Source organism: Macaca mulatta, chromosome 5 (assembly GCF_049350105.2).
Source record: "Macaca mulatta isolate MMU2019108-1 chromosome 5, T2T-MMU8v2.0, whole genome shotgun sequence".
Classification (NCBI taxonomy): Eukaryota; Metazoa; Chordata; class Mammalia; order Primates; family Cercopithecidae; genus Macaca; species Macaca mulatta.
In genome coordinates, this window is record NC_133410.1 from 78,313,031 (window position 1) to 78,457,209 (window position 144,179).

The 144,179-nt window shown below is 39.8% G+C and overlaps 1 protein-coding gene across 1 annotated transcript; it reads left to right on the plus strand.

Annotated features, from left to right (window-relative positions):
- Positions 1 to 62,607: 62,607 nt before the first annotated feature.
- On the plus strand, positions 62,608 to 109,787 carry KDR (kinase insert domain receptor). The gene is made up of 30 exons (XM_015138690.3): positions 62,608 to 63,024; positions 67,095 to 67,188; positions 69,502 to 69,698; positions 72,889 to 73,019; positions 73,258 to 73,426; positions 74,043 to 74,182; positions 74,821 to 74,998; positions 77,521 to 77,635; positions 77,723 to 77,886; positions 80,390 to 80,546; positions 81,473 to 81,596; positions 82,336 to 82,444; positions 83,289 to 83,630; positions 85,806 to 85,952; positions 86,286 to 86,417; positions 89,472 to 89,578; positions 90,002 to 90,137; positions 90,508 to 90,612; positions 91,930 to 92,043; positions 92,628 to 92,716; positions 93,334 to 93,487; positions 95,588 to 95,685; positions 98,212 to 98,334; positions 98,488 to 98,599; positions 98,817 to 98,916; positions 99,322 to 99,427; positions 100,541 to 100,692; positions 105,651 to 105,750; positions 106,245 to 106,330; positions 108,076 to 109,787. The coding sequence occupies exons 1-30, from the start codon at positions 62,958 to 62,960 to the stop codon at positions 108,296 to 108,298; spliced, it is 4,071 nt and encodes a 1,356-aa protein (XP_014994176.1). The 5' UTR covers positions 62,608 to 62,957; the 3' UTR covers positions 108,299 to 109,787.
- Positions 109,788 to 144,179: the final 34,392 nt, after the last annotated feature.

Here is a 144,179-nt window from a genome sequence, read left to right on the forward strand (position 1 = left end):
AATCAGCAGATCTAAGGCTTCCCCTGCACTTCTGCTAGGTGGCTGCTGCCATGGGGACTGCCCCAATCAACAGACTTCTTAATTAGGAGGAGAAGAAGCAGTAGGGTAAACCTTGCCGTCAGCTTCCCTTCTCCCTTTCCCTTCCCCTGATTCCTTGTCAGGAAAAAGGAAAAGTATCATTTTTTTCATTAGAGATAACAGGAATCATGTTTGGTTCAACAGTATTTGTAAATATGCTTTAATAAACAATTCAATTGTGCTCATTTACAGTTTTACATAAGCTGTGAGTCAATTTCATACTGCAACAGTTTGTTCTCATCTTTTGGTTATCCTTCATCATTCTGATGTGAAAATCATGTTGAAGGGGAAATTATTCGTGCATTATAATGAGTATAACTTGCATCCTAGCGGCCTTGAAATGCAGTTTACTAAACTAAATACAAAAGACTACAGTCTAAACATAGAATTCGCCATAGTCAAGCTCTTCCTGTGAAGGCTTAAAGAAAAAAACAACCTAGGGAATTGTCACACTTCCCATTGTTATTCACACGCTTGTTTGGGATCTGACAGTGGCAGCTGCCAGAGCCCTGACATTTCAGCAGAGAGGGGAACAGGGCAAAAGTTAGAAGTCTCTGGATCTGAGGAGAACTCTCAAATTCACTGTAAGCCTCAGGCTGTCTTGAAAATGTGATAATGGTTGTAGAATTTGGATAGATGATTTCTCTAGAAAAACAAATTTTATTTGATAACAGCATGCAAGAACACTATAAACCACAGAATTAAAGTACCACTGAATCCTACAAAGTACTTTAAATTCTCCTTCTTAACTGGCTTGCCATTCAAGTCAACAAATATTTATCAAAAAATTACCATGTGTCTGGTCTACTGGGGGCAGTTGGGGTATGAAGATGAACAAGCCCTGATCCCTGTCTTTAAGGAGCTAATAATGTAGAGGAAAAAAAAATGTATACAAATAACTGCTATAAAATGTGCCTAAATAAAGCTTCATGAAGGAATTGCCATTTGAACTGAACGTTGAAGGATTATTTAGTGGCTGCAAGAAGTAGATATGAACTCTGGCTAATTGGAAAAAAAAAATAAAAAAAATTCACGAAGGGGAATCTGTTGGGGATTGTGGAAGTAGCTCCTGAATTGACATAAAAAGCTGTGCCTTTAAGGAAACATGTTATAGATTGATGTACTAGGGATTGATGGAAATTTTTTTTTTTCCAGAGTATGGCCTATAATGATGAGTCAACTCCAGTGCTTTTGGGTTGGGTCACTTCTTTTAAGGTACAAATTTCAAGGTAAGAGGGATGGGCCACATACCCATCTCTGGCCAATGCAATGCCAGGGGAGTCATTCCTTAAAGGAAGAACATAAGCTCTAATTAAAAGCCCAATTACTCTGGCATTGGGCAGCACAAACCATGGACAGGTGGAAGGAATATCTGAGCAGAGAGGCAGAGGCAGAGAAATAAGAATGTTTGGGTACAGCAAAGCATCAGGTCCAGTTGTGCATAAGGTGAAGGAAGGGTAAAGTTGGGAGAGATGAGGAAGAAGAGGCAGGTTGCAAGTGGGTTATGGAAGGCCTTAGCTGCCATGTTTGGAATTGATGATAGAGTCATTGGCAGGGCTGGGAGAAGCAGATCTGGTAAGAACTGTTCCAGAGAACAGTTCTCTGGAAACAAGACTTGGGTTATAAAAGGAAATATGGGGCAAGAAGGTAAAGGATTTTGCTTAGGTGAAAAGGGGAAATGAAGGCTTTTAATGATATTATGCTTTACTTAACTCTAAAATGACCACGGCGAACACTTTATACATTTTATTTTTACCCAGTAGAGAGGACAAGGCATGCATTGTTCCCCCTTTTAACAGATACAATACCAGAGGCTCCAGATATTTCAGTGTCATGCTCTAGATACCATGATGAGTAAGAAGGAGCCAGGGCTTGCACTTGGCCATCTTCCTGGGGGCTCTTTCTAACATGTGAGACCTTGCAGCTGGATCCAGCTGACTTTGCTTTGCTGCACCACAGGCTGTGACCCATTTCTTCACCACCAAGATGATATTCTTTTGAGGTTGCGCCCTTAAGCAAATAGCTCCAGTACATCTGAATCTTGGCTTGAGCCTGATGTGCTTATGTGGCCTGAATGCAGGTTTTCTTTTTCCCCCACGAGAGAGGATTTTCCAAAAGGAGTTTTAAAAATAATCTGTGGTGGATACTAAACATGTGCTCAGCAGCTAAGTGAAAGGACAATGATAGTGTAGCAGGAAACAGCAGTGGAGTGTTAAGAATGTTGAGCTTTGGAGTCAGGTTGCCTGAGCTAAAATCTCTGCTCTGCCTCTTACTAATGGTGTGACCTAAGCCAAGATACTTGACTTTCTAAATCTGTTTCTGTGTCTGCAAAATGGCGATAATAATGAATCCACCCCATAGAGTTGTGAGGATTCAAAGTGATAATGCAAATAGAGACCTTGGAAGAGTATCTAGCTTATAGTAAGTATTTAATAATGTTGCTGCTCTGGTTATTGCTGTTACTGTCGTACCTAAAACATGGTGGGAGGTGTTTCCTGTAGTTCTGTGACATTTGAGCTTCAGTGCCATCTAGTGGCCAGGATATTTCAGAAGGTGCTATAAGCCCAGGTGTTGCACCCACAGGTGATATGAGGGCTCTTATTCTGTAGCTTAATGAATCACTGCTAACTGATTTCAAAGGTGAGGGCTGGGCATGCAGGCCAGGACTAGGAATATTGTGTGATCTGACCTCGTTACTGGTTAAGTTGCATGAAGACAGTAACTTTGTCTCTACAGACAGAAAAGGAAGTCATCGTGGCCATGGGATCTCGGATACCTTCTCTTCCTTGGCCTGGCCACACAAAGGAACTCTGTGTTTCCAAAAGGTGTAGCTCCCCCTTGGAGCAGGACAGGATACAGGCTGACTTGCCTGTGTAGTGGTTAGGAATGTGATTACGTGGTCCCGTGGTTTGTGAGTCACCAGCTGAATGACTGTAGCAAGTTACTTAACTTTTCTGTGAAGAGTAAAAATCTGTACCTCGCAGGGTTTTAATGAGAATGCACATATATGCTTAGCACAGGGCCTAATGCATAGTAGGTGCTCAGCAAACATTTGCTGTACCGATTTTTCACTTTTGTAATAGATTTTTGTGTTAAAGAGGGGCCATTCATTCATTCGTTTGTTCATTCACACATTCATTCCATCATTCAGTTGCTATCTGGAGAACATACTGTGTACCAGGAACTGAGTTAGACGAAGCCTTGCATAAAACAAACACAGCTCCTCATGGTTGTGGTGAAGGGCATTACACAAGCGATGCCAGGGGAGCTGGGTGTCCCTGAGCAAGTTGTAGACTGAACAGAGGACTTTCTACAGAGCATGATTCGCATCATAAATATAGATTTGTACAAATTTACATGCAAGTTTTAAAGCAGATGGGAGTTTCTTGTTCTTAAAAAATATCAGTATATTACAATGATATCCAGAAGATGAAAGTAAAGTGCCTTGAGCAAGGGGGTGCCCTTTGCTAATTTGTCTAAAAGCACTGTGTGGGCTGTTGGTGGACATGGTGATTACATTAAAGTGTATTGGATTCATTCATTGTAGCTCTGGTGGCTCAAGTGACCACTTTTATGTATTGAGGGACTAAAGAGCCTGATGTTTATTTATGTTTAAAATAAATCTATCTATCTATCTATCTAATTAATCTCATTAGCCCTTCCTCCAACTTTTCTCCGCATTAGCCTTATGTTCCTATTTTACTTCTTTTCACAGGAATTCAACAAGCTTACAAAGTCCTGCTTTCTTTAGAAAATCACCCTACAATGTATATCACAAATGAGATAATTCTCCTAGACTAAATCCTAACGTAGTGATTTTTATAAAGGGCTTGGTAAAGGGTTTTGGGGAGAGGAGAAAGTTGTGTATGCTTGGGAAAAAAGGTACTCAATACAATAATATATTAAGCAATAAAATATAAAGCAACATAATATTATATACATAAAATATTCTGTATTATACTGAATAATAAAAATATCTATTTATTTTACAATAATAAAGATCAACAAATTCTTGCTGCTGGTGCACCTAACAGAAAACAGACTTCTCAGAGATACTTAGAGACATTCCCACACAGATAAACCTACTGAAATCTAGTTGAGACAGTGGAGTAAGATTTTTCCACGTATCAAAATGGAACAAAGGTTAAAGAAAAAAAGAGGTCAAAAAACTCAAAAGCTGGAAAATGTCTGCGTAAGGCTTCAGACATCTCTTGAATGGACATTGCCTGGGGATTCCCAGATCATAGCGATAATGATGCTGGTGATGGCCTTGCTTTTGTGCCAGGCCTCATCTCCTCCTCACCACATGGAGGAGGAGGTAGGGACAAACGTTTGGTGGTGAGGCTGCCACGGCTGCTTCTTTAGCAAAGCTCAATGACTTTTCTGGATTCAGTTAAATCTTTTCTTTCTGGGCCCTGCATCCCTGCTTGGGTGCTGTTTCTTGAGCTTCCTGAATAGCAAGCCCCTTCCTTGATCCTACTTGGCAGCCTGTTTCATGAATTAGTTTTCCTTCATTTAGGTGTGTTCTTCAGACCCCAGATGATAGTTGAAAGGTTAATTTTATTACATTTAATATTAGTGCAGATCCTCAGGGTCAGATCTTTTTACCAAAATGCCTCTTCTTTTATATTTCCTTTCCAGCCTTCATTGTTCAGTGGTTCTGCAGAAGTCATTTCTGCTTGAACACTGCTGGTAGGGAGAAGCACAGAATATTTCCTACATAGTTGTTTTTTGTTTTAATGACATTTGGCTTAAGAATGTGTTTTTGCCTCTTAAAAGTAGGATCTTTTTCATTTTGTTCTATGGATTTGGTTTATGGCCACTGGTCAAATTTTGTCTAAAAGTTACTATTATTGAATATAATTCCAAAGGATCCTAGGCTGAGATGACATAACTTTTATATTTTTTTTAGGCAGTTAAGTTAGGGAAAAATATCTTGATAGAATTGGAATAAAATTGTTTAAGTGTTGGCCCTTAGCTTGCAGTCTCCAAAGTGTGACAATCGACTAAAATCTTGCTCTCATTTACACCCTGATTAGGCACCTTCATTGTGTCGGGTGCCATTATAGATCTATCTCGAATCTGTGACTCTTGTTTCTTGCTTCTCTGATATATCATCTCTTTATTTTGTGAAGGCTGGAGTTTTAAAGGACTTTAACTTAAATATACCTTTTTTGTAGTGTGTGTGTGTGAATGGTCCTTCTTTTGATGGCTTGCACAGGAAGCCTAAGGCGTAATCAGACTATAAAACCCCTGACCAGAAAGGAGATCGTAAGTTCAGCTACAGACTAAGCAGATAACAGGCAGCTATTTACTAGCCAGAAAGATAAGGGAATGAGTTTGATTCCTCATTAAAAGCTTCATGGTTTAAGTCTTAAAAAAAAAAAAAAAAAAAAAGCCTTGGGTCTTTGCTTATTAAGTTACATAAACAGGGTGAAGTGTCATGGGGGTTGTGGGGGGAGGAATGGAAACTCTTGGTGTGACCTATAATTAGAAAATTTCCAAACAGAGAATAAAAACAGAGACTGTATGCCACTTCCTGACCCCATTCACCCATAGAGGCTAAGCCATTGGTGGGAGACAGATAAGAAAACACCAAGGAAGGAAACTTGAGCCAGGCTGCTTGTGCGCTCTGATGACGACTCAGCCTGGGATGGGAGGATCGAATATGCCCTTACTGTTGAAATGATCCTGAAGGCATCTTAAGAAGGAATAGCATTACTCCCATAAACCACAATCAACCAAATAACATGAGGGTATTCTGTGCTGTCCCTCTATAAGGACCTTCCATACTTTGTTGCTCATGAAATAGCTGGAGATAGTTAATTAATTACAATAGAGAAAAAGGTCTGGGTTGGTATACTGGCTCTTGTCCGCTGCTTCTGGAATTGTGGGCAGGTTGCCTCACCCTCCAGCCTCGCTGGCTGGTCTGTAGGGGAAAATGATTATGGCTGCCCATCTGTTAGGGTAGTAAAGATTCAACGCAATGAGGCATGTGAAAGCACTTAGAAATCTGCAAAGATCCTTACAAATGCTGGCTGTTGTTATGTTAAATATGTCTTCGTACACTGTGTAATGGTTTGCCCTACTTACAGTAACATCAGGAATCTAAAGTAGACTATGGTTTTTCTCACTAGTAGACAATCCCTGTCTGAGGGGTGTAGTCATTGGTAGTAAGAATTTGTAGAGGTCATCACCCCCTCTGCTGTGACTCACAGACCCCATGCACTGATCAAGGTGCAATCCTGCGACTCCCCCAGGTTTCCCAAGGCCAAACTCGATGCTAGCACGGAGCAGGCTGTAGCATGATTTCTGGTTTAAAGCAGGGAGTCAGGATTCTGCTCTCCCACTTATTTGTTTTGTGACTTTTGGCAAATAAATTCACTTTACTGAGTCTCCATTTCTTCTCATGCATGTGCTTTCCCCCTATCCTTTCACATATATCCCAAAATGAAATGTGAATATTGACTCTGCTGGTTTATTGATGGATTCCATGGGTCAATAAATTGGTGAACTGTTTGAGGACAGAGATTTCCTCCCAAGCATATTACACAGTGGCTTGCATATAGTAAGTGCTCAATTAATACTGACTTAATAAAAATATGTTTAAAAACACTAGCATTGTGACAGGCACATCATAGGTGCTGGTTTGAATTTTGGTTCTACATCTCCAATACGTTTTTCCCTCTTAAATAAAGATGTCACTAATCAATGGAATGACCTTAAACCAGGACCCTTTACCTCTCTGGGTCTTGTTCTTTATCCATAAAGGAAGCTAGAGCAGTTGGTCTCTCATGTTTCCTCTATGTGATAAAGATTGACTGTTTTCAAAAACCAAATCTACCTTCAAATTAGGCCATTTTTGCCTCTATTGAGCATGCTGCTAAACTAACCAGAGAGCTTAGTTTAAAAGCAGTTGGTGTAAAAAAGAAACTCCTTCAAGTTTTAACTGACTTCAACTTTTGCATGAAAAATGCCTATTTCACCCTGGAAGGTCCTGGGTTCTCCATGTCCCATCCAACTGGTGTACCTTCCACTCTCAAAAGTGTTGAGGTTTAGAAAAGACATGATTTGGTCACCCAACTGCAAATGATGAGGGAACCCAGCCGTCTAGCAAATGAGTAGTCCCTTAGGTCTTCCAGCAGAAACTGAGGCACGGCCTCTCTCATTCTGCAAAGGCCAAAGCTGCTGCCCTGGAGTCTGCTGTTGGGGTCTCAGGACCCAGAAAAGGTGCAGTATATGTGGAGGAATCTAGAACCACATCATATAAGAAATGATGTTAGGAACGCAGGATGTTTGGCCTGGAGAAAGTTCAGTGACGACATGATAGCTGACTTTGAATGTTTTGAAAACTAAGACTCGGCCGGGCGCGGTGGCTCAAGCCTGTAATCACAGCACTTTGGGAGGCCGAGACGGGCGGATCACGAGGTCAGGAGATCGAGACCATCCTGGCTAACACGGTGAAACCCCGTCTCTACTAAAAATACAAAAAAACTAGCCGGGTGAGGTGGCGGGCGCCTGTAGTCCCAGCTACTCAGGAGGCTGAGGCAGGAGAATGGCGTAAACCCGGGAGGCAGAGCTTGCAGTGAGCTGAGATCCGGCCACTGCACTCCAGCCTGGGCGACAGAGCGAGACTCCGTCTAAAAAAACAAACAAACAACAACAACAAAAAAAAACCTAAGACTCTTCCAAGTGACACCAGAAGGACAAACCAGGGCCAGGGGAGACCCATTGATGAAGAATGTGTTAGATGAATTGTAGCCTGCCCGTTCAGAGCTATCAATCTGGGATATGGAACTATGTCCACAATGCAGTACTAAAGGAAACAAGCCCTGTTGTCAGAAGTATATAAAGTATTTGGCTGGGGGTGGTGGCTCACATCTGTAATCTCAGCGCTTTGAGACACTAAAGTGGGCAGATCACTTGAGGTCAGGTGTTCGAGACCAGCCTTGCCGACATGGTGAAACTCCATCTCTACCAAAAATACAAAAATTAGCCGGACATGCTCACTTGAACCATGGAGGAGGAGGTTGCAGTGAGCCGAGATTATGCCACTGCACTCCAGCCTGGGCAAAAGAGTGAGACTCTGTCTCAAAGAAACAAAAACAAAAAAACCAACAAAAAAACAAAAAAACAAAAAACGAATTATATAAAGAATCTGATCACCTCTGGGGAATAGAATTTGGTGGGATGTAGTGGGGGAACCTTAATTTTTACTTTATAAACCTTTGTAATACTTTACAAACTGCTGTGTTTGATTAGTCATGAACAACTTTTTAAAAAATGAGTAAATGGGAAAAAGTTATAGTGAGAGAAAGTAATATGTAATGTAAGGAAGAGAATTAGAACCATCAAAACTCAGAAGAAAAAAAATCACCTGTGGGAGTGGTGAGCTTCTTTTCTGTGGAGATATTCAAGCAGAGTTTGGAGAAGAGCTTGTTACTGCTGTCAGGACATATGAATGTTTCATGGGGAGTTGGGGAAGTGGTCTCTAAGGCTTCTGTCATCCCTGCGATTCTACTGCATTTAGAGATTCTATGAAATAAAACCACTTAATGGTACTACTTATGTCCATTTTAAACCATAATCCTGGGCCTAGAAACAAAAACTAGGCTATTACTGTTATCCTCTGATTTAAGACTTCTTCTGTTTATGTTGTCATTGTTATTGGTAAGTAGTAGTATAGTAATATTATTATCATGGATTATTTCCTGAGTCACTAAGGGCTGAGTATCCCTTATCTGAAAGTGTTCGGACCAAAAGTGTTTTGGAATTTGGATTTTTTTGATCACAAGGCCAGTAGTGTGGCAGAGATTTTGGATGCCAACTCCTTAACATCTATTTGATCCCACGCTAATTATATAAAACACGTGACCTTGGGAAATACCTCCTCTCTAAAGACAGTTTCTGACTAGCCTAAGCCAACAACTGTCATAAAAAATGTAAAAATGAAAATTGTGTCTTCCTTATTGTAATGGGTGTGATGATTTGAAACTTGCTCATGTGCTGTTTCTGGTTAATCTTTCTGAGGAAATGACCTGTGCCTTCATGGGACCAGGGCGTCCCTCTGCCTGCATGGGTGGGGTGGGAAAACACAAGGGGAGGATGTGGAGATTAGAAATCTTACATATAGAATGCAAAGACAAAGGTGCAAGTAATAATCCTCGCCTCCACTGAAAATAAAACGGCATTCTGAGGGAAGACAATGGCCTTACAAGCCAGCCATTGTTTTGAGGAGGAATTTTTAAAATTCCTTGATTTCCCTCTAAAATACACAAAGGAAAAGGCCTTGCTTTTTCAACTAGTGATGAGAAAGCCTGGTTACCAGGCTTGTTGCTCTGCCGTGTGACACTGGATAGTCAATGAATATCTCATCCTGTTTCATCCTTGAGGAGCTATGGGAAGAAGAAAAGTAGTTAAGAGAAAAAAAAGGGAGAGGGAGAGAGGTGAGAAGCAGGCACCTGGGCCTGTCCCCCGCTGCGCTGAAACTTCTGGAAGAGGAGATGCCCATCACCAGCCAGAGAAGTCTCAGGGGTTCTGAGGGCGGGGGTCTTGCCCTTTCTTCTTGGGCACAGCCTGGGAAAACTGTAGTCTCTTTAGAGTCCCTCAATGCATCAGACTCGGGAAAAAATGTGGTAGTATGCAGATGTAAGATCAGAGATGGTTGTGGTAGGCTTCCGGGGGAATAGAGTTCCCAGTGTCTGGAGATACTGAGGCTGGGGTGACAGGGAGTCCAGAGAAGCCCACAGGCCTAGACTATTGCATAGGTCCCAGAAGGTGGTCAGGTGAGCAAGCCTGGCTCACTTCCTTCTGCAAGCCCCAGGCCTTCTTATGGGGACTAGGGAGCTATGTCAATGGGACACATACAGACTGGGCCTCTGCAAGGTCCCTGAAGTCAGGAAGTTGAGACAGGGATATTTGTATGCTAGCAAAGACCACTAAAGGGCTCCAAGGTTGAGGCACCTGGCCTTACTAAAGACCAGCACCAGACCACAGGGTTCCTGCCCGCCAAAACCAGAAGGAAGGGAGGAAGGAGAGCTACATACATTCTCCACACATCCAGACCTTACCCAGACCTAGCGAGCCAGGGAAGGGTGATGGTGGAGAAATCTGAGATCCAGCACCGTTTGGAGCAGCTGTGTCCAATAGGGCATTCTGGGATGATACAAACGTTCTGAATATATAATATGTAGCCATGAGTCGCGTGTAGCTACGAAAAGCTAGACCTGTAGCCAGTGATAGGAATTATTATTTTTTATTTTAAACATTATTTTTAATTGTAAAAATAATATAACATTAAAAGATAATTTAAAATATAAAAACAGTATCCCTCCTAATCCCTACACACTAACACAAAGTTATTTGTACATTCTCTGAGTCACAACTCCCTTGTATATCTATTTTTACATTTTAAAAATCGTAGAACACATACAAGGTAAAAATCAACTTCTAATTATTTAACTTCTAGGCACATCTTGGAAGACAGCTAAACTATTTCTGAGTAAAGAGCAGTGAAAATAAACCTCATTTTTAAAATAATTATTTAAGAAATAAAAGGGAAGTCAAATAGGATAAGTGTGTGGGGAACTGAATTTTAGGTGTTCACATTTAAAATTAAAGAGGCATTGGTGGCTGTGAAACCAGACACTGCATATTCTAGATGGACTATTTGGTGTACCGGATTGAGCTATATTTTAAAGTAGATAGGATGAAAAGTTAATGTTTCTCCTCTAACAAGTGGGGGTTGTAAAGAAGAATGGGTTACTTACAGTTCAAATAAGGAAACTCCCTCTTTTCTGTATGCCCAACGGTTGTAAGAGAAATTTGTGACCCCGTCTACATTATTGCTAATGAATATGAACTCACTGGTGAAAACTCTGGAAAATACAGGAAAGCTAAAAGGAAAATTCGCAAACATTTCTAGTCCTACCACTTCCTTTTTGTTTTAATAAATATCTGTCCAGTCATGTGAGTGTAGGTGTCGTGTGTGTGTGTTTATTTCTACGAGTGAACTTACAGTGTCCTATTGTATTAAAATTTGCTTTTACCCCTGAATTACATCACAAATACCCTCCAAATGAAAACATCGGGGCAGTCTTCAGTGTAATCAGGTCATGAACAATGCCTTGATGAGTGTCCTGATCACTAATCTTTCTACACAGCCACAGCTCTTGCCTTGACTACTGCCCCGCTCCATCCGATGTCCTGCCAGCGTCTGTGAAATCCCACGGATGCATCCCATGTCCCTTCCCCTCAACCCACCCACCCACCCTGCTCTTTCTCCCTCCTGATAACCCACCTTGCCTCTCAGGCAAGAATTAGAGGAAGAGAATTTAACCTCACTTCAGTCTTGTTGAGCATTTCCACATTCAGCTGATTGAGAAATGGTGGGTCCTCTCTCTCAGTTGGGAGTGGGGTTCTCCGCTTGTCTCCAAGATTTAAGAGGTGAAAAGGCCACCTGGTGGTTTCCTGTTTATGGAAACCTCCCCTTTCCTCACCTCGCCTTCCTGTCCTCTTCTTCCTGTCTTTGCCTTCACGTGCCCCCTGCAGTTTCCGGCTGTGTCCTGACATGGAGGCTTCTCTGAGCTCATGGTAGGGGTGTGTTAGAGGATCCCCACCAGCTCGGATCCTTTCGTATTTCATTTTCTCAGCTATAAATTAGTTACAAAACCCTGTTTCTAATTTGATGAACTTCCAGTTTGGGAACAGGTCCCCAGCCTGACTCCAGTCTCTCAGTGGCATACCATTGCTTGTCCCTGACACTGATTCCTTAAATTACTAAGCAATGACAAGACTCCAGGGAATAAGAAAGAGTCATTCGTTGCTGATAATTGTCCTCACATTGCATGAATCATCCGTTCCTATTTGTATGGCAAAGTGAATAAGAAGTTACTGTAAAGAATTGCTGTAAAACTGTTTTATTCATTTTATTCGGAAAAGGCAAACATGCACAAGGCATGAAATTTGAAAAGCTCAAAGAGGCATAGAGTGAAGAGTAGTTCTCCCTCTTACCCATATCCCCAGAGAGGTTCTTCTCTCCAGAGATTACTGCTGTTACCATTTTCTTGTGGAGATGACTATGCCTTTAACCTCCAATAAGGTAGCTGTGCCCATATGTGCGGATTTGTGTGTAGCCATACAACACTTGAAATGTGGCTAATCTGAACTGAGATGTGCTACAAGTGTAAAACACATACCGTATTAAAGTCTTATGAAAGAAAGACTGTAAAACATCTCATAAATAATTCTTTTATTGATTACATGTTAATAATAGTTTGGGTATCATTAAACGCATTTTATCTGTTTAATTTCTTTGTGACTACTAGGGCATTTAAAATTACACATGTGGCTTACATTTGTTGCTTGTATTATATTTCTATCACACAGTCCTGGTCTATACATGAATAAGAATACACATACACGAGTGTGTGTGCGCACGCACACACACGCGTGTGCCATAGCGTACTAGAAACGCTGTTCTGCACCTTTCTTTTTCCACTTAGCAATGTGTCTTTGCAATTGTTTTACATCACTGAAGAGATTTTTAAAAATAATGATTTATGGTATTTTGTTGTAAAAAGCTTCATTTATAGAACCAGCTCTTGTTGATGGACTTTCAGATTGTTTCCAACTTTTCCCTCTAAATCTTTACACATGATATTTTGTCCAGAATTGGTGGGTTCTTGATCTCGTTGACTTCAAGAATGAAGCCGCGGACCCTCGCCGTGAGTGTTACAGTTCTTAAAGATGGTGTGTCCGGAGTTTGTTCCTTCAAATGCTCAGATGTGTCTGCAGTGTCTTCCTTCTGGTGGGTTTGTGACTCATTGACTTCAGGAGTGAAGCTGCAGACCTTCACGGTGAGTGTTAGAGCTCTTAAAGGCAGCGCCTCTGGGGTTGTTCGATTTTCCAGGTAGGTTTGTGGCCTCACTGTCTTCAGGAGAGAAGCTGCAGCCCTTCATGGTGAGTGTCACAGCTCACAAAGGTGGCATGGACCCAAAAAGTGAGCAGCAGCAAGATTTATTGTAAAAAGCGAAAGAACAAACTTTCCACACTGTGGACGGGGACCCGAGGGGTTGTGCAAGCTGAGGCTGGCAGCCTGCTTTTATTCCCTTATCTGGCCCCACCTACATCCTGCTGATTGGTCCATTTTACAGAGTACTGATTGGTTCATTTTGACAGGGTGCTGATTGGTGCATTTATAATCCTCTAGCGAGACACAAAAGTTCTCCAAGTCCTCACCAGATTAACTAGACACAGAGCACTGATTGGTGCATTTAAAAACCTTGAGCTAGACACATGGTGCTGATTGGTGTATTTACAATCCTTTAGCTAGACATAAAGATTCTCCAAGTCCCCACCAGATTAGCTAGATACAGAGTGCTGATTGCTGCATCCACGAGCCCTGAGCTAGACACAGAGTGCTGATTGGTGCATATACAATCCTCTGGCTAGACATAAAAGTTCTCCAAGTCCCCACTTGACTCAGGAACCCAGCTGGCTTTGCCTAGTGGATCCTGCACCAGGGCCCGGGGGAACTGCCTGCCAGTACCCTGCAGAAGGCCTACACTCTTCAGCCCATGGGAGGTGGATGGGACTGGCACAACTGAGCAGGGGCTGGCGTCCCTTGGGGAGGCTCCCGCCTCCACAACACTCACTGCCAGGGTCTGCAGCTTCACTCCCGCTGTGCGGGAGCCTGCCATGGGGGGACTGGGGCATGGTGGGCTGCAGGTCCTGAGCCCTGCCCCTGGAGGAGGCAGGTGAGGCCTGGTGAGAATTCTAGCACAGTGCAGGCAGGCTGGCAGTGCGAGGGGTCCTGGCGCACCCTCCGCAGCTGCTGGCCCAGGTGCTAAGCCCCTCATTGCCCAGGGCCTGCGTTGCTGGCTGGCTTCCTGGAGTGCAGGGCCCACCAAGCCCGTGCCCTCCCAGAATTCGCACTGGCCCGCGCCTGCGCCTCTCCCTCCACACCTCCCTGCAAGCAGAGGGAGCTGGCTCCAGCCTTGGCTAACCCAGAGAGGGGCTCCCACAGTGCGGTGGTGGGCTGAAGGGCTCCTCAAGTGCTGCCAGAGTGGACACTGAGGCCGAGGAGGTCCTGAGAACCAGGGCTGCTAGCACATTGTCACCTCTCAATACTATAATAAATTAACTTGTCTTTTTCACACTTAAGCAGTTGGAAAAACTGGGTTAAATAATATTTAAGGCTGGGCGTGATGGTTCATGCCTATAATCCCAGCACTTTGGGAGGCTGAGGTGGGCAGATCATGAGGTCAGAGACCATCCTGGCTGACATGGTGAAACCCTGGCTTTACTAAAAATGCAAAAATTAGCTGGGCGTGGTGGTACGTGCTTGTAATCCTAGCTACTCAGGAGACTGAGGCAGGAGAATCGCTTGAACCAGGGAGTTGGAGGTTGCAGTGAGCTCATACCACACCACTGCACTCCAGCCTGGCGACAGAGTGAGAGTCCATCTAAAAAAAAGAAAAAAAAAAGAAAAAAAGAATGTTTATTTACGTGGTTAACCTTGAGAAATTAATCCAGTTTCTCTCCTTAGAGGATGTAACAATTTACACACCCATAAGCAATGTATAAGTGTTCTCATTTCCCTTCCATCTTCTAACACAGTGTATTCTCAAACATTTTTATCTTTGCCCATCTGACAACTGGTAAATTAGGATACATGGTTAATCTAGACTACCTGGTCATATATCTTTGTTTAAAACATATCTGAGGCTGGGCGTGGTGACTCACGCCTGTAATTCCAGCACTTTGGGAGGCTGAGGTAGACGGATCACTTGAGGTCAAGAGTTTGAGTCAGTCTGGCCAACAAGGTGAAACCCTGTCTCTACTAAAAATACAAAAATTAGCCAGGCGGGTGGCAGGTACCTGTAATCACAGCTACTTAGGAGGGTAAGGCAGGAGAATCGCTTGAACCCGGAAGGTGGAGGTTGCAGTAAGTCAAGATTGTGCCCAGCGTGGGCAATGGAGCGAGACTCCATCACACACACACACACACAAATAACCACAAAAAAATTGAAAAACCATATCTGAGAATAACAATTATTAATTATGGTTTCCAAAGTGTTTTCATGTTTCCTCTTTTAATTTTTACAATAACCCAGTCATAATAAGCATTTTACCAAAAGCAAACCAAAACTGTGGTAAAGAGGGGAAATACATCTTTGTGTGTGGTAAATATACACATAAATTCATTTAATTCTTCAACACAATATGGAAGCAGATTTTGTAGGCTTTGTTATTGCCATTTTATAGATGAGGACACTGAACTTCAGAACAGTTAAGTGACTCACCAGAAATCACACAGCTAGCAAACAGAGGTGTTAGTTATGCAACTTTGCTGTTAGATAAAGCATGAGTTAACTGTGGCTCAGCTGTTGTACTAGCTGTGTGAACTTGGATGAGTTCATTCACATGTAATGTTGACATGTAATATGTGGAGAATAAAGTTACCTGCCCCATGGGAAGGTGTCAAAATTAATCAGGATAGTGTATGTAAATACTTAGCACAGTGCCTTGGCCAAAGGAAGCTCTTAAATGTGTATGTGTGTGTGGTGTGTCTGTATGTATGTGCATATGTATGTATGTATATGTGTACATGTATATTCACATGTGTGTGTATTGTACATGTGTGTGCCAGTCAAAACCCAGGTTTTTGATTTCCTGAGCTCCCTCCCTGTCATTTTCCCCCTTCTAGTGACTCAGTCTCTTCTGGGCAGCAAAACTCATTTTGATCAGTTCTTATCTTTGTGTGAGTTGAGGAAGGGCTGGAGCAGAGAGGAGACATTTTCATGTCTTCATTGCCTGCCTCTTCCTCCCCAGCTTAGGAAGATGCTCACCCTCTCTGTCCCTGATCTTTTTCTTCATCAGATGGGTCATTGGTGTAATGTCAATAATGTGGGTACCCTTGGAAATTTCTTTGAGGTCTTGGAGAAAAACAAGTTTAAGCCACATGCACGTGTGATTGAAAACAAGGCAGCATTCATCCTGGGGCTCATGTGGAAACTACTTGTGACTCAGGGACACTGCTGATCAGGTCCAGCAGGTCATGGTGTACTTAAATGGCCCCCAAATCAAGTAAATGATGACAATATAATAAACTATAACTGTGAAGAAGAACCTTTGTGTGATTTTAGAATAGTTTTGATTCTCTTTTGAAAAAAATGACAGGAAGTAAGCGATCAGGAAGTGCAGGAACAATAGCCTTTTCCTGGAAGAGTGGCTCTGAAGAGATGACTAAATGTTCAGACATGCTGGGCTGAATAGGCAGGGGCCAAGACCGGGGCCGCAGTGGGGAGAAGGGACCAGGATGACTTACGAGAGTAGACAAAGCCAATAAGTTAGGTTACATGTATTATTTATTACTCCCTATCTGGTGAAAATAAAAGAGAGATTATGGCAAGGTTACATTAGACCTGGAGATTATCAAGTCGTTAATTGGGAAAAACTGCTACCTGACTTGAAGCCTTTAAAAAGTTTGTAGTGTCAGGCAGGAACAGCCAAGAGGAGCTGCCTTCATTTCCTTTGATAAAGGGACTATCCTAGGGGTTTTTGAAAGCTTAAAAATGGCAGCACTGCCACCAGACAGTGACCGCTTGTCGACCTGTTGGTCCCCGTTTTATTAATCCATTGAATTCTGTGTTTCTGTTTTGAAAGGCTTTGTATGCCAAAGCACAATTATTAAGCTAAGAGTTGTTTTCTTTCTTTAAAAAATAATTACTCATAATTTGTAGAAAAATAAAACTACTCTTCTGAATGTCTTATCAGCCTGAGGTAATCAATTACAACACTGAATTGATGTAATTCTAGCCACAAGTGGAACACACGTTGCCTTAGCTCTTCTAAGCAACCTTATTACCAGCGAACCCATCCTTTCTCCTAGGCTTTGTGGAATGTTGAAAAGTCCTTCTGCAGCCCCAGTAATGTCTCTCCAGACTCTTCAGGGAACTTGAAGCCTCAACATCTGTTTTGTAGGGGGCCCTAGGAAAGAAGGAAGTCCCTTTCCAATAGAGCGTCAGATTCAAGTAAAATTAATGTTTTAATGTATTTGAAAATCACTTAAAAATGAGAAGAATAAGATTTATAATTCTAGCCACGTAGACAAATATGAGAAGAGTGCCTCTGTTGGTCCCTCTCATGCCATGCTGCAGAGGTAACTGCTATTAAAAAAAAAGAAAAAAAAGTGTGTATTCTTCTCATTTCTTTTCTTTTCTTTTTCTTTTTTTTGAGATAGAGTCTCACTTTGTCCCCATGTTGGAGTACAATGGCATGATCTCGGCTCACTGCCACCTCCACCTCCCGGGTTCAAGTGATTCTCCTGCCTCAGCCTCCTGAGTATCTGTGATTACAGGCATGTAACATCACGCCTGTCTACTTTTTGTATTTCTAGTAGAGATGGGGTTTCACTATGTTGGTCAGGCTGGTCTTGAACTCCTGACCTCGTGATCCACCGGCCTTGGCCTCCCAAAGTGCTGGGATTATAGGCATGGGCCACTGTGCCCGACCCCCATTTCTTTCCTTAGCTACGCAATTATATTTACATCTACTTTATTCAAATGGGATGAAATTTGCTTTTTTTTTTTTTTTTTTTTTTGACACAGGGTCTCACTCCATTACCCATGCTGGAGTATAGTGGCATGATCTCTGCTCACTGCAACCTTCACCTCCTGGGCTCAAGTGATTCTCCCACTTCAGCCTCCTGAATAGCTGGGACCACAGGCTGGGTGCCACCATGCTAATTCTTTTGTATTTTTTATAGAGACAGGGTTTCACCATGTTTCCCATGCTGGTCTCAAATTCCTGAGCTCAATTGATACACCCCCCTTGGCCTCCAAAAGTGCTAGGATTACAGGTATAAGCCACTGCACCTGGCCCCCAGTTTTTCCTTTTTATTTGTATTTATTTCTTTATTTATTTTTTGAGATGGAGTCTCACTCAGTCGCCCAGGCTGGAGTGCAGTGGCGTGATCTCAGCTCACTACAAGCTCCGCCTCCTGGGTTCATGCCATTCTCCTGCCTCAGCCTCCCAAGTAGCTGGGACTATAGGCACCTGCCACTATGCCCGGCTAATGTTTTTTTTCCTATTTTTTAGTGGAGATGGGGTTTCACCATATTAGCCAGGATGCTCTTGATCTCCTGACCTTATGATCTGCCCACCTCAGCCTCCCAAAGTGCTGGGATTACAGGTGTGATCCACTGTGCCCAGCCAGTTTTTCCTTTTTAAAAATAGTTATGAGATACATGCAAATGTGAAGTGGTACAGCCACTTTGGAAAACATTAGCAGTTTACTATAAGATTAAACAGACACTTAACATATGACCCACCAATCCCACTTCTAGCTGTTTATCCCAAAGAAATGAAAACATGTTCATACAAAAGCCATGTATGTGAATATTCAGAGCAAAAAAATGAAAACAACTTGAATGTTCATGAACTCATGAATGGAAAAACAAATTGTGGTATATTCATGTGATGGCATACTACTCAGCAATTAAAAGGAACAAAGCATAAATACACATAATGACATCAATGACTCAAAAGCTGTGTGCAGTGGCTGGGCGTGGTGGCACTCACTTATATTCCCAGCTACTTGGGAGGCTGAGACACGAGAATCCTTTAAACCCAGGAGGATGAGGTTGCAGTGAGCCAAGATCATGCCGTTGCGCTCCAGCTTGAGCAACAAAGTGAGACTCTATCTCAAAAAAACAAAACAAAACAAAACAAAAAAAACCAGCCAAACAAACAAACAAAAAACTATGTGCAATGGAGCTCAAACACAAAAGTCTATGTATGTATGATTCCATCTATACCTAGAAAAGCCAAAACTCGGGGTTGCTTCCAAGATGGCCAAATAGGGACAGCTCCACTCTGCAGCTCCCAGAGAAATTGACGCAGATGGATGATTTCTGCATTTCCAACTGAAGTACTTGGTTCATCTCACTGGGACTGGTTGGACAGTGGGTGCAGCCCACAGAAGGTGAGCTGGGAAGCACAAGAGGTCGGGGGATTTCCCTTTCCTAGCCAAGGGAAGCTGTGATAGACTGTACCTGGAGAAACGGTACACTCCTGACCAAATACTGCACTTTACCTGCAGTTTTAGCAACCAGGAGATACCCTCCCATGCCTGGCTCAGCAGGTCCCATGACCACGGAGCCTTCCTCACTGCTGGTGCTGCGGTCTGAGATCAACCTGTGATGCTGCATCTTGATGGGGGAAGGGGCATCCACCATTGCTGAGTCTTGAGTAACTCATAGTGTAAACAAGAGGCTGGAAAGTATGAACTGGGCAGAGCCCACCACAGCTCAGCAAGGCCTACTGCCTCTATGGATTCCACCTCTGGGGCAGGGCATAGTAGAACAGAAGGGAGCAGACAACTTCTGCAGACTTAAAAGTCCCTGTCTGACAGGTCTGAAGAGAGCAGTGGATCTCTCAGCACAGCATCTGAGCTCCAAGAAAGGACACACTGCCTCCTCAAGTGGGTCCCTGACCCCCGTGTAGTCTGACTGGGAAACACCTCCCAGTAGGGGCCAACAAACACCTCAAACAGGTGGATGCCCCTCTGGGATGAAGCTTCCAGAGGAAGGATCAGGCAGCAATATTTGCTGTTCTGCAGCCTCTGCTGGTGATAACCAGGCAAACAGGGTCTGGAATGGACCTCCAGCAACTCCAGCAGACCTGCAGCTCAGGGATCTGATTATCAGAAGGAAAACCAACAAACGTAAAGGAATAGCGTCAACATCAACAAAAAGGACATCCACACCAAAACCCCATCTGTAAGTCACCAACATCAAAGACCAAAGGTAGATAAAACTGCAAAGATGGGGAGAAACCAGAGCAGAAAAGCTGAAAATTCCAAAAAACAGAGCACCTCTTCTGCTCCAAAGGATCACAGTTCCTCACCAGCAAGGGAACAAAACTGGACAGATAATGAGTTTGATGAGTTGACAGGAGTAGGCTTCAGAACGTCAGTAATAACAAACTTCTTTGAGCGAAAGGAGCGTGTTCTAATCCATCGCAAGTAAGCTAAAAACCTTGAAAAAAGGTTAGATGAATGACTAACTAGAATAAACAGTGTAGAGAAGACCTTAAATGACCTGATGGAACTGAAAATCATGGCATGAGAACTTCGTGACGCATGCACAAGGTTCAATAGTTGATTCAATCAAGTGGAAGAAAGGTATCAGTGACTGAAGATCAAATTAATGAAATAAAGTGAGAAAACAAGATTAGAGAAAAAAGAGTAAAAAGAAACGAACGAAGCCTCCAAGAAATATGGGACTATGTGAAAAGACCAAATCTACATCTGACTGATGCACTGGAAAGTGATGGGAAGAAAGTTTCAGATGTTCTTTGAAACTTGATGGAACCAAGTTAGAAAACACTCTTCAGGATATTATCCAGGAGAACTTCCCTAACCTAGCAAGGCAGGCCAACATTCAAATTCAGGAAATACAGAGAACATCACAAACATACTCCTCGAGAAGAGCAACCCCAACACACAAAATTGTCAGATTCACCTAGGTTGAAATGAAGGAAAAAATATTAAGGGCAGCCAGAGAGAAAGTTCGAGTTGCCCACAAAGGAAAGCCCATCATACTAACGCAGATCTCTTGGCAGAAACACTACAAGCCAGAAGAGAGTGGGGGCCAATATTCAACATTATTAAATAAAAGAATTTTCAACACAGAATCTCATATCTAGCCAAATTAAGCTTCATAAGTGAAGGACAAATAAAATCCTTTACAGAAAAGCAAATGCTGAGAGATTTTGTCACCACCAGGCCTGCCCTACAAGAGCTCCTGAAGGAAACACTAAACATGGAAAGGAACAACCAGTACCAGCCACTGCAAAAACATGCCAAATGGTAAAGAGCACTGACATGATGAAGAAATGCATCAACTAATGGGCAAAATAACCTGCTAACATCATAATGACAGCATCAAATTCAAACATAACTATATTAACCTTAAATGTAAATGTGCTAAATGCTCCAATTAAAAGACACAGACTGGCAAATTGGATAAAGAGTCAAGACGCATCAGTGTGCTGTATTCAGGAGACCCATCTCACGTGCAGAGACACACATAGGCTCAAAATAAAGGGATGGAGGAAGATCTACCAAGCAAATGGATGGCAAAAAAGGCAGGAGTTGCAATCCTAGTCTCTGATAAAACAGACTTTAAACCAACAAAGATCAAAAGAGACAAAGAAGGCCATTACATAATAGTAAAGGGATTAATTCACCAGGAAGAGCTAACTATCCTAAATACATATGCACCCAATACAGGAGCACCCAGATTCATAAAGCGAGTCCTTAGAGACCTACAAAGAGACTTAGACTCCCACATAATAATAATGGGAGACTTTAACACCCCACTGTCAATATTAGACAGATCCCCAAGACAGAAAGTTAACAAGGATATCCAGGAATTGAACTCAGCTCTGCACCAAGCGGACCTAATAGACATCTACAGAACTCTCCACCCCAAATCAACAGAATATACATTCTTCTCAGCACCACATCGCACTTATTCCAAAATTGACCACATAGTTGGAAATAAAGCACTCCTCAGCAAATGTAAAAGAACAGAAATTATAACAAACTGTCTCTCAGATCACAGTGCAATCAAATTAGAACTCAGGATTAAGAAACTCACTCAAAACCACTCAACTACATGAGAACTGAACAACTTGCTCTTGAATGACTACTAGGTACATAATGAAATGAAGGCAGAAATAAAGATGTTCTTTGAAACCAATGAGAACAAAGACACAATGTATCAGAATCTCTGAGAAACACCTAAAACAGTATGTAGAGGGAAATTTATAGCACTAAATACTCACAAGAGAAAGCAGGAAACATCTAAAATCGACACCCTAACATCACAAGTAAAATAACTAGAGAAGCAAGAGCAAACAAATTCAAAAGCTTGCAGAAGGCAAGAAATAACTAAGATCAGAGCAGATCTGAAGGGGATAGAGACACAAAAAACCCTTCCAAAAATCAGTGAATCCAGCAGCTGATTTTTTGAAAAGAAATAGATAGACCACTGGCAAGACTAATAAAGAAGAAAAGAGAGAAGAATCAAATAGATGCAATAAAAAATGATAAAGGGGATATCACCACCAACCCCACAGAAATACAAACTACCATCAGAGAATACTATAAACACCTCTATGCAAATAAACTAGAAAATCTAGAAGAGATGGATAAATTCATGAACACATTCACCCTCCCAAGACTAAACCAGGAAAAAGTGGAATCCCTGAATAGACAAATAACAAGTTCTGAAATTGAGGCAATAATTAATAGCATACCACCACCACCAACAACAAAACCCCAGGACCAGAAAGATTCACAGCCAAATTCTACCAGAGGTACAAAGAGGAGCTGGTACCATTCCTTCTGAAACTATTCCAATCAATAGAAAAAGAGGGAATCTTCTCTAACTCACTTTATGAGGCTAGCCGCATCCTGATACCAAAGCATAGTATAGACACAATTAAAAAAAGGGACTTTTAGGCCAATATCTCTGATGAACATCGACGCAAAAATCCTCAATAAAGTGCTGGCAAACTAAATCCAGCAGCACATCAAAAAGCTTGTCCACCACGATCAAGTGGGCATCATCCCTGGGATGCAAAGCTGGTTCAACATATGCAAATCAATAAATATAATCCATCACATAAACAGAACCAATGAAAAACACCACATGATTACCTCAATAGATTCAGAAAAGGCCTTTGACAAAATTCAACAGCCCTTCTTGCTAAAAACTCTGAACAGACTAGGTATTGATGGAACGTATCTCAAAATAGTCAGAGCTATTTATGACAAATTCACAGCAATATCACACTGAATAGGCAAAAACTGGAAGCAATCCCTTAGAAAACTGGCAGAAAACAAGGATGCTCTCTCTCACCGCTCCTATTCAACATAGTGTTGGAAGTTCTGGCTAGGGCAATCAGGTAAGAGAAAGAAATAAAGGGTATTCAATTAGGAAAAGAGGATGTCAAATTTTCTCTGTTTGCAGATGACATTATTGTATATTTAGAAAATCCCGTCATCTCTGGGTGGATCATGAGGTCAGGAGATCAAGACCATCCTGGCTAACACAGTGAAACCCCGTCTCTACTAAAAAATACAAAAAAACTAGCTGGGTGAGGTGGTGGGCGCCTGTAGTCCCAGCTACTCGAGGCTGAGGCAGGAGAATGGCGTAAACCTGGGAGGTGGAGCTTGCAGTGAACCGAGATCCAGCCACTGCACTCCAGCCTGGGTGACAGAGCAAGACTCCGTCTCAAAAAAAAAAAAAAAAAAAAAGAAACTCCCGTCATCTCAGCTGAACATCTCCTTAAGCTGATAAGCAACTTCAACAAAGTCTCAGGATACAAAATCAATGTGCAAAAATCACAAGCATTCTGATACACCAATAACAGACAAATAGCCAAATCATGAGTGAACTCCCATTCACAATTACTACAAAGAGAATAAAATACCTGGGAATCCAACTTACAAGGGATGTGAAGGAGCTCTACAAGGAGAACTACAAACCACTGCTCAACGAAATGAAGAAGGACACAAACAATGGAAGAACATTCCATGCTCATGAATAGGAAGAATCAATATAATGAAAATGGCCATACTGCCCAAGGTAATTTATAGATTCAATGCTTTCCCCATCAGTCTTCTACTGACTTTCCTCACAGAATTGGAAAAAACTACTTTAAAGTTCATATGGAACCAAAATAATCTGCACAGCAAAGACAATCTTAAGCAAAAAGAACAAAGCTGGAGGTATCACACTACCTGACTTCAAACTATACTACAAGGCTACAGTAACCAAAACAGCATGGTACTGCTACCAAAACAGATATATAGACTAATGGAACAGAACAGAACAGAGGCCTCACAAATAACACCACACATCTACAACCATCATATCTTTGACTAACCTGACAAAAACAAGAAATGGGGAAAGAATTTCCTATTTAATAAATGATGATGGGAAAACTGGCTAGCCATATGTAGAAAGCTGAAACTGGATCCCTTCCTTACACCTTACACAAAAATTAACTCAGGATGGATTAAAGACTTAAATGTAAGACCTAAAACCCTACCATAAAACCCACCATAAAAACCGTAGAAGAAAACCTAGGCAATACCATTCAGGAAATAGGCATGGGCAGAGACGTCATGACTAAAATACCAAAAGCAATGGCAATAAAAGCCAAAATAGAGAAATGGGATCTAATTAAACTAAGGAACTTCTGCACAGCAAAAGAAGCTATCATCAGAGTGAAGAGGCAACCTTCACTCTGGGAGAATAGGAGAAAATCTTTGCAATGTACCCATCTGACAAAGGGCTAATATCCAGACTCTACAAAGAACTTAAACAAATTCACAAGAAAAATACAAACAACCCCATCAAAAAGTGGGCAAAGGATATGAACAAACACTTCTCAAAAGAAGACATTTACGCAGCCAGCAAACATATGAAACAATGCTCATCACCACTGGTCATCAGAGAAATGCAAATCAAAACCGTAATGGGATACCATCTCACAGCAGTTAGAATGGCGATCATTAAAAAGTCTGGAAACAACAGGTGCTGGAGAGCATGTGGAGAAATAGGAATGCCTTTACACTGTTACTGGGAGTGTAAATTAGTTCAACCATTGTGGAAGACAGTGTGGCGATCCTCAAGGATCTGGAACTAGAAATACCATTTGACCAGAGATCCCATTACTGCATATGTACCCAAAGGATTATTAATCATGCTTCCATAAAGACACATGCACATGTATGTTTATTGCAGCACTATTCACAATAGTAAAGACTTGGAACCAACCCAAATGTCCATCAATGATAGACTGGATTAAGAAAATGTGGCACATATACACCATGGAATACTATGCAGCCATAAAAAAGATGAGTTCATGTTCTTTCTAGGGACATGGATGAAACTGGAAACCATCATTCTCATCAAACTATCACAAGGACAGAAAACTAAACACCACATATTGTCACTCATAGGTGGGAGTTGAACAATGAGAACACATGGACACAGGGTGGGGAACATCACACACTGTGGCTTGTCAGGGGGTTGGGGGCTGGGGGAGGGATAGCGTTAGGAGAAATACCTAATGTAAATGACAAGTTGATGGGTGCAGCAAACCAACATGGCACATGTACGCCTATGTAACAAACCTGCACGTTGTGCACATGTACCCTGGAACTTAAAGTATAATAAAAAAGAAAAAAAAAGAAAGAAAGAAAAGAAAAGCCAAAACTACAAGCAGATCAATGGTTCCTTGAGAATGGAGGAGGAAATATTCTGCAAAAGGGCACGGATAACTTTTCTTGACCGTGAAAAATTCTTGATCGTGCTGGTTGTAGAATTTACCAAAATTCGTCAAACTGTACACCTAGAGTTGGCGAATATGTAAATTATACCTTGATGAAACAAAAACTTAGGTTAAAAACTTAAGAATTAAAATTAAAATGGTTACAAGATTGCTGACATTCAGCAAAGTTTATTATGTACTACTTATTTTTCTAAATACCTTACAAGTATGAACTCATTTTAATCTTCACAATGACCTGTGTGGTAATCACTTTTATCATTTTCATTTTACAGAGGTAAGAGACTGACACCTTGAGAGGTTAAGTAATTAGCCCAGAATCATACAACATTAATGCAGCCAGGATCTCAACTGAGGTCATTTGGCTCTGTTGTTCACACAGTTTAGCTCCACTGCCCATACAATTGGTTGCCATCACCCACACTCGCAGCCACTGCCATGTGTGGACCACTGTTTAGTCAGCCGTTCTAATTTTTCCTTCTTTGCTATTTCAATGCTTAATGAATATCTTTGTACGTGTACCTTTATTTGCTTGGTTTCCTTTCTGAGTAGTTATTTCCTAGAAGTGGGATTGCTAGGTCAAAGAATAGGTGTATTTAAAATTTCAATTAAATTTCCTTTTTTAGTATCTCCTAGGTGTCAGACCTATATTCCTATTTACCATCATATTTAACTTTCATGGCTCCTCAAATATTATCCTAGAAATTAGTTTAACTAAAATTCCTACACATTTATATAGAGAGGATACTCCCGTGAGCATATGTATTGTGATCGTCCTCATAACCTGTGGAGGTTAAGGACCTGTCTTGAATCCCACAGCTAATCAGTACATAAAATCCCAACTCAACCTGACTTCATGTCCTGTGTGAATTCTACTGCATGCTAGCTATTAGTTGTGTAATCACAATGGATTTTCTTTTGTGTGTTTTATTCTTGGGAGTCAGAATTAAGAGTAAACCACCAAGAAAGTCACTACCGTAGAGCTCTCTCTAATCAAAGAGGGATTTATGCTCCTAGGGAAAACAAAACAAAACAAAACCCGAGTATTCCTTGGAGCTCAGTGTTACTAGAATGTCTTGATCCTGAAAAATGATTTCCATAATTTTAATTATTTCTCATGTTTTAGCATGCTTTATGTTAAAGAATACAATCTACATCTTCTCATCAAGCATATGCTTGGTGAATATTCTAAAAAAAGAATCATAGCCTTACTTAAATATAAACACAGTCTGGCCATGTAATAATAGAATAGACAAATGTGTGGATTTCCCAGGTTTCTTCTTTCTTCCCTCCATTTTTTATGACATACTGTTGCTCTGATACTTACTAATGGGTTGACCTTGGGCAAGATACTTTATCATTTTAAGCCAAATTTCCTCATCTGGAAAATGGGGATAATAAAAGTGTCCTATTCTGTGGAATTATTTTTAAAATTAAACCAAATAATTCATGCATGGCATTTCATACTATACCTGGCACACAGGAGGCCTGGATACACATCAGCAGATAGTGTTGGCAGTGGCACAAGCCACCTTCAAGACTGGACATGTAGCTAGTGATCAAGCTGGGTCCAAGGTGTGGTCCATATGAAGATTTCCAAAGAGCATGGAGCAAGCTTCTAGTGAATAAAAGAAAGTTATTCAGCAGTTGGAGTGGATGGAGTGAGAAGAGTTTAAGATGAAATAAAGCTGACCCCTAAGCAGGATACCACTGGCCAGCTCCTAAGTTGGCATCCATTGTGAAAACCCCTCCATGTCTCCCATGGCTTCTCTGATCACTCCTTGTTTTCCTGAGCTGATTCCTTTACCCCTCCTGCCTTCAAGGTTCTATCTTCAACTTTTTCCGTTTCTCATCTACAGTTTCTCCCTGAAGATTTATGCTTAGGTAATTACAGAAACTTGCAGAATAATTAAGAATATAAGAGAAAGAAGAAATTTTATGTTTTGGTGGGGAAGATGGTTGAGGGTCTTCTCTACCTTTTAGATGGGGGTAGGGCAGGAAGGAATTAAGTTGAAAATATCAGCTTTGGATTTGATTTTCACCACTGGCTTTTTGAGTTCTTGGTTAATTAAATCTTCTTGCCAAAATTATAAAAATGCTCCCCTTTTGCATTTGGTATGAGTTGATATGAATTCATTAGACTCTGTGAAGTGAGTTGAGGAGTGTATGACCCACATCCCTATCTGGGTATGTGTGGGAGCCATTTTGCCAGATGTGAAAGTCAAATTAGTCAGTGTTGTTGCTTGCTGCAGCTGGGGTAAAGGTTTATCTGGAAAAGAGTCTGAATCTCTTGGCTAAAACGAGACCTTAGGCTTGATCCATAATTTCCATATTCTGTATCTGCCAATAATTAAGAGTTGGCTCTATGCCAATAATGTGGGAGCCTCAGAATTAATATGTAGGAGTTTGGGTGAATAACATTTTGATGCTTAATATTACCTGGAGATAACTATTGGGTCACTAAGGATAGCCAGGATATTTCATGAAAAGAGTTCCTTTGCTGATATATTGGTTTCTGTTTGATTGTATTTGGTGCAGTGATCCAATGAAAATAATAATTTTTACTCTTCTGGTTTATTTGTGGGTTGGACCCAGAAGTAGAGAAACTCAATACTGAGTCCTTTTTCAAAAGGACTAGGAAAAAAATCATTTAATGAAAGCTCCTCCTTCCCTCTGCCTCAAGGTCTGAGTGAAGAATGTTACTGACCATCTGTGGTTTGGCCTGCCCATTGCCCTTCTGCATACAGAATCCCTGCCCCACCCTTTCTCTGTCTTGAAAATCACATCTCTCTGACATTGATATTATGGTTTGGATGAAGATGGCCTTACCCCTTGCCTTTAGTGGGGACTCAGCATCAATCAATGAGAACACCACATCATCACATCCCTCTGGCCACAGTAACGAATTCTGGGGTGAGCCCATGACCAATGCCAGATCAAACAGAGACAGTCCTGGGGATTTTGCTCAAATTCTTCTGAGAGATCATTTCTTTCTGTTGGGATTGATAACCTGGCAGAATGTATATATAGGGCTGCTGGAGGCCATCTTGCCACCACAGGATAGCCTGCCAGAGAATAAAACCAATATATAGGAAAAAAGAGCCAGGAGATGGATACTAACTTGTGGTGACTCCATATAAATATCTGGATGCAGCCACATCTGAAGCTAAATTGGATGTCTCTTGTATTAATAAATAAGCTCATTTTTTTGTTCAAGCCAGTTTGAGCTTTTTAATCTGCAGTAATCTAAAATCTAAGTATTCTATACCCAGATGTGTCAGTCCATTCTTGCACCGCTTTAAAGAAATATCTGAGTCTGGGTCATTTATAAAGAAAAGAGGTTTAATTAGCTCATGGTTCTGCAGGGTGTACAGGAAGTGTGGTGCCAGTGTCTGCTTCCAGTGAGGCTCAGGAAGCTTAGATTCGTGGTGGAAGGCAAAGGGGAAGTCAGTGCATTGCATGGCAAGAGACAGAGCAAGAGAGCGCGAGAATGGGGATGTCCTAGATCCTTTCAAACAACCAGATCTAGCTTGAGCTAACCGAATGAGAACTCACTTATCACCAAAGAGACAGAGCTAAACCATTCATGAGCAATCCACCCTTATGATCCAATCACCTCCCACCAGGCCCCACCTCCACCACTGGGAATCCCATTTCAACATGAGATGTGGAGGGGACAAAATTCAAACCATATCACCAGAAAAGAAGACTCTATCAATACACAAATTTATAGCCTAGAGAAATAAGATGTTATAATATTTCATTAACTTTCATGGTGTTGAAGAAAGAAAAATATCTCAGCAATGAGACTGTTTCCTTATTGACTGGTCTCCAATATATGTTAGGAAGAGAAATCACATTATTCTTTCTCTTCCTTCCCAAATGTATTTCTGACAACCACGTGGTGTTCAGATAGCCAGCGTTTCTGTGCAAATCCTCTATCTGTCCAATCTTATTATGTACAGCTGTATCTCTGTTTTGTGAAGACTAGGTGTCCCTTCTGCCTCTTTTGTCGTCATACTACACATCCCATTTCTTATCTGCAGCTCTATGGATGCCAAATTTCTCTTTTCAGAAACTAAAACATGACTCACACTGACTTTGCAGACAGTCCTTAACCCTCCAGGGACCCTCTAGGTCCTGAGGGAAAGAGAAAACTTGAAAGGCTTAGATATGCAGTGGTAATCTACACAGAGAGAAATGAGACTGCTGAGACAGTGAATGGTGAACAGAGGTTGAATTTAGCCCTATGTCAGACAGGTTATTTTCCCCAGCGAGCAGAGCTAGTGTACACATCTGTCACTGGGAGCCATATCATAGACCTTGATGTGGGATTGTAAAATCTAAAGTTGGCCTAAAGCCAGGAGAGCATTAAAATTGGAATCCCCCAACTCCAGATGTCTAGCTTTACACTGTAGGAAACCCCTGCTCAACTGGCATAAATTTATTTCAAAATCTGCACCAGTTTGCAATGATCAGAGGAGATGCAGCACTGGTCTGAACATTTCTGGGACAGGGAGCAAAAACTCAAATGCCTGTGGGGGCCACTGGCACAGTTCGGTGAAGTGGACTGGTTGGGACCTGAGTGCCTGCATGTCTGAAATGGCCCCAGCTGAGGCAATTGTGCCTGCTGGTGCAGCATGGGCCCTGTGCTGCCAGATCTTTAGCGCTTCGCAGAGAGGCTGTAAGCCCAGGAGTAGGAGTCATCAGTTTGCAACCTCTGATTTGATACAGCATCATGATTGTGCCAGGTGACTAAATATGGGGTTGTGTTTAGACCTAATTTAGTTCACTTTGAACAGAACCCAGAGTGTTGTGGTTTAGAGCATAGACTCTGGTGTCAGGTTTACCTGGATTTGTAGCCTAGCTTTGCCATTTACTAATGTCATGACCTTGGCCAAAAAACTTAATGTCTTTAAGTTGCAGTGTTCACATCTGTAAAACGGAGCTGTGGTTTCCATGTCTGCCTCTTGGGTGGGCTGGGAAGGGGTAGAATTTGAGATAAAATGATATAATGCTCTCAAAACTGTTACACAGTGGCGGTATAAAAGGTAATGCTTTAAAAAATGCTGGTAATTCTATGATTGAAATCACAGAAATTTATGTAAGGCATTATTTTCATATTCTCCAGAAACATAAAGTCAGAGAGACAATATTGTGCGGTGGTTAAGAGCACTCATCCTGGAGTCAAATCCTGCTTTGAGAAAACCTGTATAACTCAGTTAACATTCTTACAGCATTTAGAACAGAGCCTGGCACACAGTAAGGACTATGGGGGTGGGTGGAAGGTTATGATACTATTATTGCAATATGTTTTAATAGCTCTTATGACTTTGTCACTTGAGTAGGACTGTATCTAGTAGGGCATGGTGACTCATGCTGGTAATCCCAACACTTTGGGAGGCTGAGGTGGGAGGATCACTTGAGGCCAGGAATTCAAGAATAGCTTGGGCAACATAGTGAGCAAGACCCTATCTCTACAAAAAATTAAAACAACAACAACAACTGTATCCACACCCTGAAACTTGTGGTTTACATTACCTTAACTTTAATAATATCTGATGCAATTAATTTTTACTTTAGAAAGTTGGAAACACTTACCTACTATTTAAAGAACTGCTTTAAATCCATGGTGAAAGGTCTAAAAAATGTAGGATTAAAAAGAGAGATTGCAATTATGTCACATTCTTTAAAAACAGGCTATACAAAACTGACCTAGGTTTACAAGGAAAAAAGCAACAATTTATTGAGAACCTCTTTTGTGCAATGCACATTGCTAGACCAAAAAAAAAAAAAAAAAAAAAAGCTAAAATAATAAATGGCAAAAGTAAGCCCTCTACCTAAGCCAACGTCCATATTCATGTATGCTGCCATATGGTTGTCCTGCAGACACTTTGAGATCTTTTTTTTTTTTTTTTTTTTGTACTCTCAGAGGTTACCCGGGGTGTGCGGGAAATAGACATCAGCACTGGGTTCAAAAGTGATGCAGGTAAGACGTGGAGCCCCAGGGCGGGCCCCAGATATGACACAGATGTCCGCCTGGGTCAAGGACGCAGTGGGGATAGGAAAGGAGATGGGAGGCGAGCGCACTGGCTGGTACTTCTCCCTCAACCAGGGAGTAGTGAATCTTCAGAAGAATGCAGTCTCAGCTTCGCTGGCGTCTGAGAGAAAGCGAGACTGACCTCTTCTGTCCCAGTTGGAGTGTATACTCCAGGAGCTCCAGGAGCGAGCGCAGACCAGAGAGCAGATGGAGGCGGAGTAGCCCCGCCGGCGTGAGGTAGAGAGCCGGGAGCCATCCCAAGCCGGGGTGCAGGAGCGGAGGATCCCAGGCTGCAGGCTCGCTGGGCGTGCAGGAGCCGGGCGGGAGAGGCGCGCGTCCCGGCCTGCAGTGGGACGCTCCGCTGAGGCAAGAGGAGCCGGGGGGCGCTGCGCCTGGGACCCCTCTGTCGAGACCTCCTCCTGGAGGTTACAGCAGCCCGCAGCCCTGACAGCCCAGAGAAGGAGACCGCCACCTGGCCGCCGCGCGCCCCAACTCCAAACCCAGGGCCATCCCAGACTGCTTGTTCTAGGAAGGAAGGGAGCTAACTGAAATTAGATTTTATTAACCAAAAAGTAATGAGAAGTTACAGAATCAGGCTGAGAAGTGATTAAGTGGAGGCTCTTTCTGGATGGAAAGGTGGAGGGAGGCTGTCTACAAAGCAGTTGGTAGCAGTTATTTGAAGGACAAACGTTTCATGTATATGCACTGTGGATCCACTGAGATCCTTCACTCAACCATTACCCATGCAGAATGTGTGAAATCTAAGGGTTGCTTTTGTGACTCACTTAGCCAGAGTTCTTGGTAGTGTCATGACAGCTGGACTCAATTGTTGGGTTACCTCAGATGAGTAGAGTTGTTTAATCTCTTTGGGACACAGTTTCTTCCTCTTTAAAGTGAAGATGCTTATAGAAGAGTACACAGAAAAAAAAAAAAAAAAAAAAAAGAAGAAGAAAAGAAAAAAAAATAAAGTAAGGATGACAATAACCCCTTAGCTACCTCCCAGAGGCTTGTTTGGAGGCAAATGAGGCAATTTTTTTTTCTTTCCTTTTTTTTTTTTTTTTTTTTGAGACAAGGTCTCACTCTGTCTCCCAGGCTGGAGTGCAATGGTGTGACCTTGGCTCACTGTAATCTCTAATTCCCAGGTTCAAGTGATTCTCCTGCCTCAACTTCCCAAATAGCTGGGTATACAGGTCTGCACCATCACACCCGGCTAATTTTTGTGTTTTTAGTAGAGATGGAATTTTGCCATATTGGCCAGGGTGGTCTCGAACTCCTGACCTCAGGTGATCCACCCACCTAAGCCTCCCAAAATGTTGGGAATACAGCCGTGAGCCACCTCACCCGGCCAAATGAGGCAATTTTTATGAGTGAAAGTTCTTTATGTATGATCAAATGTGGTATAAACGTTAGCAATTATTAAATGAATTTCAAATTTATTCTTCCACCTGCTCATAATTTATAGTATATCCCAAATGGAGAGTTGAATAATTATTTAGTACAATTTCATTAATAATGTATTGAATGATTCCTATCACAAGGAGTTGTCTATCTGATGTAATCAGTGTAGACAACTGATCTGAATAACATGAACCTCCTATCTAATTTTATCAACAGCTTTGAGAGGTTTGGGGATATATTATTGACACATCTCCAGTGGTTCACTTCGTTTTCTTTGTGATTGCCTGTCAACCTTCCATTTTTTATGATGAAAAAGCCATCTGTGTTACGATGAATTGGCTTTGTTTCCATGTTATGTCCTACACCTAATTCATTATTATTTAGACCTGTAATTAAACATTATTAAACAGTTTAATAGGGTGTCTCATAGTTCAAGGTAAGACTAACTTTATTCAGCAGGGAAAATCTGATTTTATTATTTACTTTATTTGAGGTCAGATTATTTTCAAATAGTTAAAGTTAAATATATTCAATATGTACATAAACTTGAGAACTCTAAAGAGAAAATTCCTCCCCAAACAACTACATCACAGAGCTAAGAGGAGGAAAAAGCCCAGAGTTGTATTTCCAAAAAAACAAAAAAGAAGCATTTAATCAGAGTAATTCATACATTTAAAGAACTGACCCTATAGCTTGAGTTCTACATTATAGTTCATCACAATGAAATTCAAAGAACATTTTCTCGCTTACTGGAAATCTAATTGCATGCATGGTCTCTGCATACTTGTAAAAGTGTAATCGTGTATTGCCTCATATTACTTGAATTTATTGCTTGTGTATTATTGTAACCAGAAAGACAGTCATAGAGGGGTGAGGTTGTGGGGCTTATTCTTACACTTCTCCACCCAGTGCCTTTCACAGAACTGAGCCCAAAGTTGTTCGTAATATATGCTTTTGACTTGATGACTTGATTAATTGTTCCATTGCTTTCATTGTAATGTAATTTGCTGCATTTGGGTCAGATACCTAAGTTAGCTAAATACTCCACTGTGGAGTTGTACTTTCTGTGAATTTAAACTTCTTATAAATTACCTTGGGTTGCCAGGCTTCTGTAACAATTTCCAGGGGGTTATCACTTGCCTTTTTTAACCTATGTAAGAGTCAAAGAATAAAGTCTCTTTGAGATCATTCGGTGTGGCATTCATTGTGAGTGACTTTGAAGAAATAAAGATGGACAAATGCCTTGCAATTATGTCTAGCCAATGTATCCACTGTTGTTTGCTTTGGGTTTTGACTTGAGGCTTCTAGGAAGCTGTATCCTCCAAGGGAGCCATCTTTTGATAATATTTAGCCTCTGATTTCAATCTATGGAAAGGGAGAAAAGTAAGACTGATGCTTCTTTCATCAAGAATCACTTTGGTAACATCAAAAGATTAAGGCAAGTGTTTTTTTTTCTGCGCCTTTCGCCTTCTTTTGTCCCTTCTTCTTCACTCTCCATAAAGCTTATCTTGGAAGCCAGGCACCATCTGCCATGTCACGGTAAGGTGTATGTAATGCATGCTCTGATAGGGTTTGTGTTTATAACACATATATATGGAGTTGTCACTGAGGCAGGAATTGCTTGCTATCAGGAGTAACATCCTGAATAGGATTACCAAGGCTAGCCTGTGGTCAGATTGTCTTCCTGACATAACATTTCTCTCCCCCTTAATATCTATACCTTCATTTATGAGAGCCCCACATTTTTTTTGGTTGCTGTTGTTGTTTGTTTTCTTTTATAATTTCAGTCTTTTGTACATAAACTTGTATTTCATTCTGAGAAAAAAATCTCTTCTAATTTCAAGGGGATAGAGGTGAAAACAAAATGAAACGGAAAGCTGTTCAGATAACCCAGGAGGATTTTAAGACCCCTTTGTTATAACAATCCTTTTATGTTTGAAATATTTATTGGGCTTCTTCCTGGTCACGATCGGAAGGGAAACCTGAATTGGTGCCCTCTAAGCTGCTTGGGCGGACAGAAGAGTACATGTTTACAAGTCAAGATGGTGCTTGATCTTGGAACGACAGGAAATGATTTTGCAAATCCAGATAAACTATTTTATCCTAGAAAGCATATGTGCCAAACACAGTTTAAAGAAAACACACAAGGATCCTTGTGTCGTACCCCATGGGTAGAGTGTAGGAAGAAGCTAACACTTTTCCAGATTAAGAGCAATCTGGTGAAATAGTTGCCTCTAAGTGGCTCGTTTTGCCTGTGTGCCCTCTCACAGTGTAAACTTTTAGATTTTTGTAATGGAAGAGTGTACTAAGTTTGGCACTTGCTCCCTTTGGACAAGGTGGAGCTGATAATTTATTTCTCTTCCTCCGTCCAAAATTATTTTTCAGTTATTTAAAGTTTATATAGATAAATATTATGGGGTAAGATTATTTTAAAGCTTATATAGATGAGAAATTGCCAAGAAAGTTTTGAAAAAGGATTAGGGAGAGGGATTTCTACCCCTAGATTTTAAAGTGTGCTACAAAGCTAATAATAAAACAGTGTGGTATTCATATATACATCAATGGAACACAATAGAGTCTGGAGCAGATCTAGGTACATATGCTAACTTTATATTGCTAAAAGGGACATTACTGATATAAACATTGTTTAATAAATGGTATCAGGATTGGGTTAGCTAATAGCTAGCATTTAATTAGCACTTACTACATGCCAGGTACTATTCTAAGGGCTTTTCATAGAATAGAAGCTTTTCAATCTTCATAGCAGCCCTTTGAGATAGATACTATTATTATTCCTATTTACAAATGAGAACACTGAAACACAGGGAGATTTAGTAACTGGTCCAAAGTTACACGGCTATTAAACAGTAGAGCTAGGATTTGAATCAGGCAATAAAATTAGGTCTTTACCTAGTTTATATGGTATATAAACAAATTCTAGATGAATTAAAAAGTTGCATGCATAAAACAATGTTTTTATAACATCATTACAATATTGGAAGATAATCCAGAGGTACATTTATATAATTTTGAAATCAAAGAAAATTCCTTAAGCAAGACAAGAACCCCAGAAAAATGAAGGTAAATTATTGATCTGACAACATAAATATTCAAAAACTTCTGTTGAGAAGATACCATAACAAAAATAAAAACTTCAATGACCAAAAGGAAATATATTTGGAACTCATTTGTTAGAAGAAGGGTTTGTATCTGTAATGTACAAAAACCTTTTATAAAATGACATAAAAATCAGTCCAATTTAAAAGTGGGAAAAACATACGAACTGGCAATTCACAGGGGATGAAATGCAAATGATCAAGAAATATGTAACAGTGGCAATATGTGCAGTGTTAATACCGTGTAGAGGAACTTCCAATTTTCCTCAAGACTTCCATCTAAGACCTCAAACTATGAGACTAATAAAAGAAAACACTGGGTAAAACTCTCCAGGACATTGGAATGGGCAAAGATCTCTTGAGCAATGCCCCATGGACACAGACAACCAAAGCAAAAATGAACAAATGGGATCACATCAAGTAAAAAAGCTTCTGCACAGCAAAGGAAACAATCAACAAAGTGATGAGACAACCCATAGAATGGGAGGAAGTATTTGTAAACTACCCATCTGACAAGGAATTAATAACCAGAATATATAAGGAGCTCAAACAACTCTATAGGAAAAAAGTCTAATAATCCAATTTAAAAATGGGCAAAATATCTGAGTAGACATTTCTCAAAAGAAGACATACAAATGGCAGACAGGTATATGAAAAAGTGCTCAACATTACTGATCATCAGAGAAGTGCAAAAGAAAACTACAGTGAGATATCATCTCACCCCAATTAAAATGGCTTTTATCCAAAAGACAGGCAATAACAAATGCTGGTAAGGATATGGAGAAAAGGGAATGCTCGTACACTGTTGGTGGGAATGTAAATTAGTACAACTGCTATGGAGAAAAGTTTGGAGGTTCCTCAAAAAAATAGAAAATATAGCTACCATATGATACACCAATTCTACTCCTAGGTATACACCCAAAAGAAAAGAAATCAGTGTATCGAAGAGGTACCTGCACTTCCATGATTATTGCGGTGGTATTCACAATAGCCAAACTTTGGAAGCAACCTAAGTGTCCATCAGCAGACAAATGAATAAAGGAAATGTGGTACATATACACAATAGAATACTAGTCAGCCATAAAAAAGAATGAGATCTTGTCATTTGCAACAACATGGGTTGATCTAGAGATCATTATGTTAAGTGAAATAAGCCAGGCACAGAAAGACAAACATTGCATGTTTCACTTATCTGTGGGAGCTAAAAATTAAAACAGTTGAAGTCATGGAGATAGAGAGTAGAATGATGATTACCAGAAGCTGGGAAGGGTAGTGTGGTGGGATGGGAGGGAAGGGGGAATGGTTAATGGGTACAAAAAATATTTAGAAAGAATAAATAATGCCCAGTATTTGCTAGCACAACAGGGAAAATATAGTAAAAAATAATTTAATTTTTCATTTAAAAATAACTAAAAGACTATAATTGGATTGTTTGTAACACAAAAGATAAATGCTTGAAGTGATGGATACTCTACCCTGATATGATTATTATGCTTTGCATACCTGTACCAAAATATTTCATGTAACCCATAAATATATACACCTACTGTGTACCCACAAAAATTAAAAAGAAAAAAGAAATAAGCTAGACACAGAAAAATAAGTAAATAAATGCCAGTGAACATTCTTCACAGAAATAGAATAAAAAATTCTAAAAATTATATGGAACCACACACACACACACAAACAAAATAAGAACAGCCAACGCCAAAACAAAGCATATTAACACAAAACTGGAGGAATTACAATAGCTGACTTCAAATTATACTACAGAGCTATAGTAACCAAAACAGCAATGTAGTGACAAATAAAGCAGATACATAGACCAATGGAAGACAACAAAGAACCCAGAAATAATTTCATATATCTATAGTGAACTCATTTTTGACAAATATGCCAAGAATATACAGAGAGGGGAAAGGACAGTCTCTTCAGTAAGTGGTGCTGGGAAAATTGGACATCCATAGGTAGAAGAATGAAGCTAAACACCTATCTCCTGCCATATACAAAAATGAAATCAAAATCGTTTGAGGACTTAAGTCTGAGACCAGAAACTATGAAACTACTAAAAACAAACAAACAAACAAACAAACAAACAAACAAACACTGGGCAGACTCTCCAGGATATTGGCCTGGGCAAAGATTTCTTGAGGAATACCCCACAAGCATAGGCAACCAAAGCAAAAATGGACAAATGGGATCACATCAAGTTAAAAAAGCTCTTGTACAGGAAATGAAACAACAAAGTGAAGAGACAACCCACAGAATGGGAGAAAATATTTGCAAACTACCCTTCTGACAAAGGATTAATAACCAGAAAATACAAGGACCTCAAACAACTTTGTAGGGAAAAAACCTAATAATCTGATTTAAAAATGAGCAAAAGACCTGAATAGACATTTCACAAAAGAAGATGTGCAAAAGGCCAACGGTATGTAAAAAAGTGCTTAACATCCTTCATCAGAGTTAACATCCTTCATCAGTTTTGCACATCAAAACTGCAAAGAAATATCGTCTCACCCCAGTTAAAATGGCTTATATCAAAAAGACAGGCAATAAATGCTGGCAAGGATGTAGAGAAACGGGAACCCTCATACATTGTTGGTGGGAATGTAAATTAGTGTAACCACCATGAAGAACAGTTTGGATGTTCCTCAAAAAGCTAAAAACAGAGCTGCCTTATAATCCAGCAATCCTGCTGCTAGGGATATACCCAAAAGAAAAGAAGTAAGTGTATAGAAGATGTATCTGCACTTCCATGTTTATTGCAACAGTATTCCAAATACCCAAGATTTGGAAGCAAACTAAGTATCCATCAGCAGATGAATGGATTAAAAGAATATTTTAACTCTACAGTCCCTTTTATTTTGTAAAACACAATATGAAGAGCTTCCTGTTAAATATACTTATATTATGTAAGTGGAAAAAAGTATGCAAAGTTATATACAACACTATTATAACATAAGCAAGCATCATAAGCTTCAATGACTGTGGAAACCGGGTAGATATAAATGAAGCAGAGTGGGCATTAATAAAATCTGTGGGAGTAAGAAACAATTATTGTTAGCATTAGGAATCTAAGAAATGGCAGAGAATGTGGCCCAAAGCACAGAAGAGGGGATTATTTTTGGGTCAGAAGAAACGAAAGTAGGACAGAAACAGATGTAGACAGGTTACATGATAGCCCACTGATGGTTGTTCTTTTTTTCCATTGCATTGGGGTACAAGGATAGAGGGAAGTGAAAAAGGCTTGGTGAGGGTTTCCTGGAGAATGGATGAGTGAGACATAGTGTGGTTTCCAGGGTCCAGTTAAGATTGGTGAGCATAAGTTTACAGTGAAAGCATTATATACTTTTTAGATTGGCATGTGCACCAGAAACTATGTCAAAAATGGGTAAAAATTCCTGATAAAGTTGAAGTTAGGATTTTTGCCTTTCGAAGGAGAAAAATTATTATACGGTGAAACCCCGTCTCTACTAAAAATACAAAAAACTAGCCGGGCGAGGTGGCGGGCGCCTGTGGTCCCAGCTACTCGGGAGGCTGAGGCAGGAGAATGGCGTAAACCCGGGAGGCGGAGCTTGCAGTGAGCTGAGGTCCGGCCACTGCACTCCAGCCCGGCGACAGAGCGAGACTCCGTCTCAAAAAAAAAAAAAAAAAAAAAAAAAAAAAAAAAAAAAAAAATCTCAAGAAATGGAAGGAGTTAGTTGTTCTTTACCATTAGAAAAATTGTTTTCACCCACAGAAGTTTTAAATAGTTTTATGGAGATATAATTCACATATCGTTCAATTCAGCCACCTAAAATGTACAGTTCAGTGGTTTTTAGTATTCACAGATATGTGCAACCATCACCACAATAAATTTTAGAACATTTTCATCTCCCTCAAAAGAAATTCTGCACCTCTTAGCCTCCACCTCATCCCCTAACCTCCTCATCCCTACTCTCGCCTGCCCCAGCCCTAGGCAAGGAACAATCTACTTACTTTATACATAGAGTTGCTTAACTTTGGACATTTCATATAAATGGCATCATCCAATTGGTGGTCCTTTGTGACTGGCTTCTTTTACTTAGTAAAATGTTTTCAAGGTTTCCTGTAGCATGGATCAGAACCTAGATTTTGATCTAGTTTAATTTTATCACATTTGTTTTTTTATTTCTTTAACTTTTTTGTATTAAGCATTTAAAATTTGACACATATACTTAATATATATGTTAGTGTCCATTAAATACGATCATAGGCCGGGTGTGGTGGCTCACACCTATAATCCCAGCACTTTGGGAGGTGGAGGCAGGCGGATCACCTGAGGGCCGGAGCTCGAGACCAGCCTGACCAACATGAAGAAACCCTGTCTCTACTAAAAATACAAAATTAGCTGGGTGTGGTGGTGCATGCCTGTAATCCCAGCCACTCGGGAGGCTAAGGCAGGAGAATCACTTGAACCCGGGAGGTGGAGGTTTCAGTGTGCAGAGATTGTGCCACTGCGCTCCAGCGTGGGAAACAAGAGCAATACTCCATCTCAAAAAAAAAAAAAAAAAAAAAATATATATATATATATATATATATATATGATTACAACTATGCTATTTTCAGTAAATAAACTTTTGAATTTTTCCCTTCCCTTTTTTTTTTGCTTGTCTTTTTCCTGCTATATTACCTTTATCCCCTCCACAGGTGACTAACAACCTAACTAATATTTTCTCATATTTTCTGTATAATAAAGTCATACACGCAAGCATGCACACACACAAAACTCCCTCCAAATCAACCAATAAACTTTTACTTCATTACCTTAAATCCCTGCATAATACTCAATGATGTGGATATTTGATAATTTCCTGGGCCGCCTGATGAGTATTCACTCATTGTTTTTGTTTTTTAATTTAATTTGTTAATGAACAATACCACAGTTAACATCCTTGCCAGTCAGGTGTGGTCCATGTACCAGCAGCATTACCATCACCTGGGAGCTTCTTCGATAAGCAGAATCTTAAGTTCTATCCCAGCCTACTGAATTGAATCCCCAGGAAATTCGAACTGACATTGAAGACTGAGTAGTGACCTAGTATATATGCCATTTCATATATTTCATATTAATGTTATCGTTTCTATAGTTAGATTTCAAGGAGTAAAATTCTGGGGCAAAGGGTATTTATACTTTTAATTTTAACAGATGCCTTAACAGGTTGCTTCCCCTAAAGACTGCAGCACAACGGATTTCTACCAGCAGGGTATCAGAATATCCCTTTCTTCATGTTCCCATTAGCACCGAGCGTTGATGATGAGATCGTTAAGGAAATTTGCCACGGTAAGAGCATTTGGATTTTGATTTTCCCCATGTAATTAAGCAAACTGTTCAAATGATAGTATTAGAATAGTTCCAATTTCAAATGTTGGATTTCCAAGTCAAACTATTGAAAGAATGCAAAAGAAATAAATAAAGAGAATAAGGATGTAACTTCTCTAATGGAAAACTTCTCTCTTTTTTTCCAATCTTCTTGGCTCTAACACAAGGAAGGAGATACCCTTCTTGGGCATTGTGCAGTGTCTTGTTCACATTTTTGGCAACATTTTCAGATAAATGTTTGGATTGGGGGAAGGAAAACGCAGTAAATGTCTTCAAAAAGCCTGGGTCAATTCAATGAATAAATAAATAAATAAATAAATAAATAAATAAAGAATTATAAGTTAAAATAAAGTAGCACATTTTGCTCATAAAATTTACAGATTTTAAAATATCAACTGTATTCAATCAGAGTAAAAGTGTGGAAAAACAGACTCATAAATTGTCAATGGGAGTATATAAATTCATAATATCCTTTTAGGAGATAATAGGGCAGGATACATATAAGATATTTCAGTGCACATATGTTATAACTCAGCAAGATAGGAATCAATCTTATAGAAATAGTTACACAGGAGAAAAAAGACATATTAAAGGCTGTCCATTGAAAAATTTGGAAGTACTTAACTGTTCATCAATAGAGGCATGAGTTAGTGTATTTTGGTGTATGAATAATGTCTATACATGACATACAAAGCTCCATACGGCATAGTGCTAAGCAAAATAAAACAATCATCTCAGAACAATATATGATATATAACCCACTTTTGGGAACAGTAACACAAAAAGTGTAAGGGATGTGTGTTTGTGAGTGCATGAGCATGTGTATATATGTATGTATGTAAGAGAAAACACTAGCAGTGGTTACCTCTGGGTGTGTGTGTGGGGTGGGGGAGATTAGTGGTTGGAGTGATGGTGAAGGGGAGACATATATACTATTTCCTAAATAATAGTAATAACAATAATAATTAATATTTATGGAGTACTTAACTATACATCCAGCACTATGCTGAAAGCTTTACATAAATAATCCTACTTAATCTTGACAACCACCTTATGAGGTAAATATTGTTATCTGAATTTTGTCATTTCCATTAAGGTAACTGAGTCACAAATAGGTGACATAATTTGCTTGAGATGATTCAGTCAGAAAGTTGTAGTACTGTGGTTTGAACTATGGTAGTCTGACTCTAGAGACCATGCTTAGAAACTTGATTCTGTCTATCTATGTATTCATGTATCCATCCGTCTATTCATCTGTCCATCCATCCATCCATCCATCCATCCATCCATCCATCCATCATCTATTCATCTACCTACCTACCTGTCATTTATGTATTGTCTATCACCTTCCTTCCTTCCTTCCTTCCTTCCTTCCTTCCTTCCTTCCTTCCTTCCTTCCTTCCTTCCTTCCTTCCTTCCTCCTTCCTTCCTTCATTCCTTCCTTCCTTCCTTCCTTCTTTCTTTTCCTTTCTCTTCTGCCACACTAAAGTTCTCAGGCTACCATGGGGAAAATTAACCATACAATATAATTTCTGAAAAAAAGCTAAGTTTCTCAGAGAGTAGCAAACATGACAAGTGATATAATTGGTTCTGATTATTTACTAGAATGAGGGAGTTTGCCTCATTCCAGGACACTTGTGACAGGTGACACACTGACTGTAGATCTCCAGATGGAGCAGAAAATGCAACTGAGTGTGATTCCTGCCTCCGACTTGCCGCTGATCCACGGAAGCAAAGCATTTCATAACAATAAGACAGCAATCCTCTCCATTATTTTGCTAATGAAGAAACAGGGTCCAGAGTATTTAGTGGCAGAACTGATATAAAAATCAGGTTTTCTAACCCTCAGCTCGGTGCTTTCTCCACTATATCATAATTTGGAGTTGTGTCATTTATGATATACATTTACTTCCTGTAGGGTGTAACCAGAAAAGTGGACACACAGAGTTGACCCATTTCTGTCACTAGAGCTCCAAAATTTGTATATATTTTTCTAAAAGGAAAGAAAAGACAGAACAGTTAGTGTTGAGCAGATGTTTTATCATCAGCCTAAAAGATTTGGCCATTATACCCTCCTTAACAGGAATCAGAAAAAAAAAAAAGAAAAAAAAAAGGCGGTTCAATTTATTTCTTAAGAGTTGTGTTTTTGTAAATTAGCTAGTTGGTTTTTACTGGGACTCCCTCCAACTTGCCCATTTCAAAGGTCTCCAATCCTATTAAATAAGAAAACCATCTTGGCTGTATGGTTAGGTGATGTTTAGGTCAGACAATGGCTAGACGTGAAGTGAGTTGTCTGCAGAAGACATGGGCAGCCCAATGAACCACAAGGATGGGTACAGGACATAGAGATGGGCAGGATGTCATTGTCAGCTAAGCTCATGTGCAGGTGACTGCCCCTGCACAGAAAAAAAGGTTAAGGGTCAGGAAACATGTGGACCCTGAGGAGGGCAGAGAAAGTACTGAGTCTAAGCCACTTTTCCTGATTTTATTCAAGCCAAGCGGAAGGCAAAGGGCTGCGTCAACTAACTTTCCCTGAACTGGTGCATCAGCAGGATGCTCTGAGCCTCTCCCACTTATCTTCAGATCCCAAACACAGAGTTCATGGTCATCTGGCTGCCTTGCTCAGAGCTCTTCAGGCAAAGGAGAAGAAAGGCCATTTCAGCATCTAGCATTTTTCAATCTTGCTTGAGGCTGGCAGCTGTCACAGAATGCCATCAGCAAACAGATCATCTTAGCAATGTCTTTCCCACTTCTTAAACCATTAGCCTCTCACAATTTATGAGTAGTTCCATGAGCCCTGTTCAGTTTTGAAATTCAAGCTACTGAGGCTTTGAACTACTTATTAATATCAAAAGCCCAAAATATTTATCATCTATTGCTTGAAGAAAATTTGGTTTTCTGTGAGGCAATGACCCATACCCTTAAATTAAAAAAAACCTGTGCCTACTGGCCATTCCTCTGCTTAATGTTTGACTTTTCTGAACCGTTTGTTGAGTCTGCTTCACGTCTCCAGGTCATTTGTTGGTTAAACAGAAGATCTGAAAATCAAAAATTTAAATATTACATGTATATACATGTATATTAAAGTATTTTTAAAAATTATAAATGTAATATATATTTTAAAATCTTGACCAGCAAAGAAAAAATGAAGTAAAAAAACTAAATGCCAAATGCCAATCCCACAGATATTAGCATTATTAACAATTTCTCATATTGCATCCCAGAATTGGTTTGTGTGTGAGGTACATGCACGGGGTACAGGTATTCTTATTGGTTGTTGTTTTAACGAAATGGAATCATAGACATTGCTGCTTGGCAGCTTGCTTTTTCTCCATGAGCAATATATGTAACTCCTCCCTACTGGTAGGTATTAAGATTGTTTCCATTTTTTTAACCTTTTAATCATCTAATTTTGCAACGAATATCCTCATTACAGGCAACTTGTAGACTTGTGCATGTATATATTCAAGTAATTACATTTGGGTGCATATTACTCGACGCTAGTAAAAGTTTTGAAAACTGGAAATGAAACCTGAAGGCAAAAATAGAGGGTACTATCTATATCCCTAGATTTATTCTTGCCAGTCTCTATCCTCAACTGCAGATAAATTGAATGTTGACTATAGGAAAATAAGAGAAGCAGAAAATAAACATATTTAGCAAACATGGACACAGATTTTCTTGGGTGTTATGGGATTGGGGTCTTAGGACAGTTACGACTTGGTCATTTTCATCCTGGTAATCTTTTAAAAGAAAATGATTTCATTTATCATGACAATGAAATCAGTTACTTTTTTCAAGTTTCATCACCACTGAGGTTCTCCTATCACCCCAGTCCTTGGTTATCGCTCCTTCCAAGGAATGCCTATGATACTTACTGTTTGTCCTGTATATTGGATACACTATCTAGCTTTACATACTTATTTTCTAATGTACCAATTCTGAGTTCCTAATCTTATAAACCTCTTCAAGGCAAGTTTTATGCCTTTCTATATTCTTTGTACCCTCTGTGCAGCAATATGCAATGCCTTAGAAATGATAGTGAATGATTAATCTTTCTATGAATTGGTTTCCCTAGACTTCAAGGTCTAGAGTCCTACCTTATTTTCTAATGAACATGAACAGTTGAATAAGGAAAATATTTTTTTTCCCATAGCCCCTTCTTACGGTAGACCAGTGCTGGGCATTCCAACTGAGTTTCCCAATCTGGGTGGACCAAAACATGACATTTTGATAGACAATAGCCATGAACGTTTGTTTTGTTTCCCTTCACAGGTCAGGTGGCACTATCTGGCACATAAGAAGAAACAGATGTTGAGAAGAGCAAGGAGGTACGTGGTGCCAATGTCTCAGTTCTGGGAAAAGGAAACACTACACAGAAAATAGGTGCCACCTGTAGGGGGTTGCAGTCTGCCAAGTGAAACCAGTTTGGCTAAAGATAGCTAAAAATATTCCCCCAGGGTATAAGGTAATGTTTGTTTATGCATGAGACTGAATGAGGGTGTGTGTGTCTACGTGTGTGAATGTGTGTATACCTTCTGCATCATCCACTCCAACGAAGCCTTTTGACCTATTCATGAATCCGATTGCGGAAAGAACAATTTTTGTTTAATATTTGACCTGTTAAGAAAACTAGAACTGTTAAATAAATTTTTAGTAAGTGCAGAAGAAAGAATTTTAAATTTCCTTATGTTTCAGCTACCTCACTGAGATTTGCTAAGCTACCCAAAAGAGATTTGGTGCTTTGAAGAACTGTACAAAACTCTACACAATGATTCAACATTACTTACACCTCCCTCCTAGCAGAATTTGGTTACATTTGGGGGATTAACTATACCCAAGAAAACTAAATGAAATTGAATTGAAAAGCCATGTCTCTTTGGGCAAATTACTAAACTTCTTGTGCTTCAGTTTCCTCATCTGTAAAATGGATATAATAATTGTACATACTTCAAGAGTTATTGAGAAGAATGAATATTCTAAGAAAGTCACACTATGTAACACATGGAAAGTTATTTATGACTACTATACTACTACTATTATGACTTCTGCCACCCCCACCCCATCCCTTCATCTTTTCCCCCACCTTTTCTTCTTTAATTCACAAAGATCTTCAACAATTTAATTTAAATGTGAAATTCTACTGAAATTTGTAATATTTTCTAGATATGGGGATCCATAATTTTCTTTGATATTGGAATTTAAGTCATGAGGCCTGATGTCATGGAAAGAGCACAGCATTAGTGATCCTACAACTTGAATTTAGTTCTAGTTCTCTTACTTAGTAGCTCAGTGACCTGGAAAAGTTGCCTTTTCTGAGCCTCTCTTTCCTCAACTGTAAAACGGGAATAAGTGAATGAATGGGATGATTTCTCAGGTCCCTTCTGGGGGACACTTAGGAAGACCTGAATTATGTTATAGAGCAAGACGTAGAAAAAAATCATAATGTTTTATACTATAAGCTGAAATCAATGGTTAATTTCTTTTAAAGAAGGAAAGTTAAAAATAATCCATTAGAAGTGAAACAGATTAGAATTGAACATAAATATTTTCTAAAATTACTAAACAAGACTGAAGATTAGAACATAAGACTATAAAATCTTTAATGGCAGGGACAGTGCATTAATATGTGGCCTTGAATCTATAGAGATTAACAAGAGCCTTGGTACATAGTCGATGTCAAAGCAAAGTTTGCTAAAATGAATCTAACAGAATTCAGAGTCAATGCAGCTTGTGAACTAAATGCTATTCTATTTGGATTGAAGCCAGAGTTTAAGTTGTGAGAAGGCTTCAAATTTCTGAGATCAGAAGCATTATACTAGAATAGAAGTTCTCAGTGGTTGATGGACCAACATCATAATTATTACCTGGGAACTCATTAGAAAGGCAGAATCGTACACTCCACCTCAAGCTTACTGAATCAGAAACTCTGAAGATGGAGTCCAACAATGTGGTTTTTGTTTTTGTTCTGCTGTTTTAAGTAGACTTTATATTTTAGAGCTGTTTCAGGTTCACAGCAAAATTGAGTGAAAAGTACAGAGTTGGCAGACTCTCCTAGTTCCACACATGCATGGCTTCCCCACTGTCAATATCCTGCACCAAAATGGTGCATTTGTTACAGTCGATAAACCTACATTGACACATCATTATTATCCAAATTCCAAAATTTACACTAGGGTTCACTCTTGGTGTTGTATATGCTATAAGTTTTGATAAGTGTATAACGTGAATCCATTATTGTAATGTCATACAAAAGAGTTTTACTGTCCTAAGCAATGTGTATTTTATTTTATTTTATTTTATTTTTTGAGACAGTCTCGCTCCGTCACCCAGGCTGAAGTGCAGAGGTGCTACCTCAGCTCACTGCAACCTCTTTCTCCTGTGTTCAAGTGATTCTTCTGCCTCAGCCTCCTAAGTAGCTGGGATTGCAGGTGCCCACCACCACATCCAGGTAATTTTTGTATTTTTAATAGAGACAGGGTTTCACCATGTTGACCAGGCTGGTTTTGAACTCCTGACCTCAAGTGATCTGCCCTCCTCAGCCTCCCAATGTGCTGGGATTACAGACGTGAGCTACCGCACCCAGCCAGCAATGTGTAATTCAAAAAGCTCTCCCATGCACCTTAAAGTTTGACAACCATTGCATTATAGGATAGAGTTTTTCAAAACTAAGTTGAAGAAATAGCCAAGAAATTAAGATAGTCTTAAATCCTACTTCTGAATTGAAGCTGTACTCAGTGTATCCTACCCTCCTTTTAATACACATTTGGATGCTAATGTACAGTCATTAAAAGGATTAAGTACAGTCATTAAAAGGATTATGAACTCTGTCTAAATCTCTACTTCTCCCTTTGCTGAACTTTTGAGATGACCTCCTCTACTAGCATACTAATTGGAAAGTAGGATAGAGCTGTGGAAAGGACACTGGTTTATTTTTAAAAGAAAATATTTGGTCAGCCATGGTGGCTTATGCCTGTGCTCCAAATACTTTGGGAGGCCGAGGAGGGTGGATCACTTTGAGATGAGCCTGGATAACATGGTGAAACCCCATCTCTACTAAAAACATAAAAATTGGCTGAGATCATGCCCACTGTACTCCAGCCTGAGAGACGGGGCAATATTGTGTTTCAAAAAAGGAAAGAAAACATTTTGTTATTGAAAATGTCACATATATACAGAGGTACAGAGAAAAGTGTCATACATCCTTACATAATCATTACTAATCTTCAATAATTATAAACTCCTGATCTATCCTGTATCATGTATATTCACATCCATCCCTCTCTTCGTCCAAAATAATCTGAAGCAAGTCCGAGGGAATATCATTTTACCTGCAAATATATATGGTTCAACAAATAGAAGAGAATACTTCTTACCTAATTTTACGATGCTATCATTGCCAAGATAACAAAACAGAAATAGAAAAAAAAAACTGAAGACTAATATCCCTCATTAATATAAGTTCAAAAATTTTTAATGAAACATTAGCAAATTGAATCTAGCCATATATTAAAAAAAAGAAAGCACACTATATCTAAGTGGTTATTTTTCCAGGAATGCAAGTTTGGCTCAACATTCAAAAATTGATCAATGCAATTTGACATAGCAGCAGACTAAAAAAGTGCAACCATGTTATTATTTCAATAGAGTCAGAAAAAGCATTTAACTAAATTCAACATCTATTCATCATAAATTCTAATAAATTAGAAATAGAAGGGAACTTCCTCAGCCTGATAAAAAGTATCTATGAAAAACCTATAGCATCATACTTAATGATGTAAAACTATATACTTTCTTCTCAAGCTTGGATATGAGACAAGGATGCACATTCTCATTACCTCTATTTAACATTATATTAGAGATCTTAGTCTATGCGACAAGCCAACAAATAAATAAAAGGCATACAGACTGGAAAGGAAGAACTAAGACTGTCTTTATTAATGGTAACATTATTATCTACATAGAAAATCCCCAAATCTATCAAAACCTACAAGAACTAATATGTGAGATTAGCAAGGGCACAGGTTACAAGGAGAATATAAAAATGAATTGTATTTCTATATAATAGCAAAAAACAATTGGAGATTAAAACTTAAAAATGGTACCATTTACAATGACATCAAAGAATATGAAAGACTTTGGAATACATCTATAAAAATATGGTCAGGATTTGGAGATTGAAAACTATAAAACACTAATGACAGAAATTGTAATAAACTCCAAGAGGGCCCCCAGTGACCCGTGCCCCTGGTATGAAAGTCCTGGAATTACTGTTCTCCCACACTGAAGAGGGCTGAACTGTGAACTAGTAGGTTACTGTGGACATAACGGTATATGTATGACTTCCAGGTCTGGGTCATAGAAGATGTGTGGCTTCCACCTTGCTACCTTGGGTCACTTGCTCTGTGGAAGGCAGCTTCCATGACATAAGGACACTCAAGCAGCCCTGTACAGAGTCCCAATATTCAGTGAAGACCTGAGTCCTCTTGCCAATAGTCGTGGGAGTGAGTTGTACCAGAAATGTATTCTTCAGCCCCAGTCAAGCTTTCATATGACCACATCTCTTACTGACATCTTGACAGCAAGCTCATGAGAGACCCAGAATCAGAACAACCCGGTTTGACTGCCCTCAGTGACCTACAAAAACTGAGATAATAAATTCTCTTTATTTGAAGCCACTAGGTTTTGGAGTCATTTGTTATGCAGTAATGGAAAATGAACACAGGTTTTGGTACCTGGAAGTGAGATGTTGCCATAATAAATATTAAAAACGTGAGAGCACTTCTGTTCACGTTCTCTTACCCACCTGGGCAGATGAGATATTAATAAAGACACTTCCCAATTGGAAAGAATGAGTATGGTCTTTAATGGCTCTTTTAAAATTCAAATTTTTATCATATGTTTATTATTAAACTATCATTTTCAATTACAAATTATTAATAAAAATATTCAATAATATGAAAGAATATAGAGTAATAAATGAGATCCCTTCCATCATTACTACCCCATTCTGTTCCTCAGGAGTAATTAAGTTTCATATGAGCCCTTCAAGACTTTTCTTCTATGCATATACATATAAAAAGTATTATGTGATAGTTGAAGAAAATTTGAGTCTTTCATATTTTTCTCACTGAGGAATAATGGCTGTTAAATTCTGATGGGTATGGTTTTAGTGTGTATTCTGTACACAAGCACACATATACAGATGTTTTAAAACTTTTTGAAACATAAGCTTACAAAGAATTTTTTTTTTTTTTTTTGGGGGGGGGACAAGTCTAGCTCTGTTGCCTAGGCTGGAGTGCAGTGGCGCGATCTCGGCTCACTGCAACCTCCACCTCCCGGGTTCAAGCAATTCTCTACCTCAGCCTCCTGAGTGGCTGGGATTACAGGCGCCTGCCACCACGCCTGGCTAATTTTTTTGTATTTTTAGTAGAGACGGGGTTTCACCATCTTGACCAGGCTGGTCTTGAACTCCTGACCTTGTGATCCACCCACCTCGGCCTCCCAAAATGCTGGGATTACAGGCATGAGCCATGCGCCTGGCCAAGAATTTTAAAGGTGGCTGTACTCTGGGGTCCTTATTCTAGACCCTAAAGAATTCTTTTAACTGGATATGAGTTAGCTCTATATATTTTATTAGCTCTATATATTTTATACTATATAGTTAGCTCTATACAGTTTATTAGAATTTAACTTTTGATTTTAGGAGTCAGGAAGGGCAAAAGATGACACCACGTGCTCCATTATGTTCAGCAATGTTTGTAGATCAGATTAACTGATTTAGATGATCTATATTTCTTGACACTTAATTTTGGTGTTTTCCTCCCACTCAATCCCCCTCAAGCAGTTCTTCTTTCATTCATAGTAGCATTTAACAAAAAGCATAACTCAGAAAAAAAGGAGACAGCTGCCTCAACAAACATAAAAAGCTTATCTTCTGTTTGAAGCTAAGACTTGGAAAGCTGTAATTCTTCCTATCAAAGTGAATTATTAGTACCAGACTGTTGACTTCAGACTTTTTTACTTCTACTTTTTTTCCGAGTGGTAGATAGAAACATTTCATCTAGTCAAATGTTAAATAGCAATTTGAAATACTCAAGAATGCTTTAAGAACTTGTTACAAGTCATGGCACAAGTATACATATGTAACAAACCTGCACGTTATGCACATGTACCCTACAACTTAAAGTATAATAATAATAAATTAAAAAAAAAAAAAAAAGAACTTGTTACAAGTGCCCTTACATGTGGACAACTCACCCTGAATCATGCCAAACACCTTAACATTCATTCACATGAAACAGATATTGTGGGGTAAAATGTATTTAAAAGTATTCTTCATAAGTTTGAGTTTGTTAGGAATAAATTATTTTGCTCTTATGTGTTATGGTTTTCAAATCTCATGTATTTTTGGTGCTCTTTGGAAAGCTCACTGTGGCATTTGTATCCAATGGACAGAATCATCCTGAAGCTATAAAGTTTTTATTTCTAAATTTTGGAAAGATATTTCTGTTCTCATGAACAAGAGTTTAACATGATGTCTCTCTACTTTGGCTGCACAACGGAATCACAGTAGAAAACAAATAAACAACAACAAGAAAATCTATTGATCAAATCTTTCCTCCTAAAGATTTTGATTTATGATGTAGGAAGGTGCCAGGTACCAGGTTTTCAAAACTCCGCAGACTCTGCAGATTCTAATGTGTAGCCAGGGTTGAGAACCACTGATTTAACACTAATAAATCTCAAATAAATAAATAAATAAATAAATAATAAAGTTAAAACTTAAAAATAAAATGATACATATCCATAAATTCTCTAAGAAAAGGAACAACGTATCTAGTGCATGGGTAATACTTTTAAAACATCTAAAATGCTGGTGTTTGCATAGATACGTCATAATTACCTTGCTATTAGAAAGCAAGGTAATGAATTGGTAGAGACTGCTTGGCAATCTGTGATCTGTGCTCAAGGAGCAGGCCTCTGGCACTGCCGCAGGCTACTGGGTACATAGCACTGGGTGAAACCTCATGTCACGCCCCTGTCACAGGCACATGCTAGGGGGAGAAGTTCTGTATTTCCAAGTATGGTTTTGTCTCCACAACCATACTTTTCAATGCCTCTTCAAGATGCTAATAATCAAGATTAATCTTTAATGGTTAATGGATTCCTGACTGAAGAGAAGGCACTGCATTGTATAATCTCTGAAGGGCTCTCACAGTTATATGGGTTCCATCTCAGAGTCAGGACAACATCAAAGAATCAATTACCATGCTGTCCCATAAGACTTGTTGTCACAAGCCACTCTAGATATTTAACTTCGGATGGTCTTATTCTCTTCTGATTATGAGATGAAAGACGTTCCACCTTTATATTGGGGATCAGGTCAGGAAGAAAAGTATTGAGGCTAAGCGTATAGTTTGGGTGGAAATATGAGATGGATTGATTCTTAAATATATTAGTCTAGAATTCTAGCCAAGAGATGGTCAGAATTTGAATGGTCAATTTAATGTAAGAACAAACCATAAAGGACAGATACATTAAAAAAGAATTGGCAAGATTGAGTAGTAGTCTAAATGGGTGGGCTGAAAGATAAATAGCTTTTTAGTGACTGTTTTGCCAACAGGTACATTTTATTGAGATTAATAAATATAACCAGCATAAGAGTCAGCTTCAGAGTGTAGACTTTGTATTCTCATTGCTTTGACTTAAGTCCTGGCTCCCCCATACATAAGCTGCTTAGGATTGGGCAAGTTACTTAACCTCCCTTAGCCATAATTTCTGCATCTATGAAATGTGTAACCTGATGGTGAGAATTAAGGGAGTCAACATACGTAAAATGCTTACAACAGGGCCTGACACATGGTAACTCAATACATGTTAGTCATTATTATGATGATACTGTTGGATGCAGAAAAAACTATTTCAGAAGAAGAATGAAAAGCTTGTCATCAATTATTTGGAAGTTTAGAGAAAATGATTATGTAAACCACATTAAACTTGTCCTTCATCTTACAATATAATGAGAAAGACAGACACACATATTCAAATAAACCTGTTATAAGGCATGATATCCTATATGCTACAACAGATATTCTTGGAGCATGGGGAATATAATGGTCATTGGTTAGTTGTCTCTTTAACATGCATTTCCCCCTGCTTCCTAGAAAAATATTTAGATTTTTTTGAGGAACAGTCCCTTTTCGATTTCAATTATGTAGTTTTGGTGTTATTGAGCCTATTCTTAATTGCAAAGGTGGACTCTGATTGACATAGCCTATTAGATCCTTCCTGCCTCTGGTAATTAGTTTAGGGATAAGGCAATGAGACTTAAGATGTGCTTAGGTCAAAGGATCAAAGGATCTTCCCCTTTATTTCTTAAGAGACACTGTCTTTCTGTGGACAATGTGGAGTGAGAATGTGTAGCCATTTTTTTTTTTCTATTATGAAGACAGCCTGAAGGCAGAATTGAGAAAATCACAGAGAAAAACAGTAGGATGACACAATGAGACTCTGGACAAAACTGTCTGAAGCCAGACCATAACTTACAACAACATGATCGTATACATTCAAGCCAAATTGAGTTGGTTTTCTTGTTTCTTACAACTTAAGGAATCCTTACTCACGCAGGTATGGAAAGAGTAAGTCAGATGGGGAGATGAGGATGAGTAGGGATTGCAGAGACTTCTTGGGGCCTCTTTTTAAAGAGGGACCAACTGTGTATGGGCAGATATTGGAATAAAGCACATTCAAGGCATAGAGAACACAGTAAGCAAGAGACGTAACACATTTTCTGGAGGTGGCCAGTGAAATCTAGAAAGTTGGACTAATAGTATGTCCATGGTATACTTGGAGGTAAGTTGTATAAATAGGAAGCAGCAAAGAACAGAACCTTTAAACACAGGCTTGGGATGTGGGGCTTTATGCTGTGTACAGTCGTCAACTGTCCAAGGTGAAGGACAGATGAACTTTGTGTTTTAGGAAGATAACTTTGGCAGTAGAGTGATGAGTGGACTGGAATATTCCAAGAAAAAGGCAAACTGATCATAAGTCAGGGCAGTCTGATGAATGAAAATAGGAGATGGATACAAGGGAAGTAAAGAATGTAGACAAAATTGGATTTGAGAGGAAAATAAAAGGCAGGGGACAGCATGGAATGTAGTATAAGCATCTAGAGGGACTTCGAGCTTGAGAAGGCTGAAGGAGGCAGAATTCAGTTTTGGGCACTTTGAATTTAAGAAATTGGTGGAACATACACAGAGATGTCCAGGAAGAATTAGAGATTAGAAGCTGGAGCTAGGGTAGAAAATCAGAGTTGAAGAGCACAATTTTTCAAGTTTTCTCCATAAGGAAGACAGTCAAAGGCACAGAGGAAATAAAATTCCTGAGAAAGTTATGGAAGAGTACAAGGGATGGTGACCAAGAATGGATTTGGTGATCCTTATGTTTAGGGTTGAGCAAAGGAATGTCAGCCAGTGAAGGGCATTGGCTGGTAGGCAGGAGTATACCTATGAGTATTTCAAGCTTCAGCAAAGACGGAGGTTCAAGAAGAGGGTGGACAATGGGATGGCTGTTGTGGAGATGCTGGGCAGAGTCAAGAGTAAGAAGTTATTGCACGTGAGGAGAGAAGGTGAGGGATGTCATTTTATCTCTCAAGAACTCGTTTGAGGGAAAGGTCAAAGTACTAGACTACTAAGTAGCTTTAGGGAGCAGCAAGGTCAAGTTTTCTTAGGATAATGAAATATAGTGTTTTTGTATATATCCAAAGACCATTTTAATGTGGAATATTTTTGATGTGGTGCTTTGTTACTAGAATCATTTTCTCCACAGCTGGATCTTTTATTTATATTGTGTGATGAGATGCATGAAATGACTCCCTTACAGTCTTTCATCTGCCTATAACCAGCCTGACCAATTATTGGATCATTATCAATTAGATTTTAAGTTGTATTTTTCAGTTTATTTAAAAATTTCTCTCTTTGTGAGGCATTCCTTGGTGAGTTTTCTTTCTTTCTTTTTTTTTTTTTTATTAAGTGAAGCAAGGCAGTGATATATTACAAACGAACATTCAAAAACACTGCTCAAAGAAAAAATTTTTATTTGTGCCTCCAGGAACTTTTCACCAATGTTTTGGAAACTCTGGAGACTACATTTATATACAAAGAACATAAAACTTTTCTGCTGTCGTTATCTTGCTCTCAACACTGGTGAAGTGGCATTACCGGGAAACATTATCTTTAGTCTATAAAAATGTGAACAGTATTGCAAACTAATACAATTAACCTGGAAGTGTACACATTCTTCTTGTAAGGGAATGGTAATCTGTAGCACTTCTCTGGGAACTAAAACTGTTTTTTTGCACTATTCAGTTCTTCGAAAACTTGATAGGCTTTAAGGAGGAAGATGGTATTAATTCACTGGAAAATGGTTACAAGTCTGCAAATGACACAGATGCAACATTTCAATCACACGTTTCTTGTATAATACATGCAACTCTTATAAATGCTTTATTTCTTTTTCTTCATTGTACTCAAAGTCAAAAACAAAAATCTTCAATCCCTACTGCTTAAAAAATTAAGAACTAACTCTTTCACTCCGTTGTGTCTATGTTGACATTGCATAGTTCTCTTTATTCCCACAAATTGCTCTCTGTAAATACATTTGAAATGGATACTCCAGAGGCATGTGATTCTGAAAAAATAAAAAGCAAAGGAGGAACAAAGAGCAGCAGAAATGGAAATGACAAAAATAACTTGGACATCATTAATGTGTCGAGAGGTGAGTATGCACAGGGACTGTGTTAGGCACTGGGAATACAAAATCAATGTGACCTAATTCCTGATTTGAGGGAGAAACATTTGCATAAACATGTGATTATGTTATCAGATGTTGCATAAGTGCTATGTGTGTACAGGAAAAGGAAAATAATTTCTTAGTTCTGTGAATAACAAAATAGTCCACATTAATTTGTCAATGATAAAGTATAAATTCAGTATAACTCTGGATATATTTATTAAATGGATGACTATTATCTAAATGTGAATTTGAGAATAATCATATAAAGTACATTTTACATAGCTAGCACATATAATGTTAACCCCAAAGTATCTTTACAATAGCTTTGCTTAATTAGACATAACACAATAAGTCTATAGGACACAAAATAGATTTTATTAATAGGCACCATCATCATGTCCTTAACCATTTTTAATTAGATCTTACCAACTATCCTTCCAAACTTAACTACTTGCTCAAGTAAGATTTGTCTTTGCCTATTTCTCCTAGAAGCATCTGAATTGAAGCAGACAGCTGAATAAAAAAACAAAACATATCACTTCGGACAGATATTTGCACTGGGTATGGAAGGTATGTCCGGGAGAACAAATGGCAAAAAATTATTGTGGAAAAGAAATGCCCCAAATGCGCAAGTGATTATTTGTATAGAAGCAACTACTCTTTTTTTTGGAAGAGAAGATCTGTGGTTTGGGGGTTGGGTGGAAGGTAAATATTCAATGTGGCTGGGATTCTGCAGGTTGGGAGGGCAAGATCTAATTACCTGCTTTGCATTCTTCCTTGGTCAGCCATCTCAGAGTGCCTCTTCTAAGTCACTTAGCTTTTCATGCATCTAGGAAAATGGAAGCTATTGTTATGGAGAGGCAGAGGAAGTCAGTGGCATCAATTCACTCAGCCTCATGCCTTGAATGAGATTAGTCCTCGAAAAAACAAAAAACCAAAAACAAAAAGCTATTTGTATGTGCTTGGAGGGGTCTGTTTTGGGTGCTTAATACCTCTCTGCTTTTAAGTCCTGATTCCACCACTTACAGTCATGGGACATTGCAAAAGTTACTTAAACTTTCTAAACCTCATTTTCCCATCTCCCTTAAATGGGAATAATTTTAGTATCTTTTCTATTGAGTTATTATGTGCATTAAATAAGATAATCCAAGGAAAATACCTGGCACATAGTAAGTGCTCCAAAATCTACCCCTTCTTTTTATTGTTATTGAAAAAAGCAAAGAATGCCCTCCTTTTATCATATTCCTAATTAATGATGAAAAACTTCACTGATTATTTACAAAGAAATATAGCAACTTTTTTTTTTGGTAAGACTTTTAGGAAGGCAAAGGGACACTTACTTAAATTGAGAATAAATATTTTTTCTCTTTACTTCTTTTCTTTCTAAGGAATACTAATAGTGCTTGCCATCTCATGGGATGTTATAAGGATGAAATGAGAAATAAAGTATTCAGGACAGAGCCTGCTGAAATGATGTGCTCAAAAAGTGTTAGCTCTTATTAGTTTTTAGTATCCTTCTCTGGTGCTGTGTGGGCTTTCAGTTAATTATTTAAATTCTTTGCATCTTTTACACATTTAACAATTACTATATCTATTCTTATGTGACATATTCCAAGAAACTATTCGGGAGAGTTTGGGACTGGAACATAGTTATACATATTTATAGTAACTGAGATTTTTTTTCCTTTGCAGGGAGCAAGTAATCAAGTTCTCTTTAATCTCTTTCTCAAAGAAGATGGAGAATTTGCTTTATATTTACTAGAATATAAGGCTTTATAAATAAAATCGAACACTGTTGGACACATTCGAGGCAGGCTTGGCTTTGTGGTGACATAGCCTTTTTTTTCTTGAACATACAAATATATCTTAAGTTAAATGTATAAATCACACAGGAAGTAAAATAAAGTTAGACGTTTAAAGAAGGTAGATAATGAGAAAAAAAGGGTATGCTTATGATCTCCCAAGGCACAATAGTTGTAAGTATGGATGGGCTATGAAACTGAGCCAGCATCTGGTGAGGTAGTCATAGGCTCTGGTAAGTTGAAAATAAATGAACATGGTAAGAAAAATATAGTAAACATGAGAAAGTGTCGATGCAAACATGTAATCAATAAATGGTCATATTTAAAAATACAAAAACCCCTAGAAAAGAGAGCTGATCTCTTTTATAGTATTTTTTATTTGTAAAAGTAATACTTTCTTGGTTTGAAAAAAATTATAGAAATATATGAAGCAAAAAGTACAAGTTCTCATCCCTCTGCCTCTGTGCCTCAACCATTTCCCCGAGGTAGGTATTTTTTTGGTGTGTACCCTTCTAGATATTTTCTGCAAAATTTTCTGTTAATCATGTATGTCTCCATGTATCTCTTCTCTATATTTATATCTTTATCTCAAAGAAATATGGGAAATACTTTTTTTTTTTTTTTTTTTTTTTTTAGTCAGGGTCTCACTCTGTCACCCAGGGTGGAGTGCAGTGGTGCAATCATAGCTCACTGCAGCCTCAGTCTCCTGGCATCAAGCAGTCCTCCTGCCTCAGCCTCCTAAAGTGCTGGGATTACAGGCATGAGCCACCACACCTGGCCAGAAATATTTTTGAACCGTTGATATTCTTAGGCGATGAAGGTATACATGGAAGACACCTAATTAAAGGCTTTGGTAACAAGTACTTTAAGGAAAAAAAATTAAACATCTATTGAATCCTTATTACCATCATCAGCATTTTACAGTTTATAGAGCACTTTCTTTTTTTTTTTTTTTTTTTTTTTTGAGACGGAGTCTCACGCTGTTGCCCAGGCTGGAGTGCAGTGGCGCGATCTCGGCTCACTGCAAGCTCCGCCTCCCGGGTTCCCGCCATTCTCCTGCCTCAGCCTCCTGAGTAGCTGGGACTACAGGCGCCCGCCACCGCGCCCGGCTAATTTTTTGTATTTTTAGTAGAGACGGGGTGTCACTGTGGTCTCGATCTCCTGACCTTGTGATCCGCCCGCCTCGGCCTCCCAAAGTGCTGGGATTACAGGCTTGAGCCACCGCGCCCGGCTAGAGCACTTTCATGAGATGATCTCATTTGAGTCTCATAGCAGTTCTTAAGGTAGGTAAGAATTATTATTTTCATTGACAAATGATGAAGCCTCTGACTGAAATGATTAAAAGATAATGCTCAAGGACATTCCAAATCCTTATTTTCACCATATCAAGGAAAAGACAATGGAAAATTAGAGGTATATTGGCCTGGGCATCCCTTTGATTACAGTCATTTAAAATCGATTTTTTTTTTTTTAAATCATGGAAATGTTCAAACACATAAAAGTAGAGAGAACAGTCAAATGAATCTTTAAGTACCCACTGTTCAACTTCCACAGTTATTAACTTTTGACCAATCTTCATATAACTTGTTAAGACATGGAGTCCAAAATACTGTTGGTAATGTAACCAAATTTGGAGATCATGGAGAGTAATTTATGCAGTGTGCTTTGAATATGAACAATGTATATTCTGTATGTACAAGCCCAGAAAAGTAGCTGGAGACAAGAAGTGCTTAAAGATTAAATTAAATTTGTCTTGGGTGAGGCTGTTACAATGATTCCTCATTTAAGCTCATCTTGCCATTATTTTCACCATCATAACCCCAGTTCCTGGTTCAGAGCCTAACATGTAGTAGGTGCTCAAAAACTGTTGAATGAATGAACCTTCTTTGCAGTTTAGATCTCAGCAGCATGAAGAAGCCCATGCATTGTAGTATAACTAACCTTTGCAGAATGTTTCTTAATGTGTACCTGGTACTTACTATGTCCAAGATCTTGTGCTTACTAGCTGTGTTGGGGCCTATTCCAAGTGCCTTACATGCAGTAACTCCTTTAATTCTTGTAAGAACCCTGTGAAAAAGGTACTATTATAATTTTTTTTTGTGTTTCATAGATAAGTTACTAGTAAGTTGGTAAAGACCACCCAGATAGTAAGTGGTAGATCAGGGAATAAAATCCAGGCAGTGGCCCAGAGTCTGTGCACTTAGCTACTATTCTGCTGTCGCATCTGAATAGCATCTGTGGAACACTCAACACATTTGGGGCACTTTGCTAGGTGGTCGCAGTACTGTTGGGTTAACTCACCAAAGTCACTCCTTTGCGATGTTGGCTAATGAGAGGGTGCTGCACATGGAACAGACTTTTCTATCTTTCTTTTTCCTTTTTTTTTTTTTTTTTTTTTTAACACACTTTGCCTTTTGTATGTGTGTGTGAACCTAAGGCACTTCTAAGTGCTGTGTGGGAGGGAAAGTGGTAGACTGATTTCATTGAGACTCTGCCAAATTCTGGTCTTGCGGCCATCAAAGACGCATCATTTCCTCCAAGACTTCTAAAGGGGGCTATTACCACCGGCCTGCAGGTTCTGGTTTGCATTCAGAGGAGACGCTATCTTCTTAAATGAGACATGGAAGAGGAAGTGTCATGAATTGTAAATAAGGCTGATAGGGAATTGTTTGGTGATGGAGATGGATAAAAACTGCCCTCTCCTTACCAGGTTCCATCTCCCACCACTTTATCCAACACTGCCAGAGTCCATCCTATTTTATTTGCTAAGTTTACTAGCAGGAAGAGAGGAGTTTCTTTAAAGATTCTCTCCCCTCCCCAAATAAATACCTCCCAGATAAATATGAGTACATCTATACAGTAGAGCACCATGCCAACATTGAAAAGATGGAAAGATGAGCTTTGTTCGCAGCCAGCTTGGGCAACATAGTGAGACTCTGCCTCTTTAAAAATAAATAAATAAATGATGGAGCTTTTAAGGTTGATGTAGAATGAATCTCCAATGTATATTATAAAGTGAAGGCTGGGCAGGGTGGCTCATGCCTGTAATCCCAGGACTTTGGGAGGCTGAGGCAGGAGGATGGACTGAGTCCAGGCGTTGGAGACCAGCCTGGGCAACATAATGAGACCTTGTCTCAAATAAATAAATAAAATTTAAAGGGAAAAAAGCAAGGCTCAAACAGCATTTACACCACACAATTGTGGAAAGAGGAGGGTGACATATCTACATACTTGTGTTTAAGAATCTGCTTGGGAAAAAGAGGAAACATAAAAATTCCTCTGCCGAAAGAAAGTCTTTTCGCTCTAAACCTTTTTGTGTTTTTCCAAAAAAATTTTTTTTGCCATATACATTCATTATATTTCAGTGTTAAAATATTTCATCTGTCAACTTGGAAAGGTAGAAGGATGAATACAGTAAATATTTAAAAACAGATGAAGATAAGTAACGGGTTACATTAATTGTATACAGTCAATCCAGTTTGAATTAGGTGTAGATATAATAATTCTGTGTGTTTATCTTGGTGAAGAATGGTCCTTTAGGTTGTCATTAAAAAGCTCCTCTGGGAGGTAAGAGACATAGGCATTTGCAAGATTCATATTTAATGAAGTAAAGGGACATTTGATGTCACTCCCCAGGTGTGGGGAGATGTGGACAGAAAACAAGAAGGAACGAATGTGGTCAGGAAGGAATTGGAGTTCCCCTCCGAACAGCTGCCGCAAGAAGTCCACACACGTGGAGACAGTTGTGCAATTTGGTCACAGAGTGTCCTAGGTGCTTTTGCTTCATTGCTCCTCCACTGAAGCCCGCTGGCAGCTGGTCTCCTTCCCCTGGGCCTAAGGATATCTTGGTTGGAAGCTCTGTTCTGAAAAGGGGCCTGGCCAGTTTCACTAGGGCTCTTCGTTGGGGAACACGATGGACAAAACCCTCTCTTACGGAAAGCCTCATGCCAGGGACGGGCCCAGTATACTCCAGTTCCCTGGAGCCCTGCTATAGGTTTTCTGGCGAGAGCCAGGCAGGGGTCCCAAACCAAAATGCCTTCCTGGGGCTAGGCAGGTCACTTCAAACTTGGAGCCGCCAAATATTTTGGGAAATAGCGGGAATGCTGGCGAACAGGGCGAGTGCGTTTTCTGATTAAGAGCAACCAGATTCAGCTTTTTAAACTACAATTATGCTGGCCAAACAAAATACCCTAATATAAAAACCAAAACTACTGACTGGAGCCGCTGCCAGCTTGCGACCCGGCGTATTTGGCTCAGTATCCGCTTCTCCCTTGTGGCTCCAAACTGCTGCAGATTCTCGGCCACTTTAGACGCGCGCGATGGCGAAGAGGGTCCTGCACTTTGACGCGCCTGGTGAGGGCGCGGTGCCTCTCGCTGCGCTCCTGGTGATGCTCCCCAAATTTCCGGGACCCGCAAGCGATTAAGCCTCGGAGTGGCTCAGCGCCTGTTACCGACTACTTTTTATTTACACCAGAAACAAAGCTGTTGCTCCGGGATGTTCTCTCCTGGGCGACTTGAGGCCTGGCGCAGTCCGTGCGTGTGGGGAAATGGGGAGATGTAAACAAGCTTGGGGAGCTCTAGATCGCCGCTGCGCACCCGGGCGAGGGGAGGGGCTGGCCGCATGGGAGAGCCCCTCCTCCGCCCCGGCCCCGCCCCGCATGGCCCCGCCCCCGCGCTCTAGAGTTTCGGCCTCAGCTTCCACCCCGCACTGAGTCCGGGGACCCCGGGAGAGCAGGCGGTGTGTGGTCACTGCGTTTCCTCTGCCTGCGCCGGGCATCACTTGCGCGCCGCAGAGAGCCAGTCTGGCAGCCGGGATATCCTCTCCTACTGGCATCCGCAGACGCCCCTGCAGCCGCGGTCGGCACCCGGGCTCCCAAGCCGTGTGCGCTCAACGGTCCTGCGCTGCGCGGTGGCGCGGATTCCGTCTCCGCGCCTCCTTCTCTAGACAGGCGCTGGGAGAAAGAATCGGCTCCAGAGTTCTGGGCATTTTGCCCAGCTCGAGGTGCAGGATGGCGAGCAAGGTGCTGCTGGCCGTCGCCCTGTGGCTCTGCGTGGAGACCCGGGCCGCCTCTGTGGGTAAGGAGCCCACTCCCGAGGAGGAAGGAGGACAGGTCGGGTGAGGGCGGAGAGGACCTGAAAGCCTACGATCTAACTCCAGAATCGTAGAGCTGGAGAGTTGGACGGGACTTGACACTTTGCGATCTTTCATTGACCAGTAGGGAAACTGAGACTCAGAGACTGGCCCGATTATCTAGCGAGTCTGTGGTCTCCTGTGCTCTAGCCCAGTTCCTTTTCCAGGACTCTGGTCTGCGACAGGGACCTCGGCTGGACCGTGTCCTGAGATGCCGACACACCGTCAGGCTCTTGGCAGGCAGAGGTGGGAAGGTGCCCGGGCTGGCAGGCAGGAGGTGCCTCCGCAGGCGAGAATAGCCGGTGAAAAGTTGTCTGGCTGCGCGCAACATCCTAGTCCGGGCCTAGGGAAGGAAACCTTGCAGGAATCTCAAGCCGGGTCTCCCGGATACACTCGGTTCTGCCTCTTTGAGAGTAGAGCCGCGACCCGGCCCGTTGTTGTCTTTATGCTCGAACACATTTGCACACCCACTGTGTGAAGTGGGGTCTGGAGAGGAGAGAAACCTTTTTTCCTTCTTTGGTGCAGGACGCCACTCTCCTTGCAGAGAGAAGAAGGAGGGGAATAGGGACTTGTCCTGGGGGCTGTGACAGCTTCCCTAAGGGTCTCCAAGTAACAGCCTACTGTCCTGCGTAAAGCATTGCACATCTTCCAAAGCGCCGTGGTCCTTGGAGTAAGCGCATAGTCAGAAGTTCAAGCTCCGAAAACCTTTCCTGTGGTACTTGGTACCTAGCTTTAGTGCCATTCCTTCCTCTCCCTGCCACCTAAAATTTCTGTCTCCTTCAATTAGGAGCACACACGTTCTTGAGGCAATAGCTGTCTGTCTTTTCTTCCTCACTTCCCTTTCTCTCCCCACCTCTTAGATAGTATTTCTTTCCTGCAGCCAGTTTGCTGATGTCCAGATTTCCACCCTTTCCAGGGTGAGAAAGGGGAAAGGGTCAGAGAAAGAAAAAACAAGGTCTAATAATTCAGGGAAAAAAATTTCTTACTTCCTAAGACAAGAATCACATGTCTTAAAAGACACTCACACCCACATACAGTACCAAGATCATCTATCCATGGTTATTGAATTTTCTTTATAATGACTTGGTTCAACGGGGCCAGTCCACCATGGACATTCATTTGTCCCTGACAAACCCTCTCTCTTCCCCTTTATGGAAAGAGAATGAAGGTCTGGAACATGTGGTTTCTCTGTATTCCACAAATAAGTTAGTTGCTTTTAAGCCTGGGGTGTTTCCTAGCGCAGTAGTAACGGCAGTCGGCAGTTGGGTCGCCCTGAATATAATGGTGAACTTGCCCTTTTGGAGTGCATTACTTGCTTAATTGGATTGGGCTGTAATTGGTGCCATCAAATTCTAGAGACAGAGGCACTGTTGTTTTTCCTTCCCGTCTTTGAGCTGGAAGGGTAACAGTGCACAAATTAATTAATATTGGTTATGGGATTTGAACATAGAAGGGCTTTTTATTGAGTAGTAGCATATGTACCTCTTACAGTTATTTCTTTAGAACTTTCTGAAGAGTCCAGCTCAAGCTTGCCAATGAAATGAATGAAGTTAAATGGAGCAAAAAAACCCAAAAAACCAAAACCAAAACCAAACCAAAACAAAACAAAAAAAACTGTTGGTCTACAAATATGAACGTGAAGTTATCGAGAGCCTTGTTGAATAGATTTTTGTCGTAGACTTGTCTCTAGAGTAGTATGGCATTGTCTCAGCTTTCTATGAATGAAGGACATACGTTTTCTTTTTTAAAATATTTGTTACATAGGAAAGTGTGTCTAGAATGTGATTTGTGGCAATAAATGATGAGGGACCTTCAAGAGTTTCTCATTTTGGTAGCCGAGTGGGCACAGCTTATTGAGTTATTTTTACTGCCATTTTTTTCTCACAAGAATGTGCCCAAATAATGGATTCTTTCTCATTTGGATTGTAGTGTGAATTGTACATCACGTTTTCAGCATCTTTCTCAACCTAGTGTTCCCCAGTCAAGTTTGAAATCTGTGTTATCCAAATGAATTGTTTTCATTTTCCTTTTCTTAGACAAAGTGGGATGGTTTCATTTTGCTTTTAAACACTTTGGTTTTTTGTTTGCCTGTGTTGGGGGCAGTCATTCCTTTCATATTAAAAAGTACTGTGCAGGCTGGGTGCAGTGGCTCATTCCTGTAATCCCAGTGCTTAGGGAGGCAGAGGCAGGAGGATCGCTTGAGCCCAGGAGTTCAAGAAGTGCTTGGGCAACATAGTGAGATCCCATTCTCTATTTAAAACATAAATATAACCCCCCTTCCACACACAAAGTACTGTGCAAATTAATTAAACATGACCACCCAGACCAGCAGCAGTCCAAGAGTGGCCCATAGACCATCTGTGCTAGGGTAACTTGAAATGCTTGTTAAAAATGCAGATTTGTAGACCCAGGGATATTCTGACACAGTCTAAAGTCTTAAGAACAAAACTGCCCTAAACATAAGTCAGTACCAACGCCAGTTAATTTCTGAGATATATTGATATAACTTAGTTTCCAGTTATTTTAAAACCACATTATTGATTTAAAGACCATGATATGGACCAGTTATGTCAGTAACTTATTTTGCACATCTGTGCAGTGTGTGAGAACATGTGCAGTCACTTATTCATTTTGCCTGCATTTGTTCACATTGGGGTTCTCAGATTCAATGCATTGGATGTTTGCACTGGATATTTACTTATACTCTCTCTATTTATACCGTCTCATACTTCCTCCTATTTGTTCATACTCTCTTATTTGCCCAGCAAGGTCAATGCCAGTTTAGGCCTAGGGAGTCATTTTTTCTTAGTTGATATGACTTAGAAAGCTTGGGTGCCTGCCCAGCATCAATTACTTTTTTAAAGCTGGTATTTTCTAAGTCTTGATATTTGTTAAGACTCTAGCATAGTGGACAATTTTTCTTTCTCTCATGCTTTTTCAACACCTCATAGCTCTTCACATTTAGTTGACAGAGAATTCAATTATCTTGCTGTAGAGTGACCCGTGGTGAGGAATCTATGCCGTGGTACTTTTCTGGTTCTTATCCCTTTTAGGTAAAGACAAGTTTCTTATGTCTGAAGCTTGATGTCAGGATGAGTTCAGGGCTTTGATGAATAAGTTCAGATCTCTCAATTGTAATTCATTAGCATTACACTTAAAAAAATTTATATGCTTTTTTAAAAAAGGGTAATGCTAATGAATTACAATAGAGAGAAAAGTACATTAGTTTGCACGTATGTGTGAAATTGGGAAAATTTTTCACCAAAAAATCCATATGCTTTTTTAAAAAAGGGTAATGCTAATGAATTACAGTAGAGAGAAAAGTACATTAATTTGCATGTATGTGTGAAATTGGGAAAATTCCACACATATATAAAAGTATATTAACATGCATGTATGTGTGGAATTGGGGAATGTTTTCTCTTCCTCAATTTCTCTCCCATGCTTTTAATGTACAGTCTTTATTGAGCCATTATTTCAGCTGTGGTAGTTTGGTTACCAGAGGAAGCACACTAGAAAATCGATAAAGGAAAATGAGACAAGGTCATAGATTCTCTCACTCCCTTCAGGGTACATAGATGAACTATATAGAAATCCCTCTAAGTGGGATTCATTAATCAGCAATTTAGTCAAATGTGTACATCCTATGTTTTATAAGAAATGTCAGTGGGTCCTTTCCCAAGGGAGTGAGATCATCAGATGAAGGTTCATTTGGTTTCAATGTCCCATATCCTTTTGTAAGACCTTGAAGTTGGCAATGCAGGAAAACAGGAACTCCACCCTAGCTCCATGAATTGCAGAACTGTTGTGTTGGTTTATGACCATCTGCCCATTCTTCCTGTTATGACACAGCTTGTGAACTTTTACTGAGAATGGTAAAAGTAAATTCCCAGTTTTATACAATGAATTGCTGAAGAGGCCTTTTAAAGTATAGAGTATGCATTGTTTATGGAAGGTGTTTCCTATTAGGTCTAACTCAGTGGCAACTACATTCATTTATTTAATTTGTTTCTAGGTTTGCCTAGTGTTTCTCTTGATCTGCCCAGGCTCAGCATACAAAAAGACATACTTACAATTAAGGCTAATACAACTCTTCAAATTACTTGCAGGTAAGGATTCATTCTAGATCTAGATTTCTTGTGTTAAGTAACTGATTGTTTATTGAGTGGAAATAATTTCCAGTAGAGTAGAATTGTAATAGAGCTTGTAGTAATTGTTCATAAGTGGTGAGGTTTCTAAGAACTGATGTAATAATGAAAAATGAGAAGAGTTTTCTCTCAAAAATTCTGTACCATTTTGCTGGTGTTTTTATACTATTCTCTGCTAACATGCATACACACAGACACACATGCACATGAATACACACACACGCCCACATTTCAATAACCAGCACAGCCACCTGGCGTATGTTGGACATACACTCAATAAATGTGAATGAATAAATGAAGTTGAGGGCATACATTTAAGGAACAGAGTTGAAAAAATTGGGGACTATATTTATTATGCTTAGTATGACTCTTGAACATCTTATTATCCCTTTCCAAAAACTTTGCTTTATAATAAATTTATTACTCTAATTTTAATATTTAGGCAGTAATATTTAATAGCAATTTACTATCTAGTGGGTAATATAACTGAGTGCATGATCTGCATAAATAATGGAGCTCAGGCTCTGCCTTGATATTCTGGAATACATCTTTCCCCATTTGCTAGCAAGAAGTCATGCTATTGATTTTTGATAACTGGAGGAATAGACTTCTTTGTCAAGAGGAAGAGGCCTTTACATTTTGCCTTTCAGCCCTTACCCCAGGATGAAAGACAGAAGACCCGTGGGTTTAACATAGTGATCACACATGAAAGGCATGGAGGCTTCTTAGGACCTGTGTGTTTTTGGTAGAGACTGTGAAAAGAGGAGGTGATGTTTCCCTCCTGGAAGAGTGCTGGAGGTCCACAAAGGACCTTGGGTAGCTTACTGCCATTGCTTCATGCTTGTTGAATACTAAGCATTAAACCGAATGACATACATCTATTTTAGACTGCAGTGTAAAGAATACCCTAGCCCCTTACCAATACCCAGCACTTGGGAAAAAATACAGTAGCAGGTGCTGTTTCTCTAGCTTTACTCGTTCAAGACACATTTCCCATTAGATTTTCCTTTTACCAACCCTCGATAACAAAGGCTATTTGAAATCCCCAAGGATCCCACGCTCCCTTTTTAAAACTCTGCATAAACATTTCTTATGTTCTGAAAAAAACCATGGAGTGTGTTAAAAGTAACTTCATTGATTTAGCTGCAACTTCCTGGAAATTTTAAATTCTTTGAATGAAGGGCCAATAATATTACATTCTTCTTGATATTGACTATCGTCTTATCTTCCTTGGGGCCTTGTAGAGAAATGCTGCAGTACAAGCCATCTGTGTTTTAATGTGAGGCCCTGACAAGGTCCTGAGGGACTGTTACTTCCACCGCCTTCCTTCCTAACCTCACTTCTTACTCCACTTTGGCCACTCTTACCTGGCTGGCCTGGCTTCCTGGCTGTTCCCTTAATACTCCAGATATGCACCTGCTCCAGGGCCTTTCCATGTGCTATTTGTGCTCCTGTAATACTGCTCTTCGTGATGTTCCTATGGCTGGCTTTATCAAGACCACCTCCTGCAAAATTCTTTCCCCTTTTCTTTGCATCTTCTATATTTTTCTTCATAGTACTAAACACCATCTTTTATACAATAAATCTTACTTACTTTTTAATTGCCTGTTTTCTCCAGTTAGACTGAGGTTCCATAAAGGCATTGATTTTTGTCTGATTTGTTCACTGTTCTTTCTCTAGTCCTTAACAAGTTTGGCACATAGTAGATGCTTAACAAATATTTGTTGAATGAAAGAATGCATTAATTAGTGGAAAACTCAGGAATGCCAAAAGTGACTTCTGAAGCTGAGTTTATAACTTTTTATCATATGTCAATCTGACTTGTTGGTAGAAGACTTCTTTTTTTTTTTTTTTTTTTTTTTTTTTGAGACAGGGTTGCCCTGTTGCCCAGGCTGGAATGCAGTGGCGTGATTTTGGCTCACTGCAACCTCCACCTCCCAGGTTCAAGCAATTCTCATGCCTCAGCCTCCTGAGTAGCTGGGATTACAGGCATGCAACACCACACTGGGCTCATTTTTGTATTTTTAGTAGAGGCAGGGTTTTACCATGTTGCCCAGCCTGGTCTCGAACTCCTGGCCTCAGGTGATCCACCTGCCTCGGCCTCCCAAAGTGCTGGGATTACAGGCATGAGCCACCATGCCTGGCTGGTAGAAGACTTTGACTGTGTCTGTTAAAGAGTTTATTTAAGTTTCAAAACCAAATTTTCTCTTTTCTTAGAAATAGCCTCACAGTCTGGCACTTCATATTAATACCTCCCTGAAATTAATTTTTCAGGGGACAGAGGGACTTGGACTGGCTTTGGCCCAATAATCAGAGTGGCAGTGAGCAAAGGGTGGAGGTGACTGAGTGCAGCGATGGCCTCTTCTGTAAGACGCTCACAATTCCAAAAGTGATCGGAAATGACACTGGAGCCTACAAGTGCTTCTACCGGGAAACTGACTTGGCCTCGGTCATTTATGTCTATGTTCAAGGTAAGTGGTGGAATAAAATTCATTTCCCACGTCTCTTTACCAGTTATAAAAGACAATAGGCTCAAAGAAGAATTGAGTACTACAAAGTGCTTGGTCTAAAGGCTGTTTGCCAAGAGGAATACACAAAATTCTTCTCTCCTGAGGCTTCCTCTGAGAAATAAGACTGATTGATTCTGGAGCTTTGGCTGTGTTATCTCTCTTTTGCCCAATTAGTTTGGGTCTGATCTTTGTTTCTAAGGTAAATCTGTGTTCACTATTGGCCATTGAGACTTATAAAAAGTCTTCTTATGTTTGAGAAGAAAACTGAAAATTCTTGAAATCGAGGAAGATTTTCTGGAGAAATTTCTGTGGAGAGAAAAGTTATCTACAGCAGAGTAGGAGATTTTCCCAAGAATGCATAGGAAAGCATTTTTGCCAAGGGCTCTGGAGTTTTTTGCACACAGGAACTTTTTTCTTACTAATACTTCATAGAAAATAATTCCCATACTCATGTGCAAATAAAGACATTGCTTCAGACTCTTTTCAGGACAATGTTTCTTTCCTTTGCTTGTTTGGTCTGAGATCTTGGATGATATGCTGTATCTTTCTAGGATGTGCAATTTGGGATTGATATTATGAAGGCTGACTTAACGTCCATATAGTATAAAATAAATATCACACATATTCAGCATTTATAATGAGTTATGCATTCTTTTGTTTCAAAAATCTTACACTATCTTATTTTTTTCTGTGAAAACCTGACTTAACTAATGAGATCCCTATGATATGAATTTGAGGAATGTAAGGGTTGCATCATAGTTTGCTTGCATGTACCAAATATTTTTCCTTTCAGTGAAGATAAACAGACATTTTATGTTTTATGTATATGCCTCTTTACGTCCCAGAGTATTTGAGACAGGTGAAGATGACTTAGGCTTTTTTCTCAGAAAAAAGCTTTTACAAGGCAAGAATTTCATCAGCTTTGGGAAACACACTTGCATATCTCTGCTTACATTTCAGTAGTGTAATATGGTCAGTGCAATGAAAAAGTGGAGACCATATGAAAATAAACTGTGCCACTGGATTCACGATGTTTGAGAAATATCTTTGCCCAGAGTAAGCATTGTCCAAGATAGAATTCTGTGCCCTCCTCCTTCCCTCCACAGGATTTGAAAGAGACAAGTCTCACATCTTGGAGAATTTCTGGCTCCTTTTGACCTGGCAGTCTTGAGAGATGCAGCTCGGTCAGAAGATTGCAAGGATTTCCTGCTTTCAGCCTGTCTAGAAATACTACAAGCTGAACCTCCCCCATAATATCTCATTATTTACTTCTTCCTAAGTCAGGAAACTTGGAGACATGTGAAAATTCATTTCATGAGTTTCAGTAAATATTTTATTTTGAGAGGCTGAGTGGTTGTTTGGGTTTCTTTTGTTTATTTCCTTTTTTTGAGATACCGAAATAGAACTGATTTACTAAACAGGTTTAGTCTTACGTCAAAGGGTTAATTTAGCTTCCAAAGGCTTGCTCTGTAAGCAAGTTATGTAATATTTCCTAACATGTGGACGAAAGGTAGGCAACATTAAGAAGTGGCAATCCCTAGCACTGTTTATTGGTATACTGCCTGTCTTTGGGTATACCATTAAATTCTGCTTCCTGTCTAAGCCTAAAGTTCTAGGAGTTGGGCTGTCCAAGATTTTGGCCACGAAGTTAAACAATGGGAAAGCAAACACTGAAGTATTCTCTATGGATAGGTGTTTAATGTCCCCTCTGGTCCCCACCTTACTTCCTTAATCTTCTGACCCTATTCTCTTCAGCAATGGATGGAGCCAGGAAGTGAGCCCTGGCCTCATAAGATAATGACTATGGCATGTGGTGGGCTAGATTGGCTGCTTTTCTGTGCTTTCCAGCTGGGAAGGAAATCAAACTTCTGCTGTTGCAGGGAATTAGTTGCCTTTGTCCCCTGTGGTTTAATTAACTCTTTCTTCACTTTGACTGACTATTATGAAGCGCTCTGAAAATGCTTGATCAGATGTGTTGGGCATAGCAATGTGAAATGTTATCTCTCTGAGATTTCAAGCATGACTCCACACCACATCATCTCTATCTCTGGGGAATGGACTAAGTTTCCAACAGCATATTAACATTGTATGAGTAATGAATGGCTGTGAAATCTTCTGTTTTTTTTTTTTTTTTTTGAGATGGATTTTGCTCTTGTTGCCCAGGCTGAAGTGCAGTGGTGCTATCTCAGCTCACTGCAACTTTTGCCCCCCAGGTTCAAACGAATCTCCTGCCTCAGACTCCAAAATAGCTGGGACTACAGGCGCATGACGCCATGCCCTGCTAGTTTTTTGTATTTTTAGTAGAGATGGGGTTTTGCCATGCTGGCCAGGCTGGTCTCAAACTCCTGACCTCAAGTGATCCGCCCGCCTCAGCCTCCCAAAGTGCTGGGATTACAGGCGTGACCCACTGAATCCGGTCAGAATCTCTTCAGTTTTCTTCTCAGTCTTTGGAACAGTAGCTTTTCAAATGTTTGTCACTGAAGATATCAATGACTGCTAAATGTTAAACTAAATGCAAAAACAATTAAACATGATTTTAGAAAGAATCATATCCCTAGTCTTCGGAATCTTAAAATGCTCCCATAAAAGGTCCTCTTGAATAACCAAATTCAAAAATGTTAGTTGTTTCCTGTTAATCTAAAGATCCTTTGGGATCCATTCATTGATTTTCATGGAATTTACATTATTTACCTAAAGAGAAAGCACATGAGTATTTTAAACATCAGTAAAACTTGTTGGTAAAGTGTATAGATTTAACTTTAAATTTTAAAGTAAATATTATCCTTCTTTTTGAAAAAATATAATGATTAATCTTTTAAAATGTGAAATCTATAAAAATATATTCTACTTGTCAATAAACCTTGTGAAAGGAGTCAATCTCAACTGGGAGTTTTTTTCAAAATTTTTATACACACAAATACATACACGTGCATGTGTGCACACACACACACACATACACCCCCATCCAAGTGTGGAGCCAGATGTCTTGGAGCCAGATGTCTATCAGTAGAATAAGCTATGGATGCCTTTGCTTGTGTGAGGTGTCACTTCCAGTCATTCACTTGTCTGGTTAGAGTTTAGGAACCTGAAAAATGACCAACTTTTCTAGTAAATACCATTAACTCATTAATAAAACTAAATTTTCTTCTAGATTACAGATCTCCATTTATTGCTTCTGTTAGTGACCAACATGGAGTCGTGTACATTACTGAGAACAAAAACAAAACTGTGGTGATTCCATGTCTCGGGTCCATTTCAAATCTCAACGTGTCACTTTGTGCAGTAAGTTGCATCTCCTCCAATCGTCTCTTAAGTTTTTATATTTTTAAGCGAATAGTAAGACGGGTAGCCTGTTTCTAATATTCACAATGAGTTTTCAGGATCCTTTACGAAGGGCGAAATACACTGAATAAAACTAATTAGTATTCTTAAAAATAAGATGAATTCTTCAGTGATCATTGTACATGGCTCTCATTTTTGGTACTGGATTAAATATTTGGTATTTCTTTTTATTACCCAGAGGTACCCAGAAAAGAGATTTGTTCCTGATGGTAACAGAATTTCCTGGGACAGCAAGAAGGGCTTTACTATTCCCAGCTATATGATCAGCTATGCTGGCATGGTCTTCTGTGAAGCAAAAATTAATGATGAAAGTTACCAGTCTATTATGTACATAGTTGTGGTTGTAGGTAAGAGGAAAGTTCCTTTCCATATCATTAATAACAGATAGTAGAGAGTAACTCCTTGTATTAAGATCTTGGAGATAACGATGTACAGTGAAGAAGGATATTGAAAAGTATAGGAACTCAGGATATGGTGTTGGGCAATTCATCTGCTCTTCTCTACCAAATAAACCCATGTGCAATTGAGGTTGTCTCTTTTCTTGCCAAGATCAAGGATGAAAAAGAAATTTTTTTTAAAAAAGGATGAAAATGAATGGTATTACTGGAGCTCATTTATGCTCAATGTTCAGAGCATTGCTTGCTATCAATTATTTCAATTATACCTATTTTATGGAAACTTCAGCAGTTTGCTAAAGCTGGCCCTACTGGCCTAGGGCTACTGACCACTGAAAGTTTGCTACTTTTCTATCCACTGGGTTACAACATCTTTGAGATCTGTGAAGGTAGTGCTTTGTAAATCTCCGTTGGCCATTTTTCTGGGAGCTACCAAGTATTGGTGAGGCCTGCAGGGAAAAACAATGTGGTGTGTTTTAAAGTTGCATTACTTTAAAAAATAAATTTGTGCAAAGTTATAGGCTTATTTTCTCTCTCATGTTCTGTTTTTTCAATTTACTTGCTCTAGGGTATAGGATTTATGATGTGGTTCTGAGTCCGTCTCATGGAGTTGAACTATCTGTTGGAGAGAAGCTTGTCTTAAATTGTACAGCAAGAACTGAACTAAATGTGGGGATTGACTTCAACTGGGAATACCCTTCTTCGAAGGTAACACTAATGATTCAAAGCCAGACCTCCAAATACTTAGATAATAAGACCCAATGAAGTTTGCTTGAGAGATAGGGGCCTCTTTGGCCAGATAAAATTTAAAAGTCTTAGAACACACACACACACACACACACACACACACACACACACACAAGTTAAGGGAATTGCAGAACAGATAGCACCCACAAAAAGGTGAAATACCAGGAATTTTGTCCTGTTCTGCAACAGCCAGTCTATGAATATTAGTTTTCTCTAGGTGATTACATCTTTCCACATTATGTCATTTCTCTTTTCTCCAAAGTTTTTGATCTACATTCCTTTTAAGGGAATTTCTCTTTAAGAGGTGGCACGAGATACTCTGCTCCTTAAACAGTGGTCACATTTACTTGTGTTTCTGCAGTTTATATCCATCTCATTTTCGCCATGTGAGGTTTTAAAAATCCTAATTCAGTTGGTTCCATTTATTTCTCCTGAAACCAAATACATCATTGGCTGCATGAGGTTAAAAGTTCTGGTGTCCCTGTTATTAGCATTAAATAATGTTTACCAAAGGCCAAGATTTAATTCTCTGTGTTACTAGAAGTTATTGGGTAATGTTATATGCTGTGCTTTGGAAGTTCAGTCAACTCTTTTTTCAGCATCAGCATAAGAAACTTGTAAACCGAGATCTAAAAACCCAGTCTGGGAGTGAGATGAAGAAATTTTTGAGCACCTTAACTATAGATGGTGTAACCCGGAGTGACCAAGGATTGTACACCTGTGCAGCGTCCAGTGGGCTGATGACCAAGAAGAACAGCACATTTGTCAGGGTCCATGGTAAGTTATGGTCTCCTTGGAAATTATTCTGTGCCTTGACAAGTGAGATAGTTTAAATAAATTTAGGTCACTTAGTGATTCCTAGTTTGTTCATTCAGAAGATACTTCCTAGTTCTTCTTGTTAGGGAGGCCACATGACCTAGAGGTCAAGAGCGTAGCTTTGTAGTCAGGAACTTGAGTTCAAACTTCAACTTTAAAGATGAGATGTGCTGATATATACTAAGAGCTCACTTAGTATTACTTATTATAGTTGTTGCTGCTATTAGGATTATTACTATGATAAATAGTATTAGCTAGGGTAGTTTTTAAATTTTTGTTTTATTATAAGGCTGAGAGGCCTACCTGAATAAGCATGAGCTTTGCAAACTGGGGAAACATTTAGCAATATATAGTTGGACCTGTGAACAATTCAGGGGTTAGGGGAACTGACCCTCCCTCTGCAGTCAAAAATCCATGTATAGGCCTGGCGTGGTGGCTCACGCCTGTAATCCCAGAACCCTGGGAGGTGGAGGTGGGTGGATCACCTGAGGTCAGGAGTTCAAAACCGCCTGGTCAAAATGGTGAAACCCCATCTCTACTAAAAATCCAAAAAATTAGCCTGGCGTGGTGGTGGGAGCTTGTAATCCCAGCTACTCAGGAGGCTGAGGCAGAAGAATTGCTTGAACCCAGGAGGCGGAGGTTGCAGTGAGCCGAGATTGTGCCATTGCACCCCAGCCTGGGCAACAAGAGCAAAACGCCTTCTCAAAAAAAAAAAAAAAAAAAAATTCAAGGTATAACTTTTGACTTCCACAAAATGTAAATAATGACCTACTGTTGACTGGAAGCCTTACTGCTACATAAACAGTCAATTAACACATATTTCATATGTTATATGTATTATATACCGTATTCTTATAATAAAGCTAGAGAAAAGAAAATGTTATTAAGAAGATCATAAGGAAGAGAAAATATATTTACTGCTCATTAAGTGTAAGTGGATCATCATAAAGGTCTCCATCCTTGTCTTCACATTGAGAAGGCTGAGGAAAAGTGGGAAGAGAAGGCAGTGGTTTTGCTGTCTCAGGGGTGACAGAGGTGGAAGAAAATCTGCTTATAAGTGGACTCATGTAGTTCAAATTTATGTTGTTTAAGGGTCAACTGTAATTGAACTGGAATTAAATTGAACTGGCTTTGAGTAAATCACCTTAATTTTTTGTTAATTCTCTTTCATTTACATAAATGTCTGAGTTTACATGGTAATTTGTGTGGCATCCTACTTATAAGCCTTGGAAAGGATTTTGGATTTTATATCATGAGAATGCATCAGTAAAGTGGAATTGTAAAAATACCTTAGATAATACTATTTATTAGAGTTGTAATCATAAAAGTGGCAACAACTACAACAAGTATGATTTAGTGAGCCCTTACTTTATTAGCTCATCTCATCTTAGTAGTTGAGATTGGAACTCAAGTTCCTGACTACAAAGCTATGCTCTTGACCTCTAGGTCATGTGGCCTCCCTAGCAAGAACTTGAAAGTTTCTTCTGAATGAACAAAATAGAAATCACTAAGTGTCCTAAATTTATTCAAATTATTTCACTTGCCAAGATGCACTTGCCAAAATACACAGAGAGAGACGTGCTCTGGCTTATGTTTTGATAGAAGTACTCTTGTTCTCCAGGATACTTCAGGGAAATAGGGGCAGAAACAAGGAGGTTAGTTGGGAGGCTAATTACGTTTATCCAGGTGAGAGTTGAGGAGTGGCTTGGACAAGGGTAGTTGAGGTAGAGATAGTGAGAAGTGATCTGCTTCTGGATATATTTCAAAGGTAGAGTCAACAGGGTCTGCTGATCAATTCACTGGTTGTGGAGTATAAGGGAAAAAGAGTGGAAGATGACCCAAGTGTTAGCATGAGCAACTGAGTAAATGGTGGTGGTATTTACTGAGATGGCAAAGATCGAGGAGGCAGTGAAATTTAGGGAAACAGTGTTAGATATGTTTCTCTGGAGATGCCTATGAAACATCCAAGTGGAAATGTTTAATATATCAACCTGGAACCCAGAGGAGTCAGGGCAGAAGGCACATATTTAGGAGGTATGTGAATGCTACTTTAAACTTGAGGCTAGAGGAAGGTGTAAATAAAGAGGACGTCTGAAGACTGAGTCCTCGGGCCTATTAACACATGGTGGAAGAGGTGTGTGGAGTGTGTCTTGGGAGCAGAGGAGAAGGAGCACCCAAGCATCTCTGGGGGACTTAGAGAAAGCTGCACAGAGGAGCAAGTGTTTGAGTTGAGACTTGAGCAATCACTAGGCTTATGGGAGTGCACTAGTGGGGAGAGAAAAGCAAATGCAAGCACAGGAGGTGTGGGAGAAACACGGGAGGTGTGGGAGAAGCTGAAATGTGACCCACTAAAAGGTAGTACATGGAATCTTGGAACTGCAGCTACTCAGACCCTCAATGTTTTTGATGTTTCACTTGAAATGAAAAACTAAACCAAACGACCATTTACAATAAGCTGACCTTTAAAAAAAAATTTCTTGCAGAAAAACCTTTTGTTGCTTTTGGAAGTGGCATGGAATCTCTGGTGGAAGCCACGGTGGGGGAGCGTGTCAGAATCCCTGTGAAGTACCTTGGTTACCCGCCCCCAGAAATAAAATGGTAACTACTAGAAATAAACACAAAGCATCATTTCATGTGAGAGCAAATCCTTCGACTGTACTAATTCCTGAGAATTCTTTTTCATAGGTATAAAAATGGAATACCCCTTGAGTCCAATCACACAGTTAAAGTGGGGCACGTACTGACGATCATGGAAGTGAGCGAAAGAGACACAGGAAATTACACTGTCATCCTTACCAATCCCATTTCAAAGGAGAAGCAGAGTCACGTGGTCTCTCTGGTTGTGTATGGTGAGTCCATTCAGTTTTCCTCTCTGCCCAAGATTTATTATGATACATTGTCTTCCTAATCAGCCAGGCCACCATTCCTCTGCCTCCAGCTGCTTCACTCACATCATGGCCGGGCCTATGTACAAAAGTCATCTGGGGTGGTGAAGCTGAAGTGAAATGTAGGACTGTGTGCTCTGGCCATGTTTGTTTAAGAGGCCATGTAAATGAGCTTTGTGGTGGTCAAATGCAAGATTAAAGTAGTGATACCCTCGATAGTTTAAATGTTGTGAAAAAATAATGCCCACAGGGATAGTTGTCAAGTTAAGTTATACTACAATGTTCCCCTCTCATGGAATTGCCCACCTGGCACACAGATGTGTAAGACCCTTCTCCTTAGATTTTGTGCAAAGCTTCTAGTTTGATATTATAGTTGATGTATCAGTGAGGTACAGGCAGATTCCTACTCTGAAGGCTTTTGAAGTTGGCATTGTTGGCTTGGTTGGGGGCTTTTTTTTTCCTTTTTGACAGGAGTTCAGGGTCTGATTTTGAGTCTGTAAAGGCAAAATAGTACGTTTTTGATTTAAAGATGATTTGAACTTTGTTTTCTGAAACTGAAAGGTACAAATAAGTGTTTGGAATGGAATGGTGAGAAGGGTGCCATGGTCAAGTGAGTGTGAGGTGCTAAGGTGATGTGTAGATGTGTAACAGGTTTCTTTATTACAGGGACTTCTCAGAACCTTTTATATACTAATGTATATTGGTATTCTCTAGGGGGAGAGACATAGAGTATTCAAGGTTTAACAAACCTATTTGACTGGAGCATCGTTTTTCCCCTGAGCAAATTCATTAATCTCTCACTCCAAACAGTTTGAGAAATGCTTCTCTGTTGTAATTCTTTGTTCCCCCTTCTGGTATGGCATATTAAAACTTCAGGATATTTTCCCATGGCATTAAGGTGCTTCCCTATGTGTCCTAATACTCTTCTGTAGGCTGCTGAACTTGGCGTTATTTTTTTTTTCAGGGAATATTTTAAAGATAGGTTGGGCATGGTGGTTCGCATTCGTAATCCCAGCACTTTGGGAGGCCGAGGCGGATGGATCACCTGAGGTCAGAAGTTTGAGATCAGCCTGGCCAACGTGATGAAATCCCGTCTCTACTAAAAATGCAAAAATTAGCCAGGCATGATGGTGGGCGCCTGTAATCCCAGCTACTTGGGAGGCTGAGGCAGGAGAATCACTTGAACCCAGGAGGTGGAGGTTGCAGTGAGCTGAGATTGTACTCCAGCCTGGGCGACAAGAGCAAAACTCCGTCTCAAAAAAAAAAAAAAAACAAGATAACAGGTTCCACAGAGGTTGTTCAGAAGCAGCATAGGTGTAGGGGACTGGGGAGAGGAGAAACTGGAAAGTGTATAAGTAGGATGGGAGGAGAAAATGAACGGGAAATAAAAACAAAACATGGACAGCAAATAGCCCATTTCATCAGTTCATGAAGCCACTAAATATTCTATTCACTTTAGCATATACTCTGCTATGTGAAATAAACATAAAAAAGAAGTCAAGTCTTGAAAGCATAACCTGAGGCTTTAAGTTGACAGTAGTAACGAAATAGTTTTGACTTTGGAGTCAAAAAAGAAAGAAAGGAAAAAGGGAGAGAAGAAAGAAGGAAGTGAGAGAAGGGAGAAGGAAGAAAGGGGAAGAGGGAAAGGGAGTGGAGAGGGAGGGAGGGAGGAAGAGGGAGAGGGAATGAAAGACTCAGATGGTGGTGGCAGTAATGCATTCTCTAAAGATTTATGCCTTCCTTTAACATGAGGTGGTTTACGTGTTTGGGTTCAGAAGTCAGAGTGTCTAGGTTTGTTCCAGGTTTTGCCGTTTGTTAACGGAGTGACCTTGGGCAAGTCATTTTTTTCTGTATTTCATTTTTTCTCGTGTATAAAGCTGAGGATAGTAATAGTGGTTGTGAGGATTAAGTGAATGAATTCATGCAAAGCACTTCAAACAATGCTTGGCACATAATAAATGTATTTACTGTGCTATTTCAGCTATTTTCTGTAGCCTTCCCCTGATCTCGTGAACTTGAGAGGACAGAGAGAACTATCTCTGTAATGCAGATGAGAGGCACAGGATTCCAACACTTGCATAAAGTCATTCAGCTTGTTAGTTTATTAGCTTATTGCCATTTTTATTTTATTTTGTTATTTTATTCAATTTCTTTTTTTTTTTTTTTGGTAGAGGTGGGGTCTCACCATGTGGCCCAGGCTGGTCTTGATCTCCTGGGATTAAGTGATCCACCTACCTTGGCCTCCCAAAATACTGAGATTACAGGCATGAGCCCCCATGCCTGGCTAGTTGTTATATGAGTATCACTAGAACTCAGGTCTCTTGTTTCCACATCTAAGTGTTCTTCAAAAAAGGAAGTGGAAGCAAAATCACATGCTTAAAGAAAGTCAGCTTTAGTTGCTGAAATCCTCTATTTCCCATTCTTCAAAGCTGATTGACAATTCAAAGGTCGTTTTTCCTATCTTCAGTCCCACCCCAGATTGGTGAGAAATCTCTGATCTCTCCTGTGGATTCCTACCAGTACGGCACCACTCAAACGCTGACATGTACGGTCTACGCTATTCCTCCCCCGCATCACATCCACTGGTATTGGCAGTTGGAGGAAGAGTGCCCCAACGAGCCCAGGTGAGTAAGGCCACACGCTCTTTGCTTTCCTGCCGTCTTGCATTTCTTACAGCTGAACTATGATATGACTCCATCCTAAATGGAGAAGCCTAAACCGAAGAAAGTTTTCTCTCAAGAGGTAGCCTGAATCTCCATCCATCTTTCTCTGTGTCTTACATTTTAAGGGATGTCTTTGCTTGGAGTATCCTACTTTGGGATAAGCTAAGCTCAGCCTTGTTAGGTTATCCCTGAGGTACACTTCTCCAAACACAGGCTATTTGCTCAGTTTGCTAATTGCCAGTCTTTGGTTTTTTTCCCAATACCAATCAACTGGTGAATATCACATCGCTCCTTCTTGTCTGTGTGAAGATCCATCTCTCAGAGGAAATGCTGATAGATGAGAGGCAGTGATAGACCCAGCCCCAGTCCTCAGGGTCTCAGGCCCAGCTTATCATGCTCTGACACATGTCCAGACATCCTTAGGGAAAAACACAACAGCAGCAGCCAACCCACTACCACCCTAAGCAGTCCACTTCCTGTTGTTGTTTTTGAAATGGCCACTACGAGCTTCTTCCTCAGCTGCTGATCATTTCCTTCACAGAGACTATGGTCCCAGAGAAATTACTTTAAGGAGCCCAGTGGTTTCTAAGTTTCCTTGCCTTCCTTTGAACTAAATTAACTTGAATTGTCTTGTCGATCCAATTTATGAATGAAGGTTTGTTCCCAGAATAGCTGCTTCCCTCCCGTATCCTGAATGAATCTACCTAGAGCCTTTTCCTTCGTAGTCAATGCCTATTTTTAATTGGCGCCAAGTCTTGTACCGTGGTAGGCTGCATTGGAAGTTATTTCTAAGAACAGAATAACCAAAGTCTGAATCTTTTCCTTACTCTTGACTAGAATTAAAGAAAAATTAAATCATAATATGCTCTGTTATCTCTTTCTTATAGCCAAGCTGTCTCAGTGACAAACCCATACCCTTGTGAAGAATGGAGAAGTGTGGAGGACTTCCAGGGAGGAAATAAAATTGAAGTCAATAAAAATCAATTTGCTCTAATTGAAGGAAAAAACAAAGTGAGTTTGAAGTTTTAAAATTTGAAAATCTCTCTTTAACGGAAGGATGCTACAATAATATGTGAAGTATATTGGAGATTAATAATCAAATAGTCTAGGTGATAAAATAATAGCATATTAAGTCACTTTGAAAATACCATAGACTTTTAGCCATACCATTAACTTATTAATAGCTTATTAGAGAAAAATAAAAAGTCTATGACATTAAATCTATGCATCTGTGTAGGGTGATTCTAATTTTATAAGCATGAGAATGAAAAAATGTGTATCATATATTAAAACACATCAATAGTTTCATGGTTTCCAAAGCCCTTTTTATATAATGTGTAAGCTGCACAGCAGCATAATTATACAAATTGAGTAAGTATCCCAAACCTGAAAACCCCAAATCCAAAATGCTTCAAATTCTGAACCTTTTGAGTGCCGACCTGATGCTCAAAGGAAATGCTTGTTTGGATTTTGGATTTTGGATTTTCAGATTAGAGATGCTCAACTGTTAAGTATACAATGCAAATATTCCAAAATCAAGAAAAATCCAAAATCCAAAACACTTTTGGTCCCAAGCATTTTGAATAAGGGATACTCAACCTGTAATTGCATAAATTCAAAAGTGTCCAATCACTGCGGAAGTGGGAATGGCATAGGCAGGTTGGAGTGATTGTGGAGACTGCTGGACTGAGTACTTGTGCACAAACAAGCTGCACTGTTTATGGCCTGAGATTTGTTTTTCCCCCTACAGACTGTAAGTACCCTTGTTATCCAAGCGGCAAATGTGTCAGCTTTGTACAAATGTGAAGCGGTCAACAAAGTCGGGAGAGGAGAGAGGGTGATCTCCTTCCATGTTACCAGTAAGTACTCTTCTCTGGAGGATTGGGTTGGATCACTCACACAGTGGGTACTAAGCTGTGTAATTCCTGTTGTTTTTGCCATTCATGTGAGTGGCATGGCATTGAGGAAAGAGGATTTGGATTGATCATTGATGCTTTCATTCATAAATTAAAACTCCTCAGGTATCTCCTGGGCTTAAGTCAGTGCTTCTAACTTCACCGCAGAGAGAATGGTTTCACAGATGCTTTAAACCACAAGCTCTGTGTCATTATTTACATCTCAGTCTTCAGAGTCTAGCACAGTGCATGGCTTATTGAGCTTCAGTACATATTGGTGGGCTTGCTGTGGAGCAGTTGATAAGGGTGGGCTTTCTGGAGGCAATCAGAATGACATAGGAGCAGTGCCCTCCCAATGCTGCTGATTCTGCCTGTGCATCTTAGTTTGATGGATAAGCTTTAGCTGATTGTGCTGAATGGAATATTATAGTCAGGGCTAATTCATTGGCATAAATGTAGCTGTCATATCATTGAGTGTTAGTGTTAATGAAGACCTAATTTTAAAAATTCTGTTAGAATTAGAGATTTTGCTTTGGATTTTTAAAATATTAAACATTGCATAGAGTTCACAGTGGAGATGTGGTAAATATCTGAGGAATTCATTTACATTTTCAAGTAATATGTTTTAGCCAAATAAGATATTTTGGAACCTGAATTGTCTAGTTTGTTTGTCAAGTTGTAGTACATCACCTGGAACTGATAGAGCTTCATTTCTTTTGGTACTTCATAGTAGTCTGAAAGCAGCAAGATGATAGTGAGCTGTACCAAGTTAAATCACCATTCAGTAACAATGGTCTTTACATTTTAGGGGGTCCTGAAATTACTTTGCAACCTGACTTGCAGCCCACTGAACAGGAGAGCGTGTCTTTGTGGTGCACTGCAGACAAATCTACATTTGAGAACCTCACATGGTACAAGCTTGGCCCACAGCCTCTGCCAGTCCACGTGGGAGAGTTGCCCACACCTGTTTGCAAGAACTTGGATACTCTTTGGAAATTGAATGCCACTATATTCTCTAATAGCACAAATGACATTTTGATCATGGAGCTTAAGAATGCATCCTTGCAGGACCAAGGAGACTATGTCTGCGTTGCTCAAGACAGGAAGACCAAGAAAAGACATTGCGTGGTCAGGCAGCTCACAGTCCTCGGTAGGGAGACAATTCTGGATCATTGTGTAGGGGCAGTTGGAATGCCTTAAATGTAGTGCAATTCAGGTGCTATGCGAAGATTACTGTTCACTAGGAGATTGTGTTGTAAACTGGTGCGCACTTCTTCACTGAAAGTCCCTGAGGCAGAAAGAAGCTACTAATAATGAAATGATGTATTGAAAAGAGAAAATAACAAAACCTGATGATGGAGTAATTCACTAGTATATGCAAGGGATTAGCTTGAACCAGGGAAACTTCTGCCTTATCTTGGGCATCTATTTATTTAAACAGATGCATATTTGTGGAATGCCTGTTATGAGCTAGGAGAGTGTCAGAAATTCACAGTGGTAAACATGAGGGAAAGGAGGGGAACATAGGCAATCACTGGGAAGTCACAGCACAGTGAGGTCTCTGTGTCCGTGAGGATAGGAATTGTTCTCTGTTTTGCTCCCTGCTGTAGCTCTAGTCATACAGCATAGGAGCATACACTAAGTGCTCAAAAAGGCACCTGCTTCATGAAGAGTGGGATGATGGGCTGAGTTTAAGACCTAGAAGATTCCATGGGAAGAAAGCTACATTCTCTCTGTACCTCTGGGTCTGTCTGTACCTCTGGGTGAACCTACATGGTCCAGCATAGTCCAAGGTCAATGGGACGATCACTTCAGTGAGCAGATAGCTCTGTAAATTCCTCCATAGGGGCACTCTCTACCCCTTGTCTAACCTCATGCCTTGTGCAAAAACTGGGCAGCCATGGCTCTGTCTGTGGGAAAATCAGGCAAATTTGGGGAGCGTCTCTTTGCGCCACTTCTCTCTATTTTCTCCTCTTTTGGTGTCTCTTTCAATTCCTAGGATATATGTGCCCTCTGTTTTTTTTTTTTTTTTTTTTTATCGTTAGAAAGGAAATTGCCCAAGTAAATTCATCTATACCACGGTTTGAGGGTAATGTCTTCATCAGAGGCCTTGACGTATTTGAAGAGGCAGCTTCTGACAGACACTAGCATAAAGTTCGCTAGTTTTAAGACTCAGGTGTCATAAGAAGAGATACTTTGGGGTCAAGTCATCCCCAGGACCCTTCAAGTCACACCACATAGTTCACCATGGATTTTCTGTTGGCTGGTCTGGCTTCAAGGTTATGGAAGAATTGAGAAAGAGATGTGAAGTAGGCTCCTGGCCTAGCTTTGCCCAGAAAAATATGTGCTCACAGTTAGCTGGTTTGCTTCCTTAAGGACTCCTAACTTGTTTTCCTAAAATCTATTCTTAGAAATAGGCTAGAATCCAGTACATTTGCTTAGACTTCAATGTAGTACGCTGTTGAGGTAATCTCATTTTGCTAAGCGTTGAAGTGGATTTTTTCAGCATGATTCCTTTTGATGTTCAGTTGGTTGGGACAAGATATTTCCACAGCACTTTGATGATCTGAAGAAAGAATAAATCTAAAGTTTTCTTGTACATTTAAACAAATACTCATGGGCTTCATTTTCTTTAAATCCATGACTTCCCTTAGGGTATTGTTGTTTTGCTTGTGTTTTAGTGGAAATAGCACTGAACTGGTCTTTTAGCCTCACCAGATTCAGTAAACAGTTCAAGTGTTTACTTAGTTGTAGGGACATGGACAAGTAGTTTAATGTCACTGAACATCATTTATTTCATCTGTGAGATAACACTAACAGTCCTATTCTGCTCATTACATAAGATCAATAGTGAGGAACACAAATTGTATAAACAAACTTTATAAGAATTGCCAAATAAATGTAAGGCATTATTTGTTGAATGATACTAAAATTTGGCACTTCCAAGAGAAATTTGAAGGGATTCTAGGGTGTCATTGACTAGAACCTTCACAGGAGGGAAGTTTTCAGCTGGGGAGGCTGTGCCTGATTACGGGAAAAATCCATAAAGGTGACCCTGAACCTTTCTTTTGTGATGGGATGACCAGCTAGTATCACTAATATGAATGTTAAAAGCCGTTAATCTGTTTGCAGTGTCCTGACTGACTTGTTTCATTTAACTTTACCCAGTGACCAATGGTGCCGTTATTAACTTCTGTGTATGTTCAACCTAATAAATCAACAAGTTTCTTTTTACTAAATTTAAACTGTTTAAAAGTTTGGTGATACTAGAGCCATTTCAAAAGTTATAATTCCATGTTCTGTGATTTTCTTTGTGCGTGTCTAGAGCGCGTGGCACCCATGATCACAGGAAACCTGGAGAATCAGACGACGAGTATTGGGGAAACCATTGAAGTCTCATGCACGGCATCTGGGAATCCCCCTCCACAGATCATGTGGTTTAAAGATAATGAGACCCTTGTAGAAGACTCAGGTAAATAGAACTTGGCTATTACTCTTGGGTTGCAGAACTTTCCCAGGGATATGACATAAAAAGCTATGTTATTTCTTGATATAATGTAGAAAAAAAGCAGTATTGGTGTCCATGGCCTGGCTGATTTCATACACTTGGAATTGGAGTATGGGGCCTTGCTGAATTTTCATGAAAGCCATATAGGAGATTAGTCAGCAGTAGATCCCATGTGACTCTACGAAGTTAGACAATGGAACAAGATGAAGGGCAGCATTTATAGTTTCTAAATTTCCCTAAAAAACTTCACAGACCACATCATCATAAATGAGAATGATCATTTTCTTCCTCTCTTAGGCATTGTATTGAAGGATGGGAACCGGAACCTCACTATCCGCAGAGTGAGGAAGGAGGACGAAGGCCTCTACACCTGCCAGGCATGCAGTGTTCTTGGCTGTGCAAAAGTGGAGGCATTTTTCATAATAGAAGGTCAGTGGGATAAAAAAAAATGTGGTACATATACACCATGGAATGCTATGCAGCTGTAAAAAGGAATCTGATCATGTCCTTGGCAGCTGCATGGATGGAGCTGGAAGCCGTTATCCTCAGCAAACTAACACAGGAACAGAAAACCAAACACCACACATTCTCACTTATAAGTGGGAGCTGAACAATGTGAACACATAGACACAGGGAAGGGAATAACACACACTGGGGCCTATTGTGGGGTGGGGAGAAGGAGAGCATCAGGAAAAATAGCTAATGCATGCTGGGCTTAATACCTAGACGATGGATTAATAGGTACAGCAAATCACGATGGCACATGTTTACCTGTGTAACAAACCTGAGCATTTTGCACATGTATCCCGGAACTTAAAAGAAAAAAAGAAGGTCAGTGGGAAGTCATAGATACATCCTGTGGTTTTTTAAAAGATTAGATTGTATCTTATAGACACACATTCACTTTAAGTAGGGCAACTACAGATGATTTTTAATATTCTTTGAACTTTGTAAATTTTCTCAGTAAGTATGTGTTCTTTTAAACAGTGAACATAATTAATATTGTTATAATTCTGCTTGCATCACATTTCCTGTTCCTGCAGTTCTTATTGTGGAAAAATTCTTAACCAGGCAGGATGAATAGCCTCCTCTCCCTGATTCTGTCTTTGTTTGAATGGCTTGATTAACTTATAGAAATGATGCCTTTATATTTATTTGGAAAAACTTTAGAATTGCTGCCTAATCATGGCAGTCAATGCTATCCAGATAGTCACAAGGATTCTGAGTTTTAATTGGAGTAGAAATAATTAAGATTCCCTTCTGAACAATAGACCATTGCTCTTCTGAAATGGAAAATTTTTGGTTTTTATCTCAATATGTGTGTATGCAGGAGTGATGTGAAATCTGTCATTTTCTTAGCTAGGAAAAGTAATTTGTGGCAGAATATTTTATCTTAAGAAGTACATCCCTATGACTTTTTTTGTAGCCCACAGGGGAAGAATAAAACTGTGTTGTGTGGGTAAAAGTACGGTATGCAAGGGTAAGAAAGAAGTACGGTGATAGAAGGGATCGATAGATTTCTATGAACTCATCCTAACGTGTCTCTCAAAGTCTAGATTTTGGTCCCTTTACTCTGTCAAATCTATGATGCCAAGTATTGCATCGAGATAGGTTGACATATTTTCAAATGTATAAGCTTATTAGTGTTTCATAAACTACACTTGCAAATAAAGACTTCAAAGACCTTGGCAGTTTTGTCATTTCCAAAGTGATTCATGTTTTAGGGCAAATCCACAGAATGACTTCTGGATTGTCTCCGGTGCTCTGCATTACCTCTTGTTGGAGGTCCGCAGCTAGTTACAGATGCCTAACTAGGTAACACCGGCACAGAGATTATAGTTACTTCTTACCTGGAGTGAATGCTAAGAAAGGCAGAGCTAGATATTTAATACTCCTGCTAGTTTCCCAAATGTTATGTGAGAATATTAATATAAAAATACATAGAAAATAGACTCTTTGAACTTTTTATCCTCTATGTACAACTGGACTTTTAAATCTGTGTGTATAAATAGAGAATTACTTCCCTAGGACCACCAGAGAAACAAAATTTACTCCAAGCATAATTGTGCTTGTCTCTCAATGGTTAACTTAACTTTTATTTTGCAAACCAATGTATTACTTATTTTGCAAACCAGTTTATTACTTGTCTTCTGCTCTCTTGAGGCTGTAATGGGCCATCCGCACAGTTTGTGGCCCGGTTTGATTCTCCTTGCACTCTTCTGATGGGAGGCCCCAAGTGATGACTGCTTCCTTATCATCTCTTTGCTAATCACTCTTAGTGGAAAGCCTGCTTCTGCATTTTGTTTCTTCCACTCAGAGCTGTCCTCTGAAGCCCTGGTCATCTGCAGCTTTGCTTGCTGACCTCTAGTTTCCGCTTCTCTTTCCTTTCATGAGTGGTTTGAAACTCCCATTACCAGGCCATGCATGATGTGCTCATCTTGACTCTTCCTTTTCTCCTCACTCAGGCTTCTGCCACAAGGGACGGGGTAGTGCATGTAATGGTTAGTTCATGTTGGACAGGCCTCTTTATCTCTTGACTGAACCACTGACTAGCTATGTGCCCTCAGTCAAGTAGCTTAAGCTCTTTGGTCATCTGTTTCTTCATTTGAAAACTGAGAGTTGTTGAGGAGATTAAGTGGAATGGCATGTTTAAAGTGATAACCACATAGTAGATACGTGGTCATTAGTAGCTCTCAGGTCAAAAAACTTTATTTCCCTACTTGGTTTCTAATATGATCCTTTTGCAAACTCTGCACAGATGAATATATTGACTATCAGTTTAAAAGAAGACTTTTGTTTTCCTCAAATAGAAATATTTTTTTTCTCTGTAGAGAATGATCTGTTTTCTTTCCATCAAAGACTGCTCTTCCTCTAAACACTTTCTATGTTTGACTTTTAAGGCATTACTATTTCTATGCTTAATTACTTTAGAATTTTATTGTTGGAAGTTTACATGAGCAGTGTTTTGCAAGCTTTACATTTTCCATTAACAATTCTGTAGGCCAGGTATGGTGGCTTATGCCTGTAATCCCTGCCCTTTGGGAGGCCAAGGCCAGGGGATGGCTTGAGGCCAGGAGTTCGAGACTAGCCTGGGCAATGTAATGAGACCCTGTCTCTACAGAAAATAAAAGAAAAATTAGCTGGGCTTGGTGGTATGCACCTGTGGTCCCAGCTACTTGGGAGGCTGAGGTGGGAGAATTGCTTGAGCCTAGGAGTTGGAGGCTGCAAGGAGCTATGATTGTGTCATGGGACTCTAGCCTGGAGCATAGAAAGAAGCCCTGTCTCTAAAAATAAATAAATAAATAAAAATTAAGTTAAAAAAAAGAATTCTGTAGACTCCATTCAAGTTAGGGTTGTGTGACTACTGTCCTCTAGGCTTTTTCCAAGTTGGTAAGCTTGGGATCTTGCTTTAGTGCTAAAATTTGTCATCTTACAAAAATATAAGTTTCCAACTGTTGATACAATTTAATTGTGTCTTTCCAGGTGCCCAGGAAAAGACGAACTTGGAAATCATTATTCTAGTAGGCACAGCAGTGATTGCCATGTTCTTCTGGCTACTTCTTGTCATCATTCTACGGACCGTTAAGCGGGTAACAAAATAATTTCCCTTCTGCCCATGCACATTGGTTTTCATGATTAATGAAAACTGATTGGGGTTCTTTGAGTTGTTTCTTCCCATTGTTATTGGCTCAATGGGCGCATTTTATTTCAATACAATAACATTCTTGCCCACTTTCTTTTGGCTGGATCTCAGGGATTTAATTGATAGAAGCCACTAGAGAGGAAAAGGGCTTGAACTGTCTAGTGTAATTAAACTTTAAAACCTTAATTCTGAGCTCCTTTGGGGGACAAGGGAAACTAGAAGCAGGGTTATAATAGGACCACTCTCAAACTCCATGAGTTTTGTTGGAAAATGAGACAGGAAAGAGGCTCCAATAAACAGCAATAACAAGCACACAAAACAACAGCCAAACGACAGTGTGTATATGACTGGAAGGATTGATGCTTTCCAGGCCAATGGAGGGGAACTGAAGACAGGCTACTTGTCCATCGTCATGGATCCTGATGAACTCCCATTGGATGAACACTGTGAACGACTGCCTTATGATGCCAGCAAATGGGAATTCCCCAGAGACCGGCTGAAGCTAGGTGCATTTTCAATTGCTATTAATTTGATATTGTATTTACCAGGCCGTCTCTTCCTCCATTAGAACGATGACAAATGTGGTGTATTCAGATGTTGGATTCTGGTTTAGAAATATTAATTCCATCTCTTGAATTTGGATAGTCATTCATTTAGCCACTTAGAGGTAGGGTCCCTATGTAATCATCCAAAGCAGGACATTTGGAGAATGAAGGGGGAGTTATTAAATAATTAAGCCAGGACAAAGGAGTAAACTGGACTATCCATGTTAAATTGGGATGTGTGGTCACCCTATCTAGTTGACATCTCTGCATATCACTTTGGTTGTATAGTAATCCAAGTCCGTTTTCTTGTTGCTATTGTTGTTGACTCTAGGTAAGCCGCTTGGCCGTGGTGCCTTTGGCCAAGTGATTGAAGCAGATGCCTTTGGAATTGACAAGACAGCAACTTGCAGGACAGTAGCAGTCAAAATGTTGAAAGGTAAAAGCAAAATTATGTGGTGATCTTTCTGTTTTATCTAGTCTTTAAACATGTTGCAAGGCTTGTATCAGTAGCTTTATGCTTAGGTGGGCCTACTAGCCACACATGCAGCCAGCCTAAATAATGTCCTTGTGCAAATTGGAAAAAGGATCCTCCTTTGTAGCTTTATGCCAGGGTGCATGGTCTGGCAAGTAAAGTTGGGGATGGGTTTCACCTTCTTGCCTGGTTATCCTTGTGCAGGGCTCAGCCAACACAGTTGTACTTAGTGGTTCTGGTTACAGGAAAACAGGACTGTGGTTATATTAAAATTGTTTCTTAATATATTGTGGAATCAGATAATTATAGACCATCTACAGACATGGAAAGGAAAATAGTGGAATGCAAAAATAGCATGTTCTCTAGAATTGGAATATGTAAAAGACGTTCATATGTAAAAGATAATTTGCAAAACAAGAATGGTTGTGTTAGAATAAAATATAATGGGTTATATTTTTTAAATGAAAAGCTTTATAAATAATTGTTATTTCTAATAGTAATGGAATTCTGGTCTGGCCATTTTCATTTCAAGAGGATAGACAATAAAGCTTCTTTCTCCAATTGTGATGTTCTTTCATTGATGAAGGCAGTGCCACTAACCCTTTGCCAATAGGTTTTGTGCGTTTCAAAGCTATCTTTCTCCATTTGCCTTTTTTCTCTGGTGGCCAAGGGAGTATGTAATTTTGAGGTGGCTCATCAGGGCCTTAGATGTGGACCATGCCTGTGAATTAGAGGGAAATGTAGCCGTCCAAACGGGATCAAACACATAGTCTTAGTGCCATCAGCCTCATGTGTCAACTGGTCTTTCCAGCTGGCCTTAATTTGCCTGCACAGATTGGCACAGATTGGCTGGAACCTTCGGTATAGCCCCTAACACATGAAGATATTTAATACATGGTGTCGCTTCCTTATGAGGAAGCACTGAAATGATCAGACCCTCAGAATCGTAGTGAACCTGAAATGCAAAAATACAGTTTTGTAAAAGAAGAGAATCTGGGCATTATTCCATTGCAGATGTATTCTCCACTTTGCAAAAGATTTCACAGTGGATTCCTTTAAATATCAAACATTCTGGCTCAGTTAAAATATGAATTTTATTTCAAATTAGAAAATAGAATTTACACTTGACTTTTGGGGAAATGCATGTGGTCTGTAAACTAGGTCACAGCTGTGTTACCCCTGGAGGGTAAGTTGTATAGTGGCATGCAGGGAAGGAGGGACCCCAGTTATCCGAAGGAAATGTCCACACCTAAGATTTCCCTCCTTGTACTGTATTTTTAGAAGGAGCAACACACAGTGAGCATCGAGCCCTCATGTCTGAACTCAAGATCCTCATTCATATTGGTCACCATCTCAATGTGGTCAACCTTCTAGGTGCCTGTACCAAGCCAGGAGGTGAGTAACTGTGGATGGTTTTGGTCACCCAATTTTAACATGCCTCTCTGATAGTGTTTGAGGGAAAGCAGTCAACTCCCATGGACTTGATTTTCTTAGCTTAAAATACTTTGCGGATTCCTAGGAATAAATATATTTCACTGTGGTTTAATTGGCACTAGAATTAAATTATTATAAAACTTTCTCAGAATTAAGAAATGTCATGCCACTATGATTCAGTTTGCTACTTGTGTAACAGATGTCCAGATGAGAAGAGTAAACTTCCCTAAAACTTGAAAGCTTAAGGGTAGTTACCCCCAAAATGGAATGATATCAAGTGATTGCATTGAAAAGCAAGTAGATGGGTGGGTTTTCTTTTGAAATTTTGGTTAATCTTGTGAAAATGTCTTCTGGAAAAAAGAAAAGCTATATATAATATAAACAAGTTTATATAAGGGGATTGGGACCAGCTGATTTCTACACTCCTGTCCCAATGAAAGGTTGTAGCCTTCTTCTAAGGTGTTTTTGGGTTCATCACTGTATTAAACACTTAGTGAGGAACACGAGTGAATATCCATTTTCCTTCCTGGACATGCTGCCTGCAGGGCCACTCATGGTGATTGTGGAATTCTGCAAGTTTGGAAACCTATCCACTTACCTGAGGAGCAAGAGAAATGAATTTGTCCCCTACAAGGTATGTCATTTCCTAATCCTGCTCTGGCCACATTATAAAATGAAGGGAAACTAGAAATGGTACAGGTTAATTTTTTAGTTGAAATTTTGTGAAGAACTTGTAAGGAGTCTTCTCATATTACCTATTGGCTGTTATAACTTCCTCTTTTACCTTCTGGGGGCCATATGTTTCTGTTCTATTTTTGTGATTTTAATCTACTGACCCATTATAGAGTGTGGACATGGGGGAGAAGGCAGGTATGATCGAGGAAAGGGGAGGGCGGAGGGTAGGACAGCTCTGGGTTATTCTGTCTCTCCCCTAGCTATATTTGGCCCCTGGAGTGTAAATCCCTCTGTGAAGAGCACCCTAATGCTGAGAGTGTGTCTGAATGCAACTCAAAGTGGCATTTGTCTCTTTAAGCTAAAGAAGGAGTTAGGCTTTGTGGAAGAAATCCTATTATGCACAAAACTTGCCCCAAATTTCAGTTCAGAGATTGCATAATCCTGAAATTGATGTCCTCCTTGTCTGCTTTTTAGTAGTTTCTATTATTTCCACCGTTATCACATTTTAAAGGTTCTAAACTTTTAAAGACTTATTTTGTGTTCAAGGAGTTTGTTTTTTCCTTTGCTTTTTTATAGACCAAAGGGGCACGATTCCGTCAAGGGAAAGACTATGTTGGAGCAATCCCTGTGGATCTGAAACGGCGCTTGGACAGCATCACCAGTAGCCAGAGCTCAGCCAGCTCTGGATTTGTGGAGGAGAAGTCCCTCAGTGATGTAGAAGAAGAGGAAGGTACCAGCCAGTGCTTCCTGCAGGCTATGGCATACTCTCGTCGGAGCAGACAGGGTGATAGGGTGTTACAAGGAATTTGATCGTGGGAAAAGTCCAATACTACCTCATAATTTGAAAGAGACCTGAATTTCTATAATAGACTGCCTCCATTCTGTCTCCCCAAAAGTGAAGTGTGGAAGCCCTAGACCGGGAGGCAAAGCAAGGCTAGCCTGAGAAATCTAGGTGGTCCAAGTGGGATAAGCAGTCAGTTACAACCACAGCAGTGTTCCTAAAATACTGGTTCGGCATTTATTAGCGGGAGAGGCTACAAGTTTTCTGGTAGTTGAGTAGCTTCTCCATTGCACTGGAGAGCCCCAGAGTGGTTCAGCTGCCCCACGTTGCATGCTTTACCTGTGCAAAAGTCTTTCTTTTCATTATACCTAACCATCCCAAAGGCAGTTTAGGAGCCATCTGTTGTTTCTACCCTAGGCCAAGTGGCTTATCAAGTCTTCCTTCCAACCATTATTCCTCAGGGGAGTCTTGATAAATATCCTGGCCTTTAAGTTATGTTTCCAGTGATATTTTATTTATTTGCTTTTATTTTTATTTTTCTGAGGTGGAGTCTCATGCTGCTGTTGCCCAGGCTGGAGTGCAACGGTGCAATCTTGGCTCACTGCAACCTTTGCCTTTTGGGTTCAAGTGATTCTTGTGCCCCAGCCTTCTGAGTAGCTGGGATTACAGGTGCCTGCCACCACACCCAGCTAATTTTTTTTTTTTATTTTTTATTTTTGTATTTTTAGTAGAGATGGAGCGTCACCTTGTTGGCCAGGCTAGTCTCGAACTCCTGAACTCAGGTGATCTGCCTGCCTCAGCCTCCCAAAGTGCTGGGATTATAGGCATGAGCCACCGCGCCCGGCCTCAGTGATATTTTAGTGCTCTTTATGGGTCGAGCTGTGGTCCCAAGCCTAACTTCCAGGACTTCAGCCGGCTCCAGGACACACTGTATTTCTACCTCCTTCAGAAGGAGCAGAGATAGCGTCGTGGATGTAGAGATGGGTGACAGGCTGGCTCCCCTTGAGGCATAAGTCTAGAGGAATAGTGAAAGAAGCCCACTCTGTTTCCCTTGACATGAGGCTACAGAGAGAATTTGCATTTAACTCCTTTTCCTTAGTAGCTGAGAAGGTAGTGTGAAGCTGGGACTTGGTCTAGAAGCACATGGGGAGGTGATCTAGGCTTCATTTAGCTGGGCCCACATCGAGTGGTGCTGCCTCTACCCTGCTCTTTCTCTTTCAAGAAATAGTGGCCAGTGAGCCAGAAACCTAAGAGATTGAGTTGTTGAGAAAAAGGCTCACAGCCTTTTAAGTACTTATGAGGTTATTACTACAACTGAGTTTTTGTTTACTCTGGTCTTTGTCTCCAGGAAAGAAGCCATAAGTCTTATCTGACCAAAGAGATGATTTTGAAACACCCATTTAATATCTTAGTGTTTATTTGTACCAGTTGCACTGAAGTAAATACACCAATTTACGTAAATGTGTCTTTCCATGTTTCTGTTATCTCTCAGGAAAAAACATCCTCCCAGGCCAGATTTAATGTATTTACAGCACTTTTAAAGTTTGAAAATGAATTAAATATATTTCTAGTATTTTTAGTTATCTATTGCAGATTATAGTTTGACTTTTGGCTTTTGTCCCAGGACAAATCCTGGAGAGAAGCAATTCAATGACCCTGAATATTGTTGTCTTATTTTTAGAGTTCTTGATATTAAACTATTGTTTATCCCTCTGGGTACATGACAAAAAACAGTGTAAGTGGCAAATTTGGAAATGTCCTCTTTCTTTCCCAGATTATCTAGGTCAATATTACCTTATTCTACCTCCTGGATTTACTGGTTCAATTTGCTAAAATGGAAAAACCAGTATTGTTCCTAAAGGATGTGATAGAAGCTAATGATATTGGGATTCAGGAGATTTATAGAAGATAGAAGCATTGACTCTCTGTTTCTATTTCCTGAAAATTTAACTCCCAAGTCTTGAAAAGATTATTACTCTAGCAAACTTAGAAACAAATCACACCAATTCATGAAAATACTAATCTCCATCCTCCTGCCTCTTCGGACAGCTCCTGAAGACCTGTATAAGGACTTCCTGACCTTGGAGCATCTCATCTGTTACAGCTTCCAAGTGGCTAAGGGCATGGAGTTCTTGGCATCACGAAAGGTAAGACAGGTTGAGGGGAAATCAGCTATCTTTTCAGATCACAGGTTTGGAAATAGGATGTCCAGTGTCAGCCATTGGTGCTTTTTTGGGATTGTAATTCATTCACCACTTCTGCGGCTCTTAGAAGACCTCTACTGGGGAGGCTCTGTTTCTGCTAAGTAAGAGTGGTTAAGGAGTTCATGAAATTAAGCTGTATAATAAAGGCTTGTCAAGCATCTACTAAGTGTGAGGCAGTCTTCTGAGCACTGAGGATACTGGGGTGAACAATCAGGCAAAGCTCTTCACCTTCCTGGAGTTTATAGTTCTAGTGGGTAGAGCAAACAATACGCAATATAAACAAGTAAAACATGTTGTAGGTTAGATGGGAGTAAATGTTATGGGGAAATAAAGCAAGAAAGGGTTATAGAATATACAGGAGCAATGCACTTGTGTATGTTTATGCTTCTCTCTGAGTGTGTACATCCATTTTAAACAAGGTAGACGAGGAAGGCTTTACTAAGAACTTGACCTTTGAGCAATGACCTGGAAAGGGGAGGGGCTGAGCCCTACAGATATCTTGGCATGAGAATCATTTTTAATTTATTTTACATTCATCAACATCCATCAAAAAGTATTTGTTAGGAGTATAATTAGAAACGAGGAAGGACAGGCTTCAGATGAGAGCGATTAAAAGAGCTAAAATTAGAAAAGTAGGCCAAACAAAGGCTGAGGTGGGGACGTGACAAGTTACAACTATTCCAAAGGTTGTAAACACCAAGCGGGGAGCAAGGCTGGTGGCAGTGACTCCCCTGGAAAGGGTAAAATGTGTAATTTTTTATTAAGTAGTAGTACTTCAAATTAAAGATCAGGAAGAACTATCAGTTGACAGAATGTATTCGTGCAGCTTAATGAAGAAAGAAAGACTTAAGTTGTATATATATATTTTGTGTTTCCTAAATTAGAATGAAATCTTCCACCCATGTTTTCCCCTGAGGTTTAAAGCTTCTCATAGCATTCAAGGCCTCAGGCTCTTTGATGTTTCTGCTAGGTAGCTCTTGTGTTCTCTCTCCCAAGGGGAAGGAGGAGAACTGGGGCCTTATAGGGTTTTCCCAAAGAGAAAGGCCCTTTACACTGCTTGGAGATTATGATTTATTATTACTATTTTTTTATGGCTGGAATTTGCCACTTACTCAGGGTTCCTTTTGGGGACTAGGAAGAGAATGGACATGAATGTGGGAATCCTTTAACTTGTTTTATATCTACCAGATGAATTCTTGAATCTACTTGGTTGTTGGGTTAAAAAAGGAAACTTTTTGTTTGGGGGGAAAAGTAAAAAATACTGTCTGTTTTTCGGAATTCCCAGTGTTGCTCAATTGTGTTAGACAATGTGCTTCTGAATATGCCTTGTTCAGAGGAGACTGCCATACAGATTTGAGGTGTGGGAAGGTCAGCAATGCCTGGCTTACACGATCACTCCTCCAATGAGTTAAGAATTCTCCCCTTGGCCGGGAATGTTGGCTCATGCCTGTAATTCCAGCACTTTGGGAGGCCAAGGTGAGTGGATCACCTGAGGTCAGGAGTTTGAGACCAGCCTGGACACCGTGGTGAAACCCTTTCTCTACTAAAAAACCAAAAATTAGCTACTTGGGAGGCAGAGGCAGGAGAATCACTTGAACCTGGGAGGTGGAGGTTGCTGTGAGCTGAGATTGCACCACCACACTCCAGTCTAGGTGACAGAGCGAGATTCCTTCTCAAAAAGAAAAAAAAGAAAAAAGTTTTCTTCTAAGCCATTGATTCATTTCTTGTGCTCCCCAAGACTCATTTTCTCACCAAATATCACATGGAGCTAAAGCTGCTGAGTAGTAGGAAGTTAGGTGAAGTTTGGAGGATACAGAGAAAGGAGAAACTAAGAAGCTAAAAGGAAGAGAAAGAAAGTCAAGATTAATCTCATTATATTATTAATGCACCAGAGAACTAACCTGACTTGTGATAGGCTGAAATTGCCTTAATAGACATTTATGATAGCCCAGCACTTTGAAATCAGGGGAAGCCCCACTGGGAATTGTTTATCAGAGCCAGTCTGGCTTCAGCCTCATACGCAAGGGGGAAACCAACAAAGAGCACTAAACCAATGAGAGCCCCTTGTTTCTGATTTCCGTGCATTCATTCAAAAAACAAATCCCATTCTGGGACCTCCCTAGAATAACACGTTTTTAACCAAATATGGGGCCAGGCAAAAGGGATGTGTGGATGTGACCAGAAACACACTTTCAATTGTGTCCTAGAGGAGCCTATTTATGATTCCATCATCATATTATAACTTAATTATTTAACTCCAAAGGCTGGGGCTGTTTATGGAATGAGCAGATGTGTGTCTCAGCAAAGCTCACAGAGTTTTTTCCTGAAGTGTTGTTAAAAGATACTAACCCAGTCCTTATTAATCAGTTGGCTTTCTGATGTGGGATTTTTTTTGATGCATGAGGTCACAACAGATGTGAAAGAGATCAGCTGTGCCGAGACCTAATGCACACACGATTCTCTTTGCAGTGTATCCACAGGGACCTGGCGGCACGAAATATCCTCTTATCGGAGAAGAACGTGGTTAAAATCTGTGACTTTGGCTTGGCCCGGGATATTTATAAAGATCCAGATTATGTCAGAAAAGGAGATGTAAGTTTCAAACATGAATCCAGTGCTTGGTTAAGTAACAGAATTAAAACTCCTCATAGAGAGCTTCAGGACCTGTGTTCAGGAACAAAGGAAGTTTTTTTCTTCAGATATTTGCTAATTTGGGTTCTGAATCCTTGTCTTCTACCCATGTAGGCTCGCCTCCCTTTGAAATGGATGGCCCCAGAAACAATTTTTGACAGAGTGTACACAATCCAGAGTGACGTCTGGTCTTTTGGCGTGTTGCTGTGGGAAATATTTTCCTTGGGTAAGTCATTTCTCTTTGTCCTTCCATCCAGACTCCAAAGAGGAAGACAAAAGTTGTCTTTTCCTCTCTTGTACTTCACGTCTATCAGGCGAAACTTCTAGGAAGCTTTGAAAAAAAAAAAAGATACGTAGGTGATGAGGATATGCAAGATTCAGGCGCAGGGTTTTCTATAAGAGAAAATCAAATTAAAGAATGTCTCCTCCCTGTTTTATTCTAGGTGCTTCTCCATATCCTGGGGTAAAGATTGATGAAGAATTTTGTAGGCGATTGAAAGAAGGAACTAGAATGAGGGCCCCCGATTATACTACACCAGAAATGTAAGACTTTAAGAAGTGTTCCTCTGTTCTCTTTCTTTGCTCGCAAATTCTCCTTGCCTGGAAGACTTTCCATTATATAGACTTTCTTCATTGCCCAGTTAGTGTCCTGCTTTTACTTTGGGGCCTTTCTTGATAATTTCAAGCATGGAGTTATCACTTTTTGAAAATATAGTACTTTATTATTCAAAGCAACCAGTTAGTTTTTATTAGATGTTGCTTTAAGTGTTTTGTTTTTTATACACACTGAGCCTCGGGAGTATGGGACTCTGTGTCTTACACAGTTTTGTATCCCTATTTAGCATCTCGACTCGTGGGCTCTTTATAAATGTGTACTCATTTAAGTGCTTATTTTCATCATTCAGGAAGAAAGAGGCATTTAATGAAATCAGTGTTTTGCTTCTCTAGGTACCAGACCATGCTGGACTGCTGGCACGGGGAGCCCAGTCAGAGACCCACGTTTTCAGAGTTGGTGGAACATTTGGGAAATCTCTTGCAAGCTAATGCTCAGCAGGTTTGTCATCTCCATCCAAGAAGCGCCTACAAAGAGTACTTAGATGTCAAGGACTTCCCTACTGCCTGAACTGTCTCATGGCTACCATGCCATCCTCTCAGCCATTGAATAATCTACTGTATTCTTCTACATCTGAGCAATAATGCTTTTCTAAAAGCTGCAATTACCCTTTTAGGCAGATAAGATTCTAATTTATGACCTGGGAGCAGACACTCTGATTTCTACCTACTTATCTTTTTGTTATATCTTCAAATGCTCTTCTAAAGCTAAAACAAACAAAAAAAAAATCTGGTTGATCCACAGAAGATCAACAATGGAAGAAATTTCAAGAAATTTTTAGTAAATTCTGCAGGCAAAAATACATCTAAGCTATGCAAAAGAGATGGTTTCTGTCTTGGTATCATCCCAGGTTCTTATAACTTCCACTGGAAGATTTTAGAGTTGTAGTCTTTACTGTTAGAATGTTATTTAATCTCCAGTCAATGCTTCTTACTACAATGGAAGCGAATTTCCTCTTTCTTTTCTTTTGAACAGTTGGGGGACAATAGGTCAGCTCTATTTTTATCAATAAACCTTCCAAACATTTACAGATATCAAATAGTCATTTATTTCTTTTTCTTGATGCAATAATATTAAGTTGTGCAACCTTTTCTCAAAAGACCCATTTTCGTATCCATTTATTGCTTTTCTTTAGACTGTCATCAGTTTTTCCATTGCCTTGAAATGTGGTAGCTAAAACGGGATGCCATGCCCTTTGAAGGGCTTGGCTCGTGCGGTTAGGGCTCTGTGAAGGAGTGATTTTTTTGTTCTATGTAGCTCCGTGTGTTCTGTTGTTACCTCTCTGACCACAGCCTGCTTTCTCTTCTTTGTAACTGCACTTCCCTGTGGGCTCCTTACCCATCTCGTTTTTAGTTCTCTCCTTTAATATACCTTCCATTTCAACGGCTTTTTGTTTCTGACACATGATTTGTAATGTTGTCTTAAAGTTCTGTGTTCAGATATGAAAGCCACATGCCCTAGGTAGCCAAGAAGCCCCTGTGCCCTTTGATTTTAATGAAAAGGCACTTGAAGAACTGAAGCCATAACAACAGTCTTCTGTGTTTATTGTTTCAGGACGGCAAAGACTATATTGTTCTTCCGATATCAGAGACTTTGAGCATGGAAGAGGATTCTGGACTCTCTCTGCCTACCTCACCTGTTTCCTGTATGGAGGAGGAGGAAGTATGTGACCCCAAATTCCATTATGACAACACAGCAGGAATCAGGTACAGTATATGGCCTAACATCCCCTGGGGGAGGGTAACTTCAAGGCCATCTCAGGGAGGGGGATTGGAAGTGGAAGGAAGACCATGTCTAAGGCTGCTGCATCCTACTTCCACATAACCTTAGCCCTGAGGTTAACATCATGGGGAATGCTCCTAGAAGAGGGCCTGGGTAGGTGTGCTTCCTCCCATCTGTAGCCCACGCTGCTGCCACAGCATTGCCTTTAAGAATTCCAAGCCCTGCAGCTGCAATAGCTGGAATGCCACAGTTTGCTAATCTCCGGAATAAAGAGACCAGTTTTACAAAGACATCTGCATTTAAATTATCCCCATGTATGCTTTTATTAATGTGAATTAAATGGCTTAGGAGAGATTCAGAAAGGAAGAGTTCTGTGCATGCATGAAAACACACTTATGGCTCTCTGGCAAGGATACAGAATGCCATGGGTCTGTGTCCTGAATTAGACTGGATGCTGCATCTCAGGAGCCCCTCCCACGTCTGATTTTCAGTATTTTATTTGCATAGCGGGAAGTCTGGGCTTATGTAAAACACATGCACTGCGGTCCTTTCCTGGTTTGCAGAGGGGTTCTGAAGGCAGCTTTCTTTTTTCTCTCTCCCAGCACCTGTGCATAAGGAAAGAGTTGGTGTGGTTTTCTACAATATGATATTAAAATTGCCCTTTACTAAGGCTGGGACTACTTCACTTTGCTTTGTTTCTTTCCCAACCCCTTTGGATGTTTTCCTGCTTTAATGGAATCCCTGACAGCATGGGTCCAGCCTGCCAGCCAGAGTGTGCCCGGGCTGCAGGGAGGGGCAGGGAGCTCTCTCATGTCCAGAGCATGGCCAGGTTGCCACATGGCAGGGATGCTAAGGAGAAACTGGTGGACAGTTTGCCTCCTAGAGTTGTGCAGGGCAGCAGAAACACTGATTGGAAGGAAGAAAGCTTAGAAGCCAGCAAGTGAGCTGACTGTTCCACCGAAGTCAAAAGCGTTAGGCATATTTTTAAAGAACTTTGCCGTATATTATCAGATGTTGCCAACATCATAACACTCAGAGTCAGGCAAGGTAGAAACAATAATCTTTTTTTTTTTTATGTATTATTGAATGCAAGGCTCAGTTCTGTTACCTGAGGGCAGTACAAACTTGTGGTTAAAGATCAGGTATTAGAGTCAGATAAAACTGAGTGGGACCCCCAAGTCTGCCTTGTAGCAACTGTGAAACTTGGGGCAAATCATCTACCCTCTGCCTCAGTTTCTTTATCTGTGAAATGAGACAAGGTCAGTGGTGCTGTTGGAAAATGGCTGTTTTGAGAGTTGTAAGATATAATCTATTTCCAAGCACCTGACCCTTGAAAGCACTCAGTAAAAGATACCTATTAAGTGAGCTGCTTAAAATCACATCCTTGAGATGAATCCAGTTCCTCTGACACCTGAGTCCATGTTGTTTCCTCCCATGCCAAGGAGGGCCCTCAGAGAGAAACAGTAATGAAATGAGACTACAGTTCCACTCCTGTGTTTACACATTTCCAGTTCAAGTTCAGCCAGCCTTTTAGTGTGACAATTGTTCCCCACACACCATTATTGCCTCCCCCTTTATCGGAAAGCCATTTGATCATGAACTATATTCCCTGTGTTTTCTGTGACCAAGTAGAGTGATGATCCGAGTTAGCAGCCTCCTGGCTCGCCGGGTGCTTTGCATATGGTGCTGAGAAGGAGAAGAAATCATGTTTGTGTAATGGAAGCACCAAATACGATGTTGGATATATAAAAGGGCTGCTAACATTTATCCCCAGAAGCGTGGACAAATGTGACACCACTCTCCCAGCACAGGCCTGGCTCCTATTTTCTGTCTGTGATTTTTGAATTGGTTTTTCCAGTCCAGTTTCTCTTTTATCCTACCATAATTTAAAAAATAAAATGAAAATTGGAGTCTTTTGTCTGCATCTCCTCTCAACCTCCTCCACCTTTTTTCCTTTTTATAAAATAAAACTCATGGTCACATTTTAGTCATCTGGTTTCGAAGAGAAGCAGATAGAGGCATTTGCACATGGCATGCTTCATTCTGTTGCTCTCCTGGGGTTCTGTTTCTCTGGGGAGAATGAGTTGAGGCTGGGGTACTTCTCAGGGGGCTTGTTCCATCCTCTTATGCATTTCTGGCCAAGTACAAAAGCTGAGCAGTCTTTCTCCTTCTAATTTTCAATCCTATTGCATTATAAATAGAGCTGGACAGAGACGTCACTGTGGGAGCTAGCCTCATGATTTGTGGCCCCTTTAAACCATTTGAAAAATATTTACTTAGCATTTATTTAGAGAGGGACCACTCATGTCTAGACTTAGCTTTGTCTCTAATTTCCCCTGTGGATCAGTTCTGGCCTCAAGTTTGCATGCTTCCTGCAAGAAAGCACATACTCACTGGACTCATCTTTCTTTGAGGGCAGTTTGGGGACCATCTGCAATCACTGTCATTTTCTCTGGGAGTTTCACCTCCCACATCAAGCAGCTTATCAAAAATTTCTTTGTAGTACTTTCTTAGAGAAAGGTTTTGGTGCATACTATTTTCTTCATTTTGGTTAATTGTTAGTGATGATTAAATGGCTCTTGTAGATTGATGCTTGGGATAGCCTGCTAGCTAGGTATTCCTGAATTTGGCTCCACCATTAGGCTGCTTGAAGTGGGACTGTCCTTTCTGCACTTTTTGTCTGTTTCATATCCCATACTTACACCCCTGACCCTGCTATTGCGTGATCAGTGCATGCATGACAGGAGAACAGCGCCGTTCACATACTGGGTGCTTAATAACGGCTTGAACAATTGTGTCTGCTGTTTTCTTCTTTCTTTTCCCTCCTGATACTCTTCCAAGGGAGTCTGTATGGAGTAGAGTAAAACAAAAACAAAAACTTCACTTGGGCTTTGGTGTCTGAAGGCCTAAGTTTGAGTCCCAGTTCTACCCTTTATTAGCCATTTTCTCCCTAATCCTTGGCTCCCTCATCTCTAAAGGGGAAATAATTAAAAGACCTATTTCTCCGTTTTAGGAGGAACAGATGCACCATGGTCTGTGGAAATGCTTTGTCAATCATGAAAGGATCATGCCATTTAAAAAATTACTGGATTAAGAATTTAAGGAGCTGTCCTTTCTAAGGCAGCTAAATTATTTTCCAAACTTGCCAACCCTAGTTGATTCTATCCCCTAGATATCTCTAGAATGAACCCATGTCTCCAAACCTCATGGGCATTCCATTTTTCTAGCCAAGCTGCCTTTCTTTCTCCTGAAGAAGTGCAGTATTTTTCTCATGGTTCTTATGCCTCTAGTCTTATTCTTTTCAATCCACAGTCAATTCTCTAAAGGGCATATCTGATCTTGTCAATTCCATGCTTAAAATCCTTCAGTGGCTCCCCATTGCCCTCAAAATAATAATCCAAACATTCCAGTTATGTGATTTTGGATAAGTTCCTTGACCTTCCTATGCCTTGGTTTCCTTATCTGAAAAGCTGGGATAGTAATACTCACCCCTAGAGTGGTACCGTGGTGAACACGTCATGAAATGCTGCTTAGACAGCATCTGGCACAGTGCCAGGCATGTGGCAGATTATCAGTGAGGGCTTCCTGAACAAGTGAATGCAGGAATGATTGACTATGGTACCAGTAGCTTTTGACAACCATTACTTTTAGGGGTTGGACTTACAAGAAAGTAGCCTTCGATCGCACCCTGTGTATCATATCCTCTAACTTGTGGAGTTTCCTGAGTGAGGGTGTCACCTGTAAATCTCATTCTCTCCTCTCTGTACAGGGAGGAACCAGCCTCTTGGGGTAGGGGAGAGAGATTTAATTTCCATTCTTCTCCTGTGGCCCAAGGTCTATGCAGCATGTTCCAGAAGGCTGCTTGTAGCGGGAAGTAGGCTGGTATAGGAATGAAGAGTGTATTTTCTGTCTCGTTGGGTCCTCCCAGTGAGTAGGACTTCCCTTCCCTCACTTGGGCTGTAAGTGATTTTGATAGCATCAACTAGACTCACCCAAAGCCACATGGCCGGGAAGGAGCCTTCCCAAGAAGGAGAGGATCTGTTGTTCGAAAAGTCTTATTATTTGGACTCCTGAAGGAAGCTTTGGAAGTCAAAGGAGAAAAATGAGCTTTGTTTGAGAGAGCATTATTCTTCCTAAGAACAATAAGCCCAACATTCTCCATGTCATTCATTTTTCCAACATCTCCGTGAGCTAGGGAGGGAGTGCTACTGCCAACACATCTTTCAGATGGGAAAAGAGGGTCACGGAAATATTCATGACTTTCTCAAGTTTCTGCAGTCAGTGGTAGATTCTGAAATAGGCAAAATATCTTGTTACTCTCAAACCACTGCTCTTTCCTGAGACAGCAACTCTGGGGGCAAAAATGAGGGGACAGTGAGACTCAGTCCACCTTCCCTTTGCACACTAAGCCTCTGTTACACAGAAAAGGAAGAGGTTGTCTTCAAATCACTGCTGGGTTCAGTATCCTTTAAGGAGACCTTCAGATGATTCCTCTGCCTATCTTTCATTGAATGGTTGCTCTGTGAGCATTATCCAGAAAAAATTTCCCGGGAGATGGCCAGACAGATGTGAAACACTCAGTAATATATCCAGAGCTCGATGGAGGAATCCCATGCAATCAGGAAGCCAAGTAGAAGGCACTTGATAACTCCCTCTGCTATTGTTGTCTTTAGTCCAGGACTGGACCTCAGAAGTAGGGTTCAAAAGAACAGGCTCATCGAGACTCCTCAGTTATATTATACTTTTAAATGGACTTTCTCAGGAAATTAAGCCTTCCATGTGTGCTAGCAGAGAAAGATTTTTATTTTGTTTTGTTTTTCTAAAGGATGTTTTGAAGGTTGCTATTAAGTTTGTGGTTGAAAGATAATGAACTTAGGTATCACTTGTGGTATCTGCAGTCAAATATACCACCAATAAAATATAAATATTTGTTCTTTTGCAGTCAGTATCTGCAGAACAGTAAGCGAAAGAGCCGGCCTGTGAGTGTAAAAACATTTGAAGACATCCCATTAGAAGAACCAGAAGTAAAAGTAATCCCAGATGTAAGTACATCTTTTAAAAATAGTCTTAGAAATAATACAAAGGATGAAACACTAGTTAGATAAATATTAGCCTAAGCATTAAAGTCTTGGAGCCTCATTAGAAGGCTGCCCTCGAGTGTGTGTATCATGGGGTCATTATGGAGATGGAACTCTGTGTTTTACATAAGTAAAGTCCTTGGTCCAAGGTTCAAGACAGTGTAGCTTTCTGACCAATTTCACTAAAGTGCAAGTAGTGTCATGGTGAAGAAAGCAATGGTAACAGGCATTCTCAGCTGCTGATGTGAAAATTTTCTCTTCTCCCTGGCCTGTGTCTACTCATAGGAAGCAGTTGCTTCCTTTTGTAGCTTGGACAATTTGTGGCTATTATACCTTTATGTTCTTCCACAGGACCTTATTTGATAGTCATGATAGATGGGTTGAGAAATCACCTTAATTAAATAGTTGGTCATTTTATATGCTCAATTAACTGTGCCATCTCATTGTCTCTGAAAAAGGACAACCAGACGGACAGTGGTATGGTTCTTGCCTCAGAAGAGCTGAAAACTTTGGAAGACAGAACCAAATTAGCTCCATCTTTTAGGTAAGACTCAGCCACATTAAAAAGACAAATTTCAATAGGAATTTTTGGAAGCCACTTAGGACTTTCAATATAAGTGCAGACTTTTCCCTATGGGGTCTTTGTTGTTTGGAGAAATTAACATCAATTTAACAAATAAAGAAGGAAACAAACCACATGATAAAATTAAGTGACAAATCTAAAAATAATCTGAAATAAATTAGAGAATTTGGTCAATTTTTATGAGAATTCATGAATACTAGGGAATTTCTGAGTATAGTTACTGTAGTCAGTAATGGCTAAATGAAAAAGTGATTGGATGTGATCCCTAAAGCTGTCAATATGATTGCAATTTTTGTGGACTCTGAAGAATTTTTAAGTCTGTATACAAATGGGTGCCTCTGTGCTTAAGAAGTATGATATATAAATAAGCCAATATCTATTTGTTTGAGACATTTAAATATTATTGTCTGAATTCGTAAGTATTTCGTTGTGGGAAAAGTATTAAAATGAGTTTTAAATATAATCTCCACTCTGTGGTTCAGTAGGAATTTGTAGTTATCTTGAATACGTGTATGTTCTCTTAACATAACAAATAAATGAAAATCTATATTTATAAGAATAATAGGATAAGTGTAGTTATGTATTTGCTGGAGTTTATTTGCTAGAGTATTCTTACCTAAAGGTAAGAATAGAGGAGGTTTTGATCTGCTTATTATCTAACTTTTATATAAAATGGGAATACTCATGGGTTTTTGAATAATGCTCATACCAAAAAGAAAACAAACAAAAGAAACCCCACCACATTAAAAGGTGTCATTGTGCTATTTTATTGTTTTCTTTAAGGCCCAGGGTAAAAAGTTGTGAAAGTCAATGGTATGTTTCATTCATTAATTAAAAAAATGTTTATTTGGCAAGTATCATGTGCAGCGCGCCATGCCATTGCTTAAGACACCTACATTAGTTTTGTTGGGGTTGAATTGAAAGAAAAAATTGTATTTCTCATTTTTTGAAGTAACTTTTAAACTATGTATAAACATGAGTTACTAAAATTCCTTTTTGCAGTTTTAACATGAAGAAATTGGGTAAAACACCTATTACCAGGAAAAAACACCTTAGAATGGTTTGTGAAAATGTAAATCCTGAAATTTTAGATCAACACAGCCTACATTTCTAGGCTTTGACATGATTACCATCTGTCAGGATTCCATGCCATTGAAAACATTTTCTAGTTGCTGCTGAGTGACTGGGGTCCTCAGTCCTTCCAAGGAATGTGGTTTTGATGAGTAAAAAGCAGCGTTTGACATATCTGGCTTGACTGCACACACGCTTCAAGTTATTAAAGTTTAAAGTTGCTCAAGAACTTTATTACCACCATACACATGCCCCGTAGTTCCCAAATTGCCACAATGGAAAAAGCACAAGTGAAATTTCAGAACATCCCAGTTTCCTTGAATATCATGCAAGTGGCCCTTTGCGCCTGTCATTGTATACAAACTTGTCAATCTGCAAGGCCATAAACATGTTCCATCGGTTGGGGCCTTTGCATAACTCGGGAGAACTGCCTTTCATCTCATTTGAGGCTTGAAAGACTTGGACCTGAATAAGAGGATTTATCTGCAACTACTAATTCATGCGAGTACCTGAAAATAGACCTTGTCCCTGTAAACCTGATATGCTGATTAACAACTGGGAGAGACAGGGGGCTGGGGTCAGCAAAAGAACTGTCTTCTCTCTGCCAACTCATTTGCTTGCCATTTCTTCCACAGTGGAATGGTGTCCAGCAAAAGCAGGGAGTCTGTGGCATCTGAGGGCTCAAACCAGACAAGTGGCTACCAGTCCGGATATCACTCCGACGACACAGACACCACTGTGTACTCCAGTGAGGAAGCAGAACTTTTAAAGCTGATAGAGATCGGAGTGCAAACCGGCAGCACAGCCCAGATTCTCCAGCCTGACTCGGGGACCACATTGAGCTCCCCTCCTGTTTAAAAGGAAGCACCCACGCCCCCAACTCCTGGACATCACACAAGAGGTGCTGCTCAGATTTTCAAGTGTTGTTCTTTCCACCAGCAGGAAGTAGCCGCATTTGATTTTCATTTCAACAACAAAAAAAGGACCTCGGACTGCAGGGAGCTAGTCTTCTAGGCATATCCTGGAAGAGGCTTGTGACCCAAGAATGTGTCCGTGTATTCTCCCAGTGTTAACCTGATCCTCTTTTTCATTCATTTAAAAAGCATTTATCATGCTGCCTACTGCGGGTCTCACCATGGGTTAGAACAAAGACGTTCAAGAAATGGCCCCATCCTCAAAGAAGTAGCAGTACCTGGGGAGTTGACACTTCTGTAAAACTAGAAGATAAACCAGGCAATGTAAGTGTTTGGGGTGTTGCAGATGGGAAGGATTTGCAGGGCTCAGTCTATCCAAGAGGCTTTGTTTAGGACGTCGGTCCCAAGCCAAGCCTTAAGTGTGGAATTCAGATTGACAGAAAGGAAGACTAACATTAACTTGCTCTGAGAGAGTACTGGAGCCTGCAAATGCATTGTGTTGGCTCCGGTGGAGGTGGGCATGGGGTCTGTTCTGAAATGTAAAGGCTTCAGATGGGGTTTCTGGTTTTAGAAGGTTGCGTGTTCTTCGCAGTTGGGCTGAAGGAGAGTTCCTTGTGCTGTTTCCGACTCCTAATGAGAGTTCCTTCCAGACCCTTACGTGTCTCCTGGCCAAGCCCCAGGAAGGAAATTATGCAGCTCTGGCTCCTTGTCTCTCAGGCTGATCCTTTATTCAGAACACCACAAAGTAAGGACATTCAGCTCGAGGCTCCCTGCCGTGTTGAAGAGTTCTGACTGCACAAACCAGCTTCTGGTTTCTTCTGGATGAATACCCTCATCTCTATCCTGATGTGATATGTCTGAGACTGAAGGCGGGAGGTTCAATGTCAAGCTGTGTGTAGTGTCAAAGCTTCAGGAAGGATTTTACCCTTTTGTTCTTCCCCCCGTCCCCAACCCACTCTCACCCCACAACCCATCAGGATTTTAGTTATTTGGCCTCTACACTCCAGTAAACCTCTACACTCCAGTAAACAAACTCCAGAGAGTTTGTTCACTCTCTGAATGATTATTAGCCAGACTTCAAAATTACTTTATAGCCCAAATTATAACATCTATTGTATTGTTTAGACTTTTAACATATAGAGCTATTTCTACTGATTTTTGCCCTTCTTCTGTCCTTTTTTTCAAAAAAGAAAATGTGTTTTTTGTTTGGTACCATAGTGTGAAATGCTGGGAACAATGACTATAAGACATGCTATGGCACATATATTTATAGTCTGTTTATGTAGAAACAAATGTAATATATTAAAGCCTTATATTATATATAATGAACTTTGTACTATTCACATTTTGTATCAGTATTATGTAGCATAACAAAGGTCATAATGCTTTCAGCAATCGATGTCATTTTATTAAAAAACATTGAAAAACTTGAAGGTTGAACATTGAAACCCTTTGCAAGGTTGCATTACCGTACCCATCATTTCTAAACTGGAGGAGGGGTGGCCGGGCACAGTGGCTCACACCTAAAAACCCAACACTTTGGGAGGCCAAGGTGGGAGGATCGCTTGAGCCCAGGAGTTCAAGACCAGTCTGGTCAACATGGTCAGATTCCATCTTAAAGAAAAAAGGTAAAAATAAAATAAAATGGAGAAGAAGCAATCAGACATATTTTCCATGCGGTTGTTTTACATTTTTACTGGTTTTCTTACTCTTCTTATAAGGGATATTTTCATAACCTGGTTATATATTTTACAAACCAGTAAATGTATTTGTAGTACAAAGTATGAGGGCATAATATCACCACAACTATTTTGAGGATAAGTATGTCTGTTTTAAAGTTTAACTGCTCCTTCTTCTTCATCACAAATAATTCACACACATGCACACACACATAGACACACCCACCGCCCAAGCATACACCCCCCAACACCCACACCTCTCCCCAGGACCCTCACACAACCACACATCTAACTCCCCCATACTCACACCCACACCCCCCTCACACTCACCCCCATCCCCACACACCTACACACCCACCAACACACACATACCCACACACACCAACACACACACCCACATACACCCTCCACACACATACCCATACACACCCACCAACACACACCCACACCCACCCACATACGCACACCCCCTACACACATACCCCCCCACATACCCACCCACCCACACCCTCCATACATACACCCACACATCCAACCCCCCACACTCACACCCACACCCCACACACTCACACCCACACCCTACACCCCACACACACCCCCACACAATCCACCCTCCCACAGTCACACCCCCCCACACGCATTGCCACACACACACCCCACACACCCACCCCACAGACATTCCCACACACATCCACCACACTCCACCCCCACACACTCACACACCACCCCCACACACCCCCACACCCACACTCCCACACACACCCCTACACACACACACTCCCACACTTTTTCATTTTATATTCTGAGCACTTTTGAGATTGTTAAAACAGAGATATGTGCACTTCATATCTGTTAGAATAGCCAGTCATGAAACTCAGGGTGAAAGACCCTGAGACAGGTGATCAGACCCGTGGCAGTGCAGGGAGGCATGGACCAGATTTACAGTCTCTAACAATATTCTACACTGCACTCACAGAGTTAGAACATAAGATCCATTATTGCCATTTTGAATGAATGACTATTACCCGAATTCAGTAGGAGGAGTTATTTAATAAATTATTGGCCCAAATAAGTGACCTTATATTTTTGTGATTCTTTTTTTTTTTTTTTTTTTAAGACGGAGTCTCACTCTGTCATCCAGGCTGGAGTGCAGTGGCGCTATCGCGGCTCATTGCAAGCTCCACCTCCCGATTCACGCCATTCTCCTGCCTCAGCCTCTGGAGTAGCTGGGACTACAGGCATTTGCCACCGTGCCCGGCTAATATTTTGTATTTTTAGTAGAGACGGGGTTTCCCTATATTGGCCAGGATGGTCTCGATCTCCTGACCTCGTGATCCGCCTGCCTTGGCCTCTCAAAGTGCTGGGATTACAGGCGTGAGCCACCGCGCCTGACCGAATTTTTGTGATTTTTTTAATACAAGATTTTGAAATGTTTGTCTAATCAAATATGCCTCTCTCTCTTTTTAAAAAATGGCTCCTAGGTTTAAAAAAATTTTATTAAGGAAGGTCTTCCCAATTCCAAAATAACCTCCAATTCTAAATTTTCTTCTTTTATTGCATTTAAATCCATTTGGGATTATTTTCATATATGGAGCAAAGGGAAATAGCAGTCTAACTTTATTCTTTTTTTCAAGCAGATTTTCAATCATGGCAGCACCGTTTATTAAATATCTCTGTTTTCCCCATGGTTGGCAACAACTCTATTGTATCATGGTTCAAAACGATCATGTTACTGAGATGTTCTGCACAGCTATGTTATGAAGGGTGGAGCTGTTGCTGTTGTGTGTTCTTGGGGATGGCACTTCCAGATCGAGGATGAGAACATTAGGGTCTCCTGAAGGACATCGGTAAACTGTGGGTCAGGCTGTCCTTGCAGAGAGTTCCTCATCTGTTACTATTGTTACAGTCTCTTTCAGTAAATGAGTGGAAGAGTCTAGGTTATTTGGGATGGAGAAGATCTTGTACGAAAACACAGGATTTTCTTCACTTTAAGAAAAAGAGAAGATTTTCTTTTTCATAAGTGGCTCCTGGCATTGCTTCCAATGCCAGAAATTTGGATTTAGCTGAAACTTCACACTTTATTAAGAAATGCTTTCAGCACCTCAGGCAGAATGATTAGGAGGTGAGGTTTGGCCTTCTTCCTCTCTTTTCTGTCTTCCATGCCTCTTGTTCTTAGCATTTTTTTTTCTCCTCATTTGCCCCTGTATTGAAGAAAAAATCTGTGGTTTCTGAAAGTGCTTCCTGCAGGGTCTTATTTTCAAAGCTTTCCCTGGAGGCTTTTGATGTGTTTTAGGTGAGGCTACTGTTTCTCCCTCTGGCTCCTGCCCTCTCTCCTTCACTCCCTTGATCCACCTCTGTCCTTCTCCCTCCCTTCAAACCCTCTTGTCTCCTCACCTTCCATTTCTCTCTCCACTCACCTTCTTCTCTGCACCCCCAACCCCAGCAGGAGAGGTGAGAGCTAAACCCCAGATTAGGTTTTCCTATCAATGAACATTCCTTTGCCCTCTTCAGTAAAAGGAAGGAAGAAAAGCAAAAAACCACAACCCACAACTTTCTAGTTGCTGACTTAACCCAATTTTCCTGTACCCCCAGCATGTCTGTCTTTCTACCTTTGACTCAGATATTTATTAGCAGATGATAAAATGCAGGCAAACCCAGAAAGCTAAAATCTTTGAAAAAAATAGCTGTTCATATACATCTTTCCTCATTTGCATGGGCCTTTGCCTTAAGGGCACTGGGCAAGTCCATGTATTCTTGGGTATGCAGTGAACACAGCTCAGAGGGGTTCTAACACATTTTTATAAGATTGCATTTTCTAAATGAATCTCTTCCATTTAAGGGTTTAGGCATAAGTAAAAATCTGTAGTGTTTTTGTCAAAGCAAATTTAAGTTTAACTCTCGGAAAAGTTACAGACTGCTCTTAGGTGTTAAAGAAATTAAAATGGTAAAATATGGTTTACTCTGTCTTTTGATTGAAATGGAGAAAAGTGGCAGAATCTGGGAGGAGTAACCCAGAGAGAAATTAACAGTCAAGTTGACCTGAAGTTCTGGTAGTAGAACACACTGGCCCCAGGAGAGGTCTAACTCAGAGATAAGGAGGGAATTATCTGAGTTAGGAAAAAGCATTCTAATGAAGACTACTGATAAGACAAGGTTTACAGTAAACTGTGGTTGATATCAAGTGAATGTTACTGAGAAGACATCAAATTGCACCATAGATTTTATTTGCTTTATAACACACATATGACTTTCCTGTAATTACTTAATGCCTCCAAGATATTAAATTCAGCACTTTATTGAATTTTTTTTGTTTAAAAATAAAAAAAGAAAAGAAAATATGTGGCTTAATTTTTTACTTTATACTCACCTGTTGTTCACGCCAAGCACTTTAGAACATATAATCAGTGTACTTACCACAAACTGGTGATGGAGGACCCTCATACCTTAATCGTTTGAAGCTGTCAACTTTTAGACATTGCAGTAGAAAAACAATAAGAAAATGGTTTTTGCTCCAACTTTGTTTCCTTTATTGCTCTGTTTATCTTTTCCTTTCTTCACAAAATAATATTTTGAGGGAATAAATTCAAGAAAGACAGCGATTCAAAAAAAATTTCATTATATATTTACTGTTCAGTGTAAATGTATACAAAAGCTTTGATTATCTCTAAAGAAAATTAATGGGCAGGGACACGAACAGCTAGACACTTGTGGCCACATTTCCTTTTAGCTATATCTCTGGAAATCAACCCGTTATTTTCCTTTAGCACAATAAGAACAAAGAAATGCACGCCATCAAGGCTCACTGACTCATAAAATTATCCTTTCTTAATCACATGATGCAGGACCTATACTTGCAATAATGCCAAACTAGCTTGTTTCCTACATTTTTCATGATTTCAGATTTTAGTTAGAAAACACATGTATTTGTAGAAAGATCATTTTGTGGGTTGAGTTCTTCCAGTTAAAGGTACTTTCACAATGTCTGACTCTGGGTCTATGTGCGGCTCACAGGATCCAGGCATGGAATGACTCACCAGGAGCCCTCTGAACAAACGTTACCAGGAGAGGTTTAACGCGATTCTGGTGCTTTGCGTGGGAGATCTCTTTAAGCTGAAATAACTTATCCTGACAAAGGGGATTGAAAACATTCCATTCATTGCCACAGAGAGAACATAACTGGAATGAAAACCCAGATAGAAGGCAGAGAACTCAAGCCAGACAGAAGTGAACAGCAATATCTCACAGTCACTCCCCAGGTTAACAAGAAAACTGGCAGACATCCCAAAACGCATAGTGGGGAAAAGCAAGGCCTTCCATAGAAACCAAGTGTCACGTCCAGATTCAGCCCTTAATACTAAACTTTAAGTAATATTTAATGTATATATATTTATTCGCTTATATTGAATTGCATCTATAACATGATTAAATGTGTCAGACATTCTTTTACAAAACTGGTTAATATGAACTCATTTAAGTAATTGAGACCCCAAGCAAGATGTAGGTATCACAGTGCAGACCAGGTGGGTAGGCCAGAGTAGGATGCACAAAAAGAGTCTCATTAATGATTTCCACAAGTGTTTGTCAAGGATTTACTATGTGCCAGACAACTTATTAGGCAGTGGTCAAATTTATTTCCTTAGGTTCATGGGTTAAGGGTTATCAGCAAAACCACAGAGAGGAGGAGGGCCACTCTTATTCCAGAACAGTCTACGTATCTTTATGGTCTTACTTTGATGAATCGAGCATAGTTCTCACTATTGGCTCAGTTATTCTTTATTTAGTCATTCTTACGTAAAGATCTGAGTTCAGGAACCTCTTTAGGTATTGGAATGCATAGATTTACCATGGAGGCACCTAAGCTGACTTTAGAGTCAGGGAGCTCATGGGAAAAACCCAGGTAAGAACCCTCTTACAGAAGGCTGAGGAAATTAAGCTTATTGTCTGGTTCACCTCATGTTGCAAAATTTGCATTTCACTTGTAAAGCAAGATGAGATTGTGTTGTTGCTCTGGAAGAACTCTATGTTGGCAGGGACTGAATGGAAACATGGAAGGAATCTTTGGTGTAATCGTTAAGTAGTGCTGCATTGTCCTTTATACTACTGTTCTGCATTTTAATTTACTTTTTTTTTTTTTTCTCTGAGACAGGGTCTCACTGTGTTACCTGGGCTGGAGTGCAGCAGTGTGATCTCAGCTCACTGCAACCTCCGCCCCCCAGATTCAAGCAATTCTCCTGCCTCAGCCTCCTGAGTAGTTGGGATTATAGGTGTGTGCCACTACACCCAGCTAATTTTTGTATTTTTAGTAGAAGCAGGGTTTCGTCAATTTGGCTAGGCTGGTCTTGAACTCCTGACCTCTAGTGATCCGTCCGCCTTGCCCTCCAAAGTGCTGGGATTACTGACTTGAGCCACCGTGCTCGTGCTGCATTTTACTTTTCTAATGGATGAACATACAGAGTACAGAAAGAATACATTTTATCATCTCATTAGTTTTACCAGGAATTATTCAGTAGGGATTGTTTCATATAATGATTTTTTTCCTGGGGATTTCAAAAACATTATCAAGGAACACACAACACTTCACAAATACACCTGTTTCACCAAGCAAATTGTACTCCTGTATAAATCACCTTCAGAATCTTTTCAACAGCCTGTACTTGGGTCAACAGAAATGAATTTTCTCTCAATTCAATCATTGTGGATAGACCATGATGTATTGCTCTGCCATTCCCCTGTTCCTCTGTCTAATATGGTTGGCAAATTACCTTGAGGATCTGTCATGAAGAGAGAAAAAAGCATCCTCATTCTTCTCTTATCATCTTATTCATCAGTGAATTTCAGAGTTTGGTCCAGCTTTTTTTCCTGTGACCTTTTGTACTAGAGGAAGGCTTATTGCTTCTTTGACAAACGAGCAAGATGTTATGCCAGAATCCATTCCTAAGTTGGCTCTTACAAAATTAGTTAATTAGTTAATAATGCTCACTTAAAAAAATACCAGTGAGCATTAATTTTGGACAACAGATATGCTGGAGCAAGTTTAATCACGGCATAATAGAATTTAAAAACAAATATATATAATGAACTTAATTTGCATTATTTTTCTCTATTTCATGGTGATAGGCATCTAAGTAGCTCTGCAGTCACTCAGGCGTGAGCAGCTGGAAGGGTGGAGAACTGCTATTGATCATCTGCCACACGCTAAGCATTGAGCCTCATATATTTTCTCATTAAATCCTTGCAAAGGCCCTTGCATTAGGTGCCGTTATCACCATGTTACAAGTGAAGATGGGCAGTTAAGGCTTGAAGCCTCAGTATGAAAGGTCACACATACCAGGATTGAATCCAGTCTACTGCAGACATGGGGCACATGTTCTTACTTGAGATAAAAGCCAGGATGAGATCTCTCTTGATGGCATGCAGTGAGCGGATGCATCCTGTAATAAATCAACCAGCCAAATGACAGGTACGTATTAAGGTGACCCGGGCCTTAAACTGTCTTAGTCAATATGTCTTGGCTTCAATATTCCCATCTTTAGGGTAGCTTTACCTATGAGATAATTCCACTAAAAAATGACTGAACACAAAAGCTCAGCGTTGTAATAAACATCTAACTTCTAGAGGAAAAAGTGTGTTACTCACTAGCTGTGTGGTTTTGGGCAAGTTACTTAACCTATGTGTGCCTTATGTTCCTCATCTGGATGAAGATTAAATGAGATGTGTGTAAAGCAGGTAGTACACTACTTCATATGTGGCAAGCATTCAAGAAAGCTTAGCTACTTTTATATTCTTGTGATGATGCTAGCAGTAGCGAAGTGTGGTAGACATATCCTGTTGAACAACAGTTTTCAAAGATTGTCAGTTAACCTACCCTCAACAAACTGCATGGAGGCCTTCAAAGAAATATACTGCTCTTCTTGCTTCCTTTGGTTAAAAGACCTGCACAAAGACTTTCATAGCATGAAGAACAAATTGCTGGGTGACAGGTGCCAGGGGAGGCTGAAGTATAATAGTCAAGACTCAGAAAGAGCTCACTAGTCAAGATTCAAAGGCTGCATCAAATAAATTTATTTGATATTTCTGCAACAATTTTGGAGTGGGACACAAGGCATAGAAACAGATTTAAGTTGATTAGTTTGCTGATTAGTTATGTCAGTTTGCCAAAAATCAATTAGCCAATGATCAATTTACTAAAGATCAGGTTGTCAAATGAACAATTTGCCTAATGACTAACTCAACAAATTAAACTGATCAATAAACCAAAATTCTTCAAAATTATTTATAAAGTTTATAGCAACTTGAATTGAAGAGTTCTATGAAGTTTTTATGGACTGATTTTCACTCTGCCTTCATAGCAGGATTTATGGAAGTTTCATTTTCCAAAAGTTGAGGAATGTAGGCTTAAACCTTTCATAAATATATTTTATCATTTTCAATGACTTATTCAAATTTATCAATTTTCATATAAAATTATGTTACATATTTTCCATTAATATGAAAATTCCATAGAAGGACTCAAACTGATCACATCAATTGAAGTGCTGAATTTTTCTCACCAATTGGTAGAGATGCAAAATTAAGTCTTATTTGCCAGTTGAGGCATCATTGAAAGAATGGTAAAAACGTGCAAATATTGAAAAAATTTAAAATGATATTCCAAAGGAGTCAGAAAAACTCAAAAGTGGCTAGAGAAATTCTAGAAAGTTTTGTCTATTGTGTTGACTGCTTTATGCCCAGGACCTAGAACAGTGCCTAACAATAGTAGGCCCTCAATAAATAGCTGTGGAATGCAATGATAAAATTGGTCATTTGGTGAACTGAATTTTAGCTAGTTGACCCTCAGCAAATTGATTTTTAGTACCTTTAAGCTGCTCTCCTTGACACCAGCAAGAACAAAAATACTTATGGACTTTTGGTGAATGTGTTTTCAGAATATGATTGGGTTTCCAAAGAAGCAAAGGAAATTTTCAACTGTATAACTAGATAAACAAGTAGAGACAAGAAAGTGAATTATCCTATTTGTCTACAAGCTGGTCAGACCCCCTTGGATTCTGATACTCAACGCTCGCACTCACATTTAAGAAGTTAACTTGACAAGCTGCAGCATACCCGGTAGAGGTTGACCGGGGTGGTCTTACAGAAAGAATGGTTGGGAAGCTGGAAGTAGAAAGGGGAAGATTTGAGGGCAAGGGCTCTCTTTCAATATATGAAGAGGTTTTCAAGGAAAGCATTCTGGCTTTTTTTGGTCTTCCCAAAGGGCAAAGTTAGACAATGGATAGAAACCATGAGAATGGTAGACCCTGGATCATGTGATTCCCAATCACATGCCCTTTCCTTTATGTCTCTCAGGTTCTTCCCCTCCTGGAGTAAGAGGAGGTTGCTCTGCAAGGCTGCTGGAAAGGAGTTAAGAAGTTGCCAGGAGTTAAGGAGTCAGGGAGGCATTTGGACCAAGGGGCCTCCAAGTTCAAGTTCCCTTTTACATTAGCATATTGGACACCAAGCAACTGGGCTCTCAAGTGAGACAGACCTGTGTTTGAATCCACCATTTAGTGGCTATGTGGTCATGTGCAACTTACTCAACCTCTCAGAGCATCAGTTTCCTCATTAATAAAGTGGAGATAATAATATACACACCTTATAAGGTTGTTGTGAGGATTCAATAAAATACTATATGTAAAGCACTTAGGACAGTGCCTGGCACATAACAAGCAATAAATGCCTTACCTTTTTTTTTTTTGTAGAGATGGGATCATGCTATGTTGCCCAGGCCTCAAGTGATCCTCCTTGGCCTCTCAAAGTGCCGGGATTATAGGCGTGAGCCACAGTGCCCAGCCAAAATCACTGTGGTGAAGATGTCAATTCTGCTATAATTCTATGAGGAAAATGTGTTTTCTCCACTTTGCTGATGAGAGAACTAGGGCACACAAGTAGGGAATCAAATCCAGGGCCATTTGGCTCTAGAGTGGAGCAATTATCCACCAGGCCAACCCGAGAGGCCGCCTTACCTATTATTACAGATCAATGAAAATGAATGCAGGGTGTCTACCTCTCTTTTTCCAATGAGTGATAACCAACGTTTCTGTCTCAAATGGTTAAATGAAACACTTCTAAGAGCTCACCAAATTCTTCTGAGGGCAGGAAAGTTATTTTTTGTTTTCAAAATAGCTGCTTCCACAGATGACGCCCAAATATATACACAACACTTCAGTCTTTGCTGTGGACTCCAGACTTCTGCTTTGTTCAGGGGTCTGGGCGGAATGGAGACAGGAAGAGGAGCTGAGACACAGTGGCCGAGGAGCCGAGTCCAGGATGGGGGAAGCAGGGAAGTGACTCTGTGAGTCACAGGCTGGAAAGCGACAGCCTGCCCCTCTGCTCCAGGCTCTTCACACAGGGAGACATTTCCTGCCCTTTGCACTCCGCATCACCTCCCTGCATGAGTTTCTTAAGACAAGGTCTTTAGCTGAATTGTTATAAGCCAAGGGAAGGAGTGTTTTTAGTGTCTGCCAAGCCTGGGAATCTCCCAAGCCTTGAGAAAATAGTATGTGAGGCAAATTTGCTTCCCTGTGGGGACCTCCCTTGCCATGATGGCAAAAGGAAGCCAGCAGCATTGACTTGTTTCCTTGGGGGTTGGAAGGGTTTAGCTAGCTTGTGTTAAAAAGCCAAAGACTTTTATCCTTTAAACACAAGTGTTACTATTGTAATAGTCCTCCCACAGCATTTTTGGGAAAGAGAAATACTTCACTTTGACTTTGGCTAAAGATGTCCCATGATCCCCTGGGACTTGAGCACCCAAGCTCCACATTGCATGAAGGTTGACGTCGGACGTGCTGGTCACTTTGTGAGTAGAACTGACGTGTGGTCATCTGGGCCTGGACCCTCGACCTTTGACTGGTTTATGGAGGATAGAAGGCAGGAAGGAATCTTCCCCCTTGGCTTTGGCCTGCTGGTTTCTAGTTCAGGATAGGACCCTGTTCAGGCCTGTCCTTCGGCCTGTAGACTAATTAGACCCCAGAAGACGTTCCTGGGATCATTTGGAAACTGCACAGGCCCTCAAACATATGGCACTGATAAGGATCACAGCCTTAGAGATAAGGAACTATTTAAGGGAATCTGAGGAAGCCCAGGGTTTGTTTTCATAACGCTGGACAATGTAAAGTGTAATCCCTACACAGATGTAATTAGCTGTTAAGCGTATTAAGTCCGTGAGGAGAGGGCACTCTGGCTGGTTCATAAATTACTGTGAGAACACCCCAGGGAAATCGAGTCAATGGCAGGTATCTTTTCCTGATAGATCATTAGAATGGCAGCTAGTGATGGATCAGGAGGGTGAATTTATGGGGTCCTAAGGAAACAGGACATGGAGGAGCCACAGACATGAATGACCAAGGGCCCTCAGGACTTTTATTTCCATAATAAAGTCAGCTTTGAAGAAGTCACAGTATGGCAGCCATTCAGTGTTTTCTGCTAATTCCAGGGTTTGGCACTGTGATGTCAGGTTGCATGGAAGTGCTAGGGGATCCTGGTGAAGGTTGCTTCCCCTGCAGAACAGCCAATGGATGCCGGGCAAGCCCATTAAAGCTGTAGCTTTGCATGGGGTTAACAGTCTGGAGGCTCTAGGTCTCATTTCTAGCCAAGCAGTTACTAAATGGCTTTCACCTCATGAGCCAATGTCATTTCCACTGATTTAATATTAATAATAATAACAAAAATGATAATAACCTAAGATTATTGAGCTAATTCCACTAGGCAGAGTAATACACAGTTACATACCTGTTATCTAATATATTTCTCACAACAACCCTATGAGCTAGCCACTGATATTATCACCACTTTTCAGATGAAGAAACTGAGGTTTAGACACGTTAACTTAATGTGTCCGAACTTACATAGTTAGTAAGTAGTAGATCTGGGTTTTAACTCTAGAAACTGATTTCAGAATTTATGATGGTAACAAATAATTTGGGGCTCATTAGTAACATTTCTCAGTGCCTTGTGGAAAAATCTGCCATTCTTCAGATTCCAATTGATATCAAGACTAACCAAAAATAAGTGACAAAGATGTATTGACAGAGCTTATAACAATATGTTCTTTTATATATTCTCTCTTTGCCTGGTCTAGCCTAATCTTTGGAAATTCACTGGGGCTTTTACGTCATAATTAACTTTACATTGTTTGGGAAACTTTTTGAGATGGTGAAAGCACAGAGCAGTTGTGAAAAGCACTTGCTATCACATCTTTGGATTTCTTCAATATTTTATAGAAATGAGACTTCTCAAACAAATAACCAACAGTTGGGATGGGATGCTGGGGAGATTATCACAAGTTAAAATTCAGGATTTTAAAGTAAAATCTGGCTGGGAACAGTGGCTCACACCTGTAATCCCAGCAGTTTGGGAGGCTGAGGCGGGCAGATCACGTGAGGTCAGTAGTTTGAGACCAGCCTGGCCAACATCATGAAACCCTATCTCTACTGATACAAATATTAGCCAGTTATGGTGGTGGGCACCTGCAATCCCAGCTGCTCAGGAGGTTGAGGCAGGAGAATCACTTGCAGCTGGGAGGCAGAGGTTGCAGTGAGCCGAGATCATGATATTACACTCCAGCCTGGGCGACAAGAGTGAAACTCCATCTCAGAAAAAATAAAAGAAAGAAAGAAAAAGAAAAAAGAAGTAAAATCTTGAGAAAGGTTCTTTCCTTTGAATTGGCCAGTTAGCCCTCCAGTAGAAGGCTCTCTGGAGAGTGTGGGAGCCTGGGCAGCAGCAGTTGCTTCTGGGGAGATGGTTGTTACACAGATACGAACTTTTCGCAAGTTGACATTCTCTTTCTCTTCTGGTCTTCTCCATGCATCTTTCATTCAGAAATATTTGACTACTGAAAATATCAGCTTTGCAAATACAATTTACATTCACGCGAGGCAAACTGTGATGTCACTGCTTTCTTTAAGATGCTATCTGAATTTTCAATCCACTGACATGTGATGAAAAAAAATGCCTAGGGGCAGAATCACTTTAAGTGGAAGCTTAAATGATTTCTCTTAAACAACAAAAGATTCTCCCACCAGACACTCAATTAAAAGTTAGTCCCAGGCTACTCCTGGCCTCTACAACCTGCTGGGTTCTTAGTCTGCAAGAACTAAGCTCTGTATTGTAAAACACTGAGTCCATACGTGGAGACAGTATGACAGTCCTGAATATTTTACACACCAGGTGAGCGATACACATAGGATGGCAAGACAGTAAGTGGCCTTTGCGGCTAAGCAAGGACCAGGTAGGTCTGGAGCAGGGAGTGCCCAGGTCAGCCAGGCTCTGCTGGGAAGAAAATATAGCTTACTCTATATCTTATCAATTGCCATTTTCTGTGATTTAAGACAGCACCGTATTCAATTTTTTAAAAGTGTGTTGGGGGTGGGGTGGGGCAGGCATGGATGGAAATCTTCTAAATGCCATGGTGCTCATTTCCAGAGCCTTCGGGAGATAACGTCCCACCAGGAGCTGTGTGGGGACACTTAAGGATAGCTTTGCCCTAAGGCAAAATAATAATCACAAAGCAATCTTTACTTTTTCTGATAAAGCTCTCCCTCTTGCCTACTGGCAGAAGCTGGTGAACGTTACATTTGAGTTAAGCACTAAAAGCAGCAGGGAGCATTGAGATAAATTGCTGCAATTATTAACTTACTTGCTGTTTAATGGCACAAACACCATCCGTAGTGTGGTGGGCTTGACCGGGTTCCCACAGTAATCGTGAGGTTTTTGGATCTGGCTTATTATGTTTTATTGGTAGCACACAGCTTGTGCTGATGGTACAGCCGTGACTGGGAAGTGTCAGTGCCTGAAAGGTGCATGGTTGTCTCCTCAGGCAAGTGTACTCCCGGGGCCAGGGCAGAGAGAGTGGCGGACCAGTTTGGAGTTGTCATTCTCATTTGGGATTCTCTGCTTTTTTTCACTATTTATCTCAAGAGACAGCTTTGTTACGCCGTTGCACCCACCAACTGTTTAGATATGGTACTTTCAATGGTGTGTAATAAGAAGTGATGCTGCAGTAGATATCCGAGAGCTTGTTGAACCCTCTTTTAAACAGGTACTATTTATAATAGCCTTCTGCTAAACATGATTTTAAGGATGTACTTGCATAAAAAAAACTTTTTGAAGCTTGTTGGAAATTTATAGAAACCCAAGGTATGAAGATTGTAAAGGCCTGTACTTTTCACAATGTACCAACCAAAACCATGAGATATTTAAATACTGTATTCATTTGACAGTCCTACCCAAACTCAATATTTGCTAAAAATACAGTAAAAAGGTAACTCTTTACAAAGTATTTCTGGAAAACATAAAATATATACTTTTATTAAATGATTGAGCAGGTTCTTTCACATCTTTAATCCTTAATGTGTCACAAATATCCAAAGTCACCTGGAATTGGCTTTGGATGGGTTTTGTTATAAAGGCCCGGGAAACAGAAGAAATCAATAATGCTGCATTTTAGAAGCCAAGGTCTCAGTTCCAGGAGGAACCTAGGTGTGAAAATCTCAAAGCAAATCTCTGCTTTGAAGGTTTAAAAAAAAAAAAACAAACCCAAAACAACAATAATAACAACAACAAAAATGGTGGAGATATCCTCAAAGGTGTCTATATCAGTCAAGATGCTTTCTGATGTCACTAACAGAAAACCCTGATTCAGAGTGCTTGGCCTCTGAAGACCCTGACTTTACATTAGGAAAACTTGGGGATCAGTGTTATTTAAATCCCCGTAGGGATTCTGAGTCATAGCAAAAGTTGGGAAACACTGGTTTTAACAATAAGAAAACTTATCACCTCACAAAGCAGGAAGTCTGGAGGTAGAGCGGGCTTCAGTCTTACTGAAATCAGCAGCTCTGTGAAACCTTCAAGGACCCAGGCTTTCTGATCTCTTGTTTTTCTGCCTTCAGTGGCAGTTTCAGCATCACACAGGGAGCAAAATGGCTGCATTTGGTCAAAACACATAAATTTGGAGGAAGAAGAGATACCATCTCATCCTGAGCTTTCTCTCAGAAGCAAGCAAATGATCCCCAGAAGCTCTCACCCCTACCTCAGACCTCACCTCACAGTTCACTGGTCAGAGGTGGTCCATTGCTAACTCTGCCACTAGCAAGGAGAATGGGATTATCCTTAGACCAATCAGGGTTTCTCTTGGAACTTGGGGTGGGATGGCCTAAGCCTAAAGCTTCACCATGAAGCCCTTGACTGTGTCCCTAAACAAATTGGGGTTCCTTGTGAAGGAAAAGGAAGTACAGATGAGATTAGGCAACCCAGTGCTCACCAGGGTATCATTTCTATGAGGATGAGTTGAACTAGAGTGAAATGTTCGGTTTCATTTTTCTTTTCACTGCTTTCTTTTCGGGCCACAAAAGTACTATATGTTCTTTGTGAGAAAAAAAATTCAAGATATTATAATCACTTACTACTTTTTACCTTGAGATAACATTATTAATATTTGGCATCTAACCATATATATCATTATACTATGCATATAGCTATTTAATATTTATATGTTTATATATGATTATATATATCTTTATATAAATACACACGTAGATATACATATACACACATACATACATATATACACATATATGTATAAATATCATGAGATAATAATATATATGATGTTTTATAAATCTACTTTCTCACTAAAGATACAATGTAAACATTAAATACTCTTCTAAATTCTGATTTTTTTTTTTAAAGAGATGGGGTCTCACTATGCTGCCCAGGCTGGAGTGCAGTGGCTATTCACAGGTGTGATCCTACTACTGATCAGCATGAGAATTTTGACCTGCTTGGTTTGTGACCTGGGTTGGTTCACCCCTTCTTAGGCAACCTGGTGGTCCTTGCTCCATATTAATGCTGAACTTGGTGCAGATAGATGATCATACGGTGTATTACAGCCCAGAGCTCCCGGGCTCAAGTAACCCTCCCAGCTCAAGTCTGCCTCACCAGTAGCTGGGACTACAGGCACATGCCACTGTGCAATGGTCACACAGGATTCCATTGTGAAATGTGCAGTAATAACCTATCTTTTGTTGTTTGACATTTATTTCTTGTCTAGGTTTTCTTTATTATAAATAGTGATTTGATAAACATTCACTGTGTCAATTTATTTTCTTTTGGAGATCTATTCCTGGAGGCAGAATTAAGGTTAAGAACATTTCTAAATCCTTAACAACTATTGCTAATTTATCAGCAAGTGGTACAATACCTTAGGAAAGCCCCTTAGGTAGAGCATGGATTTGTCCAGCTGTATTGAAAACCTTAAAAATATTTATGTGTACGAATTCCTATTCCTAGGAATTTATACTGAGGAATTAAACTGAATTAAACAAAAGTAGGGAGAAGGCTGTCTGTATGAAAATTTTATTAGTAGCATTATTAAAATAGTAAACATTTGGAAACAATCTAAATGTATTTCTCTCTCTCTCTCTCTCTCTCTTTTTTTTTTTTTTTTTTTTTTTTTGAGGCAGGGTCCTGCTCTGTCACCCAGGCTGGAGTGCAGTGGCATTATCATAGCTCACTGTAGCCTCAAACTCCTGGGCTCAAGCAATCCTCCTGCCCTCCTGCCTCAGGCTTCCAAGTAACTGGGACCACAGGTGCATGCCACCATGCTTGGCTAATTTTTAAATTACATTTTGTAGACATGGGGTCTTGCTGTGTTGCCTGGGCTGGCCTTGAACTCCTGGCCTCAAGCAATTCTCCCTCCTTGGCCTCCCAAAGTACTGGGGTTACAGACATGAGCCACTGTGCCTGGCCCCAGAATAAGTTAACATTAAACTATCTCCTTATTCATTTTCCATGTGTATTAGTCCATTCTCACACTGCCGGTAAAGACATACCCAAGACTGGGTAATTTATAAAGGAAAAAGGTTTAATTGACTCACAGCTCAGCATGGCTGAGGAGGCCTCAGGAAACTTACGATCATAGCGGAAGGGGAAACAAACCTGTCTTTCTTCACATGGGGGCAGGAAGGAGAAATGCCAAGCAAAACGGGGAAAAGCCCTTTATAAAACCATCAGATGTCATGAGAACTTACTACTATCACGAGAACAGCATGAAGGTAACCAACTCCATGATTCAATTACTCCCCACCAGGTCCCTCCCATGACATGTGAGAATTATGGGAACTACAATTCGAGATAAGATTTGCATGGAAACACAGCCAAACCATATCCCCTTTTTAACTAGAATTTAAATTATCTAGGCTGGGCATGGTGGCTCATGCTTGTAATCACAGCACTTTGGGAGGCAAAGGTGGGTGGATCACTTGAGGTCAGGAATTTGAGACCAGCCTGGCCAACATCATGAAACCCCAGGTCTACTAAAAATACAAAAATTAGCTGGGTGTGGTGGCACGTGCCTGCAGTCCCAGCTACTCAGAAGGTTGAGGCAGGAGAATTACTTGAACCTGAAAGACAGAGGTTTCAGTGAGCCGAGATCAAGCCAGTGCACTCCAGACTGGTCAACAGAGTGAGACTCTGTCTAAAAAAAAAAAAAAAAAAAAAAAAAATCTAAAATTAGTTTTGTTTTTGAAAAATTAATTTTTATTTAAACTTAACAACAATTACCATGTTTTCTTTGTTCCCCATTACTTATACATTACATTTCTTCTGGTTTCAATTTCTTTTTGGATACATTCTTTTCTATGAGGATTTACACATTAAAAAATTCCTTAACCTTTGTTAATCTAATAATGTTTTTATTTCACTTTTACTCTTAAGTGATAGTTTAGCCTGTTACACAATTCTTTGTTAAAAATTTTCTTTCATAATGTAAACTATCATTCCATTGTCTTCTGGTACCTATTATTGCTAATGAAGAGTTTGCTGCCTATCTAATTGCTCTTTCTTTGGAGATAGTTGGTTTTCCTTTAACTGTTAACTGCAACTTCATGATTTTTCTTTTTGAGTTTAATATTTATAATTCTACTGCAATGAACCTAGTTGTAAATTTGTTTTTATTTATGTTATTTAGGACATAGTGTTCTCCTTCAACCTGAGGTCTTATTTCTTTATTTTCAGAAAAAATTTCGCCTGTAATCTCTTTGAATATTGCCTCTCTTCTATTCTCTCTGGAATTTCTATTAGATGTATGGGATGCTGGGGATTTTCATTTTATTTTTGAGGTTTTCTTGATTTAATTTCCTCATCTGTGACTTGTAGATCAAATAGTTCTCACATACCAAGGGTTTATGGAAAAGTTAAATGGGTTGTGGTAGGCAGCCTACAAGATGGCCTCCAGTAACCTACCTCTTGGTGTTCATACCCTTGTGTATTCCCCTTCCCTTGAGTGTGGTCTGGACCTAGTGACTTGCTTCTAATAAATAGAATATGATAGGAAGGATGGGATGTCACTTCTCAAATTAGGTTACAAATTGACTGTGATTTCCATTTTGCTTGCTGTCCTTAATTCTCTTGCTTACTTGCTCTGAGGGAGGCCTGCTGTTATGTTGTGAGCTGCCCTATGGATGGGCCCAAAATGTGTTAAGGAACTGAGAAAATCCTCTGGCCAATATCTAGCAAGATACTGAGGCTCTCTGTCCAATAGCCCACAAGAGACTGAATCTGCCAATAACCATGAGTAAGCCTGGAAATGTATTCTTTCCCAATTGAGCCTTTAGATGAGACTGCAGCCCCAGCCAACATCTTAATTGTAGACTTGTGAGAGACTTGAAGCAGAGGCACCCAGTTAAGCCACACTGAATTTCTGACTCAAAGAAACTGTGGGATAATTATAGTTGTTGCTTTAAGTATTTAAGTTATGAGGTGATTTTTTTATGCAGCAATAGGTAACTAATACATGAATTGTTGTACATAAATCACTTAGAATAATGACTGAATCTTCCAAAAAGCTAGTTATTAATATTCTTACTAGTAGTAATTCTAATGCTATTACATTCTACTTTGATACATCTTCTAAATCATAAATTCTGTCTTCAGCTGATTGCTACCTAACCCAATCATTAAGCTTTTGACTATGTTTCTAGAATTCCTATCTCATTCCTATTCAAATCTGTTATTTTTCCTTAGCAGTCTCCTTATACTTATCTTGTTGTGTAATATAGATAAGTAGATATCAATGTATTTATTTTGGAAGAGGTCTCCGTCTTAGTCTGTTTGGGCTGCTATAACTACTATAGACTGTGCGACTTACAAACAACAAAACTTTATTTCTTATAGTTACAGAGGCTGGGAAGTTCAAGATCGAGATGAGCAGATTCAGTGTCTGGCGAGGGCTCTCTTCTTGATTCAGAGATGGCACTTTCTCATTGGCCTCTTTTATAAGGGCACTAAAACTATTCATGAGGTCTCCACCCCATGACCTAATTACCTTCCAAAGGCCCCACCTCCTGATATCATCACCTTAGGGGTTAGGATTTCAACATATGAATTTAGGGAGATCACATCAGACTGTGGCAGTCTTATTCAGATTATTCTTCAGATTATTCCATTATTTTTTTTCTGTTTTTTAGGTGTGATTTCTCCCATTTGCTCCATTTGCTGAATTATTCTTGTATAAGTAATTTTATTTTCTGTGAACCTATCTTCACTAGTGGTTTGTTTGTCTTGTGGTTTTTGTTCAAGTCTAAGATTGCTGTAGAGGAGTCTTATATGATGGTTTCACATATGCCTCTGACAGCTTTTTATAGATATTCTAGACCAGGACCATTTTTATCAGTTTCTTAGCTTGAAATTCCTGTAGTACTCATAGCAGATTTAGGTTCTAATTTCTCACAAGTGATTTCTTTCTTTTCACTTCTTTTCACTCATAACTAGATGACCAGCTTACTCTATTGGTGTTCCCAAGCACCAAGATAACCTTTCCTGTCCCCTAACTTCATGAGGGAGCCCAGGTCTTCCTCCTTGACATGTGAGTACTTTATCTCCTATCCTTGTTAGGCATTCACATTCCAGGCTCTAAAGACCTTCAGGTCAGAAATACCTGTGATCTATTAAGCTTTAGTTACTTGTCAGGGTACTGGCACCTAAAGATTTTCTTGCTTTCTTTGAGATATCTTCTGTGGATCCCATATTTTCTAACTCATCATTTCCATGTGTTTGAGAGGTGGAGGAGGCTATCTATATCTACGTGGCATATTACATTGACCTACAACTGTGTCTTATTGCAGAAAAATGTTTCCATCTTTGAGGGAAACTTGAATGTTAAATAGAAAGGATTGTTTTAAGATTACATATTTTTCACTATGGAAAAGACTGAAACTGAAATACCTGTGACAGGTTTCAGGTGAGGTGTATCCAGTCAATGCCCAAACCTCTTGATGGCTGCCTGAGAGTGGAAATGAAATAACTATTGATAAATCTGTTGGCATTAAATTAATGCGGTCAACAGAGATGAGAGTGCATGGCCTTGTCTGTGAGATGTACAACTTTGATTGTTTCTATGCATGATCACAACAGTGAATTCAAACAGTTTCATACTAAGAGAAGATTAAGTAAAGGTATTATTTCTCTTTTACCAGTGGCAAAGTATCAAAGGAAGAAGTTATCATCCTGAGCAAAATGCGTTAAGGAACTGACACATGTGGTTTGATAAGTTCAGGGAGGCAAACTTAGGCATTGTATAGTCTGCTTGGGCCACCATAACAGAAACTTATTATTTTCACTTCTCTGGAGGATGGAAGTCCAAGATTAAGGTTCTGGACACTTCAATTGCTTGTGAGGGCTCTCTTCTTAGCTTGTAGATGTCTGTCTTCTTGTTGTATCTTCACACAGAATTTCCTCATTGCATTCATGAGCAAAGATGGAGAGAGAGAGAGCGAGCTCTGATGTCTCTTCTTACAAGGACACTAGTCCCATTGAATCAGAATCCCACTCTTATGACCTCATTTAACCTCAATTACTTCCTTACTCCAAGTACAGCCACACTGGAGGTTAAGGCTTTAATATATAGTTCTTTTTTTGAGATAGAGTCTCGCTTTGTCACCCAGGCTGGATAAAATAAAAATAAAATAAAATAAAATGAACCAAGAGTGTCTACTTGTAATAGCTTGGCATTTTGACAGTGGCCTCATAATGCTTGTCCTAATTCAGGCCCATGTATTAATAGACTCTAGCTGGATAGGAAAGTTTCCAACATGGAGAAGAGGGGCACTAGTGAAAGAGTGGTAGATTGCACTGAAGACATATTTTAAGTACTTCTCAATTCTGTGCAGGATGAGTTTCTTCCCCAGGTCTATGGTCTCTTGTCCCCACATGGGTGCTATTCTTGTGCTCTTGTTTAGGAATGGTCATGATCAGGACAGGAGCATTCATACACATTCAGTGCTTAGATAGAGTTTCTGTGAGAAGGGGAACTACGTTCTGGGGTGTCCATTAAGGGCACGGAGAAACAACAAACCCCAGGAGGAGTCCTCTCCTGAGAACAAGTATCCAAAAAATACACAACTGTGCTGGGTGGAGAATAATAACTCTGGAGCCACTAATTCTACTAGAGGCAGAAAGAGCTTTCTGGTTTAGATGGGCTTGTGTTGACCAGGGAGTGAGGAAGAGAGAGGCTAAAGGCCAGGAAGGATGTGCTTCCTTCCTCCTTCTAATTGTTTAGGCAGTTACTACACACACACACACCATGGTCTACAGTAGGTGTTTGCCAAGAGTGAACTGTCCACATATGCACATGGGGAAAAGCAATGTAGATATAGTAGCCTTTCTACATTTATTTATGTATTATATTGTACAGAACACGCATACCATATGCTATGCTAGATGTTTGTAGCAAATAAGATTTAGAGATAGGCAGCTTATATTTGAATGCTTTGAGTCTTACTAGCAGTATATCATTCGGTGAATTAATATCTTGGCTAAGCGCTGCTTTTCTCATCTCATATGTACCTTTCAGCATTATTGTAAGAACTGGCAACAAGGTAAGCAGCTTAACACAGTTACTAGTTTTAGAGTACTTGCTCAATATATGGTAATAGCAGTAAGAATTGTTGTTTTGGTTGTTCTCTCATTGGGAAGACATACTAACCATTTAGACAAAGATATAAAATTCTGTATTTGATCAAGACCCTGCTGGCTGGGAAGTTGTTTCTACTGGTTCAGAGTAGAGAACAGTTGAAATGTGATCACTTATTTTAAAAGTTACCACACGATTTCCAATAGGAGGGATCATCATTCATTTATTATTTTGGCAAATATTTAATAGTTTTCTTTGTGCTAGACACTGTACTAAGTATGGGGATAAAATGGTGAGCAAGGTAGATATGTTTCTGCCTTCATGGAGTTTATATTACAGGAGACTTCCCCCATCCCACATCTTGTATCCTTTTTAGGGCTATATAGGAAACATTCTTTGGATTATATTAGAACAACAAGATCCTTTGAGATGTCCATTTATAGACCTTATACTCCAAACAGGTCTCTCGATCTGAGTGTTTTTGGAAGCAAATGCTTGTTGCATTTGGGAATTCTAGTTAATCCCAAACAGACCACAGGCCATGAACACACCATGGCAAATTCAGGCAAGGAAATCTCCTACAACTTCAGGAACCTGGGCATTTCCGACATATTCTGGAAGGATTTGAAAACCACTTAATATAGATATCCTGTAAAATTCCACTCTACTGGGTTCTTTGTTTACTCAGTTTTTATAGAAGCATTTTCTTCTATCTATAAAGCAAGAGTCACAGCCAAGAAAAAGGAGCAACTCCCTAGCTACTCACCCCCTGTCCTCTACTCCTTTCCTAAATAATTTTTGGCTTTTTTTTTTTAAGTTTTTAGCATTTTACTATGAAAAAGCTGAAGCTACAGCATAGGTGAAAGAATTGTAAACACCTGTATACCCTCCCCCTCAAGTCTACTAACATTGAACTGTGTTTGCTTTATCATTAATCTATCTATCTATTTATCCCTCTATTAATTCATCTTTTCTTTATTGTATTGCAAAGTAAATTGCAGACATCAGTATGCGTTCTTTTAAATATTTCAGCATGCATAACATTGAGTTTTGTATTTACTGTAGTTTCTTCTTTTAATGTAAAATTTAGTAACAAGAAAATGCATAAATCTTAAGTGTATATTTGCTGATTTTGACAACTCATTCAGCCTTATAACCCAATCCACTTTAAGAGTATAAGATAGTACCATCAAGACCAGCAAGTTATTTTATGCCCTTCACAATCAGTCATTGCCAACTCCCTCCCTCACCAAAGGCAACCACAGTTCTGATTTTTTTCTACCTTATATTAGCTTTCCCAGTTTTTGAACTGTGTATAAATGAAACCATATAGCATATACTGTTTGTATGTGAGGCTTTAAAAAACTCAGCATAATGTTTTTAAGATTCATCTGTACTGTATATGTCAATAATTTGTTTTTATTACTGAGTAGTATTCCACCTTACAAATATGCCACAGTTTGTTTCTCCGTTTTCTTCTTGGTTGATAATGTTAGTCAAATATCCTGTATCTTTACTTATATTGATTTGTTCTATCAAGTACTAAGGAATAACTGTTAAAATTTCCACCTATAATTGTGATTTTATTTCTTCCTTTAATTTTACCAATTTTTGCTGTATTGTAAAACTGTTACTAGACACATAGGCATTTAAAATTTCTCTTGTCTTCTTGATGGAGTGACCATTTTATTGTTATGAAGTATCTTTCTTTACATCTAATAATACTCCTTATCTTGAAGTGTACTTTGCCTCATATTAATATATTCACATTATCTTTATGATTAATGTTTATACATTTTTCTTTTTCATTAACTTATGAATATTATTTTATTCAAAGAGTTTCTCTTGTAAAGAGTATATAGTTGGGCCTAATTTAAATCCATCTGATAGTCTCTGCCTTTATTTGAAGGGTTTAGTTAATTCATGTTTAATATAATTATTGATATGGTTAGTGTTCTGGTTATCTATTTCTTCATAAAAAATTATTCCAAAGGCTAATGGTATATCAGGAATAGATCAGGAATTCAGACAGGGCACAGTGGCAATGGCTGCTCTTTGCTCCATGGTTGCTTCCAAGTGTTGGCATTCTGAAAAAAATTAGGTAAATATCTGTGTGCAGACTTTTGTGTGGATATAAAATTTCAATACATTTGGATAAATACAAATAAATGCAATTGCTGGATCATATGGTTAGAGTATGTTTACCTATGTAAGAAAGTGCCAAACTGTCTTCCAAAGTGTCTGTACCATTTTACATTTCCACCAGCAATAAATGAGAGTTCCTGTTGCTCTACATTCTCACTAGTATTTGGTGGTGTTAGTAGATTTTGGCCAGTCTCATAGGTATGTAATAATATCTCATTGGTGTTCCTAGTGACATATGATGTTGAACATCTTTTTATTTGCCTTCTTGTCATCTGTATATCTTCTTTGGTGAGGTGTTTGTTAGGGCCTTTTGCCCATTTTAAAATAGGTTTCTTTTTCTTTTTGTTAAGTCTTAAGAGTTCTTTGTGTATTTTGGATAACAATCCTTTATCCGATGTGTCTTTTGCAAAGATTTTCTTCCATTCTATGGATTGTCTGTTCACTTTCTTAACAGTGTCTTTTGTAGAACAAAAGCTTTACATTTTATAGAAGTCCAACTTATCAATTATTTCTTTCATAGATAATGCCTTTGGTGTTGAATTTAAAAAGTCATCACTGTACCCAAGGACATACAGATTTTCTCTTGTGTAATCTTCTAGGAGTTTTATAGTTTTGCATTTTATATTTAAGTCTGTGATCCATTTTGAATTTTTTTATGATAAAGGTTATCTTTGCTCCATTTGCCTTTGTTCCTTTGTCAAAGATCAGTTGACTATATTTATGTGGATCTCTTTATGAGCTTTCTATTCTGTTCCATTGTTCTACTTGTCTATTCTTTCACCGATACCACACTGCCTTGACTATTGCAGCTTTATAGTAAATCTTGATGTCAGGTAATGTCAGTCCTCCAACATAGTTTTCTCCTGTAATATTGAGTTGGTTTTTCTGGGTCTTCTGCTCCTCCACATACACTTTACAATCAGTTTGTCAATATCTACAAAATAACTTGCTGGGATTTTGATTGTGACTATATTAGATTTACAGATCAAGTTGGAAATAACTGACATCGTGGTAATATTGAGTATTCCTATTCATTTGCATGGAATAGCTCTCCATTTATTTAGTTTTTTGATATATTTCATTAGAGTTTTCCTCATATAAATGTTGAACACATTTTATAATATTTATACCTAAGTATATTTTTTAATGATAATGTAAATGGTGATGTCTTCTTAATTTCAAATTCCACATGTTTATTGCTGATATATATTGAATTTTTGTATATTAGCTTTGTATCCTACAACTTCTTCTAATTGCCTACTAATTCTAAGATTTTGCTGATTCTTCTGGATTTTGTGTATACACAATCATGTCATTTGTGAATAAAGATAATTTTATTTCTTCCTTCCCACGCTATATAAGTTTTATTTTCTTTTCTTGTTTTATTGCGTTAGCTAGGAGTTCCAGTATAATGTTGAAAAGCAGAGATGGAGGGGAGAGGACATCCTTGGCTTGTTCCTGATCTTAGCAGGAAAGCTACAAGTTTCTTACCATTAAGTATAATGTTAGCTGTAGGTTTTTTAAGATGTTCTTTATCAAGTTAAGAAAAGAAAATTTTCCTCCATTATTGGTTTGCTGAGAATACTTTATCATGAATGGGAATTGGATTTTTCAAATGCTTTTTTTCTGTATCTATTTATATGATCAATCATGTGACTTTTCTTCTTTGGCTGGTTGATGTGATGGATTACATTAATTAATTTTCAAATGTTGAGCCAGCCTTGCATTCCTGGGACGAATCCCACTTGATCATGATGTATTAGTATTTTGTTGAGGATTTTTGCATTTATGTTCATGAGCAATATTGGTCTGCAGAGTTTTTTTTGCTTGTAATGTCTTTGTCTGGTTTTGGTATTACGGTAATGATAAAACCTCAGCAAGTTAGTCTCTGGTAAAATAATTTCTCCTGAGGGCAAGCCTTGTTATGAAGAATAGAATGTTCTGACATCTTACAAAATAACTCCTTTTCCTCTCCCTGCTGCCAGAGCACAGGGGATTTTTTTCCCCAATATTCATTGTTTTTCCCCAATATTCAATATTCACTTGTATGAGTTTGACTTCCAGGAGATCTACTTAGGAGGAGTAGATCCCCTCTCTATTCAAGTAGATCTCCTGGAGATCAAACTCACAAAAGTGTGGGAGCCTTCCTGTGACTGGTTTTTAACTCTCAGAGTTGTTTTGCACTGAGTTTCCAGCAATTGATCGATTACAGTTTAGGTTTTTCTACTTCAGTACTTGTACCCAAGGTGGTTTCTGCTCAAGAATTTTTGTTTTAATAAGCTGTGGTTCTCTGTATTTGCCTGTTTCTTCAATTTTGAGGGCATTGATTTGCCTTGTGACTTCATTTCTCTGATGGATCTAAGAAAGGTTGTTTACTTAACAGTTTGTCCAGCTTTTTACTTGTTAGGACAGAATGGTGACGTCAAAGTTCCTCACATAATTCACAGGAAACTGGAAGTTCATTAATCATTTTTCTCTTTTTTTTTTCTTTCTGTATGCCCAAGTTTCTATCTGGTATTATTTATTTTTAGTCTAAACATTTTTCTTAAACATTTGTGGCAGTGTAGGTCAGTTCGTAGTAAATTCTCTCAGCCTTTCATTTGAAAATGTTTTTATTTTACCTCGATTTTTGAAGAATTTTTCTTAGGTGGATATAGAATTTTATGGCAACAGTTTTATTTCCTTTAAATACTATTCCATTGTCTTCCGATATGTTTTCTGTCTTGCATGGATTCTAATAAGAAATTAGCCATCACTGGACTGGGAGTGGTGGCTCATGCCTATAATCTCAGCACTTCGGGAGGCCAAGGCAGGTGGGTCATTTGAAGTCAGGAGCTTGAGACCAGCCTGACCAACATGGTGAAACCCCATCTCTACTAAAAATACACAAAATTAGCAGGGTGTGGTGGTGCAGGACTGTAATCTCAGCTACTCTGGAGGTTTAGCAAGAGAATTGCTTGAACCCGTGATTGCACCATTGCACTCCAGCCTGGGTGACAGAGTGGGACTCCAAAAAAAAAAAATAAAAATAAAATAAATAAATAAATAAATAAATAAATAAAAAGAAATTAGCCACCATTCGTATCATTGTTCCTGCTATATATGTTTTTATTTTTTTGGCTGCTTTTAAGATGTTCTCTTTCTGTTTATGTTTGATCAATTTGGCTGTCATTTGTCTAGGAGTGGCTTTCTCTGTATTTATCTTGCATGAGACTTGTTGAACTTCTTAGAGCCATGTGTTCATGTTTTCATCCAATTTGTAAAGTTCCAGTCATTATTTTTTGAAGCATTGTTTTTGCCCGATTCTCTCTCTCTCTTTCCCTTCTAAGACTGTAATTACATGTATGTTACAAACTTGATATTAAAAGAAAGAAGAAAACTATATTGTAGTAAGGTTGGTTTCTTTCAGCTGGATCCAATCTGCTTTGCAAAATTCCTGCAAGCAAGAACAGCATCTTGCTCACACTGATCTATAGGACACCTCAAGGTATACTCCTTGTGAAAGAAAACTGCTTTCTGGAGGTGTCCTCTATACTGGTGGAGGGTAGAGCCTGGGAAACATGGAAAAAGCAAAGAAGTTGACAACGTCAAGGATAAAACAGTGCCTCAGACATTTTCTCAGGTCAGTAGCAGCCACTTTCCATATTCAGCCTAGAAGAGCGGCTATGTGAGGAAGGTGAATTTGGAATATAAATGCAAAGAAGTTATATATATATATACACACACACACACACACGATATATATATATATACACACACACACAAGTTATATATATATACACACACACATACATTTTTTTCAGAGGGTCACACGAAAATTCAAGAACGACATTGTTCTTCTGAAAGCGATTTCAGGGTTCCATGCATCTTATTGGCATTTGGATACGCAGTTAAGCAGTAGTGTGCTGGTAAGAGGGTCCTTTGGGGGAAAATTTGTGGCACTTGCTGACTTTCATGATGCAAATAGTGCCACCATGGCCAATTACAAGCTCCACCATGACATCACTGAGCATGGCTGGAAACAGCCATGAAGAGTCAGTTCTCTTGAGCCAGTGCAAACTGACTGCAGCACACACTGAGCTGCAGGATTGTGTTTAGGGCTAATAGCTATTGGCAAATTCAACACTTGTTGAAAATAGACATCATCGAGTTCTAGAATCCACTGCCTGTTGCTCTATGGCCTTCATTTTGGTCATTGTTTCTCCAGCTTTTTGAAGCGGCTCAGTACATCTCACCACTGTGGACCCCAGACCCTTTGACTTAATGAAGATTGATGTCTTCATTAGATTTTGAAAAGGAATGCTTGAACATTTTATTACCTGGTTGCTGGTGTCTAGTACTCTCTGTTCCATTGCCTATCTCCCCCACCTCCTGTGACACATTCCTGAAAGTGCTCCAGGAAAAAAAATGTTACAGACTTGGCAGATCAGCCTTTTTCTGATTGTGCAATGTCCTTCCTGAGAAACCCCATTCTCCAAAGACAGTCATTCTGAAACTACAGCTATAAATGGGGGTCCAGGCCACCCCCTGGGATGGCAGAATAAGAAGCCAGGTGGTAGTGGACTGGGACAGACCAAATCTATAGGAAATGGCATCCATGTGTGTCTCACCAGTTTTATGGATGCAGAATAACTGTCAAAGAGTTCATTGGAAGGAAGAAAGGGGCAAAATACTTCACTTTCATTTAGATTATATTTTGCCCCTTACAAAGCGACTTCATAAACATTATCTTATTTGCTCATCACAAGATACTGATGAGACACACTAATATTGTGAATATAATAAATCTAATAATGTAACATATGATTATTGTGTATTAAGAATTATAAGTATTTAATATATTGTATAAAATAATATATATTAATATGTGATTATACATGTGACTATATATATGTAAATATATGTGATATATAGTATATGTAAGATAACACAATAAATGTTAACAATATAATAAATATTAATATTCATTTTCTGTCTACAGATGAAGACACTGAGACTTGGGGAAAATAAGTGATTTGGTTAGGGTAACATGTGTTAATGGCAGGGGAGGAACTTGAAGTCTATCTGATTCTAGTCTAAAGCCCTCTCCATATCAGACTGATGCATGTGTGGGTGTATGTGAGGATTCAAGAGGGTTTCAATCAGTCCTGATTATTTAATTACACTAGGTGGATTAAAAACTACCAAAACTTTCGAACAAGGTGGAAATTTTGCTACTCTTAAGAAGCTTCAGGGGGGTGTGCCCAAATTGACCGAATAGGAACAGCACCAGCCTCCAGCTCCCAGCGTGAGTGACACAGAAATTGGGTGCTTTCTGCATTTTCAACTGAGGTACTGGGTTCATCTCACTGGGGCATGTCAGACAGTTGATGCTGGTCCACAGGTGCAGCCCAACCAGCGAGAGCTGAAGTAGGGCGAGGCATCACCTCACCTGCGAAGTGCAAGGGGGAAGGGAATTCCTTTTCCTAGCCAAAGGAAATTGAGACACACAACACCTGGAAAATAAGGTAACTCCCACCCTAATACTGTGCTTTACCAAGGGTCTTGGCAAACAGCACATATTCCACACCTGGCCCAGAGGGTTCCATGCCCATGGAGCCTCCTTCATTGCTAGCACAGCAGTCTGAGATCTAACTGCAAGGCGGCAGTGAGGCTTGGGGAGGGGTGCCCACCATTGCTGAGGCTTAAGTAGGTAAACAAAGCTGCCTGGAAGCTTGAATTGGGTGGATCCCACCACAGCTCAAGGAGGCTGGTCTGCCTCTGTAGACTGCTCCTCTGAGGACAGGGCATAGCGAAACAAAAAGCAGCAGAAACCTCGGCAGAGGTAAATGCCCCCATCTGACAGCTTTGAAGAGAGCAGTGGATCTCCCAGCACAGAGGTTGAGATCTGAGAACGGACAGACTGCCTGCTCAGTGGGTCCCTGACCCCTGAGTAGCCTAACTGGGAGACATCTCCCACTAGGTGTAGACCGACACCTCACACCTCACATGGCAGGGTACACCCCTGAGATGAAGCTTCCAGAGCAAGAATCAGACAGCAACACTCGCTGTGCAACAATATTCTATCTTCTGCAGCCTCCGTTGCTGATACCCAGGCAAACAGGGTCTGGAGTGGAGCTCAAGAAAATTCCAACAGACCTACAGCTGAGGGTCCTGACTGTTAGAAGGAAAACTAACAAACAGAAAGGACACCCACACCAAAACCCCATCAGTATGTCACCATCATCAAAGATCAAAAGTAGATAAAACCACAAAGATGGGGAAAAAAGAGTGCAGAAAATCTGGAAATTAAAAAAAATCAGAGCACATCTCACCCTCCAAAGGAATGCAGCTCAAGGCCAGAAACAGAACAAAGCTGGACAGAGAATGACTTTGATGAGTTGAGAGAAGAAGGCATCAGTCAATCAAACTTCTCAGAGCTAAAGGAGGAACTATGTACCCAGCGCAAAGAAACTAAAAACCTTGAAAAAAAGAATAGATGAATGGATAATTAGAATAATCAATGCAGAGAAGACCTTAAAAGAACTGATAGAGATAAAAACCATAACACGAGAACTATGTGACAAATGCACAAGCTTCAGTAACCAACTCGATCAACTGGAAGAAAGAGTATCAGCGATTGAAGATCAAATGAATGAAAAGAAGTGAGAAGAGAAGTGTAGAGAAAAAAGAGTGAAAAGAAATGAACAAAGCCTCCAAGAAATACGGGATTATGTGAAAAGACCAAATCTACGTCTGATTGGTGTGCCTGAAAGTGACAGGGAAAATGGAACCAAGTTGGAAAACACTCTGAAGGATATCATCCAGGAGAACTTCCCCAACCTAGTAAGGCAGGCTAACATTCAAATTCAGGAAATACAGAGAACACCACAAAGATACTCCTCAAGAAGAGCAACTCCAAGACAAATAACTGTCAGATTCACCAAAGTTGAAATGAAGGAAAAAATGTTAAGGGCAGCCAGTGAGAAAGGTCAGGTTACCCACAAAGGGAAGCCCATTAGACTAATAGCAGATCTACAGCAGAAACTCTCTAGCCAGAAGAGAGTGGGGGCCAATATTCAACATTCTTAAAGAAAAGAATTTTCATCCCAGAATTTCATATCCAGCCAAACTAAGTTTCATAAGTGAGGAAGAAATAAAATCCTTTACAGACAAGCAAATGCTTAGAGATTTTGTCACCACCAGGCCTGCCCTACAAGAGATCACGAAGGAAGCACTAAACATGGAAAGGAACAACAGGTATCAGCCATTGCAAAAACATGTCAAAATGTATGGACCATCGATGCTAGGAAGAAATTGCACCAACTAGCAAGCAAAATAACGAGCTAATATAATGACAGAATCAAGTTCACACATAACAATATTAACCTTAAATGTAAATGGACTAAATGGTCCAATTAAAAGACACAGACTGGCAAATTGGATAAAGTGTCAAGACCCATCAGTTTGCTGTATTCAGGAGACCCATCTCACATGCAGAGACACACATAGGCTCAAAATAAAGGGATGGAGGAAGAGCTACCAAGCAAATGGAAACCAAAAAAGCAGGGGCTGCAATCCTAGTCTCTGATAAAACAGACTTTAAACCATCAAAGATCAAAAGAGACAAAGAAGGCCATTACATAATGGTAAAGGGATCGATTCATCAGGAAGAGCTAACTATCCTAAATATATATGCACCCAATCCAGGAGCACCCAGATTCATAAAACAAGTCCTTAGAGACTTACAAAGAGACTTAGACTACCACATAATAATAATGGGAGACTTTAACACCCCACTGTCAACATTAGACAGATCAACGAGACAGAAAATTAACAAGGATATCCAGGAATTGAACTCAACTCTGCACCAAGCAGACCTACTAGACATCTACAGAACTCTCCACCCCAAATCAATAGAATACACATTCTTCTCAGCACCACATCACACTTATTCCAAAATTGACCACATAGTTGGAAGTAAAGCACACCTCAGCAAATGTACAAGAACAGAAATTATAACAAACTGTCTCTCAGACCACAGTGCAATCAAACTAGAACTTGGGATGAAGAAACTCAATCAAAACCACTCAACTACATGGAAACTGAACAACCTGCTCCTGAATGACTACTGGGTACATAATGAAATGAAGGCAGAAATAAAGATGTTCTCTGAAACCAATGAGAACAAAGACACAACATACCAGAATCTCTGGGACACATTTTAAGCAGTGTGTAGAGGGAAATTTATAGCACTAAATGCCCACAAGAGAAAGCAGGAAAGATCTAAAATTGACACCCTAACATCACAATTAAAATAACTAGAGAAGCAAGAGTAAACACATTCAAAAGCTAGCAGAAGGCAAGAAATAACTAAGATCAGAGTAGAACTGAAGGAGATAGAGGCATAAAAAGCCCTCCAAAAAATAAATGAATTCAGGAGCATGTTTTCTGAAAAGAGCAAGAAAATTGATAGACCGCTAGCAAGACTAATAAAGAATGAAAGAGAGAAGAATCAAATAGATGCAATAAAAATTGATAAAGGGGATATCACCACCAACCCCACAGAAATACAAACTACCATCAGAGAATACTATAAACACCTCTATGCAGATAAACTAGAAAACTTAGAAGAAATGGATAATTTCCTGGACACTTACACTCTCCCAAGACTAAACCAGGAAGACATTGAATCCCTGAATAGACCAATAGTAGGCTCTGAAATTGAGGCAATAATTAATAGCTTACCAACCAAAAAAAGTCCAGGACCAGACAGATTCACAGCCGAATTCCACCACAGGTACAAGGAGGAGTTGGTACCATTCCTTCTGAAACTATTCCAATCAATAGAAAAAAAGGGAATCCTCCCTAACTCATTTTACGAGGCCAACATCATCCTGATACCAAAGCCTGGCAGAGACACAACAAAAAAAGAGAATTTTAGACCAATATCCCTGATGAACATTGACACAAAAATCCTCAATAAAATGCTGGCAAACCGAATCTAGCAGCACATCAAAAAGCTTATCCACCATGATCAAGTGTCAAGGGGGCTTCATCCCTGGGATGCAAGGCTCGTTCAACATATGCAAATCAATAAATGTAATCCAGCATATAAACAGAACCAAAGACAATAACCACTTGATTATCTCAATAGATGCAGAAAAGACCTTTGACAAAATTCAACAGCCCTTCATGCTAAAAACTCTCAATAAATTCCGTATTGATGGAACGTTTCTAAAAATCATAAGAGCTATTTATGACAAACCCACAGCCAATATCATACTGAATGGGCAAAAACTGGAAGCATTCCCTTTGAAAACTGGCACAAGACAGGGATGCCCTCTTTCACCACTCCTATTCAACATAGTGTTGGAAGTTCTGGCTAGGGCAGTCAAGCAAGAGAAAGAAATAAGGGATATTCAGTTAGGAAAAGAAGAAGTCAAATTGTCCCTGTTTGCAGATGATATGATTGTATATTTAGAAAACCTCATCGTTTCAGCCCCAAATCTCCTTAAGCTGATAAGCAACTTCAGCAAAGTCTCAGGATACAAAATCAATGTGCAAAAATCACAAGCATTCTTATACACCAGTAACAGACAAACAGAGAGCCAAATCATGAATGAACTCCCATTCACAATAGCTTCAAAGAGAATAAAATGCCTAGGAATCCAACTTACAAGGGATGTAAAGGACCTCTTCAAGGAGAACTATAAACCACTGCTCAGTGAAATAAAAGAGGACACAAACAAGTGGAAGAACATACCACGCTCATGGATAGGAAGAATCAATATTGTGAAAATGGCCATACTGCCCAAAGTAATTTATAGATTCAATGCCATCCCCATTAAGTTACCAATGACTTGCTTCGCAGAATTGGAAAAAACTGCTTTAAAGTTCATATGGAACCAAAAAAGAGCCCGCATTGCCAAGACAATCCTAAGCCAAAAGGACAAAGCTGGAGGCATCAAGCTACCTGACTTCAGACTATACTACAAAGCTACAGTAACCAAAACAGCATGGTACTGGTACCAAAACAGAGATATAGACCAATGGAACAGAACAGAGCCCTCAGAAATAATACCACACATCTACAGCCTTCTGATCTTTGACAAACCTGAGAGAAACAAGAAATGGGGAAGGATTCCCTATTTAATAAATGGTGCTGGGAAAATTGGCTAGCCATAAGTAGAAAGCTGAAACTGGATCCTTTCCTTACTCCTTATACAAAAATTATTTCAAGATGGATTAGAGACTTAAATGTTAGACCTAAAACCATAAAAACCCTAGAAGAAAACCTAAGTAATACCATTCAGGACATAGGCATGGGAAAGGACTTCATGTCTAAAACACCAAAAGCAACAGCAACAAAAGCCAAAATTGACAAATGGGATCTAATTAAACTAAAGAGCTTCTGTACAGCAAAAGAAACTACCATCAAAGTGAACAGGCAACCTACAGAATGGCAGAAAATTTTTCAATCTACTCATCTGACAAAGGGCTCATATCCAGAACTTACAAAGAACTCAATCAAATTTACAAGAAAAAAACAACCCCATCAAAAAGTGGGCAAAGGATATGAACAGACACTTCTCAAAAGAAGACATTCATACAGCCAACAGACACATGAAAAAATGCTCATCATCACTCGCCATCAGAGATATGCAAATCAAAACCACAATGAGATACCATCTCACACCTGTTAGCATGGCAATCATTAAAAAATCAGGAAAAAACAGGTGCTGGAGAAGATGTAAAGAAGTAGGAACACTTTTACACTGTTGGAGGGACTGTAAACTAGTTCAACCATTGTGGAAAACAGTGTGGCAATTCTTCAAGGATCTAGAACTAGAAATACCATTTGACCCAGCCATCCCATTACTGGGTATATACCCAAAGGATTGTAAGTCATGCTGCTATAAAGACACATGCACATGTATGTTTATTGCGGCACTATTCACAATAGCAAAGACTTGGAGTCAACCCAAATGTCCATCAATGACAGACTGGATTAAGAAAATGTGGCACATATACACCATGGAATACTATGCAGCCATAAAAAAGGATGAGTTTGTGTCCTT

Coding starts and splice junctions, on each gene's coding strand:
- KDR (XM_015138690.3), top strand. CDS start 62,958: ATGGCGAGCAAGGTGCTGCTGGCCGTCGCCCTGTGGCTCTGCGTGGAG. Junction 82,445..83,288: donor GATCTCCTTCCATGTTACCA/GTAAGTACTCTT, acceptor TTTACATTTTAG/GGGGTCCTGAAATTACTTTG. Junction 92,717..93,333: donor ATGAATTTGTCCCCTACAAG/GTATGTCATTTC, acceptor GCTTTTTTATAG/ACCAAAGGGGCACGATTCCG.